The 103,807-nt window shown below is 47.0% G+C and overlaps 4 protein-coding genes and 1 long non-coding RNA gene across 6 annotated transcripts; 1 reads left to right on the top strand and 4 right to left on the bottom strand.

Annotated features, from left to right (window-relative positions):
- Positions 1-4,774: 4,774 nt before the first annotated feature.
- Positions 4,775-20,223, bottom strand: LOC114062069 (transmembrane protein 182-like). Its single transcript, XM_027893109.1, has 5 exons — positions 19,974-20,223; positions 17,341-17,458; positions 15,407-15,505; positions 12,703-12,840; positions 4,775-5,181 (listed from the first exon to the last, which is right to left on the bottom strand). Exons 1-5 carry the CDS (start codon positions 20,124-20,126, stop codon positions 4,952-4,954), a joined length of 738 nt encoding a protein of 245 aa, XP_027748910.1. The 5' UTR covers positions 20,127-20,223; the 3' UTR covers positions 4,775-4,951.
- Positions 20,224-26,449: 6,226 nt separating this feature from the next.
- Positions 26,450-51,133, bottom strand: LOC114062052 (sodium/hydrogen exchanger 2-like). Its single transcript, XM_027893084.1, has 13 exons — positions 51,086-51,133; positions 50,475-50,664; positions 49,344-49,807; positions 48,379-48,629; positions 45,324-45,541; positions 41,884-42,080; positions 38,528-38,617; positions 36,276-36,346; positions 35,048-35,212; positions 34,468-34,579; positions 33,155-33,289; positions 28,601-28,667; positions 26,450-27,716 (listed from the first exon to the last, which is right to left on the bottom strand). Exons 1-13 carry the CDS (start codon positions 51,131-51,133, stop codon positions 27,571-27,573), a joined length of 2,154 nt encoding a protein of 717 aa, XP_027748885.1. The 3' UTR covers positions 26,450-27,570.
- Positions 51,134-58,054: 6,921 nt separating this feature from the next.
- On the bottom strand, positions 58,055-61,528 carry LOC114062066 (uncharacterized protein CXorf21-like). 2 transcript variants are annotated; one of them, XM_027893104.1, is made up of 2 exons: positions 60,770-61,528; positions 58,055-59,490 (listed from the first exon to the last, which is right to left on the bottom strand). In XM_027893104.1, the coding sequence occupies exon 2, from the start codon at positions 59,435-59,437 to the stop codon at positions 58,502-58,504; it is 936 nt and encodes a 311-aa protein (XP_027748905.1). In that variant the 5' UTR covers positions 59,438-59,490; positions 60,770-61,528; the 3' UTR covers positions 58,055-58,501. The 2 variants fall into 2 exon arrangements, with proteins under 2 accessions (XP_027748905.1, XP_027748906.1); XM_027893105.1 differs by having other exon boundaries at positions 58,055-59,484; positions 60,770-60,826.
- A 1,918-nt stretch (positions 61,529-63,446) lies between these two features.
- On the top strand, positions 63,447-63,811 carry LOC114062055. The gene is made up of 2 exons (XR_003572299.1): positions 63,447-63,560; positions 63,696-63,811. It is a non-coding gene; the product is annotated as an uncharacterized LOC114062055 (long non-coding RNA).
- Positions 63,812-65,495: 1,684 nt separating this feature from the next.
- SH3BGRL (SH3 domain binding glutamate rich protein like) lies at positions 65,496-95,314 on the bottom strand. The gene is made up of 4 exons (XM_027893093.1): positions 95,189-95,314; positions 73,055-73,240; positions 70,386-70,466; positions 65,496-67,580 (listed from the first exon to the last, which is right to left on the bottom strand). The coding sequence occupies exons 1-4, from the start codon at positions 95,231-95,233 to the stop codon at positions 67,548-67,550; spliced, it is 345 nt and encodes a 114-aa protein (XP_027748894.1). The 5' UTR covers positions 95,234-95,314; the 3' UTR covers positions 65,496-67,547.
- Between the last annotated feature and the right edge of the window lie 8,493 nt (positions 95,315-103,807).

Below are 103,807 nucleotides of genomic sequence, written 5' to 3'. Positions count from 1 at the left end.
TTTTTTTTTTTAAGAAACAGGAGAGGGAAAAAAAAAAAAAGAAAGCAAATCTGCTTCTCAAATGTCAAGGACTTGAAAGACTAAAAATACATCCCCGGAATAAATAAATTAACCCAGTCGACAGGACTGATGCTCTGCAGGCATCAGGGATTAAATAAATTCACCAAATTCAAAGTGGTATTGCAGATAAGAGCTCTTTGTGCTGCAGCATGTACAGCTTATTGATTGTAGGATTGAGGTGCTGTGCACTCTTGTAAATGGGACCGGGGCTGACGGGGGCTTAATCCTGCCCTGACGCACAGCCCGGCGCTCAGAGCGTGGGGCCAGCCCGCCTTCCCTCATTTATTTTAATTTGGTTTGGGTCTTGCTTTGCTGCACCCCCATCTGTGCCTCTCCCCGGGCGGTGCCCGAGGCGCGGAGGAAGGTGCTGAGTCAGCAGGATGAGGGCCGGGGCTTGGAATGCTGCTGGGAATCTTCCGCGGGTGTTTTCCATAGGGATGGAAAGCCTCTCTGCACGGGGAGGGGGGTGCAAGGACGAGGGGTCCTCGAGCTCAGGGGGATGGAGGGACCCTTGGGGGGAGATCCTTGTCCTGTAGACCCACCTTCTGTTCAGCAGGAGGGAGTGTGACCGAGGGGAAAACACTCTACCTGTCCAAGACAACAGGGATTTTCCTGGACAAAAAGAGGGAGTGGAAAGGTTTAAGTGCTGCTGGGTCAAAGCAATCCCAGAGGGGATTATACACGTGGCTGGAATGAAGTTTGGTAAATTCCTATCAACCTGTTTTTCAGGGCAGAGGGTGTTTTCACCCTTCACGCTAATACAAAAGCACATTTCTTTCCTCCTCTGGAAGCTCTACTGCCTCAAGTCTTTGCAGGTTTCTCTGAAGAGTCAGCAGAGCTCTCCAAACACAGAATTTTATAATTTACCAAGAAAGGGAAAACCCTCCCGGCCTCTGGGGGTGTGAGAAAGCAGCTGGGCATGGCAGTGATGCTCTCATGAAGTGCTGGTCTCCTGGTCCATGTCTCCTTGGGTCAGATGGTTCCAAGCACCAGCACCTTCCCAGCCTCAGGAAGTCCTTGGGTGTCAGTTTTCTGGGAAAAGAGATGATCTGACCAAGATGAAAAACTTTTATTATTGATTACTGTCTACCAGGTATGAGGGAAAATCTCCCTTGTATGAAAGAAGTTATTATGAAGGAGCTCCCTTGTATGAAGGAGCTACAGGGACTTGACTTTTGGGTAACCTCCTCAAATCCCTGTATCTCCCTCAGGTTTGGCAAATCTCCCAATATCCAACTTCACCAAAATCCAGCCTCTTAATCTAAAGACACATCATCTCTCCTACGTAACTCTGCCTCCTGAGCACGATCACAGGGCCTGCATTTCAACACCCAGGATTCATTAATATTTCCTGCAGAGTGTTCAGTAAGTAGCAAATAAAGCAGGAAGTGTCCCAGATGTTGGAAAGAAAAAATGGAATTATTCATTGCTTACTAACATCAAATGCTAATCTGAGAAAAGCATCCTTGAAGAAATCCTTGACTAAAATTCATCAGAGTGATGTGAAATCACTGTTTTAATTATGCATCTTTGAATGTATTTATTAGTTCCCGGTTCTGATCTGACTTACAGATGTTTAACAGTGATAAGGGTCTGTTGCATCTTCGGAATTACTCGTGATTTATAATGACAAAACTTGGATCAGAATTAGGTCCTTGTCACTACTCCATAATATCCTTTCATCAAACTTCCTCACATTCAACAGATGAAAGCAAAAACGTGGTTTCTGCAATTTCAGACCCCGCCACTGAGCTCGTTAGGTTGGGGGTTGAAATTTCTCCTCCAGAAATGATGATTCTCGCACAAAATTTTGCCTGCTTGAGCTCTACTTGCCACAGGAAACTGGAGACCAAAGTGGGCTCCTTATTCCCCCAAAAGGGTGTGTTTGGTTAACCTTGTGCTGGCTGTAAATGTGGGGGTTCAATAAAGGAGTCCATTCTTTAGTTATGCAACTCTACAATATCGTTCTCTCTTATTATTGTGACTATCAGATGTATATACATACCTAATACTGGTTGATTTGCCAAACCTGTGGGAAATACGGGAATTTGATGAGGTTACCCAAAAGATTAGAGAGACTGTGCTCGATACCAAAGGTATTTAAAATAGAACACCCTCTGTTCAAGACAGATTCCAAGCCATGTGTGTTTCCAAAGAATGATGGAGTTTTAAACTGCTTGTTCTAGAGCTGATCCAGAAAGAGCAGGTCTCCAGGGATGGTTTGCTCCCTAAGGCATGACTGCATGATTAAACTCAATGCATTCCATAAATGCCTTGATGACATTAAACTAAATTTTTTAAAGAACAGATGGAGAAAGTTAATAAATATTTCATTCTATAATATAAAACTCACTTCTATATTCACAACTTCAGGGATCCTCGGCTTCACAGATATCAATAAGTCTGATGGATTTCTTGCTGCATTCTCATTCTTCTGCCCTGGTGTGTCTTATGGGATCATCATTTCTGCATGCTTGGATTGTTTTATGGGATCAGGGAAAGGCAAGTGACTGTAAATCTCGACCTCTTCTGCTCCTGGATTATATACTTTTATTCTTTGTGACCATAAGTGTTCGTCTCCACACTGAATAGATAATTAAATGACAAAAATTATTCAAAGGGAATTTATAGTGAGAAATTATCCCTTGAAGAACTGATAGGGCACAGGCATAACCCAAGGAGATACCAGGAAAAAAAACCAGTTTAGAATGGCCAAATAAAACACTGAAATATCTGTGTATTTATAAACGTCATGAAAACATCCATTTCCTGGGAAAAAAAAACATGATTTTTACCTGAATATCCCAATTCTATTCAAACAAAATTTCTATGAAGGGAAAACAGTGTGAATATTGCTTAAGAACTGGAGACCAAGCCTGTTATTCATATGAAAGAACTAATCTTTCCATGTGGGAATTACAATTTCTCACTCTATGTATGCCATGAATCTTGTAAAAGAATAATTAGAACTTGCTCCAAAAGGAAAGAAACGCCAGACTTGAATAATATTTTAGGAAGAGCATTAACAAACAGTTTTATACTGCCAACAATCTTCTAGAAGAGATTTACATTCCATTATTAATTAACTGTACTGAGTCAATAGCATGACATAAAGCTCAGGAGATGTATGTTTAGCGCAAACTCTGACATTCAGGAGAACTGCACACATTTGGAGGAAGTTTGATTTAAAATTTATGCAAATGAGCTCAGCAAGCAAAGACCCCACGAACTACTTCAAAGCATCACCATCCAGCCCGAAAAACATGACAAGATCAAATCTTTGTCATCTCTCAAGTGTCTTCCCAAACCTCCGCATATTCAGTGTAAATTATATCTCCATCCCCCCCCCCCCCCCCCAGTACCTGGATGCTTTGGTGGAGAATTAGGGATGCTTTGCTCTTCTGACACTGCCATGTCAGACAACGGGCACCTGAGTGATTGCAAGAATTTAAATATACCTAAATGATACAGAAATTGTCCCTGTGGAGCTGACTCCTGTGCAGAGTCCGTGGAATACGAGGTCCCATGCTGAGCTGGCTGACAGGGTTGACCACAACAGGACAGAGAAAAAATACCAGGGCTATTGTCCCCCTTCCCCTTTCCCCCCAGCTCTGACCACCCTTCTGGTTTCGGGTTGAGAAACCTCACAAAACGGGGTCCAGGGAAAATATTAAATTCAGAGTAATGACAAAAATAATTCCAAGGGAATTTATAGTGACAAATTAGAACTTGAAGAAGTGATGGATAACCCAAGAAGATACCGCGATATCATGCTATTGTTCCCCCTCCTTTTCCCTCAACTCTGACCACCTTTCAGTTTTTGGGATGTGGATCCCCACAACACTGTGCCCCTGGAAAGTATTAAATGTGGAGTAACACATTGCTGTAAAGAAATACTAATTAATTCAGGTTAAGTTTCATGCCAGAGAAATTGGTTTATCCCCTTACTGAAAGTTAGGTTAGGTCCAGGTAAATTTGTATCTTCAGAATCAGGGCTTTTAAGAAAAAAAAAAAAGTTTCCCGTGTTTCCCGACATCCCATTAAAAAGGTTGTCCTTTGACGTCAATTAGAGCCAGCTAAGCAAAAAAAAATCATCCTTAATTGCTTTTCAGAAACAGACATTAGAACGTCCCCCCTCGCAGCCAGATTCGATTACCTTTTACAAGAAACAAGGATGCTGGGAATGCCATAAAACTCCGGCTCTGCTGAATATGGATGTGGGGCTCTGCTGACAGTCCATGGAGCTGCTTTCCCTTGGGCTGCAGAGAAATCTCACACAAAGCCCACAGACATCCCTAAACTTCTCCAAAGGGTGAAAATGCCGAAGCTGGATTTGCACCTGGGGCTGGTTTTGGGACAGCTCTGCAATGGAGCGAGGTTGGGAGAGCTGGGGGTGTTCACCCGGAGAGAAAAATCCACAGAGACCTTAAAACTCCTTCCATGCCTAAAGGGGCTCCAGGAGAGCTGGAGAGGGACCTTGGACAAGGGCCTGAAGGGATAGAAGAAGGTGGAATGGCTTCCCACTGCCAGAGGGCAGGGTTGGATGGGATATTGGGAAGGAATTCTTCCCTGTGAGGGTGGGGTGGCCCTGGCACAGGTTGCCCAGAGAAGCTGTGGCTGCCCCAGCCCTGGAAGTGTCCAAGGCCAGGTTGGATGAGGCTAGGAGCAACCTGGGATAGCAAAAGGTGTCCCTGCCCATGGAAGGGTGTGGAATGAGATGGCTTTAAGGTCCCTCCCCTCCCAAACCATTCTATGGATGCTCAGTGCTCCATCCCTGCCTCCCCATAAGAGTGAGTGTAATTTACCCTGACAATTATAGCTACAGAAACGATCTAGTCCTCAAAACTTGTGCCTGTTCCTTTACATCACCAAAGCCTTCTCCAAACTTGTCTTACTCCAGGGACTTCATAATGTCTCTGCCCACCAGGAAGAAGAGGAGTCCAGCCAGTAGGACCAGGGGGACCCCGGCTGCAGCGAACATGAATGACCACCCGTAGTAGACGTGCACGGGGACATCGTCCAGGCACCTCTCGCTCCTCTCCAGCAGGATGTACTTCTGGAAGTCAGCAGCAAACTCCTTCCACATTACGAAGAGAAACACTAGCAGGAGAAATAAACCTCCTGGAAAGAGAGACAGAGAGGAGTTATTGCCTGCACATGGAACACAGGAGAAAAAGTAAGAAGAGATCTCGACAGGTCTCCAGTTGTCCCTGCAGGTCCTTCAGCCAAAGCTTACTGCTACAGAATTGTTATCCATGGTGTTGCTCTGCAGGTTCCTGTGGAAGCCAAGCCCTCTTGTCCTGGAGGAGACCCACACCACTGTGACCAGTTCCTGCCCGCTGACACTTTGTGCTTTAACAAGCTGGCTCTGCTGCAGCTGGAGATGGGCACGAGGAACCATCGTGAACACGACTCATGTTCTCAGCAGGGACCTGAATTCCTCTCCCCAAGGGTGCCTTTTTGCCTTATTGATTTCTCTGAGATGAATGAGGAGACACCAAGACTCACTTTTTCCTTTTTTATACCTACCCTTCCAAGCAGTGTCAGATCCAACTTCCAGTTTAGAAATGCAAGGATGTGGGAATCGATCCTGCTAATGGCAACTGAACCTGCTACCCCCAGCAGGTACAGATGATCCTGTTTTGCAAGGAAATAACACATAATAGAGTGCAAAAGGTACATAGCCCTGAGATATCAATCTTAGATGGGCTACAAAATAACAGAATAATAAAAAAAAAATAATAAGCAGTTTTTACCAGGAGGCTACAAAGACTTCACATGGGCGAGTGAGACCTCCTGGCCCTCCTGGAGCCAGATAGAGGAAAGCTGAGGCCACACAAAGCCTGAGCAGAGAGATGCAGGGTCAGCGTCTCTCCTGGAGGGGTCTGGTCTCCTGGGAGCCTCCCTGCCCTCGCAGGATGCCCATGACCCAAACAGGTCTCCCAGGAGATCTCCCCATCTCATATTTCCAGCTGCATTCCCGTCGAAGGTCAGCGGGAAGAGCTTGGTCACATCTGAAAAGCATGTGGTGAACAGGCACCTCCTGGACTTGGGGCCTTCAGTGCCTTAATAGGAACCTCCTTTCCCCATAATCCAAGTGCTGGAGGTTTAGTCTTCCCCCCATATGAAGCAGATGACAAAAACTGGAGTGGCCCAAATACTATTTACTGAGTGTAATTGAAAATACATATTAGTTCTAATATATGTTGAATTTAAACTGCGCTAAGTAGTGATGGTGTGATGACAGGTCTGAAAGCACTTCAGTAATATCTGGTCTTGGTACTTCACAGCCAGAAGCTGCTATTTTTAAAAGGTGCTGTATAACATATAGACACACACACACATATGAAAGAAATACATCACAGCTTATAATATTTTTATAGTTCGAAGTGAACAGCTCGAAATTAATTCAGTTGACAAGTTACCACACAGCCCTGTGGATGTGTTGTGGCTTCTGCAGGATTTCATTTCTCCCCTTGCCATTTTTAAATCAAAGGTAGTTGTAGCGTATTTCATTATTCTTCCTGGCAGCTTAAACACTCCAAAATCCAGCTCTTCTGCTAAGGAAAGGAAGGGTGTAAAGCCTGATGCTGATTTATCTGCTTAGTGATTACTGAATCCTCAGCCAGAGAAAACATGCCAGTGTTTTACTGTGATTCTCTTTATAGTGGATATAAACAGCCAAAACCGAGATTTACAGGAAGGTCAGAAGGTTCAAAGTCCTCACTACAAGTTATACAAAAGTTGGAGCTACCCATCCTAAACACATTCATTACACTGCCTCCCACACCCTAAAAAATGGAATCTTATCAACAAAAAATCAGCCTAACCCTATGAATATTCTTCACCTCACCCTCCACTGTTATTTCAAGTGGTTTTCCCTGATGTGGAGAAGTCCTTGTGTTCGCTGGAGAGGCAGGCGAGGAGTTAAACAGCAGCTGCTGCAACATTTGCATGTTCATTGAGGTTTTGATACCACTTGAAATTAAGTGCACAAATAAATATTTTACACTTACCATGATAGTTGTATGCTTAAAATACCAATTATTCTACTGTAAGAAAACCATCGTGTGTTTAAATAGTCGCATGTCCTTTACAAAATACAATGTATTGATAAGAAGGCAATTAAGTCTTTATTACTGATGTAATTTAAAATTAAATTAATTAGATAGCAACTGAACCTTGAAAAGTGCTCTTTTAAAGATCAATTTCTATTTCATTAACTTATAATACCTATGGTAAGAGACACAAATGAAACCGTAGCCCCAGTGGGAGAGAGAACGTGGTCTGGTAAAGTACTTTGGAATCCTCCTATTTTACTTTAAATAACCAGGAATTCTGTGCTGACTTGTCCCAGGATAATTTAGATGGTCTAAATCTCTTTTTATTTTTAAGTAATCAGATCAAAATCTTCCAGTTCTTACCGAGGAGGGTGTGAAAAGTCCCACAAGGGGTGGCCCCATCCCCAACCTCGGCAGGAGCTAAAGATTGGGATTGATCCCTCCCCTTGCCCCAGGAGGAGAGTCAGGCCTTGGTAGAGAAGGATTTATTATTAAACAGGTACTGGAGGTGATGGCACGGCCATGGCATCTAAATTAAGAATGTTTTCACACTCTGGGAAAATGACAAGAAACTGTAAAGTAAGCAGCCTTCTTCCCTGGAATAATTACAGCTGAGTGACAAAGAGTCCCTGGGATTTGCACCATGTCCTCAGCGAGAAGAGAAAATCAGAAGGGCAGGTGCAGCCAAAGGACGGTGGGAATGCAGAGAAAGGGCAGCTCAACAAAAACTGCTCAGCCAAAAATGCCAGTTTGGAGCAATCACGAGTATTCACGAGACTGCCTAAAATTTGTCACCCTTACAGCCACCAGCAGACTCTCCACAACGACAAAACCAGAAGTTTTCACCTCCATATTGCCAAAGTGTTTGGCATTTTTGTTTCAAAATGCTGTTTTATTTGGGATTTTTCATCTTTTGGACAGGTCTCACTTTACCACCTCCTTCCTTGGATGCTGTGAAAAGTCATCTTCGTTTCCTGCCAGCTTTTGGTGTGCAGAGACAGATTCCCTCCTGCCTTGGGCAGCAACATGAAAAACTGAAAAAAACACAATTTTCTGCCCTAAAAATGAGACTGGCATTGGCACCCACACCTGTGAGACAGGATGCATGTTGGGCTTGGGGAAGGGGAAGCAAAGACCTCATCAAACCAAGCCATCTTTACAATCCTCTCAGCATCCCTGTGGCTTCTACTGCTGGAAAATTCCCCAGGTGATCTTTTCCCTTCTCTGCTTCTCCCTCTTTGCCTCTGTTCATCAGGATGGTATAGGAAAAAAATTAACTGTGAAACTCCATCTCGGTGCTGATGAGGTCAATGGCATCTTCTGGGGAGGGGCTAATTGCAAGCAAATTGAAGTGGGGTATTAAATCTGTCTCCTTTGAACAGTGCAGAACAGGGGACCCCAGTGGTCCATCCCCCCCTCCCAGAGCTGCACCTTCCCTGAGGGTAAATTGGAGTCGAGCTTTTCCTTTCTCTCACTTTATTTCCTTGTGACACCTTTATAGCTGCTAATTGTGGGGACAGGTGAGTGAACTCAATCTTTAACTCCTGTTCTGTGGAAGCTGCTGAACTTTTGTGTAATCTGCTAATTACGAGAATAATGAACTTTGACTCGTTCTCCTCCTTCACCAGTTGCCTCTTAAGGATGTTAATAACGAGGAAATGGAGGGGTGACCTTCAGCTGCCCTTACAGAACTGTCAGCCTTTGCTGCACGTGGGGAGCCTGAGACTGCCAAAGCGCTGCTGGATTTGGGAAGATCTGAGTGAGAAATTCAGCACTTTAACTCCTGGGACTGGAAAATCTGCCTCTTTTTTTCATGCTGTTGGGTCATGTTGAAGGACAGGTTGGTCCCACCATGGGCAGAGATGCCACCCACTGGACCAGGTTGCTGCAAGACCCATCCAACCTGGCCTTGGACACTTCCAGGGATCCAGGGGCAGCCACAGCTTCTCTGGGCAACCTGTGCCAGGGCCTCCCTTCCAATGCCCAAAAGAAATGAAAACTGAGGAGCGCAAGGTAGAGAAAAGGAAGAAGCACAAGCAAAGTTGTCTCAGCACTTCAAAGAGTTTCCAGAAGCTGCAGCACAGAGTTCACCCACCCCTCTCAGTGATACTGTAGTCCTAATTAATCATGTTGTCATCTGACTTTTGAAACAAGGGGACAATTAGTCGGCAGGCAGGATCTGCCACCCTATTGGAAGTGCTGAAGCTCAGGCAGGGATGGCAAATGCTGGAAGGGAAGCAGCACGCTGGCTATTTACTGGTGTATTCCAGGTTTTGGGAGCAGGCTGGCAGGGAGAGCTTGCCCAGCTGGGACAGTGGATGTGCAAATGCAGCAGCAGCAAATGCCAGCTGGGCTCTGGCTGCCTTTCCCAAGTCCCCCAGCAGAGGAAATCGAGGGAGGTGGCTCTGGCCCTTTGAAAGGGCTCCCAGAAACACCTCCCAGGGAGCAGTCCACTGGTTACAGTGATGGCAGACAGTTACATTTGTCCCCTTGAAAGGACAAAAAAAAAAAAGGCTTCTCAGAGAGGAAACCCAAAGGGTTTATTGAACAATAACAACCTTCACCCTTTAGCTCTGGATTCCCCTGGCACAGAGGGACACACACGACTCCTCAAGACCACATCAGGGTTACCCACAAATGCTTGAGAGTGAGTTTTCAATATCTTTAGAGCCCTTTGGTGGCAAAAGTTACATCCTTTTGAGGTGATTAACCATGGCTGTGCCGTCACAACCTCTACCAAAAGGGGGGTTCATGGGCACAGTGAAGGTGCCTACAAAGCATTCTCTGAGAGGTCAACGTGGTGCCCCATCTCACCACCTGACTGCCAGCCCACCTTCCCACTCCACAGATTGCCAGCATTTTCACACTTCCTCAAGGAGAGATCATTTCTGCAAGGGAGGTTAATTAACACTGACCCCCAGGCCATGATTAGAAGACAAGAAGCGCTTTCTCCTGCATCATCCCTCCCTGCACATCCCGCTGTCCCAGGGAGAGGGTGGCTGGGGAGCTGAAGCTGTGGTGAATCTATTGTTCCTACTGCTGAGTGCAATTATGCAGAGGATTTTCAGAAAGGATAACGAGAAAATAGCCACGGAGGGATGGAAGCTGAATCCATCAGGAAGCTGAATCCATCAGGAAGCCAAGGCCAAGTAGGATCCAGATCAGGATAAGCCCCCCCCCCCCCCAAAAAAAAAAAATAAAAGGAACAGCTGGAACACTAAGGAAACTTTGCTGAAAAACATCTTGCATCCTCCTGCTCTCATTTGGATTGAAAATACAGCAGGAAGTGTCTTCCAGCTGAACTCGTTCCCCTAACGACTGTTAATAACAATGATTGCTGTTCACATTGAAGCTGCATTAATACAAACTTCAGTTTTAACAGCAGCATCTTTGTCGAATGCCAAGAGGTTTATGTGATGCATAATCAGCTCTCCTAAAAAGTGTCACATTCTACGCCCCAGCCCTTTAATCAAGAAGTAGTCAAATAAAGTGCAAAAACAATGAAAAAAAAAGAAAAAAGAAGGAAGATTTTCGGTATCACTCGACAGCCTTTTCTGTGATATCTCTGCCTAACGTGCAGAGTGGACACATTCCCTGGGGCCTGGGTTACAGGGGTGAAGAGAGAGGTTCCTTCCCTGGTACAACCCTTGGATTTTTATCCATTGTGGGGTCACAACAATCCCATGGAAAGCTCCAGGCTCGGGGCAGGGTGGCTGGAAATCTGCTCGGTGGAGCTGGGGGTGTTTGACAGTGGCTGAACACAAGCCCAGGTGAGCCCAGGTGGGCAAGAGGCCAAGGGCACCTGGCTTGGACCAGGAATAGTGTGTCACAGGCCTGGTGCCTGTCCCTGTGCTGGCACTGCTGGGGCACTTCCAGTCCTGTGTCCAGTTCTGGGCCCCTCACACAAGAAGGACATTGAGGGGTTGGAGCTTGTCCAGGGAAGGGAATGGAGCTGGGAAGGGGCTGGAGCAGCAAGAGGAGCTGAGGGAGCTGGGGGGGCTCAGCCTGGAGAAAAGGAGGCTCAGGGGGGACCTTCTGGCTCTGCAAATCCCTGACAGGAGTGGGGAGCCAGGGGGGATCGGGCTCTGCTCCCAGGGAACAAGGGACAGGACAAGGGGAAACAGCCTCAAGCTGTGCCAGGGGAGGGTCAGGTTGGACATCAGGAGGAATTTCTTCCTGGAAAGGGCTGTCCAGCCCTGGCACAGCTGCCCATTGCAGTGGTGGAGTCCCCATCCCTGGAGGGCTTTAAAAGACATGTAGATGTGGCACTTGGGGACACAGATCAATGTTGGGACCTTTCTTGTTGAATACGTTCATTAATGTTTTCATCCCTCCCCAAATTTGGGCACACTCAGAACCTAAACTGAGAGCAAAGACACTGCCTCATGTTTGATCTATGCCAGATATGAGGAAGCAGGACCCGGTGCAGGATCTGTAATTAAGCTGTGGTTTTTCAGAGAAAGGCCTGATTTCATTACCAAGTCCTTCACTTGGCACAGCTCAGCTGAGATCCAGCCTGGAGCTGCTTGAGTGGCAAAAGAGCTTTTTTTCTGAGTTTCAGTTCCTGGTAGTGAAGCCAGTTATTCCTCTCAAATACAGAAAAAGAAAAAGCCCAAGTGATAATTCAATGGAATCATTTGTAACTGCAGCGGGAGTAATGAATAAATGCCTATTTTTAATTCATTTTCCTGCTGTGCCACCGCTTCATCTTTTCAGGTCTCCTTAAGCCAGCCCTCCCATTTTGGATGGCAGGGTTTGCCTTTCATCCCTCTGTGGGTTTCCAGATGTTAACAACAGAGGCAGGAGCAGCCTAAATGCAAAGCCTGACTTCGGGGAACAGAGTGGGGCTGATGCTGCACAGGCTTAACACAGCTTTACTCAAATAAAAGGCTCTGTCTGTCTGGGTTGCATAGAAGAGTAGGAAAAAAAAAAAGTAGTTTTCAGAAATCTCAGCTTTGATAGGATTAAGTTCAGCCTGGAAAAGAGAAGACTGAGGGGAGACCTCATTGCAGTTACAACTGCTTTGTGAGGGGCAGAGGAGGGGCAGGCACTGATCTCTGTGGGGACCAGGCACAGCACCCAGGAATGGCTGGAGCCGTGTCAGGACAGGCTCAGGGTGGATCTCAGGGAAAGGTTCTTCCCCCAGAGGGTGGTTGGCACTGAACAGGCTCCCCAGGGCAGTGGGCACAGCCCCAAGGCTGCCAGAGCTCCAGGAGGGTTTGGATGATTCTCTGGGGCACAGGGGGTGACTCCTGGGGATGGTCCTGTGCAGGGCTGAGGGTTGGACTGGATGGTCCTTGTGGGTCCCTTCCAACTTGGCATATTCTGGGATTCTGTGAAGGACTTTCTTGCTAAAGCCTGACTGAGCATAGAATAATGGAATCCCAGAATGGTTTGGGTTGGAAGGGACCTTAAAGGTCATCTCTTTCCAATCCCCTGCCATAGGCAGGGACGCCTTCCACTCATAGGGCTCAGAGCTTATATGGGTTTAATTCCAGAGGCAGAAGAGCAGCGCAGCTCCCACCAGAGCCACAGGCAACACCTCATCCCCACCTGCCTCCCCTGCATTCCATGCCCTTACCTGAGAGCAGGAGGAATCCACCTCCCACCTTGTAGGAGCGGGGGCTGACGAAGGGAATTCCACAGACCAGCAGGAGCCCCCCCACCAGCCCGGCAGCCACGGCCAGCAGGATGAACGCCGTCCAGAACCCTCTGTACACTGAGCAACAAGAGGGAAGTCAGGCAAAGGACAGCAAAAGAGGCTTTCTTCAGTCCATCCCTGAAGATCTTGGGGTTCTTTTCCAACCTTAATGACTCTGTGTTTAACCAACAGCAGAAACAACCACCTGCAATGGTGGCAAGTCAGGCAGAGCTGAGGCTCCTGCTTTGCCTGGAGCTGGTGCAAGTTCAGGTTGAATGTCGTGCCCTACATAATGGGATTGGAATGAGTACAAGGGGTTGGGAGGGTTTGCCAGGGAAGCAGGCCACGAAAGGGGGGAGAGGAAAGGACACTGTGCTTAGCTGGGCCTGAGGGGGGAGATGGAAAAGCTTGGCAAGAAAGGAAAGAGAACAGCAAAATTTGGAGAGGTGGAATCAGCCCAGAGCTTTGTTCTGTTTTAATTAACGCTTAGGGAAGGTGCCAGGTTCCTGGTTTAAAATAAGGGCAGTGTGTGTTGGCAGGAGTGCAGGAAAAATGGGAGCTCCTGATTTCCCCCATTAATGGCCTTTGTGACTGAGCAGAACAGGGCAGGGAACAGCTGCCTCTTCATCCACTGTGTTTGGGGGTTTTGCTGTGACTTCAGGCAACCATCCCACCCAGAGCGGAGCAAACTTGTGTCCATCACACCCCAGAAGACGGGACAGGGTGGGATTTAATCCACTAATTTCGGTCTCCCTGCAGCCAAGTCTCTTCCAGTCACCCCTATAAACCTTAGCCAAAGGTGGTGGTTTTCCAGCAGAGACCCCCTGATGCTCTGCTCTGCTCCTCTGATTTATCTGATCCCCTCAGACCACCACATCTCGCTCTGCCTGTTGTTTTTCAGGAGCTCTAGCCTGAGAGATTTAAGCCGAGCACGAGCAAGTGGGTAATGCTGAAATGATTCACACTTGAAAGAAAAATGATACCGAGGAGATGCGTTTTCCTCATTTGAAACCATTTTGTCAGGAGAGCCACTTAGGCAGAGATAAGTATCTTGAACTCTCCAAAACCACTGAATTCATTTTCATGTTTAACCTCCCATCACCCGTTTCTCTCAGGGAGCCTCAGAGGATGCAGATAAGGCAGAATTATCTCTGGAGCAGGTAATAGCTGGAGGACCCTTCTTGGACAGCCTCCTGGTCTGTCAGCACTTGCAAATGAGGATGGACTGGTGAGAAATGAAAGGAGTGTTAACTGCAGAGCCCCCGGGGGGCCTGCAGGGAGTTGGGGCAGTGGAGGATCCCCGGCGCTTCCACTGCCCTAAATGTGGGGGCTGAGACACCCTCATCTCCCCAGGGATCACAGGGGTGGGGGCGGGCACAGCCCCCTTCCTAGCACCTCCATGGAATCATTAAGGTTGGAAAAGATCTCTGCGAACATCGGGATCCTCCCGGGACCTGTCCCAGGAGAGGCAGCTGGGCAGGGTTCCATAGCAGGGGCTGACAGACAAGGGCAGATGCCTCCAGCCCTTTATTTAGGACGGGAAAAAAACAGCGTGTTTATCAGCAAGACCATTCAGAAACATCACTCCTGCCACTCCTAAGCAGGAAAAATCCCGCTCCTTAATCCATGTGTTTGCTGCACATCCTGCACCCAGCTCCTCCACCTCCTGCCATCCACAATGTCCCTCGTATCCATTGCCACCACCCGGGCCTGTTCCCCGGGGCAGGAATTCTGCACAGCACAGCAAGGCAAACTGGCTGCTCTCCCTCACATTCTCCTACTGACAATATTTTTTTTAATTAATTTCTCATAAAAAAAATAATAGTAAAAAAAAAAGAATAAAAATAAGAAAGGTACTGCTAAAGGCTAAGGAAAAGGTCAAGATGTTTGTTTGTGCAGAACGTCTGCCCTGCATCCCCGGAGGCAGTGCAGACTGATGCACACTATTTAAAGAAATCAATTCATTTCAAAAAAGATCATTGAATTAATTCTAGCTGCTGCCACCAATTTAGCAAATTAAAATTCCTAGCAGCAGCTGATTCATTAAAGAACTCGGAAAATATAGAGAAACATAAATAAAAAGGGAGCGGGTTGAAAGGCAGCTCTCCAACCACGCCGTGTTCGGGGTATTAAACATCAGCCAGTCACTTATGGGGATCTTCTGACAATTTGGTCTTTAACTGATTTTCCAATGTTTGTTTTGTTTGGTTGTTTGTTTGGTTTTTTTGCACTAAATAAACGCCAGAGCTCTCCCAAGAAGCCTGACTCCAGGAATGAGTCAGCACTGGGATGGGTTTGGGTTTTCTGGATGAAGCTTGTTGTCTCCAGCTCCTCCCAGTGAGTGAGGAGGTGGGAGGGAGTGGATTTAATCTGCTGCCTTGCTCATCGGAGTAGGTGCTGAGCACACAGTGGGAGGGTACCCAGCTCATGGCCAGGAACGCTGGGTCTGGAGCAGATAAGATGTGGGGGAACATCTTGATGTGCCCACAGTTTGGGGCAGTTAACTGAGCAAAGCCAGTGTATAAAGGAGTTTTCCAAAAGTCCATGCTTGGCCACAGGCATTTCCAAGGGACTGACACACATCCCAAACCTCTACCCAATCCCTTGGGAAAGGAGCTGCTGGGGGAGGAGGACAGAAACTCACCTGCAGTTGTGTCATAGGAGGGGTGGGGGAAAGGTCCAAGAGCAATGGGCATGGGGAACAGGTATCCATGCATGCAGAACTTGGGGTGTGCTTGGCTGGCTGAAAAAGAGTAAAAAAAAAAAAATTCATTAAATCCCTGTTTGCTTTTGCTTTTGCAGAATCACCATTACAGCATGCAGATGGGGATGTGTTGTCTTGTAAAACCTGTAAAACCCTCACCGAAATCAGAAGGCTGGGGAGGAAAGAAGGAGGGTAAATCTCGGTTAGATAAATCAAATAAATAAAAAGAAAAATGGTGAGAGAGTGGGGATACCAGAGGATCTGAGTCTGCTACTGGTACATCTTCTCATTTTCATAACCTGAGTCTGAGGTGGACGTGAATCATGAAAGATGGAACAACTGAAATCAGTGTAAATATTCCCATTGCTGTTTTCCTCCAGAGAATGTGCCACAACACCTGGAAGTGGCAAAGGTGTTTGGGTACCAGAACAAGGCTCTTTTCAAGACCTCCAGTTGGTGAGAAGGGAAAGCACAATTAGAATGGAAGTGCCCCATCAATATTAATACCACTGAGGCTTATCGTGATTAACAGTAATAGAATGAATGTTAAATGAATTAATTAATGGTTGGCCACTTATTTAAATATGTTCCCCAGCTCAAAGGAACACTTTATAATAGGTGGACATTAGTTCATGCTAAATTGACTATGGAATACCTATTGAATTAATTATTACATCCACGAGAGCAGCAAATTAATTTGCCATGATCAATCCCATTATAATAAATACCTAAAGAAGTAGCACAAATTTGCCAGTTATCAGAGCGAGTCATTTTACTTCAGGTGGCATTATATTATGTATTTTTATATAATGTAATTTGATAGCAAACTCCCTCTCTCCAGCCTGTCCTTTTTTTTTTTTTTAATATCAAAAACTTTGTGGGAGAAACCTCACGCGGTTCAGTCGAGCGGTGGCAGCGACTATTCCTGCCAGATTTTACAGGAAACAGGTCAGGGGCTGAGGGAGACAGCAAAGTCATTTGAAATTTTAATCACTGCAGAGTAGATTTACTGTGGGAACCTGCATCATCTGCAGCCCTGCGAGGCCACTGTGCTGCTCCACAACCACGCGAGCACCTCTGAGTGGATCGAAGCCCCAGCGGGCACAGGGTCAAGGTTTTAGTGGTGTTTAAATCCAACACCCCTCACTGCACAAGGGCCACCAGTCAGGACCAGCTGGGGTGTAGGAACAGGTTTCACCTTCTCCTTCAGGGTTTTTTGTTTTTTGTTTTTGTAGAGTAAATGTGCTTTCAGAAAAAAAAATAAAAATTAATGATATCTCTCTTTATTCTTACATGTAATTTCAGTGACCTTAAAAAAGCAAAGCAGGCAAGATCTTAAAATAAAGAGCATAAACACACGTGTTTATGGCCCTCCACGGTCCTCCACTGGTCCTGGGCATGCAGACACCACACACATGTGCATGTCCAGCCTTCCCTGTGCTGAAATCAGTGGAAGGTGGGAATGCTCAGCATCCTGATGGTGGAAAACAGGGTAGAAAACAGAAGACCAGGAAGGGCATGGGCTCAAGTTTAGCAAATTTAGCTGAGTACAAACATCAAGAGGTATGTGAGGAAGGGTTGTGGAGGTATGTGAGGTGGGTTATGAAGCCACCACTTCGTATGACTTTGAAAATGGTTTATGAAATGGCATAAAAATGTTTCTACATTTCTGTGAACAGCCCTCTGAGAGCAAAATCCAAGTTCAAAAAAGAGCACAGAAAGGGTGAGCCAGGTTTGCTTTTGGGAGGGAAACAATGAAAATGAAAAACATGAAATAAAACCATCCCAGTGCCCCTGGGAGCCCTCCTTGCAGTTGTCTCCCATTCAGACCGTGAGTGAATGCTGGGGATGCAGCGTGGTGGCATCATACTCACTGTACCAGAAGGTCCAGATGGTCTCTGGGTGGCCCTCACCAAAGAACCAGCATCTCCAGAAGAAGCCCTCGTGGTGGAAAGTGAGAATCTCCTTCCTGGTCTCTGTCGGTGTTTCAACCTGTGGAGGAACAAAAGTCCAGCTGATCCAGGGAAGATCAGGGCACAAAGTGTATATTTTTTTGTATATTTTTGTTGCTTTCATTTTCTGATGGAGTTTTCATTTGTTGATTGAGTTGGTCTTGGGGAACAAGGAGGCAGCTGCTGTTCTTGGCTTTCTGTACCAGAGCTCTAAAATGTTCTGATAACAAATTGTCCAAAATCCAGGCCTGCACAAACCAGTTTCTTCTTTAATATCCTTAAGCCACTGATGCCCAGAGCTGGATGGGTATGGCAGAGTGTGTTCAACTTCTTAAACCCCTTCTTTCAACCCCCAGACCAGACCTGTGAGCACAAGGTTTCGGTCCCTCCAGAAGGGAGGATACTGCAAAGTTTAGTTGAGGATTATTTGTCAAAAAAACTTACTGAAAATTTAGCCAAAATCAATTTTATCTTTATTACACGCAGTCTGGTGAAGGAGACATGACTGCAGCAGAACTGTGTTTTGTGGAGAGTGGGGAATGTCCATGTGGGAATGGGATCTGTGAATTAGAGACAGGAGATGGGCCTCAACAGGGAGGTGCTGGAATGCACTTAGCATGTCATAGAATGGTTTGGCTTGGAAGGGACCTTAAAGGTCAACTCATTCCATTGGCAGGGACACCTTCCACCAGCCCAGGCTGCTCCAAGCCCTGTCCAACCTGACCTTGGACACTTCCAGGGATCCAGGGGCAGCCACAGCTTCTCTGGGCAACCTGTGCCAGGGCCTGCCCACCCTCACAGCCAAGAATTCTTTCCCAATATCCCATCTCTCCCTGCCCTCTGGCAGTAGGAAGCCATTCCCCTTGTCCCAAGTCCCTCTCCTGCTCTCCTGGAGCCCCTTCAGGCACCAGAAGGGGTTCTGAGCTCTCCCTGGAGACCTCGAACTTCCCTCACCTCAATGTTTTTAGACATTAGGACAGATTCCAGAGCTCTGACCTGATTCTCCTTTTTCTTTCAGGATAAAACACTGAGTTGTGAAAAGGGTAACATTCAGCCCTGAAACCCCCTCAGCTGGGTGGCTGCTGACTTGGTGCATCCACAGCAATTTCACTGTTTGCAGACACTCAGCCCATCCTTATCTGCGAGGAACAGCATTTGACAGTTTAAGAAAGGACAGAGAAGGTAAAAACACAGGAACAAAAATAGAAATAATAGAAACGGTGTCTGAAATAGAAATAAAATAGCTCAGAGGGAAGAGCAGGAGCAGCTCCTATTTCTGCCTGGTGCCTTTGAAGTGGCTCTGCCTCAGTGACAGGCACAACAACACTTGGCCAGGAGCGTATCTGAAATGTTTGAGATGCTTATTCGTGGCGTGCAGTGAACCATCTCTGCTCTCTCCACTTTAAAGGACAACAAAAATGGGAAACAATTAACACTGGCACTTCCCAAGTGCTCAAAACCAGCAGGCATTCTCTGTGCACAACCCTCTGCCATCTCCAGGGCTTTACTGTGCTGCTTGAAATAGTAAAGACCCCGTCCCTGTTTCGCTTCTTCAGGCAGTTTTTTCCATCATAATGTGCTTTTTTTTCCTCAACACAGAAAGTCATTTGGAACCATGACTCAAGCAAACAGTGCCCCACATTTGATTTTGGGATTCTGAAATGAAAGGAAAATATTTCTTGCTGGCATCATGATGCTCACCCAGGGTGAGTCACCACACCAGGGGAAAAAAAAAATCAAACCTAATTGGATTGAACTTTGAAGTAACAAAAAGTCTGCACACAACAAGGATCTTCCTGTCATTTTGTAACTGAAGCCACGCATTGATCAGCACAAAAACATTTTGGAAGAGTAGGTGGCTCGAGGAACTGAGCTGGTTGTTATTTCATTGAGGAGTCAGACAACAGCATGCACAGCGAAAATCCACCTTTAGAAAGGATCTGTAAACGAGTGACACCAGTCCTTGGCACCAAAACACCAAACTGCCCTTCAGAAATTACATTTTCCCACCAACTAAAATCCTCAATAAACCTCAATTTGAAAACATACAGATCTCATCCTATTAGATGGGCAGGAACTTGTCTACACTGCCTGCATTTGATGTTCCCTTTTGTTTTCTGTCTCTGCTGCAGTTGTATCACTTTAGATGTGATTGCCAAGCCCCACACTTTTAAATATGAACTAGTTTTAAATGAAGAAACTACAGAGGGAGAAATCTTTTAATGGCAAATATCAGCAGATATCTTTTGTCTTTAGAGGGAAACGCTGTCAACAACTAAAGCTCTTACATTTTTGCCTTTCATTCTCTAATGTTCATATCTGCCAGATTACAGAAGTGCTGTCTTAATGTTTCCTAGACACACTTTACTTCAGTCAAAATGCTCAATGCTATGGAAAAGCCAGTTTGTATTTTTAAAAATCGAAAGTTTTGGCTCAGGCTGACGTTTCACACGAACAGGTCACTTTGAGCAAAAAATGACGTCGCGGATGTAAAAATTTTAAATTATTTACAGGAGTTAAGTGTTTGCAGAGCAAGACAAGATTTCAGGGCTCACCTCCCCGGGGCTCAGAGTGCTGTTCTCGGGCTGGAAGACGCCGCAGGTCTCCGTAGCCAGGAGCCAATAATCCGTGCCGAAGGCGATGAGGAAGAGCAAGACGCCGGTGCTGCCGAGGATCCCGGCTGCCAGGGCAGCTATGCCAGCCTTCATGGGGCACCACGAGGGAAGGGGGAATTTGGAAAAGAAGAAAAACCCTGATTTTTCCCGGCTGGCTGGAGGAGAGGGGCAAGAGAAGCGCTATTTTTGGCCGTGGGGGGGATGATCTCCCGGCTGGTGTGAGTTTCAGGGGGTGGTGGAACGGGACTAAGAAAAGCAGATGACCTGGTGGAACCAAACAGCTGTGGCATTAAGGATCATGACAAATCGCTCTGGAGGCAGAGCAGGAAGGGTTCCAAGTGAACACATGGCTGCTCGTGTCAGAGGAGAGGAGCAGGGAGCCCTCAGTCACGGTGCAAAGCTCGCAGGGCACCAGGGAGTTTTTAACTGCCTTTCTGCACAGATTAACAGAAGATGAGCCTGGTGTGAGCAGAGATGAACTAAAATATCTTCACCGAGCCCTGGAGCCCTCAGTGTCCTCAGCCTTTGCTGTGAGACACCTCCAGTTGTGTCCTCACAAGCACTTCTGGAACGTGCTTCTCCTTCCTCTGAACAAAGCACAGCTGCCACACAGAGAAACCCCAGAGATCTAAGAATAACCTTGAAATACTGGTGACATCTTAAATGTCCTGGTCCTCTTGGAAGAGGTGCAATCAACCAATGCAAACACTCGTACACCAGGCAGGTCCACCTCGAGCTACACCAACCGTGTGGACACACCAACACTCCTGGGGTGTCTCGCTGTGCAGCTGTAGGATGATGTTCCCTCTCCTGCCATGGAAGAGTGGCCTGTACAGCCTCCCTTCCCCTGCCACCACCCCAGCCTGCAGTGGGAGAAGTGTCTCCTGGGGACGAGGACATTCCTGAATGGAATTTCATTGCCATTTGGTTCCTAATGTTTTTGGCTCCTGCTGGAGCATCTGCTGTAGATCACTGCCAGGAACGGGATGCCAGACCAGGAAAATCATAATTTCTGTAGGGCAATAACTATATTCCCGTGACATGCCAGGAGGCTGGGGGAGGAAATTCAAATGACAGTGAAAATCAAGTTCTCATTTTCTAACCTCAGCCTAAGTCATGACCTGTTCTAAACAGGGGGAGGGATGAAGATGTTGATTCCCCTATCCCATGGGAATTTGTATTGTCAAATTAATTTCCAAATCAATTTAATATTTAAAGTTACCTGTAATTATATGGGTATCTTAAAGAACTGCACACTGGTAATGAAACCTGGAGAGGGTTGGGTATAATTTTGACTAAATTTGTAGCTACCTGCTGTGGCATATGGATTGATGGATATACTCAACCTTCTTCTATAGGCACAACAGACAAATTATAATAATTTCTTCTATTCTCTGCATTGTTTTTACTTAAATGTTGCAGAGAGAGCTGTTAAACAGCACATCAGACCTCTCTTCCTGAGTGTCACAGGGGCAGAGCTGCTGTTTGTTCAACCTTAACCTGAGCACGAGGCATCCCATAGGATCCAGAAGTGAGATCCCTGCCCAGAGAAGTCCCCAAACTGACACAGGGAGAAAGGAAAGGTGGGACAATCAAAACTCAGCCACAGTCCTGTGATTCTGCAGGAATAAACACACACTGCCCCCTCCACAGCCACTTAACTCACCCTTCCATGTTGTGCTGCCACCTCCACTGGAAGCACTCCCAGATCCTGTGACAGGTTCCCACGCAGGTGCTTGTGGTCAGCTCTCCCTACACCTCCACTCATCCCATTCCTACACATATCAACCCTCTCCCAGCCCAACCCATCCCAGCATATCCACTCTTTTTCCACAACATCCCCATCTCAGTTATCCGCTACTTCACAACTGCAATGAGATGAACCCCTTACTTTGAGCATAAAAGGGTCAATGAAATACAAATCACAATGTATCTACCACCTGAATCATCAATTAGTGTCATTTCAAACAGTTTCACTTAAATAACATGGAGTTCTGGCTAAACCTGTCTGAAGTGACGAGGAGAATCCTTGTGATCTCCACCTCAAAGCTGGACACGACTGACTGGGGAGCTTTGGCAACGCTTGAAGGAGCAAAGTGAAGACAAGGCTTTGCATTTTCGTGGATCGCCCTGCAACTGCATGAAATTAAAATGCAAAGTGGCCACTTGTGTATTAAAAAAAAAAAAAGAGATTAATGCACACTTCCACATTTCTGGGTGTGTTTGGAGTCAGCTGTGTTTGGCATTGCTGTATTCATGCTAATGCACGTTCCCAGTTAGTGCTGTTTGCCATTTGGAAGGTGTCCTCAGCAATTCTGGGTCCCACTGGCAGAGAAACCCCTGCATGGCTGAGGCAGAGCATTGCTGGTGCCCAGCCTTGGCTCCTCATGGGCTGCCTTGCGCCCAGTCAAACATCTTCCAAATTCCTGGAAGAGGAACTGAGTTCACGAGGTCGAAATGTCTCTCTGTGCAATGAACATCCCACTCCTGACAGGTGTTTTTTTTCAAGGACAGGTTGGATGGAGCTCTGAGCAACCTGGGACAGCGGGAGGTGTCCCTGCCCACAGCAGGGGATTGGAACTGAATGACCTTTAAGGTCCCTTCCAACCCAGACCACTCTGTGATGATTCCATGACTCCTTGGCACAGCCCCAAGCACGTGCTCATCACCTTCAGGATCTGAAAACTTCCTGGGCACGATGGACAATGAGATCATGTGGTCCCTCCCACAGCCTGTAGAAAGTGATAATGATGTTCATTGTCCTTTGCAGCCTGTGTTGGGATCTCTGGAATGCCACACCAAAGCTAGGGAGATGTATGAACTGACCACCACCATGACCCTTTAATTCCCAAGGAAAATAAACCCACCCTTTCCTCCCTTACCTACTGTGGTGCCAGCAGGGACATGCCTTCAGCATCCTCTGATCCACAGAGATCAAACTCTGGTGCCACCAAGGACAGCCCTAGAATTTAAATGGAAGGAAGGCAAAGTTGTAACCCTGAGCATTTCATTATTTCCTAATTGATGATTTTTTCCCCACTTATTTCAACTGAAATTGTGAATCTCCAAAACAAACATGTTCCAGCAAGAAGCTGAGGCAAGTCAGCTCAGATTTTTCACAGAATCAGTGTTTTACCTTTTGACTGATCAAAGGCTCCATCAGTACAGTCTGTGTTGTCGTTATTTCTGATAGTTTGATCCGTGCTCACAGGAAAATTTACATTTTATGTAGATAGAGCAACATATTTTCACTTTTTCCTGCTGAAAGCAGAAATTTCTTGGAATTTGATGAACAGATGAGGTTTCAGAGTGGCTTGTGGAGACTCCCTCAAGTCCCTTTGGAGATCTGCAGACCTTTCTGCATTGGAGCTTGGCCTGATGATGGTGGGTGGTCAAACCCATAGGCTGTTGAGGGCACTGGTGGAATCACCATCCCTGGAGGGATTTAACAGCCACGTGGATGTGGCATTTGAGGATGTGGGTTAGTGGCAGTGCTGGGGAAACAGTTGGACTCAATCTTAGAGGTCTTTTCCAACCTAAATTATTCCATCATTCTGTGATCTATCACAGTCTGAAGGACGTTCCACGCAGTGTTTCCATCGGTAGGTGAGGTGAACATCTCTTATGAGTCCCTTCCTTTACTGCTGTCTCCACAAACCTCAGAACAAGGAGAAACCAAAGACAGCAAAGCCAACCAGACCACAGCAAGTGCTACCCAAGCACTTCCAACTTTGCCTTGGAAAAGCCACCAGAATCCCCAGGTGGTGGCAAAGAGCAATCCCCCATTCTGACCTGTGCTGGAAGGGAGAGGAACAGATACCCATGTTGGCATTTGTCCCTTTAATTCTGCTTTGAAATTACAATCTCCAGTCCATCTCCATCCCAAGCTCCTTTTCCACGTCTCCCGTCTCCACGTCTCTGGGAAGAAGCACATAAGCCTGGATGTTGAAAGATTCTTAATGTTTCCTGGGAGGTTGAATCCCCTCTAGGACTTGATGTCAGGAGAGAAAAAAAGCTCAAATTTGCCTCACCTGCTTCTTAAGCACTGCTGGGCCCTTCCAGGATTAAGGCATTATAATCTCCTTAAGCAGTTGTGAAATTAAATAAACACAAGAGTGATTTGCTTCTCAAAATACAAATATTAAAAGGAGTCCATGTGCTGAAATGCCTTTTGGAATTGTCAGTGCAAAGGAGATTTAGGAAGGGGCTGCTTGATCTGTGTGCCTGGAGTTCTCTGACGTGGCTTTTGGGCTCCCACTTTGCCATCAGAAACAACTTCTGCCCTTTTTAACCCGAACTTTGCAAAGACTCCTGTAAACTTCCAGAGTAAGCACAGAGCAGTAACTCTCTGAACTCCTGAAGGAATCAAACTGATGCAATTTATTTCCACAGAACCATGCAATATTCAATGATACACTGAATCCGTGTTTTCAACACTTTTTAAAGGACTAAAACCCTGGAAAGAATTAATTAGGCACGCTCTGAAGCCTGAGCATTTAACAGTTTTCCACTCGGTTGTAGAATTTTAAGACCACCAACACTGGATACTGGCAAAGATTATCAAAGGTATTCTGGGTTGAAATACAAACTAGTCAGAAGGTTTGGCCACTAAGCAGCTGGAAAATGCTTCATGAAATCCTTAGCTGGGCTTTTATATTTTCTAAAGAAATTTTCAGAAAAAATCCAGAGTATCCAGAAGGTTAAATTTGGGGCAGAGTGACTCATTGGGAAAGTATGTGCTGCAGGGAATATTGTCTTCGCAGATCAAGCAAATGGTTAATGCAGCTGAGGGGTATTTATGGACCCGGCGTTGCAAAGTGGGGCTGGAAGGGAAGGGTGGGCTGGGATCTGTGCAGGATCCAGCCAGTGCACGGGAATGTGGGGCTGGATGGAGCAGCTTCCACAGCCATGAGCCACAGCATCTGGAATTGCCAGAACCTGGGAGATCCTGCCACCAAAATATCTCCTGTTGTGCTGAAGTGAGGTGAAAATGTATAACTCTGAACAAATGCAAGGCCTTTTTTTTTTTTTTTTCCCTTTTTCCCATCAGATAAAATTTCAGTTCCATTTTCTGGCTGCATCCTCCTTTTCCCACTGTTGCCTACGACAGTATTACAAAATCCCAAAACAGTCCCTGTTTGACAAGGTCCTCACTAGCCCATAATGATATTGCAGAAAACTGATTTCACATGATGGGAAACTCAGTTGGGAAAAGCTCATTATTTAAGTACCTGATGCCCAGAATTATGATGGATGCTTTACCAGACAAAGATGGCTCAGACATCCAGGTATTTCGGACAAAACCAAGGCAGCTGAGATGCAAAAACACAAAACCAATATGAAACAACCAAAAAAACCACCAAGCAAGAATCAGCCATGGGATTCACAGTTTCTGTCCTTGACTGAAGATTCCTAGACGAGCAGCTTGATTTATTTTCCTTCTAGCTCTCAACCTATAGAATAAAAAACAACCCACCTTGGTAAATCCTTCTGTAGGTATTTCCTGCGCAGAACTTAAGGAGAAACTTTGAACACTGAGGACATGGAACTGCAGGTTAACAGGGACATTTCAGCCCCAGAGAGCTGAGGACCTTCACACTCAGTATTTTGTTTCTTTTGCAAAGGAACAGCTCATTTTTCTCCCCCATCACAATCCCTTTTCCCCCTCATCACCATGTGATCACTGGCCAAGGGTTGAACGAGGTAGAGCTGAACAAGACCCTCCCACATGTCACCAGCCCCCAGTGACACCATCATGAGCATGTTTGGGGTACAAGGAGGCAATAACTCTGAGATGAGCTCATAACACAACACATTTAATTGAAATAAAGCCATGGTACACCTCGATATATTCATATATGTTATATATTGTGCCATATGTACCATATATTACAACATATTTAAGAGGGGCAGTTTTCTAAACAAAGTACAGCCAAATCCACGTGGTTCCCATTCCAGATGGATTAAACTGAGAAACAAACCCAAATTTTAATAAAGTAACTGAAGATGACAACGAACTTATACTACAATCAATAAATATGTACATCTATGTATATACACACATGAAATGCAATACAAGCCTAAAAGGACCAATTTCCCTTTTCAGTGAGGTGAATTTCCAGTGATGGGAGAGTGAGGAGTGGCCTTAAAGTCAACAAGAACTCCCTCAGTTTATGGCAGGACACTGTAAAAGAGCTTGTTGGGGTGACAGTGAGACCTCTGCTCACTGCAAAGCAAATACACACAATTTTGTGTCTCTAATTTAAAATGAAAGCCCGGGTGTACCAGGCAGTGGTCTCCTCATGGAGCATTTCTGCACACAGGAGGTTGCCCTGGAAGTCCAAAAATATAATGGAGGGAAATACATGAATCCCTACAGTTCCTTTTCAGTTTGTTTCAAATTAAAATTTGTTTCAGATTAAATACTCTTAGATCCTTCCACGCAGAGGGGAAGGGGAAGAGAAAGAAAAATGTTGATGCAAAGCTAAAACTTGCCCTGTTGGGTTCAGCTGAGAACAGGAATTCAAAGGCTTGAACTTACCTGGAATCTCAAAGAAAATTACCCAAATGTGGGGATTTCTGTCCTCCTCAGGCCCTGTCCCTGGAGCTACCTGTGTGTGCTGAGCAAAGGGGTCCCACCTCTCTGGGCAGAAGTGCTCCAGAGCAGGGAGGTTTTGGCTCCCTCTCTGCTGCACCTTTTAAGAAGGCACTTTCAAACCCCCTCTGACCCCACAGCTGTGGCAGCAAAGATCATCTAAGACTATCTTCACAGCCTCGCTGCAACCAACCAACCATGTAAGAGGTATTTCCCACCTATTTAAGGGCTGGCACACTCATCTCCTGCTGTCACCACTGGATTTGGAGCTCCCTTACTTTACTTTTTGAGGTGAACCCCTCTTACATAAATTTTTGAAGATCAGCAAGAATACACTTCTCCCTTTTGATGCAGCTGTGCTAAGTTTTCATCAGAAGAACTGTGTCTAGATGTGGGACAGGCCCTCTGGTAAGACACAACACCTTATTTAATTGTCATTTACCTTTGGGCTTCACATGATGAATGTTCATAGCCAGGATCCATCAGTTCCCGAGGAGCAGAGGAGATCTTTTGCTGTTTCTGCTCTCTTTCCTCCACCCCCTAATAAAACCTTCTTTGAGATTATCAAGTTTTTCCCAACCTATGACCTAAATTCTCCCTGCTGTTTAGTCTATCCCTGCCACCTAACGAGAAGATTTGATATCCCACCACATTAAAACACCTTCCTTGCAGTTTTAGGCACTTTCAGCAGTTGTCCCAGTCTGAACAGGTTCATTTTTCCTAGAAATTCCTTAGGAATTCCCTCTCTGAGCCACTCCCTTGCATTGCTAACACTCAGCTCAGCATCTTTTCCCTGGGAAACACCCAGTGTTGAGCAACAAGACCAAGTTTCCCTGCAAACCACTGTCCATGCTGTCCTTTCCAATATGCATCTTATTTACATTATCTACACGTAGAGCAGCCGCCCAAGGAGGAGTCAGACCCCCCTGGGAAGGCAGAGCATCACTGGTGCCTGTATATCTCCAGACTCAGCCCTTTCCTCAGGTCTTTCCCCTCTCCCCAGGTCCCACCGGGTTGTGGTGGGGGGATGACACACACGGACTTCGATCGGTTCTCCTTCCCTTCCCGGACCTTTTCTGTGTTCCCCACTGTGGGAAGAGAAAAAAAACAGCAACTTGGATGAGAAACATTGATCTTTGTGGTCAATAGGAATGAGGAAATCCCAGGAGCTGCTAAGGTGGCCGTGTGCTCACTGGGGATGAGCTGTTCCACCCCAAGGATCACTTCTCAGTTATAAAACCAAAGATCAGTGTTTCAACGGAAGGAAACTCCCTAAACAAAGATAATTTAACCTCTGGTTTATAGTTTGAAATACATTACATATCTGGATCAATATCACCATCCTTTGTCAGTCCCCACCTGCAACTTTACAAAACAAAAACTCCCATCAGTGGCCGCCTCAGAACAGCTTTGGAAGGTGCAGGAGCACCTGGAATGTCACGTTGCCACATTAAGTGATTTGGGGTGGAGGGAGGGAGGGGATGTACATGCAATCACCCTGGAAGGGTTACAATCTCCTCCAGTCCTGTCACCAGGGTGTGTCAGGGGGCCACGGTGCTCACATTTTTCCCAGGGTGAAAAAAATCCTGCCCAGAAACTGTGATTTTGATCCCTTTGCTCTGCTTACGCTCATGGTTTCCTTCAGAAAGAAAACCATTTAAATATTCAGAGTAAACTGTGGATTAAAGCAGCTGCATGAGGCAACCTGATCCAGTAGGAGATGTCCCTGTTCATGGCAGAGGGGTTGGACTAGATGGCCTTGAAAGATCCCTTCCCACCCAAACTATTCCCACTGATCTTGAGTTGGGCTGAGAAGGAGCCCCAGAGCTGGGAAGGTTCTTCTTGCTCATTCATGATGCTCATCCATGGAGCTCCACTTTGTCCCCACATCCTCCCTGAACCTGTTGGGTCATCCCAAATGGAGGAGGGTGCAGGGAGAGCAGGGAGTCACCCCCAGGCCCCCTCAACTTACCTGTGAAGGAGCGGCAGAGCTTGAGCTGGGGGGTGGGATCACCTTGTGCCGAGCAGGAATCGTCCTTCTGGGACTGAGGGAGAGAAGGGCTTTAGTGCATTTATGGAGATGGCTACGAGTCTGGGAAACACACTCCTGCCTCATAAACAAGCATTTGCAATCCCCGAGGATTCCACTCCCATTTGTTTAACTTCTGCCATGAATCCACCCCTTCCCCCCCCAAAAAAAAAAAAGTATTGCTAAAAACACACTGAATGGATGGCAGGAAACATTTACAGACACTGATTTGTTCTGAGTTGGTGGAAGAGGTCTGGGCTCTCCAGGAGTGCTTCGGCAGGGAGGATGGGGCAGGGAAAGCAAAGCTGTCCCCAGGATGTGGCTGTTCCTCACCTTGGCTGTTCCCCACCTTGGCTGCAGGCCAAGGAGGCAGGTAACGAGCTGCACTAACGAGCTCCCTGTCCTTTCACTCCAGCGCTAATCTCCACCCTCCAGGACAAAACAAATAGAAATCCAAAGCAGGTAGCACAATGCTGCCTGGATTGTTCGGTGCCGCCGTAAACTGGGAATAAGTCTCTCACGCAGCTGCGATTTGGCAACCCGGTCCAGCAGCCCAGACTGCCAAAATAACTCTGGACACCTCCCAGCCTGGTTCGCTGTTTTGTTTCGGTTCGTTCTCCTCCCTCCCCTAACGAGGACCGCTGCCCTCCAGCCCTTGTTCTCCCTTTTATTGACCATTTTAATAACAATGCCTTCCCGGCTCCCTGGAAAGCCATTCCCAGAGGCATTTAACATTCTCGGAGCCTGCTCCATGAAAGGGCTCGGGCATAATTACCCAAGGCGATGTGTCATTTACGCACACGGCTCACAGGCAGCTCCAAATCGGCTCCTTCTGGGGGAGCGCACCTCGTGTTTTGGCAGAAGAAAAGAGGCCGAAGTTGCCTGGCTACAGGTGCGAGGATTTGCTGGTGTTCAGCGGTCAATAAAGGCCATCCCGGGTCTCGGCCCCCGCCCTGCCAGCCTAGGCTGTGCTGGAGCTCTGCCTAAAATAAAGGCGAGCCCCAAACGCGGGCGGCCCCGGGAGCCAGAGGGATGCGCAGCTCCAGGAAGCGGCAGCCTTCGGCAGGAATTTTGTCCCGAGGCGGAGGAAGGAGAACTTTCTGCTGGAAATAGATAGTCTTGGAGTTAATCCTCTGGGCTACAGTTCAGCTCTGAAGTCACCCCGAGCTCCTGCCAAGGTTTTTCTGCCTGGTGTAAATCATTTAACCTGCGCCGCTGGCTCCGGGGGGATGAGGACTGTGCTTTTCTTGCTGCTCCTCTGGGCTTTTTCCCGGTTTGCTCTCCTACCTCTGCTTGGCAGGGGCTCCAAACGCAGCCTAAGAACCCCCTCTCATTACTGCCAAAGCCCGGGTAGACACCTAAAGTGCAGGAGACTCCTAAAGCCACCCAGGAGAGGTGATTCATAGTCACAGAATGCTTTGGGTGGGAAAGGACCTTAAAGATCATCCAGTTCCAATGCCAGTCCATCCTGGCTGAAGCCTGGTGTTCACCCTGGCCCGGGCATTGCTTTCTCCTGTGGAAGGAGATGGATTGTCCATCAGCCAAGAAGAATTTGGCTCCTCCCCAGCCCGGTGAAGCCACAGACCCACAAAAGGAAGCTGTTCCACCCACCCCTTATTTTGTGGTGACTGACACGGGGGGGAAAGATCAGCCAGCACCTGATAAACTGTGAGATGAATCCAAGCTACAAGACCTTCATCTTTAATAGCAAAGCACTAACCAGCTTCATTAAGAAAGAAAAATATATATGTAGACCCTCAGCAAGCAGAATAAACGGGGTTTCTCCTGAACCAAAGGGATTCTTTAATTATTCCCTCAGCTGCCAACACTTAACCGACTGAATGCATCACCAAAGCTTTTTTCCAACAGCCTGGCAACAGAACTGCAGGAGTTTCACCAGCCCCAGAGGGGTTTCAGTGGCCCTTTGCTGAAAGTTCCTTCCCCATCCCTGCCTTTCCCGCTGGATGTGCAAACACAGTTGTAATGCTTCCATCTCGTGGTGAGATGCAGAACAGAAACACGTGGGGAGTGACAGCATCCAGTTTTGTTCTTGCTGACTCAAAACCGGGAAGGCCAAACCCTTCCCCTTCGGGATTAGAAAAGATCGAATATCTGACAATCAGAAAAATCTCAAGCACTAGCTACCTTCACTTTTCATTCATCTCTTTTTTTTAATTGTGAAAATGCCATTTTCTTGTCACCTTGACACGAAACTAAATATAAATAGCTGCTTTTTTTCCCAAAAATTTTAAGTATGGAGCTGCTCATAATGGGCTAAAATCTACTTTTTAGTACAGTGTTCCTTCTTTCTGCTGATAAATTCTGCAATCTGTCCTCCTACAGCAGGAAGTAGCAGCGTTCACCCACCCTCCTTAATATTATATAATATTATATATATAAAATTAATATCATGTTAATATTCCAGGGCTCTGTTAGAACATTTTCCCATCACTTTGGGGCACTGCCTTATTTCTGTTCACAGTAAAGCAAGAGATGTTCCTTGCTTTATTAGCAGATAAGCTGCTGATGTCACAAAATAGGCCTGGCTTATTTTGGGCACGGCTGGATGGTTCTTGGCTTAGAGTCACCCTTGCAGGTGTCACTGGGATCAGCTCCCAACATTTAGTATCTCTCTCTTCGAGGCCAGGTTGGGCAGGGCTTGGAGCAACCTGGTCCAGTGGAAGGTGTCCCTAACCGTGGCAAAGGATTGGAACTGGATGGTCCTTAAGGTCCCTTTCAATCAAACCGGCATTTTCCACCCTCAAACCATCAAACACCATCCACGAGTCAGAGACAGTGAGTTCTACTGCCTTTGCCATTCCCCAAAAACATTCTCTTCCCCGAGAGCCCAGCTGTCAGAACGCAGAGGAAGAGGAGAAACAGCCTTCCCAAAGCTCCTAAATTTGCCACCAGATGCAGCAGCAAAAGGGGAAAGCGGCAGCCCAAGGGTTAACAATCAAATATCCTTAAAGCAGGAACGTCGTGCTGAAAATCAGCCCGAGTTTGATGTTGCTCTTTTGAAGTTTAATTATACCAAATGTTCTACAGGAACATGCCATGTTCTTGCCTATCTATTTTGAATTGTAAGTACCAATCAGCATGTAAATGATCAAATTAAAGCTTTTAAGTTGTTTGCAAGAGCTGGAGCACCTTTCTGTGAATGAAGGGCTTCGAAGCAGCAGCTTTTGGTGCGTTGCTGCTGTTCTCGGTGGGCTCCTCCACCACTGGCATTTCCACAAGGAAAATGGAGTGGAAGAAAGCCCATGACAGCCCCAAGTTCTTGTGCTGTCATGGAAAATTACTGTCTGAAGAAAAGTAATCTATTTCTTTTTCAAAGGTCATTTTGTTCTCCTTAATGATGGAGCCTTGCTGCCCAGGTTAAAGATCACAGTTCCCACTTGGACAGTGTTCCAGCCATCAGAACTTAAAATTTGGAGAAGTGAGTGAAATTTAAGGATGGCTCAGCAATCACTACAAGCACCAAGCCCGACAGGGCTCAAGAAGTGTTTGGACAACACTTTCTGGTACATGGTGGGATTCTTGGGGCTGTCCTGTGAAGGGCCAGGAGTTGGACTTAGATGATCCCTGTGGGTCTCTTCTAACTGAGAATATTCCATGATTCTACAGTGCTGCTGACCTGGAGGTTTGGGAGCAGACTCTAGCAGGGGTTAAATGCTTTTCCTCTAAAACAGGAGTTACAGAGGATGGGAGGAACTGAGAAGATCAAACCTGCTTCTTATGCACCATCCCTGGACTATTCTGTCTTTCCATGAGAAAACTGGCCCAGCTTCTCTCTCATTGACTTCCAAAGAAGTCAGGAAAAGCTTTCAGCACAGACATTGTATTCACCTTGTTTCTCTCCTGATTCAGAACATGAGCCAACCCTGCCAGCAATAAATTGGGAGAAGTTTTGGTTCTCCCAGGAATCCCGTGAGCAAAACTTCCCTCTGTTTTCTGCCCAGAACTGTAGCTGCTTTTAAAAACAAAAATCCCACCTCCAGAATAAATAAGAAAGCTCTCAAAAATGCTGCAGTCCTTTCAAAAGAGTTGGGAGGAGGTGGGGAAGCACTAAACAGCTTCAACTGTTTACAGTCCATCTGGACCACTGACAATGGGGGAACCAAATTCCTGCCTTTGATGAAATTGCCCAGAAAACACGGGAAAAACAGACCTTGGAATGCACAGAGTGAAGCCCAATTAATAACATTTGCTCAGTAAATAACCTTCCTAGCATGGCAGGCTGTGTTCACGAGGCAGTGGATGGGGCTGTGCTCAGGATGGCTTCTTGGTTTGGCAGGAGCTGGGTTGGGTTCTTCTGCCTCAGTATTTCCTACTCACTGGAATGCACTTTGGGATGGAGATACCCTTTTTTTTTTTTTTTTTTTAATTTAAGGTACCAGGATTTGTCTTTTAAAGGAAATACCCTCAGCAATAAACAGGCTGCAGTTCCACCTGCCCAGGGAAAGCAGCCTGGGCATGATCCCTGCTCCCTCTTACCTCCTTCCTGGAGCTGCCCGCATCGCTCCCGCTCACTTCCACGAGGAGGCTCTTGTGCCGGAGGATCAGGATCTCCTTGGCATGTTCCGAGGGCTCGGACTCTCCTGGCAGGGTGTGCCTGTTGTACGCCGGGCCCTGCAGGGGGGACCAGAGGTGAGCTGGATGTGGGACCATCCCAGCCGTCAATGCACTGCCTCCACCCTGTAACCATCCCTCCTGTTTGTGGGGATAACCTGATCCATGAGAGGTGGGGAGGGAGGGAAAGCCACAGAGGGGAGATGGGGGCTCCAAACTCTGCTTTTTTTCAGGTGAGATCACCCAAGAAATCACTGAGTGACAAGACTGAGATACAGCTCTGACAGTCCAGGTAACACATGGAATGAGTGCAGTGACTCTGCTGGAGGCACCTTCTGCCCCAGCCCCACAATATCTTATATCAGCCCCACCTTCCTGTATAGATCATGCAAACAACAGGAACCATAAATCCTAAAGTGAAATCTCCCACTGAAATCAGTGGGAGTTGGGATAACTCTGTCACTACGAGGGGTGAGGCTGCATTTGGGCAGGAGTGAGTACAAACAGGAGCTGTGCCTTTATCCTCATCCCCTTCCCTGCGTCTAGAGGTTTCCTTCCTTGCTTCCCTTGGCTCAGCAGAGGGACAGGAGGGGGTGGCTGATCCCCCTGTGCTGAGTGCCCACACCAGCCCCATCCCCAAGGGCTCCGCATTCCGCGTGTAATCCCTAAAACAAAGGCTTAGGTGGATTTTAGGGATAAGGCTCCATGTGAACAGCAATTACCATGCACAGCCCTGGACATGATCCCTGAGTGGTTCTGTAAACAGCAAGCGGGGTTTGTGCTCTTTAACCAGCTGTACCAGTTCCATGGCAGAACCTCCGCACACGAATTCCCACTCACAGCTCACCCGCTGCGTCCTCTTCCACGGGGAAAAGTGCAATGTGAGGATAACCCATCCCTGCTCTGCCCTGTCAGTAAACCAGGAGCTGCTGCTGGATGTGCCTGAAGTTCCATGTGCTCCTCCTTTCTCCTTTCTGCTGCCGGGTACTGATGCCGAAAATACTCCGGGAAATTATAGGCTGACTGGGTGAACCTTTCAGAAGCTGTCATGTGCAAACAGAAATGTGCCACTGACTTGGAAACTGGATCTGGCTCCACACAGCCAACTATTCTCTGCTCACAAAGAGACATCATGGGTAATTATGGAAATATTCATAACATCTGCTCAGGCTGCTCAGATAACTGAGGTAACTTGTGCTGTTGGACAGTTAAAACACAGATGGAGGGAAAAGTTATACCGTTCTCCTGATCCGGTACAGGTTCCTCGCCAAAATTTCCTGCATGTTATCCAGGAGATCAGGAGTCTGAGTATCCTCCAGTTTTTGGTCTGTTCTGACAGTCCTGTCATTGCTGTTGCAAAGAAAAGCAGGACCTCTTATTTTAAGAAGGGACACAACCAGTGCACCCCCAAATCCCAGTACCCCCAGCAGCCCTTTGGGATCCCACCACAGCCAACTCGACCAACAGCTCATCCTTGCAGAGGAGGAATTTGGTATTTGCATCAGAGCTGTGCTGTCCATGAGCTCCTTGGTGGATAAAAGAGCTGTGGCAAGAGCAGAACCATCAGTGAGGGGTGAAGTGCCCATTCTGGCACTCAGACACTCATCCCTGCTGTCCCACCAGGGGTTCCTCCAGGGCACTTCACGGTGCAAACCCCTCAGAAATTGGGCAAGAGCCTTTTCCTCAGAGCACCATTTCCATTAACTCAGGTGAGCCTCCACGTCATCGGTGTCAGCAGATCCCCATCCACCCCTTCCTTTGTAACACCCACCCACTGACCCTTAGGAGATTTAGGAGGTCTCAGAGGGTTTTACTCACAGCAGGGAGGGGTGGGCAGGCCCATGGCCCAGCCGCCCAGCCTCTGCCAGCTCGATGGCATGTTTCCTCTCCAGCTTCTCGTAGAGCAGCACAATGCTGGACTTGGGCTGGTCATATTCCCTGAGCAGGATCTTCTGCAGGTATTTGCTGTTGAAATATTCTAATCTGGATGGGGACAAAGCAAGGTGGGTTTAGTCTGCTCCGGGACTCCCCAGCACCAAACCAGACCTGAGCAAGGCAGCAGGTTCCTAGCCCACAGTTGTTCCATATTCCATTATATTATATTATATCCCATCACTCTCTATCCAGCCAAAATATTAAAACCTTCCCAAGTGCAGTAAAAATTCCCCCAAATGCCAAATTTAGCATGAACTCCACTCTAAGTCCTGCAAGCACATGCAGCAGCCCTGCATTTAAACACTTCCAAATTCCCTTTTGAGCCATTTCTTCTTGCTTTCAGCTCAAATCACAGAATCATTCAGGTTGGAAAAGACCTCTAAAATCGGTATCTCTAAAGGAGTCAGGATGCTCCTCTGTAGCAGTGATTCCCATACCCTCTAGTGGCACTTCCAAGCATGGGCATTCCGAAACAAAAAAATCTACCAGCTGCATCTGTGCCTGCACAGCCAAGGAATTAAACCTGGTAGATTGTTATTAGTATATTTTATGTTATTTGTGGAGTTTTTTTTTTAAATATCACTGTGTTCCTTTAAGTTTTGAAATGTTCAAACTACCAGAATTTAATGAAAATTGAACTTTTGGCTGCAGAAATGTATAGAGATCCTCTGTAATTTCAGCCCACAACAAGCAGTGCTGCAAACTCGTATTTTAAATGTTAATTTTTAATGTTTTAATGTTAATTGCCGAGCCTGGGTTGGGGAGCTCAGCTCCCACGTGGCCAGACAGGCAGGAGGGCACAGGCAGGGCTGGGCTGTGTGTCATGGCCATTCCACTTCCAAAAGATTCCTTTGGATAATGAGGGACAAGCAACACAGGACAGAAGAAAGGATCTTTTTAGGGTGATGTACCAGAGGTATCTGCAAGCAGGGAAGCACCCCAAGAACCTGGACCCACCTTGGACAAGGAAAAGCTGCCCCTGTGTCACCTCCCCTGTGCCACAGGATTGAACAAGGCTCAGCTGCCCACAGCAGAAACTTCGGGAATACAGAGACCAGCCCCCTTTTTTTTTCCTACACATGTCCACAGTTGTATTTTGGCACATCCTTACTTGTCTTTCCAGTAATACTGTCCCCAGTGTCCAGATATATCTTCAATGCCAGCCAGCAGATGATCCAAGAACTGAAGAGAAGAGAGGATTTGGCTGTACCCCAGGGATGGACCCAGCCAGCAAACAGCAAGAGCCACACACACAACACAGGGGATGCTGCCAGCTCGGAATATGGAGCTGGGAAACAAGGAGAGGGGTTTTGGGGTATTCCCAACCTGTCACCCACGTGGATCTGTTGGTTCTGGAGGACAATAAGTGCTTTTCTTTCAGGTCTGGGCAAGCAGAGAATAAATGCTGAGGGACATGAACCTGCACCTGGTACGTGCAGGATGGCTGAGGGCCCACATGTCCTGCCCACTGGGCCTTGAGAAGCAGGAAATGCTCCTACTGGGGTTTTTGAGGACAATTTGACTCAGGAAATCAGGATATAAATGCAGATAACTCATAAATTATGTTTTGCCTTGAATACTAAACACTGCCTTCCCCCAGACACTTCCCACTAATCACTGGCCATATTGTGCCTCATACAGAGGTTTTTATTATTGTTTAAAATATTAAAATTATACTAAAAATCCCAAACAGGTTGGGGTTTTTTTATGTAGAAGTTAAATCTTTGTTGTTTACCAAACTGTTTTCCCTTATTCTGGCATCTCTAAACTGGGAGAGGGCTCTGCTCTGCTGCCCCTCCCCACTCAGGAACTGATGACCCTGGAGCTTCCTCCAGCTCTAACTGGGATTTTTAATTATTTTTTCTTGGGTCAGAGACAGAAAATTTCAGAGTGGCTCCCTCACCCCTGCAGCCTGGTGGGGTTTAGTGTGCTTACATTGGCAGCTGCATATTCTGAGGGCCTCCAAAATATTGGAGGGAACCACTGGAGCGCCCCATCCCTGCAAGTGTCCAAGGTCAGCTTGGACAGGGCTTGGAGCAACCTGGGAGAGTGGAAGGTGTCCCTGCCCATGGCAGGGGGAGGGATGAGATGAGCTTTAAGGTCCCTTCCCATCTGCCCCATTCTGTGGCATTAAACCCACACACGCTGATCATCTCTCCTGTGAGGAGCAGTGTCCCGTCCATCCAGATGGAGAAATAAATTTGAGGAAGAAAGCTGTCCTGGCTGCTGCATCCCTGATTTCCAACTATCTGCATTATTACCTTCTCAACTTAATTGGTACACGGCCATTTTCAGCTCCCATCTCCTAATAAACACATCCCCAGAGATGATTTACTGTTCACACAGCAACAAAAGAAGAAAGTCTTCTCTGTTCATGGCAGGAAAAGACTCTTCAGCCTCTCGAGCTGTTCTGTTCACCTCAGACAAAGCCCTGCAGAACACCCTCATTGTGAGGGTGCCAAACAGGTTTTGTAAATGTCCTCAGCCCCAATGGTTTTATTTCTAAAGCAGACAATGACGATAATATTGCTTGAAGGAGCCAAACCCACAGGAATGTGAGCGGGATTGAACAGTTGGATTCAGAAATATCCTAACTGTGCCTTGTATGCAGATGCAAATGCAAAGCATCGGCTGGATGTGTGGAATCCCTTGATCTCCTGGAGCTGAGCCTCCCTCTGAAGTCCTCTATGACTAGAAATATCGATGTTTGGATGGTGAGAACAAGATGAATGAAACCCCGAAATCCCACCTTTGGGTTATGGATTTAGAATCATGGAATGGTTTGGGTTGAAAGGGACCTTAAAGATCATCTCATTCCAGCCCCTGACATGGGCAGGGACACCTTCCCCTGGACCAGGTTGCTCCAAACCCCATCCAAGCTGGCCTGGAACAATCCCAGGGATGGGGCATTTCAGAGGTTCCCTCCACCCCAACCTTATTCTCACTTTCCTGATTTCTTTTTCAAAAATATCCAAACCATTGGTCGTGATGGGATTGGAGAACACGTGGAAGATCCCAACCTGGAAGCAACCACGTCTCATTTTCTTCCTTTCTCACTTTCCAGAGAAGCAGAAAAATTGGAGTTTAGTCAAAGTTTAAAGTTTTGAGTAAGGGATCATCTTTTTCTATCATGTTTGTGCACTACCTGAGGGAACATCAGTGTGACCGGTGGCTGCTCTTCCAAAGCAAACAACAACCCATGGTTAGGAAGCTGCACAGGACTTCCAGCCTCCAAAGGGACTGACCTGAAGAGGATTTCGGTCAAACTGCAGATCTGTTGGGTCCCTGGAGACACACCCATCTTGGAAGGCCCATCCTATGAGCAAAGATATCAGAAAGCTCTGGCCACGTGCTGACCCTTACCCGGATGTGGATCTGCTCTCCCACCGTGGGAGCACTCTCCCTTTTCCTCTTGACAGCCAACAGGTCAACCAGAGGGCGGATGGTCATTCCCTGCAAAACAACCACAAACACAAAAATCAGCCTTTTTTCCCCGTCAAACGTTCCTGGTGGGACAAAACCACCAGCGCGGGGATGGGCCGTGTTCTGCTGCCTGAGCCAGCACCTCTCACCTGCTCTGCTTTAGTGGCAAGATACGACCTGCAAAGCTTCAGTGAGACCAGAAACTGTTCTCCCAACTGCAAACCAAACACGTGGTGTGCTTGTGGGAGCAGCCTGTCAGCGGGAGCTCACGTGGAGAATTTGGGATGGGGGAGGCACAGAGGGAACGCTCCCCTCGCCTCGTCTGGCAGCTCAAGAGCCCACAGAAAGCCAGCCAGTAATTTCAAGGTCAAACCTGTGGCCTGCTGTTGCTTGTGGCCTCCCAAATGGAGAGGGGTTTGGAACGATCAAAGTTCATACGCCTGAAACAATGATAATCCCTGAGGTTTCTCAGCATGGAGCCTCCGCCAGCAACTGTCTGCTCACTTCTGGAGCTTTATTTGTCACAGTCCATTACTCCAACGACCTCTGATGGCCAGCCAATGGCTAAGCTTGCTAATCAAAGCATCCACCTGGTGGGAAGGGTCAAGGAAAAAGTTTAATGTCCTTTAAGCATCGTGAGGGAATTTCCAAAACGCTGCCGTGGTGTGTTTCTTAGTCTGGCTTCGGTATGAGATGACTTTCCTAGGACATGTTTACAGCAAAAATGATGGAGTAGTTGATGTTTATGACTTCTAAATGTCACAAATGCTGGTGCAGAAGAAAACGGAACACATTTTTAATTGAAGAAACAATTCATGTGTCATTTTAATAGCTAATAGCGATAAAAAACGCATTGCTATTCGGGGTCAATAGTACAGGACTCACAAGTTCAGAAATAAGAGATATTACAAAAATTAGGTGGAGACTATGCAGCTTGTCCTCTTGGACAATCAGTTGCAGTTGTTTGCATTTATAAAGCAGCATTCAGGATCATTATGGGAATCCCACGTCCCAGCACACCTGGAGGTCCCCAGGGATGCTCCTCCACTCACTGGGGACAGCTCAGCCAAGGACATCCCCTGATGCTCTGTCGTGGCCCACACAACCTTTTCCACCGCCTGCCATCCAAAGGGGCAACGTGGGCAGCAAACAAAACCCACTCACCTCTTCACAACTCTCATATTTGCTAAGAATTCCATGGCAGGGGTCACAGGTCACAAAGTTGGGAGAGCGAACTTCAAACGGAGAGGACAGTGTTTCATTTCAAACCACAGTGAGAGGCAGGACAATGAGGGCTTTTTGTGACATTCCAGCCAAGCCCACAGCTCCTTGGAGGGCTTCCTGGTCTACATGGCTCATATCCAGCCTGCTTGGAAGCGCAGAGGATTTGACAATTGCTCAGTCAACCTTCTCAAAATTATTAACCAGGCTTTTTGTGGGAAGAGCCTTGTGCAACTGGGTTAGAGAAGCCAAGAGAGAGGAGTTTCCTGGGTTGTGCAATGCCCTGATAGACCCATGGGTGGACAAGCCCAACTATTTTACAGGATTGTCCCTCCTCTGTAGCAGCGTGGTCAAGATTTCCAAATAGAAGGAAGTGGGTTTGTGCTCTGACAAGATGCTTCGCTGGCCCAAACCAGCCTAGAAGGGCCCAAATCATCTCCCCCTTAGTTCCTGTCCTATTTTAACACAGACACCCCCCACCAAATCTGTGTTGAGACCACTGTGAACATAAAGAAAACTCACTGCACAAAACAACAACAACAAGAATGTCCACTATTCACAGAAGTTGTTTCTTACCCAACGTTTCTCTTGTCCTTTCCACCCCCAGGGAGGAGCACCCTGAAAAACCCTGGGATATTGAAGATTTCCACTCCTCAGTCCTGCAGCCATCGATGTGCCTGACAGCAGTGGCACAGACTTTAACCCAGGTTTCTGAAGGTCCATCTTAGTTCCTGCCCCTATTACACTTCCCCACCTTTCCTGTGCTGAGCTGCACCAATATCTTTCTGCCTCAGCTTTTGGGCAAGTTTCCTGATTTTTTCCTCCCCTGTTCTAGTGGTGGCCTCAGTTCCCCTTGGCTCTGCAGGTTCCTGGAGCTCGGCAAAGCCTGGCTTTGCAGACACCACCTCCCCAGTGAATGGCTGAAGGTCAAGGGGTCGCTCTGTCCACACGTACCCAGGGGGGACCCTGTTTAACTCTCACCCTCTTGCAAGGGGGTGACATCACCAGTCGAGCTCTGAGCTTACACAAAAGCCCTTTTCCCAGTCCTGGGAAGGATTTCCCGAAGCCTCAGCAGAAAGGAGCTGCTGCCTTAGAACAACCTTTGTGTGAGGCTCAAGAGCGTCTCTGCATGAGCAGACGTGCCTGGTGACCGGGTCTTTTCAATTCCTGACCCACATTTGCATCTTAAAACTTGTCAACCTCTATCTAAGGCTGCTCCCCCCAGCCCTGGCCCCTGCTCTCTCCTCTCAGGTTGAGGCTGTGCCCTGCGGGTCCTGGTTCCAAACCCACCAGCACGTCCCACTCCTGCACCACTTTTTCAGCTCAGGATGAGCTCAGGTGGATATGGGGAAGCAGAGAGTCAACCCCAACCCTCCACATTGCCCAAGTGCCCAACACACCCACTGAGGGCTTCAGTGAGCCCAAGGAGAAGGAATTTGCTCTCAGGGTGATGCTCAGCCGCAGAACCCCTCATTAGTTGTCACCACGAGCCACCATCTCCCCAAGCCCCAGAAACCCCCTCTGTTCCCTCCATCCCAGGGCATGAGAAGGGCAGTCCCGGGTCAGCAGCTCCACGTGGACCTCATGTCCTTGACCAGGAGCTCCCAGGGAGTTTTTCTGCACAGCACCTTTCCCAGACCCCCGTATCTCACTTACTTCAGCCCTATGGAGATCCACACCTAATTTTTTGGGATGCAATGTCAGCTTTGCTCACTTAAGCATGAGAGGACCCCAATTTTTCCACCACATCCTCCTTTAAATGTGGTGGAAACCGTTTCCCCCCCTTTGCCAGGTGTATTTCAGAGAAGCCCTTGGAGACTCGGCTGGGCAGAGAAGAGCAGGGAGACACATCCAAGATCCCTCAAAGGTTGCAGGAATGGTTTTACCACTAGATGTCACAGCAATGCCGAGGCTGCTGCTGCTCCTCCCGAGCCCCGGAGCACCAGAATTCCTCACAAACTCAGCCCTGGAGCCCCAGAACTCCTTAACAACCCCAAACCTGAGGGAAAGGAACCCTCTTCATGGTACACCTGGAGGGGTCCCAAGTCGGAATGGATTCAAAGTGTTGATTTTACCTGCACAAACACGGTGAAGAGGATGACAACGGTGGTCGCTGCAATGAAGAGCTTCTTCCTGTGAAATTCAGGGAGCAAGAAAACCAAGGAGAAGCAAATGGCCCCCCGGAGCCCCCCGTAGGCGATGATGAACTGGTCCTTACTGGTGATGGTGTTCACGTGGAATCTGTTCACAAAGAAAGTCAGCACCAGAACCCCTGGAAGGCAGGAGAGAAGACTGAGGCACAGCAAACAAACAGAACAACTGGATAAAACTCATCATCTTCTATTCCGCAGTAAAATATCGTGGGATGGCTCAACACGAACCAGGAGGAGCTGCCCAGGGTGTATTATTACCGGTGTGCCACTGGAGAATTTTAATTCCAACCTGGTCCAACAGGTTGGAATATGATTTGTCCAGACAAAAATTAATCCCCCACATATTTCTGGTTTAGGGGATTACAAATATTGACTGGCCACAGTCCTGAAACATTGATTTATTCCAATTAGTGACAACAAGTGACTGAATTGCTTGGGTTATAAGTGCTCTGGAGGAAAATCATCAGCAACCATTTAGCCACGAGCTGCCTTCCTCCTTCCAAAAGTTTCCCAGCAGTAGCTTGGATAAATAGCTACATTCCACCTGTGTTAGTGTTATTCCTTCCCCTCAAAGATTTATACAGGATGAATTTAAGGCTGTGTGAGGTGACACAGCAATTGCTGTGATTTAAAGCCATTTGCAAAATACACAAACAGATGCAGAAAGGTACAGAAAGTCAGGCCTTACATCGGGAAGCCGTGATTTCCATACCAATGGATGTGATAAACATCTTATTTCCCAAAGATTAACGGCCATTTTGAGAAGCGATGGCACAGCCTGACACTGAATTTTGTCAGGAATTAGCTGTATCCACAGCACTGTTGCTTTTCTAGAGGATGTTTGTAAAAGAAATAAAAACAGTGTGCTTGTACATATCAAACATCTTCCCACACACCTACAGCTACAAATATCTGAATTTTGAGTGCACATCGGACCATTTTGAAGAAAACAAAAGCTGGGGATGTTTGGGAATAACTCAATTTACTGAACCCTGGAACACCTCTCCCATCTCCAGAGCTCCACAGAGCTGGTGCCCAGAGCAGTTCTTCAGTATCAAGGTTCCTTGAAACTTAAAACCCAACCAAATAAATTAAAAAAAAGCATTCCTTGGATCACATCTGCACCTACTGCACAGCTCAGGCAGTGCTGATGATTTAAAGGAATAAAATTTACTTGAGTTGATATCCTGGCCTTTGTCTTCATTTAATCCTTCCTCATAAATTATTATTAGCGTGCCCTAAACTAATTCAAGGCCAGTTTGCTGCAAGAGATGACATACAATTAATCACTCTGAGCAGCGTGGATTTTCCTCTGGAGATACACCTTGGGAAAGAGCAGGAGGAAATCTCCCCAGTGCTTGGGTAATACAGGTGCTGTCCTGCAATGGTTGTATTTTCCTTTTTAGATGCTCTTTCTCATATCAAAGTGACTTCCCAAACTTCAGCAGAATCGTTTCTCAAATATTTAGGAGCACTGGGGGGGGCGTCCTGTGAAGGGCTGGGGTACTGCCTGCACACTAATCCCACACCCAAAAGCCCCCAGTTCCTGCAAGTACAATTCCAGTGGCACCTCCCATCTCAGGGTCAGTGCCTCCAGCAGCTCCAGAGTCGCAGAACTCTGGGATTGTTAAGGTTGGAAAAGCCCTCCCAGATCATCAGGTCCAACCATCCCCCTAGCACTGCCAAGGCCACCACTAACCCACGTCCCCAGGTGCCACATCCACACGTGTTTTGAACACTTCCAGGGATGGTAATTCCACACCTCCCTGGGCAGCCTGTTCCCATGCCTGATCGCCTCCCAGTGAAGAAATTTTTCCTAATATCCAAACATTAATTAATTATTAATTAATCCAGATCTGCTGGATGGCTCTGAGAAGGTCAAGTTCTAATCTCCACCACCATCTCCAAGGCAGGAGTTTCCCAGCCCAGCTTGGAGCAGCCCCTGCCCAGTTCTCACACTCCCAGCTCCCCAACAGCTCCCCAGGAAGAGATAGGGACCATTCAGATCATGTCCAGTCCTGGTTTGTGTGTTCTTCTTTAATTCCCAGGGGGATTTTGACCAGAAAGAGGGTTTTCTCCCCTGGCTGCAGCCTGAACCTTCCCTGGTAACATCCCACATAATTTGAACTGCACTCAGAAGGGCTTAGAGAGAATTTTTGGGGGCTTTTGTAGCATTACTACATTCTTTATGTCTTGCAGTGAAGAATTTTTGAGCTAAGGAAGTCAAACTGGCTCAGAACTCCTTTTATCTGAGCAAATAATTTAGGAGAAAACCACTCAATGGTAATAAAACATTTGAATGTACAAATAACTAATGAGCACATTTCCAAGGATGGTGCAGTTATTAAAACAAACCTTGGCATGGATTAGCAGCTAATAAACCCCATTCTGCCCTGTCTTGCTAATCATGGCCCATCCTATTTATACAATTTCCTGAAGTGCCTGTCAAATTCGAGTTCACTGTTTGACTCAGTGGTTTGTAAACAAAATCCTGTTGAACGTCTTTTAGCTCTCAAATTCCTTGCCAAAAGTGGGTGCTGTTACATTCACAAATACAGTTAATATACAAAAATATCCATAAACGAGGAGACAGGCACTGTGCACTCATTAGGTGACAGCACACTGTGAGGTGAAGGGAGGTTCAGCCTCTCCAAACACCAAATCAGCTCAAAATGTAACTGGGGGTGACAGAAACACAGAGTATCCATTTTTCTGGTGATTTACAATGCATGAAAATGGGATCCCAGGGAATTCTGGGACCAGGGTTTGTGTTTTCATTGTAACTGAGGCTAAAGAAACCCTCGAGAGAGTCATCAGGAGAATATTTTCATGCCTTTCTCTCTTCTTATCACCAAGTCCTGGTGGCTTTATTGCTCTGAGATTGGTCCAACACTCCAACAGGTTTCCCAGGGAGGCTCTGGAGTCTCTATCCATGGAGATAATCAAAATCCACCTGGACACAGCCCCTGCCACAAAGCACCTGCAATTTCCCTCCTGCCATGAGGATAACAAGGGACCAAGATGCACTGAAATGGAAGAGGAGATCGTGGCCACGGAGGAGGGATCAAAGACAGAGATATTGATAAAATGTCACAAGCACTTCTATTTAACACCAGTGAGTGCCCAGAGCAGGAAACTGCAGTACAGTGAAAGACTTAAAATTGAGGGGGATGGATGAGGGAAGCATTGGCTGGGATGTCCCAGCTCAGGCCTTGCATTCCCATCTGGGATAATCCCACATGCAGAGCGAACAGGAAAGGATGACGGAGGGGCAGGAGCGTTCTCTTATTTAATGAAATCACATTTTTCACTCCCATAAACAATAATACACATTAAAGACTAAAATGCATAATTAGCCCTACCTAGAGCTCTCCAAACGAGGCAGAAAATGACAGTGAAGCAGATGTAGGGCCAGTTCCACTCGTGGTTTTCTCCAATGGTGGAAACTCCAAGGAAGATGAAGATGAGGGTGTCACTGACGCTGCTCCACATCTTCATGAAGTATTTCACTGTGGTGTGGGACTTCAGGGAGATGTTGGCCTCCACATAACGCTTCATGCCCATGGCACAGGCAATGATGCTGAGAAAGTTAAAACAAGCAATAAATTTTTCTACTTAAGCACTGAAAGTCAACTCACTGTCATTTATAAAAAAAATACATTTCATCAAATCTTGGATGCCTGCAGACATCTCACTTCTTACATGAAGGACATCAAGGGGACCACCAGGACAATAAAATATTTTAAAGGTTTCCAAAACTGTCTGGATCTGGTTTTGAACAGATAAAAAACTCCTCACCTGCTGCATTTGATCAGAGCACACACCAACACCTACAACACCCAACCCTTCCCATCACAACATGCTGGTCTCGGTTCTTTAACTCTGCCAAACTCTGCCCTTGCAATTGCCTCGTAATTTTTCATGGATAATTGGTTCTTCAAGTTCCAGGGAACATGTGGCTAGTCTAATTCATCAGCTTTCCAAATCAATACATTTTAAGGCCAGCAATCCTAGAAGGTCAAAACAATCGAGCACTCCAAGCATCAAAGCCCCATTTTATTATATTTTAATCAGGACTAAAATATTTCATTCTAAATATTGTAGCAGCAACAACAAAATGGTTCTAAATTTCCAAGATCTGATTTCCAGGGCTATTTTGTAAGGCATCCGCATTTTTATTGCATTAAAAATGGGAAAGGTGAGATGCTCTCGCTGTGGAAAGAGATCCTGAGTTATCCAGCAGCGTGAGACAAGGATTCAAATCCTTTTTTCACCAAATGTTGTTTGAATTCACGTCTCTCACCTCTTAAGAAAATGTACAAATGCTTAAAGATATTCCAAAACTGGTCTGTTTTGATTTATCCTATTTGGACTGACCCTCTTTGCCAGAAAGAGCAGCAGGGATTGAACCACAGCCTAAAAAACACAATAAATTCTTCAGTTTCTGTATCTGCCTCAATAAATAGTGGGTAAAACACTTCCAGCCAGAAGCTAAGAAATCCAACAAGTATTTATGAGCAAGTGACTTCCAGAGCTGTGGTTTGGGAATGCTGATTGGAGAATGGATATGGGGTCACAACAGGGACACAGAGAGGGAATAAACTTGACCTGTCAGGGCCTCAAAGATGGACATTGCCACCAGGACAAGGGAAAACAGGGAAAAAGAAATGGGGGGAGGAGGAATCAAACTTCCCAGATTGGGTTGCATTCACCATTTTCATATTTTTGGGGCTATGCAGAACTGATTTTTTTTTTGCCAATCGAATCATTTTCCAGTGAAACAAAGTGCCAAAAGCTGGTTTTTATAATCCAGTATTCCCCGGGCACGACGGGGAATTGTTTGAACTCCAGATATGTAAGAGAGGCATTTCTAATTTGGCAATTAGAAGGGCACAGGGCAGGAATCAGCTGCCTTTGCCATTGTTTGGCTTTAGGAAAAAATGCATTATTCAAAAGAACAGCAAATGGGTTCCATAATGGGTACAGCAGATTGTGATTGATGGAAGGAGACACCATTAGGATTGAATGTTTTCTGCTCCACGATGATTATGCAGCATATTTATTTCACTGTTCTGTCTTGCACTCCTATAAATAGGCTTTTCCTACCTATTCCCAGAGCTAGAATTGTTTGCAGGAACACTCGAATATTGCTCCTATTAACCAGCTGAGGAAACAAAATCTGCAAGACACGGGAATGGTTTATATCCAAAGCAACATCATTAGTTTTAAAACAGATCTCCCAGATCCTCCTGTGCTGAGCTCAGAACCCACTTCATTTTATCATTTTCTTTTCATCTCCATTATTCTCAGCTGCACAGTTGTTTACACTGCAGCTACTGATGCAGGCTCAGAGCCTTTGGGGGAATATTAGAGGGTTGTGATCCTCAGCACCAGCTGACTCAGTTTTGGTAGGAGAACCAAACACAACAGATTTCAGCCCACAGGAACCAGGAGGGCTGGATCACTCTGGTTTTCATCCCCCTCTGCTTCCCAAGGTGAGATTCTGGTGAACATTGGGATCATTATATCTAATTTTTATCTCAGCTCTACCAGGGAAACGCACAAGATAAGCACAAAGCTTAGTTTCTTAAAACTGAAGGATCTGGCCCCAAATCCTTTGTTTTATTGAAAGACCTACCCAGTAAAAATAAAAATAAATTAATTGAATGATCTCTGTCAACTTTAACTGAAATCAGGCAGACTTCCAATGTTACTGGAGACAGGGAGGTGCTGGATGAGACCCTCAGGAGCCCAGACAGATCCATGAGCTGTATCTGAGCTTCTGGTGCCAAGTCCCAAGTTTCCATTAGATCTCTCTGCTCCCAAAGGGCAGGAATATTTCAGGCTTCAGCTCCACAGGGAATGCAGAGCTCCCACCCCGTCCCTCTCTGCTCTGTGCCCACAGGGGCTGTGTACCCTCTGGGAGCACCACCCAGAGTGGGCTGATGGCAGGACGTGCAGATGGGGAGGGGGATGCAAGAGCAGACGTGCTGCAAACCAGGACCAAACCTTTCCAAGGATCTGACTAAATCCTTGTAACCCTTCCCATGTTGGTTTTGACTGGGCCACACGGAAAATAACTAAGTAAGCCAAGAAAGCCTCCCCTGGCTCTGCCAAACCTACTCAAACTCTCACTGCTTGAACATGCAGGCTTTGCAGACAAAAACCATGGAGCTCAAACAAACATTCCCCAACAACCTACATAAATCCTCCAGCAGGACTGCTGGTGACTTGCAATTTGATGTGTAATTTGGGAAACGGAGATGCACTTGCAGAGGCCTCTGCCACGGGCTTTGATCGCTCAGATTTCCAGCTCAGCAGAGTGGAAAACTTTGCCTGATATTTTTTCAGCCAGGGAAAGGACATTTTCAGACAGGACAGATTTTTTTTTTTTTTTTTTCCTGGACAGGAACTCACGCCACAATCCCCGAGAGGTGGAACATCTCCGCGGTGAGGTAGGACAGGTAGCTGTAGAGGAAGACGAAGAGCGGCTCGATGACGCGGATGTCCTTGGTGAAGCGTGTGGTGAAGGCAGCCGTGAACCCAAAACTCAGCCCCACCAACACCCCCCCCAGCCCAACCACAAAGAATTGCCCGACTCCTGCGAAGACATCCACGCTTTTGATGGTTGGCATCTCACAGAAAGAGCGGAAGAGCTTGTAGAGCACCTTTAGGGGGGAAAATGAAAGAGAGAAACGGGTGTTGATGAGACATTCGGCAGACACCAAATGCACCGCTGGCATTTCTGACAGTGCAGGGTCACCATCCTTCCCTGAGGTCTGGGTCCTGCCAGGGGCCTGCTGTGGCACTCCTGGGCATTTCTGTCCCCAGACATATAAACAGATGTTCACCCCAAAGCTGCTCAGGACCTCAGGACAGAGAACTGGACCAGGAGCCCTCTGCTAGAAGAGGCTGCTGATGCCTTTCCCTCCGCTAATCAGAGAACCCTTAAGGTTGGAAAAGACCTCCAAGGTCACCGAGTCCAACCATCAAGCAGCACCACTACCATGTTCCCCACTAAACTATTTAATCAAGGGCCACATCCACACATTTTTTGAACAGTTTCAGGGACGGTGACTCCACCACTGCCCAGAACAGCCTGTTCCTACATTTGACCACCCTTTCCATGAAGAAATTTTCCCTGATATCCAATCTAAACCTCTCCTGGCACAGCTTGAGGCTGTTTCCTCTTGTCCTGTCCCTTGTTCCCAGGGAGCAGAGCCTGATCCCCCCTGACTCTCTCCTCCTGTCAGGGAGCTGCAAAGAGACAGAAAGTTCCCCCCGAGCCTCCTTTTCTCCAGGTCAAGATGTCACACCCCAGCCCACCCTTCCTTTAAAACATTAAAGGACCACTAAACCCCCCAAACCAGGCCGGCCCTCACCACTGTCACGGCGTCATTGAGGAGGGATTCCCCGAAGACCAGGATGTGCAGCTTCTCGTTGACGTGGATCTCCTCGAACACGGCCAGCACGGCCACGGGGTCCACGGCGGCGATGAGGCTCCCGAAGAGCAGGTTGTGGAGCAGCGACACGTCCTGCAGCCGGAAGGCCCTCACCTGGCAGATGCCGTAGAGGGAGAAGCCGATCCCAAACACGTTCCATACGGTCCCCACCACGGCGTAGAGCAGGATGGTGCCGATGTTCTCAAAGAAGGGGCGGCTGGGCATGAAATAACCGGCGTCCAGCACGATGGGCGGCAGCAGGTAGAGGAAGAAGATGTCGCTGTCCATCACCGGCGGGGATCTGTCGTTCAGGCCGTAGATGATCCCCCCCATGATGAGCCCCACGAAGATCAGCAAGCAGCTCTCGGGAACCACAGAAGGCAGCTTGTTGTAGAGGTGGAACCCTGGGAGGGGATGGAGAGAGAAAAACTGGGTTGTCTCACCTCGTTGGGTCAGGAGATCCCCCGTTCTCCCACCGTCAGCAAATGACAGCCTGGAGCAGCAGAAATAAAGGCACCCAGTGAAGGTGAAGTCGCTCAGAAATATATATATAAAATATATGTGTCTATGGATAATATATATAATATATATATTAATATATATGTAATATAACTATATGAATATATATATAAATATATAGAATAGATAATATAAAATATACATATTTTATATATTATATTACTCATATTATTTCTATGTATTATTATATTGATATTATTGCACTATAATAATATTCTAATATAATTTATTATATTATAGTATAATTAATAATTGTTGTAAAGATAATTATAAGAATGTACACAGCAGCACAGATGTTATATAATATTTTATATTTACAAAACATATACTTAACAATTATATATTATGTAGAATATGATAGATAGAATTATATAATACATAAAATTATATATATAGTGTTATAGAAAGAAGTATACATATAAAACACAATATTAATATTTTCCAATAGTGGGCTGGGCACATTATCTCAGGTGCCAAGACTGGAGAGGATCTGACACCAAGGTCACCCCTTCCCTCCTCACCCCATCCCTGCTCCCCCTGTCCAGCCCTCACCTATCTTGGCCAGGGATGCCAACATGATCCAGAGGGTGATCTCGAAGGGCACCTGGACGTGCTGATAATCCAGGGAGAAGAAGGTGTGCTCTGAGGACTCGTTTCCCGGGGCCTCCTCAGCTGCCCAGCTGATGTTCTCCAGGGTCACGTCCTCCAGCAGCGGCTCCTGCAGGGATCCCACCCCGGGCACCTGGAGAAGGCAGGAGAGCAAGGACCCAGCCAGGACAGCAGCTGCTCCCTGCTCCTCCATCTCCCTGGATGCCTCTGGCTGCTCCCAGCTGGTGGCTCCAGCGGGTGAGTAGTTGGGAATGCTGTTGGACACACACACATCATGTGGGTGGCTGCAAAGGGAGGAGCAAATGCTCCACCCTCCTGGACTCCCCTCCCTGGTCCATCAGCTTCCAGCTGGGAGATCCCACCGGAGATTCGCACCCTTTGGAAAATAGAGGCTCCCCCTGCGGATGCTCCCTTGAAGGAAAGCCTTGTCAGCCCTCAGACCAACTGCACAAAGGGCATTTTAGTCCTAACTCGGGGCATTTTTTTGGCTCTCAGTCTCCCAAAAACCCTTCTCGGAGGGGAAAGAATAATCTTCACTGTCAGAGCAGACAGACCTGACACAACAGGTCCCATAAAAAAGCCCCGTCCAGAAACAGCTCCATCTCACCGTGTGTTTCCCTGGATTTCCGCAGTGCCCACCCAGAGAAAACACGGCAGTAACACTTCTGGTAATCAGTTTTCATCAGCAAATCATGCAAAGCACCCAGTCTGTTGTGCTAAGTACAGAGTTGCAGGGATGGAGGTCACCTGTTCAGGTGGAAGTCACCTGCAGGGGACAAATAAGATCCAACAGTTCCTTGAAGCTTCTTCCTATAGGAAGGATTTACAGGAAAAGTTCCCTTCATTTCTCTTCACCCCTTGAAAATGGCACCAAAAACTGAGCTGCTTCAGAACAGTTGGAGAGATGGAAAAATAAAATTATTTGCAACAGCACTGAACAGATTTTAATAAAAAACCCAACATAAGGGGTCAAATTGCTCTGCTGTGAAGTTCCTTTTAGGTTGATGATGTTTCAAGAGGGATAAATTTAGTGCAGAGAACACAAGCAATTAAAACAGCGGCCCGGGGCTGTGTCCAGACTGATCGATGGTCTATTTGCTCCCTTCAACCACCCAAATGACACCAAAATTGAGCTGCCAGAGACAGGTTGGTGACCCAATTCCGTGTGGGAGTCACAGTCCAGCATCACCCAGATACAGCTCGTGGGCCTCAGCAGCACAGGAGCTCCCTGTTCCTGATGCCAGTTGTGAAGGAAGAGGAGGATAAATTTTGGAAGACGGAGGAGATGCAGAGATACCCTCCCTGAGTGACCTCTTTCTACTTTATCGTGGGTAATTTGAATTTCACAGAATCACAGAATGGTTTGGGTAGGAAGGGACCTTAGAGATCATCCAGTCCCACCCCCTGCCATGGGCAGGGACACCTTCCACTAGCCCAGGTTGCTCCAAGCCCTGTCCAACCTGGCCTTGGACACTTGCAGGGATCCAGGGGCAGCCACAGCTTCTCTGGGCAACCTGTGCCAGGCATCACCACCCTCCCAGCCAAGAATTTCTTCCTAATATCTCACAAGGGATCACTTGTTACTGTGAAGGAGTGAGAACACAGTGCTCTTAACAGCAATTAAGAAGTAATTAAGAAATTACTCAGCCAGAGCAAAGAGCAGTGGAAGCTCTGAGCCTGGGCTCACATCCCAAGCCATTTCCCACACCCCAATATTTCCTCTTCCTGCTGAAATATTTGGTGCTAAATTTAAGAGTTTGAGGACTTGTTCCATTTGGTGGCACAGAAGTTCTGACAACCTCCCGCCCCCCTCCACCCCCAAACAATCAATTTTTTTTTTGCTGTTCTTGAGGGGAAAAAAAAGGCAAGAAAATTAATATTCACCTACATTTCCCTTAAGCCAAAAATGTCACCTTTGCATCTTGGAGGGGAAAAACAAACAAACAAACAAACAAAAAACACAGAGGGGAGCTCAGCAGGGCTCTGGAAAGTGGTTTTGTTTGTAGAAACAACATTTGTTTGACAATGGAACCAAAAAAGTGGGACAGTACCTGGGGAAGATCAGCAGAGAGGATAATATTAAAATATGCTCATTTTATTCCCTTTTGCATCATTTTACCCTAAAGTTCTATCCAAATAACCTTGTTGATTCCCTTAAATCTTTTTTTTTTTTTGCTCCTGTCCATTATACACTAGCTATGAATAAACCCAAAGCCAAGGACAACATGTTTTCCCAAAGTTCTATGATAACAAAATACAAATGCTGTTCCTCTTATAGTGGTTATTGACATTATTGAACCACTTTTTCATGTGAGCACCATTTGATCCAGTGTTTATGGACAGGCTTTCATTTTTTTCCCCCCTAATGTAATGCTCTTTCCCACATTTTAGGGTTTCCAGGCTTTCCCTGGGAAACCCTTCAGTGGGACGTGCTGAACTCAATTAATTTTGAGATTCACCAAATGATGTAGCAGTGCCACCATGTTTTTTTTTTCCCCTTGTTTTAGAAGTAAACCTTTTTTTCAGATTACCCTAAAAGCCTCCAAGCCCCCCATCCCACATCCCCCTCTGGGCAGGATCACAACCACAGCTGTTCTGGGCAGCAGGAACAGAAAAACCCTGAAAACCCAAAGCTGTAACAGGGGGTTTTCTCAGCAGCTCACAGGCCATGAGAACACTGAGAAGTATCTTCGTGCTGCAGCAAGGGGGGTGACCCCCCCAGAGCCCAGGCAGGATGGGGGTTTAATGTAACATCAGTGACTTCACTCAAAAATCCGGGTTTAGTGAGAATTCAAACAAAATTACACTGAGCAAATGCAACATTATTAAGAACAAATCAAAACAATCACCTCAGGGGTGATCCTTGTAGTGATATCATGGATATTTACCCATGGATTTCAGCTCAGTGTGGAGATCAGTCTCCACTGATGAGCTGCTCTCTGGACACCCACTCTGGTCCCACACACACCACTGGCTGGCTGTGCTTTCCCTCAAGTCCTGCTTGAAGGATGCAGCCTTTGGTTTCTCCTTGTGGGATAAACACAAGCGGGTGGTCGTTTCCTGGGGTGTATTTGTTATATAAAAATATTCAATAAATCTGTCCCAAAGCCCTTTCAGTGCCATGGCTTTGCCTGTGATCAGTGACCTGTCCCTGATGTTTAATGGCTGGGCTGGAGCAGTGCCTGGGCAGCAAAGGAAAGGGAGCTGTGCCCGTTTCCATTCCGAGCGTCACCAGCACAAGTATTCACACGGAATATTTGACAGCCTAATTTGCACCAGCGTTGCACATGAAACAGGAACGTTGTCACTTTCTATTCCAAGAAAGTTTTGGGATTTTTTTTTATGATTCAACTCAGAGGAAAGAGGAACAAAATTTGTTAATTTCGAACCCTCAAGCCGCAATTTTCAGGAAATTACTTCGCAGCGCTGTTCTCTGTTCCACTACATTCTCAAATTCATTTATTTGAAACAAAGCACTAACACAGTTTATGTACACAAAGCAAGAAATTAAGAGTCTGGATTTTCTCTCACTCTTCTTTGTTAACTTTTGTTACCTCTCAAATTAGTAATTAATTATTGAAACATCAACTTTACACAGTTGAGCAACAGACAGAGCAAGTGAATAAACGGTCCGTGTGCCTCACAAATTTGGCACTGGAAAGCAGAAGTGTGTGATCACAGATGGGAATGAGAACAAAAAATAGCAGCACAGTAGATTAAGAAACTGAATTATTGCACAAAATTAGAATTTTTTTGAGGAAGGTCAAGGATCCCTAAATAGTCAGTCAGAGCCCAGGGAAGTGAAGTCTTGGTGCCCCAACACAGGGGTGAGAGGCAGGGAAACACTGCCCAGGGATGGGGCAGCCACAGCTTCTCTGGGCAATCTGTGCCAGGGTCTCACCACCCTCACAGCCAAGAATTCCTTCCCTGTATCCCACCTAAGCCTGCCCTCTGGCAGTGGGAAGCCATTCCCCCTTGTCCTGTCCCAGTGTCCCTTTCCAGCTCTCCTGGAGCCCCTTTAGGCACTGGAAAGGGCTCTCAGGTCTCCCTGGAGCCTTCCCTTCTCCAGGTGAACACTCCCAGCTCTCCCAGCCTGTGTCCATGCCACAGTTCATATTCCCTCTGAGAGCTCCACAGAGCTCAGAGCCCACATTTCAACTTCACCCAGCTGGGGCTGTGTTTAGGAAAGATGCTGATGCTGTTTGCACTTGCCCTGAGGGAGGAACAGCAGCGGTGAGACACAGGAACCCCCTGCAAGTCTCAGCCTTCTGGGGCTGGTTTTAAAGTCCCAGCTCCTCAGGCCCCCTGCAAGTCGCCCTTCACCAGGGGAAACTTCTTGGCCCTTCACTCACCTTATCAAATGTCAGCAAAAAATAAAGCCCCAGGAAGAGTGGGGAGATGCCAGATTGTTTCCAAGAAATTATAATTTAAATGTTGTAACAATAGCTACAAACGCTTTCCCTAAAGAGAGCCCCAAACAAGCACCCAAGGAAAATAAAGCTGTGGTGGACATACTTACACAGGATTCCCAACACATTTTGTGGAAGTGCCAGTAATTCAGCTCCAGAGACAAATCCCCTCCCAGTTTGCTCCACAGCATCAAACATTCCTCCAGACTTTTTGCCTTCCCCCAAGTGAAAGGGAACATCCACAACCCCCACATGGAACAGGATAGAGGAAAGGAGGGTTTTGGCCTCTTGGGATTTATAGGAGGCAGCCAGGATGTCACCCGTGGGAGTGGGAGGGTTTGTTACCACCTGGGCACTCATTTACCAAGCAACCACTGCCCCTCACAAGTGGTTTATGTTCCCAGCAGATCGATGGAGTTGCCACAAATTAACACAAAGGAAAAGCAGGCAGGGATTACATTGTGAGGATCTTCTCCTAAAGAGGAAGAAAATTGGGTTAATTACAATCAAATAGCTGATTTTTGGAAACCTTTCTGTAAAGCAGAAGCAAAACAGAGAGGAAAAAAATCAGTGTTGCAATGTCATGTATAAACTTGTGGAGAGAGAGAAGGAACGCTGCTAAAAAGTAGATTTCAGCCCACTAAAAGCAGCTCAATATTTGAAATTTTGGGTGACAAAATGAGCCACTCAGGTTTAGTTTCATGCCAAGTTGACAAGCAAATGTCATTTTCCCCTTTAAAAGAGAAATTAATGAAGAATACAGGTATTTAGTGTTTGAGATCTTTCTGGTTATCTGATATTCCATCTTTTATAGTCCCAAAGGGAAGGGTTTGGCCTTCCAGATTTTGAGTCCTTCTAGATTTTAACCTGCAGAATAAAAGAACACCAACTGATGGAAACTGTTGTTCTGAAAGCCTGGGCATCCTTTCTGTGGGAATGAATCCTTCCTTCAAAAAAAAAATGTGGATTTTGAGATTAAGTTGCAAAATGGTTGTAAAGCTCTGGAAATCCTGACCTGAAAGGTACTAAAGGAAACCACCACTAGATATCACCATTTGACTATTGAATAAATCTCGGAAAAATTGTTAATGTTGATCTGGAGTGCAAAAATCCCAATTATCCTCCAGGCAGATGAAGTCACCTTCTAAAGGGGCTTAATTCCCATGGCCTGGAATTAACATGTCACTTAAAATAAAATTTAAATAAAAATGGTATTTAAGTGTGTAACAAATGGATTTGTCTCATCTTTCCTGAAATTACCAGATTTGGCTCCTAAAATGTACTCTGCAGTGACATCTCAGCCATCTTTCTTTCTATGAGGAGAAGTTAATTTTTGAGAAGTTAAATTTTGGATCAAACCAGAGTCACAAACACTGGGTGGAAAGAGCACGTGGACGACATTTTTCCATGGGCAAAGCTACATAAAATCAATACAAAAACACAGTCTGGAGTGCTTTACATTAATAAAGTGCATTTATCTACACCTTCCCTGTGCTGTGAAAACAGGGGTCATTGTGCTAAAAAGCCACATAAATTACTTAATTTCCCTCAAAACTCTGCTGTGATGTTGTTTTCTTTCCATTCCAGATAGAATTGCCCACACCTTTGACAAAACTAATTTAAAAATGGGCTCTGAACCCGGCCCTGAGAAGGGATGGGATGGATGGAGCTTCCCAGTAACCTCAGCTTGTGCCAGACACTCAGTTTTGATGTCCATGTTCTTCTCTGCTGCCCCGTTCCTGCCACGGCGATGGAGCAGCAGATCCATCAGGGATTCTCCCACTGAAATAGCTGCTGATGATCTGTTGATTTTAATACCAAGGGCTGGCTCTGAGGGAACCAGCAGAGCAAAGTGGGGCTTCTCCAACGCATTTCTCAGCACTGGGAAGGACACAAAACCACCACAGTCTGAATGGGCCTCAGGTTTAACCTCTGACTTTCTCATTTCCTGAGGAAGAACCTTGTGCAATTAACTTCTTTCCAGACTTTGGTTGGAACTATAAATAGATCCCAGGGGGAACCAAGGGCAGCTCAAATGCCAGGGAGCACTTTTTTCTCCTGCGAACCCTTGGGTTGCTGATGCCCTTGGGAATGTTTTCCCCCCTCACCCTCAGTTAATTTATTTGCTCTCCCAAGGAAAACTGAGGAGTTCTGCCAACCCTGGACTCCTCTGGAGTTTAATGAAGTCATTCCTAAGGACTGCTGACTTGATTTGGAATACTGAGAAGGGCATTCATGAGGCATGTGTGGAATTAGGGCAGGTCATCCTTTTCCCTGTCATCCTCTTGGAAAACAAGGACTAGATTTAGTATTGGATTTAGCATCAAATAGGAATTGTTGAGCAGGCAATGATCAGTTAGGTTTTGGATGTGTACAAGTCTGATTTTATGGAATTATTTGTTCAGTGGGAATTGTCTTTGCCTGTCATTTTACTGACGAGAGAGAAGTTCTTACTTTGGCCTCCCAGATCCCTTTTCCCTCAGGAGCAGCTTCTGCTCAATCCTGCCACCCAAACTCCAGCCATCCCTCTTTTCTGTCCTCCATCTGAAAATCCCCATCCTACCACAACGATATCACGGCAAAGTCTGCCTCAGGGTGAAGGCTGTTTGAAAAATAACATGAAATATTGAAACTTGGGTGTTCAAGATGAGACAAAGAGCAAGAATCACATTTGAGAAGGCAGCTGAGGGAAATTAATTATTAAGGGTCCATATTCCTTTATTCCTTTATTCTGCAAATTCCCATCTCTGCATAGGCCAAAACAGGCCCAGTTTTAACTCTAAGCCCCATTACACAGCTTCTATTACAGTAAATGCCACTATTTAATAAGTTAAATTATTTGAATTAGGAGCTTCAGAGTGAATCTCTTGTGAATTCAGATCTTCTCAATGTTCTTTCAAGCCTATTGGTATTTTCTTTCAGCTCAGAGATGACTTTAAGAAATGCCCAACAAATAAAGATGCTGGATTAAAACAAACAAACAAAACCACAGGGATAAAGAAAAAAGAAAACCACAATAAAAACTTTCTTTACTAGAAAAAAACTCATTTTACAATGGGACACAGTGATTCATTTCTGTATTTACTGAGAAGTCAGAGAAAGGGAAGAAAATGAGTTTGAAAGTAACAAGATTTCTATATCAAAACTTGTATTTAGATTTCCAGAGATGCAGGAATCTTGCACTACTTTTTCAGGAATGTTGCAGTCATTTTTGCTTGCTTATTTTGCCAAAAATTAAACACTTTTATATGTTGATGTAGCACTTGAGGACATGGTGACTGTGGTGGTGCTGGGTTGAGGGACTTGATCTCAGTGGTTGTTTCCAACTTTAATGAATCTATGACTCTACAGATACTATAAAAACATGATTAATTTTAGAGAGAAATAATTTCAAATTCTGTATTAAAAACCAGAAACCAGTGACTTTTACTTCCCCTACGCTTTAAGCCTTAAACCACCAACTTGAAAAAGTGTAGTGTGTAAATGTTCCCACTTCCCAAGCTCATCCCTGGAGTGAAATATTAATACCCTAATCCCACCCAGCCCTTCAGCCCAGCTCAGTCAGGATGTGAACTGCACCCTGCAGCCCCGTTTCACCCCCACTGGGTTGGAGATTTGCAGGTTTGGGGTGCTGAACTCTGAGCTGTTCCCGTTGGGAGCGTTTCGCCAGCTCAACAAAGCCAGCGAGTGCAAGAGGGCTCCCCTGGCCTTGGAGGTTTCTATGTTCTGCTCCTGGGAGATCTGGAAGCTTATCTGCTCCAGGCTGTTCCTCAGCCAGCTGCAAGTCAGGAGGTTGGTTACAGAGCCACACCTGGCCAGGCTTTCTTCAAAAAACTGCTTGTAGAGCTCTGCCACCTTGGCTTCCACGTACTTGTTGAGCGTGGAGCTGGAAAGAGGCTCCTCAGAGAGCACGATGCTCCTCTCTGCAGCTTCATCTCCAGCTTCCTCCCCAGACAGGGATGTCACACTGGGCTTTTCGGGGTGCTCACAGGGAGGGGACTGGCCCAGGGGAATATCTACGGACAGCAGGACAGGGCCATCAGGGAGTTTATCACACACGTGGTCCAAGACGCAGCCCGAGTCACACGTGTGCTCCCCCACACGGTCCCCGCCGATCTGCAGGTCGGGATAGTTCTGGTAAATGCTGTTGCATGGCCAGGATCTGTACAGATCCAGCTGGCCCAGGCTGTGGCCTCTCCTGGGGATGTGTAAAGCTGGGGATACAGGTCCTTTGAGCTGCATTTCCTGATCTTCTGTGGGTTCCTTTTCTCTGCATCCCCAGCCGGGGCCACTCCCGGGCTCTGTTTTGCTGCTTCGAGCAGAGACCTCATCCCGCTTCTCACATCCATGAGCAAAGCCGTTGATTTTTGGGATGTCTACAAGTTTCTGTCTCCAGATTCCCTCTTTAGCCTTTTGGGATGCAGGGGATTTCTGAGGCTGATCTTGATGACAGCTTTCTTTATAGATGAGCCTCATTAAGGTGCCTTCTGCCAACATGAGGACAAGTGGGAGTAACAGCCTGATCACCAGAGTTCCATGGAGCCCTGGGACTGAAAGACAGGCAGATATTATAATAATAATAATAATAACAACAACAACAATAATAACAATAATTTTTTCTTGAGAGTATTTATTTTTAGCAAACATCAAATGACAAGCTTTCCCTCTTTTAAACTTCTTTACCAGGCCCACAAAAATCATTTTGAAGATAAAGGGAGGGTATAAAACAGCTTTTCATCTGTAATATCCATTCTGTTCCCAGGTCTGTAAAAATCAGTAGATTAATTTCACTTGTCTGTGTCACCATCAGCAGTTGCAAATCAATGTTTTCCATTGAAAGATAAAGATTTCTAAGAGCTAAAGAAGTGACACAGGAAGGAAATAAAGAGCAAATTCAAATTTGGAGGTTGTTTTTGAATTGAGCCCTCCTGTGAAGTACCAAGGAGCTTCAAAAGATGCTGGGAGGTCTGCAAGTATAATAAAACTGCACCCAAAATGCAGCTCACGTGGTCAGAGGTGTTTAGAGTCCCTCTTAGTGATGAATTTAAAAGACATAGTTAATTTGTCTTCCCCACTAGTGAAGTGATAAGGAGTGAAAAGTGTCTCAAAATAACCTACATTTAATGATTCCTTATCATTCCTTTTCAATTCACCTACTGTTAAAATCAATGGGAACCTTCACCTTTAAAGTCAGACCTGAACTCACCAGGGAGATCATCACCACTCCCCTTATGGAGGGATGGGAAAGAAAATCATTCTGTCCCTCAATATATCTTTTGAATCACTGCCTAATTCAAGTGCATTCACACTCTCATAGCGTGCTCATGGTTTGAAATGGTGTTTTTGTCTTTTGGGGGGTTGTTTTAGCTTGACTGGCTAAAGGCCCTCCTTGGAGCTGAAGGGAACCCTGGAATTTTGAGGCCAAAGCAGACCAGCAAAGGCAGCACACTTGGCTACATCAGCATAGCTCGTTATCTACAGAATCATTTACATGTGCAAAAAGCTGGACAAAATATTCTTAAGCACTTCAGGCACTTAGGAAACCATTTTCCAAAGAGAGCAGAATATCTGGCAATTTTAATCTTGCTGAATTTGGAATGCTGCATTCCTTGTAGGATGTGTAACCAGGTCCTTACCCTGGTCTGTAAGAGCTCAAGGTACCGAGCTCCTTCCCTGCTAATAAATTTTGGTTTATTGCTTTGAGAACGTTCATGCAGAGCTAAATAGGGTAATCTTAACAAAACTGCTCTGTTTCAAATTAAATAAGTGGCTCCTGCGTTCTGGGACGAAGCATAAGGGAAAAAACAAGGCAGAGAAAGCCCAACTTACCAAGGCCGGTGGGGTCCGAGGTGATTTCCCCGAGCCCAGAGCTGTCCCACTCCAGCTGCTGGGACAGGACAGACTGTCACATCCTCCTCCTCCCCTGCTGGCTGTGAGCAAAGAGCCTGACACACACACATGATGTGCTTCCCCATTCTTTGTTCCTCGTAATAAAAACAGAAGCGATCCCAGCGGGAAAGGGCGCGGGGTTTGAATGCAAAGGCAGGACCAGCCCCAAGGAGGATGTTGGAAACTGGGCTGAGATATTTCCAACCGCAGCGCGATGCCAGCGAGCTGGGACTGCCATAATAGGGCACAGGGAGGGATCTGAGGGGCCTGTGCTGGTTGAAATGGGAACCAAATTTCACCAAACACATCCATTGAGAGGAGCTGAGAGTTGCTCCCCCACCCAGCTGACTTACTGTGCTATTCACACCACTTCCCCTTTGGAGACACGGCTAAATTTAGACTCCTGTGATGTTCTGCTGATGGGAAAGAAGCTGACAACTTCATGTCATCAAGATTTTGATGAAATACCCCGTGTTTATAGCACACAAATATGAGAATCTGTGAAAGCAACAGCCATGGGACAGCTGTGCACAATCATGTTGCTCTTTGAACAAACCCACTTTTTCTGGGCTCAAAAGCTGCCTCTGGCTCAATGGCACGTCTGAGGTTCCTCCAGGGTGGTTTTAGGGTGTCTTTTTCAAGCTGAAGCCAAGCTCAATCCCTGAGCCATCCCACTGCTCAGCACAAGATCCGGTCCCTACACAGACTGCACAGTTTTGTGTTGATGCCTCTTCTAAATTTCCTTTTTCTCAGAAGACAAAAAAGAAAACCAATAAATCAGAAGCTGAATCTCACCCAAGTAACAGACAAAAGACCTTAAAAAGACATTGTTTAATGGCCAGGACAAGACAAAAATATAAAATAAAACTGGAGTGTAAAGATAACCTCACAGCAGCACACTGATTGCAACCCATCACTCAACATGTTTTGGTAGAGAAATGATGTTCATACAGAATGGTTTGGGTTGGAAGGACCTTAAAGCTCATCCAGTCCCACCCCCTGCCATGGGCAGGGACACCTTCCACTAGCCCGGGTTGCTCCAAGCCCCGTCCAACCTGGCCTTGGACACTTCCAGGGATCATGGGGCAGCCACAGCTTCTCTGGGCAACCTGTGCCAGGCATCACCACCCTCCCAGTCAAGAATTCCTTCCCAGTATTCCATCTAACCCTGTCCCTGGCAGCAGAAAGCCATGTTGTGCCTTAGAAATTAATAAATTTAAGGTCTGAAGTAACTCTGGCCATTCAGGTCCAAGGGAGTCTCCAAAATTACTCTTCTTCCTTCCTTCTCACCCATATTTCAAAAAAGACCCCACTTTCTGTAGAGGCAGAATTACAGCTATTTTTATTCCCACCGAATTTACATAACAGCCATTTTCCACTTAAAGGCTGTTTAAAATTACTTCATATTTAATCATTTTACATTACTAATTTCTGCACAGAAGGCATGGCTGGGAGAGAGCCACTGCTCAGACTCTTGGGGGGCAGGAATCAGGGTGGTTCAAATTCCAAGTAGTTTAAAACCTCGCTGAGCTTGTAATGAGTGCCAGCTACAGCTGGAATTTTTGTGCAGCTGTTTCAACAAAACGCAAAAGTAACAGAAACAAAGAAATCAAGTCAGATAATTCATCTTTTGTGATTAAAACTAAATCACCTCCCATTTCAGTTGCAGTCAGCAACCTGGTCTAGTGAAGGTGTCCCTGCCATGGGATTCCTTCCAGTTCAAACTATTCTGGGATTCAGGTGTTAAATGCACCAATACCCAAGGAAATCAATGCATTTCTATCAATTCCATCAAAAAGAAATGCCCTTTTACTGCCAGAAAATAAAATCATAAGTAAGTTATTTCAGAAGCTGAGCACAGTCGGGAGAAACTGCAAAGCAAGGATGTCTGAATACAGAGATAAAAAAATTGCTATAGCATTCGACACCTATGGAATGTATGAAAAAGGCATATATATATATATATATATATATATATATATATATATATATATATGTGCACAAGATAAATACTACAGCATGGTCTGTTACCCCACACACTTGTATTACACAACTATGGCTGCACGTAAGCAAAGTCCTCTTATTCAGTTCAGCCTGTGTATTTACACGCATAAAACGTGAAACAGACAAATTTTTAATTGTTTTGTTGTTTGTTTGTTTTTCCCAAGCACAGCTGCCGCAAGCCCTTTAGTTTGGATTTAAGCTGCCAGCACATCCCTGAGCGGCCCAGCCGAGCCCTCAAACCCCGCGGCAGAGCCGCCCCTGCCCACCCCCTGGCGAGCGCAGCGCCGCGCTGCTGACACAGGAAAAGGCTTCATTAACAGAGAAAAACGCCCGTTTTCCCCACACAGCAGCGAGCAGAGGGAAGGCACGGGGAGGCAACAGGCACGGGGCGGTGCGATGGAGAGCTCGGGAAGGACCGGAGCCTCTATCCCCTCACACAGCACCACCCGCCCGCCATCAGGGCTCTCAGCTGCCGCAGCCCCCGAGGGTTAAATAAGCGAGGGGGCGGGGACTCGCGCTGACGGACAGCGGTCTCGCCCAATGGGAAGGCGGGGAAGGCCCGCCCCGGCCGCTGAGTGGCTACCGGTTGCCGCAGCAACGGCGCGCGGCGCCGCTGACGGGCCGCGGGCGCCATTGAGGCCTTTCCCGGCGCGGCCGGGCCGGACCTGGAGCTCAGGGATCCCATGGATGAACTCAGGGATTCCATGGATGATCCCGGGTATAACACGTGTGTCTGATAACCTCGGGTTGTATAAACACAAAATAACCTGCCCTGCCTGCTGGGGAAAGGGCTCTGAAAGGAGCTGGGAGTTCTAGTGGTGCTCACGTTGCATTAATAATGTGCCCGTTTCCTTTTATTTAGGGGTTTTGAAACACCAAGCGACTTAAAATGAGGAAATCGCCAGGTTCCTGATGATATCTTCAATAAGCCAGTTTGTGAGAGAAAGAATTACTATAAAGAAATATTACATACTGCTATATCGTGTATGTATATTTTATATAGTTAACATATATAGGGAATCACTATATATTGCTATATGGTTTGTATATTGTATATAATTAACATATATAAGGAATTACTATATATTACTAGTACAGTATATACATGACCAATTTTGATACGTCATGAATACAACACCCAAAATAAATGTTTTTTGTACTAAATACCTGGATTTTGGATACTCAGTACTCACAGCAACACTGTGCTCACCTCGTGTAGTAACAGCAATTTACACTTCATCACTTTGACCTTCAGAATCCTTCTGCATTTCCAAAAGTTTACCCATTCAGTCCAAATTTTTAATGATAAACTCCAAAATTTTCCTAGTGAACTTTTCAATCTGAAACATTCTAGCAAGATCACGTAATATGGATAAATCACAGAGTATTTCTGCAGGAAAAACCCAATAAAATATATGATTTATTTGTGGAGTGGATTATTATGTGTAGGTACAGAGCAGGTGGAACCCAAACCCTTCCATGAAATAGGTGCAACACGAGCTGAGGGATATAATGGGGTATCCCAGAACTTTCCATGGCATGGAGACTGAGAATGTGAAATGAGAAATGAATAAAATCCCACAGGAATTGGTAGAAAAGTTTATTATTACAGCACACACTGTTGGAACCCGAACAGCAAGTGAAGGCCACACTGTATGCACACACGGAGCTGGGTTTCCAAACAGATTTTGGAAAACTATTTGTAATAAGCTTTAAATTAATGAGCAACAATTAGGGTTTTAAGACTTCTTATAAACAAAGAAGAAAACCAGTGATTTTTACTCTGAGTTGTACAAGTGGATACACAGGGGAAGGAAATGGGATTCATTGCATTTTCGAAATGGCATCCAAAGCCCTTTTTCCATCTTATGGACCATTTTTAAGACACTAAAGAAGGACAAGTGTGAGAGACAAGCAATAATCACCTTGAAAAGGCACCTCAGTGTGACTGAGAGCTCCTGGCTGGGCTGTTGTTCACACAGAAAGAAGCTGATCCTGTAAAAATCACAAAACTCCTTAAAAAAATCAGATTATTGGTTTCCTCCAGAGGATGAGAATTGAAGTCTGGGATTTGGGCAAATCCCGGGGCAGTTTAGAGCTGAGAATGGGATTCCTGTAGCTCTGCAGATCTTCCAGGTGGTGCAAAACTTGGGCACGTCCAGCCGAGGAGGTACCTGCTGATGTACCAGCCAAGCAGGGAAGGTAAAAATAAAGAGTTTTAAATTCTTCCTGCACCGCTCTGTGGCAACACAAATATTAAATACCACAGTTCCCTGCTGTGGGCAGCATAAAGCTAATTAATTACAATTTGTAAAAGAGCAGGGAGAGGGTTGGGAGAGCTCTCTGGGCTTGGGATGCAGCTGCTGCCTTGGCTGCTTCCAACTTGTGCCTGCCTTGGGAAATAAGTTAATAATGGAAAAACCTCAAAGCTTACAGACAGTTTTGGGGAGGTGTATCTGAAATTAAATCCCATTTAGTCATTAAACCCCATTAGTTGCAACAGGTGTGAGATCCAAGCCAGCAGATTCACCCACAGCAGCAGTGGATTAATGATGTTCACCTTGTACGAATCCTGAGCTTTTAAAAGGTACGGTTTTCATCTGAAAACTCCTTCCAACCTAAAACTTCCAACCGTGAACAAAACATGCAAACAAGCCGATGGTGTGAGAAAGCTTTCTAAAACAATTTTATTGGAATGATACAGGAATGGTTAATATACAGCTTAAATCCTCAATGCCTGCCCTCTACAGAGGAAAAAAATAAGAAAGAAAGGAACAAATTCAGTTCTTGCACCCATGGAAACAGAACTACAGCACAGAGGTAACAGATTCCTGGCACTCCTAAAGTCATGCAAGAGATCTGCATCAAAAAACTCAAGTTTTACACACACCACATAGAGATTTTCGGTATTTTCAGTTTGTGTTGGTGCCTTGTTCCCCAGACAAAGGAATAATTCAGCCTGGCTCCCAGAGCTGGCTTAGGAATGCTGATACAGTTTGAACGCTCCCATATGGCAGGGAGGGGGGACAGACGAGGGGAGTGACTTTGCTTTCTTAAACTTGGCAATTTTCTTGACCATTGAGACAGAGATTGACCTCCTTTCTGAACGTTTTGGATCGCTGAACTGACAGAATTTGGCAGCGAGTTTTAATTACAGCTTCTCCAAAATAATGGCTGCAATTCACCAAACTTGCACAGGAAAACACAGCAAGCTGGTGTGGGTACAGGGACTCGTGTGGCAAATCCCACTTACTTAGTATTCCACAGTTCCCAAAAATCTGAGCAGGAGTTTAGTGGCAGAGAAAGTTTAAGCCAATATTAAGAAAGAAAAATCACCTCGTTCAGAAAGATGAAATCATAGTAAACAAGAAAAATCTGATGCTGGATTTAAAATGTAACCAAACTTTTATTTCCAAGAGATCTTAAATTTCACAGGATTTCAGTAATTTCCTGAGAAAGCCTGTTAATAAAAAAGCACGGTTATGTGTGTTTTCTTTAGGGTAAGGCAAAATCCCTCCATCCCTCTGCCTTGTGATACTGTGGTGCTTTTGTAAGCAGAAGCTTCAAACTGCCTCCCAGGCTCCCAAAAAAGATAAATCAGGAATTAAAATATGGCCAGGAATCACAGGCTCCCTCCTGAGCCACTGGGAGAACGCACAGGTTAATATTGCACGTGGTAAATTCACCAGTACAAGACACTTTGACAGATCTGCAACTCCTGTAATAGCTTTGTGATATGGCCATAACAGTGGAGAAAAGAAGTTTTTAAACCTTAAAAAAAAAAAAAAAAAAAAAAGACTTGCCTAATTATAATAGTTTTTCCTATTCAAACATTTATTTCCTCGTTTGAAAAAATACTATATGAACCTAATGGCTACTTGAACATGCAGTGAGATGTTTAATGCTCTAAGCAGTGTGAACTGGTATTTTTGTAGAGAAATACATTAAAGGCTCTCACCCTTACACAGGTAAGGAAATGCCATTTCTGGCCGTTTTGGCTTGTTTGCAACATTGAGTCTTGCCCCCAGACGTGTCATGGCTCGTGCTTAGGCAGCAGTGAGGGACTCGTGCCCACGGCCCACATCCCTTTTTGGTAAAGGAGCCCACACGGATCACTTCAATGAGAAATGCACGGCTTTGTTGGGTTTGTATCATCTGTACAGCGTGTAACAATGCAACTCTTAAATATCCATTCTACAAAAGAACAAACACAACTTTCCAAAGCAACTACAATGGTTATACTACACAGTACCACCTACAACTCCATCTGAAACCAGGAAAGACACTGAGAAATTACTGTGTAATTCAGTAACAATTTTGAGGCAACTCAGGCACTGAATTAGTATCTGACGAGGTTTTAGATGCTGCTTAAATAGTTGGATCTCTGGGTAAAACCCACCTGCATTTTTAGTACTAAAATAGTTTCTTTAAGTTTCCACAAAACGGACGAATTGCCAGGACAGTTTAAACTAAGTGAAATCATTCATGTCTGATTGCTTGGACTTCCTCAGCCTCCAACCCATCCCAACCCACTCCTGCTCCCCACCTCGAGTTCCCATCTCCACTTGTGTTCAGTTTGGGTTACGTACAGTGAATGCTGCAAGCACCAATCAATGTTAGAAATCACATCTACATTTCTTGAAGCAGAGACAGTTGGACTATTTTATAAAAAGCTGTGGAAATTCCCTTTACAGACATTTAAGGCAGTTGAAATTCACGCTTGCTGCTTGGCCAGTGCTTCAGCTTCCTGAAACAGCAAAAGAGAATTACATGTATTATTAGGACTTTCTCGGTGTGTTTAGAAGGAACATTATAAAACAATAACCTGCATTTTTCAGGTGTCTTTCAGCCTTTTTTAAGTGATCACAAATAGGAACGGAATGGCAACAGGAGAAATACAAAAGGGATTTCCTTCTGGATGGTTTCTCCAAGTGTACTTTTGACTGCAGATTAATTTAATGACCTGTTAGCAGCAACACGGCCTACAAAGAGAACTGCAGTCCCAGTGCCCTCAGTGGGGACAGCCTGGTTTATTTGCAGGGACAAAGTTCAACATCTGCCAAACTCAACCTTTATGTAATGGAGCTGTTTGCTTTTGTGACTGCATTGAACTAACAGACTCAACAATACCATTGTTACCATGACCTAAACAAACCACTTCCAAGAAGTCCATAAGATTTTCAACAGAGGGGATCCAGTGGGTGGGACCAGCCTGTAGGAAGTCCCATGCAGATCTCCCTTACCCTGGAGGTGGTGGATCACTGTGGTTTTCCTGGCTGCCTGCCCTCATCCTGCCTTTGAACTGGGGCTGTGGGAGCGCTCCAGGAGCGTGCTCTGCTCCTCTGGCCGTGGATCGGGATGGCATCGGGCACCCCCTGCTCCTGCAGGGACACCCTGTGCCTCTGGGGCACAAAAGGCAGGTGAAGAGTATGGGGAAGATCAAAAAGAACTACACAGCCTGGGAAACAGCAAGGGTGTTTGATACTTTCTGAAAGACAAGTGGTTCTTTGAACGGTGAGAAAGAGGATCAGTTCCCTGGGCTTTGTAACAGCTCCATTACCCATCCTGGGCACTGCAATAGTGACACCTTGCTCTGGGTTGTTTTTTTTTTTTTTTTTGCAAGACAAAGGACTTCTCTTCAGAACAGGCAAGAAGGTGGGTACAAGTAACTCAAAGAACCTGCTGATCTATTTTTCTTGAAGGTCAAACTTCCATTTCCTTGGGTGTGGTCCTGCACATTACCTGGGAGAGGCTCAGCTTTCCAGCTTTGACACTGTCCCTCTCTCATACTTTTCCTTATTTCTCCCTCAAGGCCCCTCACTGAGCATCCCCTCAGTCCTTAAATTCTTAATAAAGAAATAATTAAGCACAGCCTTTAATTCACAAATTCCTCTCCCTTTAAAATCAAAGAAGGGATATTTAAGATCAATTCAATGCCAGCCTTTCCCAGGGTTTGTAGATCCAATTGGACTCTCAGTGCCCAAAGCACAAACCAAATCACTAGGGCTCAGAAACAGTTACTTGGATTTTCCATGCTCACTTCTGAGCATTCCTGTTTAGCATTTATATGAAACCTTTGTGTCCAGAGTCAACTAACTTCCCAGATATCTCACAAGGGCATTGAATGGAGGTTTCCTGCCAAGATCCTCCTTCCAATCACACACAGGCTGCTCCCAGACTCCTTCCATTTTATGCAGATGCAATGCCATTCCCTACAGTGTTGTAGCCAAGCTTCACCCAGCTCCACTGTAAATTCCAGTTTCAGCACCTACACATCCTTGTCTCCTCCTCAGCAGCAGGAAACCAGTGTGAGTGTACATCCTAATTGTGGGAGGGATTCCCAAAGTCAGCCCAAGAGCAGGATGCAGTGGGTACAAGGTCACTTCTGCAAAGGTTATTTATCATCCTCAGCCCAGAGCTAGATGGAAATTCAACAGAGCACAAGTGTGTTCTATTCCTCCTGTTTAAAATTCACCTTTTCCTTAGGTGAGGGCAGAATTGGAGCATCCCTTAGGATGGAGTCAGAGCACTGCCACCCTGCTGTGTGCTCTGCCAGCCAGCAGGGCCGGGGAGCAGCACTGCTCACGCACCTTACGGAGACAGGTGACCTGATTTGTTATGGCAGCAGCTGCTCTCCGGTCCCGCTGCACTTCCCAGGGGTAGGGCACAAGCTTCCCTGCATCCCACAGTCTGCTTCCTCCCTCCTTGGCTCAATCCTGCCTGCTCTGCTGTGCAGCTGTTCCAAGGAACTTCCCTGAGATTCCCAGGGCTGCGGCCCTGTGCGACGCTGGGGCACAGATCCCAGGCTTTGCTCTGTGCATGAGGCAGCTTTTCCTCCTCGCACCATTCCCATCAGCAGAGCTGCTGCTGGAAATTAGTTTGGCTCCCAAAACTGCCTTCAGTCTGGCCCACAACCTGCAGGTCTCACTGCTGATGGGTCACCATCCACCCTTAAAATTAGGTCTCTTGGTGATGTGCACAGCACGACCTTCGACTCGTATGTGAGTAGAGCTGAAAGGAAGCGGCGTGTTTATCCGCTGGAACAAGAACGCTGGAAGTGACCTGGAGGATCCTGCTGCTGTCAAGTGAAACGTATAAAGCAGGCTTGTCCTATCCTATCAAAATCAAAAGGAGAATTCCAGCCCATTGCATTTGCAAAGCAGCAGCCCAGTTTGTAATTGGCAGAGGAAAGCAAGCCTTGGATAACAAGCTGGAGGAAAAAATTACTCTGAAGCAAGACCATGTTATTTCAGAAACAGTGACTCTGGTTTCCAGGGATTTTCTAGTACAAAAATCTCATCAAAATTTCACATGAATTAAATTTTTTCACTGAACTGAAAACATTCTTTGATTTTGTGGCAGTTTTTCTCGTCTAGATTTCTCATGCATTCCTCACTGCAAATATTAACTCGTCTTTTGAAGTTAAGGCCTGAAAACCTCTGGAGACTGAGTATCTCACAGGTTGACTGGGGCAACCACAGCACACCCCACTATGAGCAGAGAAGATCAAGGTCTGAGATACAGGTTGGGGCTCACTAGGAGGTTCACCTACCTTTGAACCAGGGGGTGCAGTCAAGCCTAAAAACGCATAAACCGCGTTGTTCTCCCGCGCCTCGAAGAAAGCCTCGTAGTCCTGCACCGGGGGAGCCAGGGAGGGGACAAAGACACAAGAATCAACTGTCAGAAATGATCTCAGCTCAGCTTGGGGTGTCACCCAACTCTCACCGAGCAAACTGCTTCATGTGACTGAATGACAAAGGCAGTGTCACCTCAGGGAGGTGTCACTGGCACCAACACCACACCAACTGCTCAAGTGGGAAGGGACAAGCTGGGAATTTCACTCTCTGTCCCAACAAGATGTTGCTGTGAGGTGCTCCAGCCTTTCCCAGCAGGGCAGACTCCACACCAAGGCAGTTGTGACTGGGTCTGGTGTGGATGTCCCTCCTGCAGGAGAGGCTGAGCCTGCACCTTGTCATCACCACTGCTGTCCCCAGATGTCATTGCTAATTCCTGATTACTGATGGCAACTGTGCAGCTGGGGACTCCAGCTCTTAAACCTGTTAGAAGTTCAAGTGAAACCTTTACACTCAGAGTACACCTTTCCCATCATGTTTCCCACTCAGGATTGGTCTGTGCAAATGAAGGCAAAGGGGTGTGGCACTGTTCCTTGTACTGACACACAGGGAAATTAGGGTAAAAACAATTAAATAAAAGAAGAAATACCAAACCCCAACCAAGGGAACCCAGGAAGTTTGTGCAAGCCCAGTGCTGTCTGAGTTACCACAGGATTCCCTCACTCTGACTTCTGAACTCAGCACACATCTGCCCTGTGACTTCCCTGCTCTCCCTTTTGAACTGCAGCACGGCACCAGCCTCCTCCAGCTTTCCTGGGAATGGAATTTGGATGCAGGAGTCCTGGCTGGGAAGCCCAGGGTGAGGCAGCATCTCAGTCTCGGTCTGTTAGAGCTGCTGTTTAGCACAAACTGCTCTGGATTCCTGGCTGGCTCGTGGGGAGCAGCCTAAGGAACAGAACAAAGTACAGGGAGCAGAGGATTCCAGCTGCCTGGAGATCAGGGATGGCAAATTATTGCTCCATTTGCACACGCAGCATTTGGGTACCAGTTTGATAAAAATGTGGATGATTATGGAAAATCCTCCCTGAAGCCCTCCCGTCGACAGGACTGGGGCTGCTTGATAGCAAAGGGCTTGTTTATCTTGCTGGTGCACAGTGCTTCAGCCTGCACCACTGCAGCTCCCAGGAAAGGAATTCCTGGGAGCGAGGAGCGGGGCTCCTGCCAGCCTGCACAGCATCCCCAGTCCCAGCCTCTCTGCTGTGCTCGGGCCAGGAAAGTCAATTTGCTCTTTCCTCTGCCAGTTGTGCCGCATCAGATGGAACAAACGGGGAAGTTCATGCTTGAGAGGCATCAGATAAAGACAGAAAGAGGTTCAAATTCTGGGCACAGAATTAACTTTTACCTTCCTGGAAGCTGAACTGGAGCAACTCGGACTCAGCAACACAAACTGACCAAACTTCAGAAGTTCAGAGTGACATCAAACAAAATTTTGTGGATGAAATAAACCCACAGCAAGAACTGGTGTCAAGTACCTGTACCGCTCCCCAAAATTCCTGTATTCAGAACTCTCTTGGGGTGCAGTGGGGGTGCATGAGAAGCATCTGTGCTAACATTTGGCCTCACATTTGTCATTCCAAAACAACCTTTTTCCATGTCACAACCACGGTCAGTGAATTTTGAGAGCTGAGTGGTACAATAGTTCACTGTAGATATTGTTTCAAGTTCTGCTTCTATTCCAAGCAAGAAAAATTCCTGACACAATTGAGAGTAATTGCTTTCAGTAGCCACAGAATCTCCTCACAAAGGTCCAGCACTGGCAGGTTCTGACTTTACAGACTTTGCAGGTCAGAACCAAGACTTCAAAAGGGCCAGAGGAATGCACACTGTGAGCTCTGTTCAGAGCATATTAAGTTTTAAAAATAAAACTAACAGTTAATCTAATAATCATTCAAGCATGGCCTGCTGAGTACAAGTACTGCAGGGCAACTTACTTTTGATCAAGCATTAAAATAATTACCAGTAGGATTTGTGTTTTGCAACACGAGTTTTAATCTGTCCAAGGCACTGCAGTAAGTGGACCACAGCAGCCCTCCTTTTTGCCAGCAGCACACAGAGCTGATCCCAAGAAGAAAACTGATTTATTATCATGGCAGACACGACTTTATATGATCTGGGATCCGCACCCGGGCAGAACAGATCTCTGAACTGCTATAGAATGCAAGGGTGGTGCAACAGTGCCAGTTTCTGTGAGGTGTTAGTTCACAATCATGAGAATTAAAAAAAACCTCTGAACTTTCAGAGCTGCAGGATGGGGAAAAAAACCCACAAGAAAAAAAAATTATATACACACTGCAAGGTGGGATCTGAATAGGAGACACAAATTTTAACCCCTCTTATGGTGGAACTGGAGTATTCAAGAATCAATTATTATTCAAAAGCCTGAGAGGAGGGGAAATGTCTGACACCTTCCACACCCTTCCCAGGGGTACAGCTGGCCTTGCTGGTCACAGCAGCGAAGCACAGGCTGTGGCAGTGAGGAAGAGGGGTGGGATGGGGACAGGGAGACGGTGAGGAAGAGGGGTGGGATGGGGACAGGGAGACAGTGAGGAAGAGGGGTGGGATGGGGCAGGGGGCCCTGCAGCCTCACCCCGAGGTAGCGGCTGTCGTTGAAGAGCCGGGGGGGCAGGGGGTTCCCGCTCGCAGGCCGACTGTCCTCGGGGACGTTCTCGCGCATCCATTTCCGATTCTCCTCGTTGGCGGCGATATCCTTTTCCTCAAATTCGATTTTGTTGGCCTCCAGGAAGCCTAACACATCTTGTTGCTGCTTTTTAATCTGTCACAAAAGGGGGAGGGGGAGGAGAGAAGGCAAACAAGATCAGTCAAACTGTCTTTCCTGCAGTTGCAGGGTTCGATACAGAAGCCAGGGGGTGCGAAACAGGCTGAGAGTAGAAGTGGTAAGAGAATTCTTAGAATCCAAAAGAGTCAGATCTGAGCTTTGACTTGGCTCCTACATAACTGAAAAGGCTGGAGCCTAAGACACTGTCCCTCAGTGAACCCTAAAGGTGCCCCCCAAAAGCAGAGGGGTGAGCAGGGCCCTGCAGAGGCTGTGCTGGCCGGGCTTTGCAGTTAACTCGGGGCAATGTTGTCCTTACAGGTGCAATGGAGTTTGCTGAGGCACAACCTGTTTCCTTCAGCACAGGCTGAATCCCCATCTCAGAGTCCAGGCTTTTATCCACCTTGGTGCCAGGACAGAGATCTCACAGAGTCCATTAACTGTAAGATCCCAAGGCAATTTTGGCTCATGTTTCTTTGCAATAAAAAAAAAAAAAAAAAAAATCCCTCTTGCACTGTGTTCTGGGTGTCAGCAGAGGCAGGTATGGTCTCTGGAGAGCTGTGATCCCTCATCCCCCATTCCCACTGGTCTCAGGGAGGCTGGCTGAGGTCCCACACCTGATGCTGCCTGTCCTTGTGCACTCACACAGCATCCAAGGGAAAAGCATGATCTGTGCAGCAAACACTGCGCTGGCTTTGCACAGGGAAGGTGGGTTTCGTTACTGTCATTCTGAATTACTGACTTCCCTACACAGAGATGTTCTGCTTATGCTCTGCTCTCCCTCTGCATGACTTTACCACCATAAAGGAAATTATAACCATGCACATCCTGGCAAATAATAAAAAAAAAAAAGGGATTTCATGGAAAATTCCTTCTCTTCAAATTACTCCCTTCACTCCAAAGCCAGTCCAAGGCCTGTCTTTAACCCAACGAGCTGCGAGCCGCAGGAGCCGCGTTTCATGCAGATGTTGCACTGGTGCTAATTCAGGTCAGCCCCAGCTCCCGGAGCAGCCGCTCCATATACGGCCACGGGAAAACACGGAGCAGCGCCGGGGTCAGGACACAGCCAGCCCGGAGCCAAATATGGAGCCTGAGCCCCAGCTCCACAGCCCCACACCCACGGCACCCATCCGGACCCATGGCACCCATCCGGACCCATGGCACCCATCCAGACCCACGGCACCCACCCGGATCGGGAGCGGTGGGGGGATGAGGTGGGAGAAGGGGGAAAGCGCTGCCCTGGAAGGGGGTGGGCTGGGGAGCAGCGCCCGGCAAATCCAAAGAGGGAATCTTCAGGCATCCCCTGAAGTCTTTAGATGCGTCTTTAGATGCTCTATCCATCGCCAGGCTCAGTTAGACCATGGTGTAGCACAGAGGGACCGATCCTGCTCTCCCAAGGAGGAGGAAAAGGTGCCCCCAGCTCCAGCAGGGAACTGCCTGCCCAGGGCTGCAAAGCCAAGGTGTCATTCCTCCTCCTGCACCGGCACAGGAGCCGCTGGGCTCCTTGTGTGAGCACCCTCAAACAGGAGGATGTTGCTAATTTTCGTCATGGTTAAAAATAAATAAAGCTGGAGGAATTAATACCGCCCCAGGAAATAATTCATGGAGAGGCCGCAGAGAAGAACATTTCTGAGCAGGCTCAGCCCTGAGGGTAAGAGGTTTCTCCCCCTGCCTTTAACAGCAGCAGGAGGGAGGAGAAGGGGAAGCTTTTCTTCCGCAGCTCAGAGGGGAAAAAGAGCAAACACTTCCTTCGGGAAGTGTTCTGTAGGGCTAAAAATAAGGGAAAGGTCTTCAGAATTGTAAACTCCTCTTGCCAGTGTGACCTGGCAAGCAAGTGGAATTTTTTTTGCCCTGAGCCCATCAGATTTTAATTAAGCATTTCCTACGATGTCTAAATTACAGATCCAACTAATTTTCTACAGTCTTTGGTCCCTTAACTTATCCAAAATCTGCTGCTTTAATGAGAACACATTTTGAGGTGTCCCAGGATTATTAAGAAATTAAAGAAGACCAACTTTTTGCCTAATCTACCATTAAACTATACACTCTGCAACGAAAAACAAGAGCTCTAAGTTGGAAAGTAATCAGCATTCTGATCTCCTGAGAAGTGCCTTTATTTTTTTAATCCTGTTGACTCCTGGATTGCCTCCCAGTCACCCACACCTCCTCACGCAGCATCTCACACACTGGGACAGTCTCTGGGTTGTTTTTTCAGCTCCAGGTAGCACCACCAGATCCCAAATTCAGGACTGTGACTCCAAAGGGCCATCACAACCCTCTCTGATCATTTTTGAAGAGCTGGCAAAGCTGGAGATGCATTTTTTCCACGAGGAGAGGCACCGCTGGAAGGCAAACGTGGAAGTTTGGTTCTCGTGTCGCTCTCAGGCCATCTGTGGGCAAGAGAGGTAATTCCCCAAAGAGCTCTACAGGAAACCAAGCAGCTTGTGGTGATGCATGAGGAGTACTAGTCTGAATCTTAGTTTTCTGGTCAGAGGGAAAAAAAGCTGGGATATTAAGCAGTGATATCCTCCCAGTTCCTTAGACAAGGTGACAAGCACTTACACAAGACTCCAAAGAAACACAGCCCCAACTGCTGGGCAGAGCGGGCACCGAGCTGCCAGATCGGGTTATTTTATGGGATTTTATTTAGATAACTTCCATTAATCCCAGGCAGTGGGATACCACGGGGAAGGAAAGGCTGAAAATAGAGCAAGAGACGTCTGCTGCCGCTTCAGGGTGTTTTGTCTTACTGAAAAGGGCACACGTTCTCCTCAGGACAGCCTGGGAGATGGTTCCTGCTGCCCATGTTTGGGAAGGAGTGAGGAGCCTTCCTTCAGGATGCGCCTGTCAACACACAGCCCTCGCTTCCCAGAAATCCTCTCTTGGTTGCCTGACCAGGCCTGGACAGCGGCCAGCGCCTCTCCAGATCCCACACCTCGTCCTACGTAAACAACTGTCATGTCTGAAGGGATGTTGGCCTTTCAACTGCAGCTCCCTGCAGTTGGCAAACACAAAAATCCTTGTTTATTCCGAGTGCTCCTGACACTTCGTGCGGGGCCCAGAGCAGCAGAGGAGAGCTGGGAACGTGCTCAGAGTCAGCCCAGGAACTGCAGAGCACGGCAGGGTCTGCAGGCTCGGGACAGGCACTGGGGGGCAGGAGGACTCTGGAGACTCAAGAGCACCAGAACAAAGAAATCAAGGATAGGGATGGGCACGGAGCTGTAAGGAAGGGAAGAGCCTGCAGGCAGGAGCGGATGGGAATGAGCAAAATGGATGGATGGAGATGGGGGGAATCCCAGGGGGGAGGTGGGATGGAGAAGGGGTGGGAGCAGAAGTCAGTCCTGCTCCTGCTGGAGCTCCCCACTACCCTGCCTGGGACACAAGGATACCCTTGGGAAAGCCAGTTTTGCTCACAAGTGCCTTTACCCCCATCCCAGGAACAGAAACACACTCCTGGATTCTGGGCCTGAACACACTTGGGAGAAAAACAGCTACAATTGCTCCTCCAGTGGAAGCATTATCCTTTCTGCTGCTGTTCCCAAGGTAATATCAAAAGGAGCATTTAACCAAATAAATCCATTTTCTCTTTGTTTTGCCTTTCATTGTCTATTCCAGAGACAGAAATAGTTTTATGGCAAATTACCGTGGTTAAGTGAAGTCTCAGCCCCACACTGTGACCTTCTGCTACAAAATCCATTGGGAATCCAGATTCTCTTCCTTTCCAGTTAGAAGCCAAACAAGAAACATTAAGCTTTCAATGGAGCATGGGCACGGGAGAACATTATAAAAATGAGTATAAAATTATGAACAAGTTCTGTCCCTCACTTGAATACACATCAAAAATTCAATTTACTGGTCTTCGATCTAACTTCCATCGCTGATGTCAGGAACACAAGAGAAACCACGTCAGAGCTGCCAAGAGTACAAACAGGTGATGTTTTCCAACAAATCAGTCCATCAAAAGGAGAGTTTTAACCCCAAAGTGGGAATAAGATAACCAAAAGGAGGCAGGGATGATGCTGCAGGACACTCCATCCTCAGCTCCAGCCAGGATTGTGCTCTCTGTCCAACAGCCAGCCCCTCCTATCACCAGCCAACTGCAGGGAAACACTTATTTTAAACACTTTATTGAACCCCACTTCACAGGAGTTTCCATCTCCTTGCTGTACACAGGCTCACACAGAGAACAGTCTTGTCTGCACAGCTGGCCAAGAAGGAGTTTGGGTTGTTTTTTTAAAGTCTTGTTATTTTTTCAGTTTATAAATAAATCCCTTCTTGGACAATAGACATGTTTTGGAAATCTATTTAAGGACTACTGGAACCCGAGGTGAGTTTACAGTCTGAGTGCTGCTGTTTTGGTCACAAAACAAACTTGCTGGCTGTGGCTCTGCTGTCCTGGCACCAGGGGAGGTTTAGATTGGATACTGGGGAAAAACTCTGCATGGAAAGGGTTGCAAAGCGTTGGAACAGGCTGCCCAGGGGAGTGATGGAGTCACCATCCGTGGATGTGGCACTTGGGACATGGGTTAGTGGTGAACACAGAGGGGCTGGGCTGATGGTTGGACTTGATGATCTCAAAGGTCTTTTCCAACCTTAACAATTCCATGATTCTCTCTAGCTCCCGCTGAACGTGTGTCCTGAGCTGCCTCTCCCAACCTCACAGGTGGGATCCAGCACCAGGACAGCAGATCTGCATCTTACACACTTCTCAATTCAGTTTCAAGACAAAAACAGCTTTAAAAGGTTTTGTTTTGTTTGTTTGTTTTGCCATTTCCAATTCCAGCTTTTTGAGTTCTAGATAAGGAAAAGCAACTACAGCTTTAAAACAGTTCTATTTTATGCCACTGATGATTTTAAAGAAGCTGCTTCACCATTTGTGCAGGAGGTGAAGTCCAAACTTCAGGTGATGCGGCTGTTGGTGGCCAGACTTGGAGCCATCCGTTCTTCAAAGGCTTCAGAGCCTTTGCAAGATCGACAAGGTGCAATTTAACAGCAGATGGAAGAAGTGCAACGTAAGAAATGTTCAGCAAACCCCATGGGCAGCCAGGAGCAAGGGGAGAACCCCCCAGGAAGTGGTTTTCTTTGGAGGGATGGGGCAGCACGAGGAATGTGGAGCTGCTGCCAAGACAAGTAACTTGGGCTGAGCTCTGGCCCTTTGGGAGGTGCCTGCCTGTGCTGCCAGGCCTGGCCAGCACTGCTGCCATCCACTGCCCCTGCCCGCAGGGAGGAGTAAAACACACGGTGGGTTTTCCTTTGCTTTTTACATTTCTCACCTGGTTTCTACAATGATCTTGCCTTCCCCACCTGAGTTGCTAATGCAGCAGCTCAGACTTGCAAATGAGCTGCAAAACACTTAGAATTTCCTCCCAGTACAACATAATTTGTAGGAGTTAAAGAGCCTGGCAGCTCAGCCATGGATTTAAATGTCAGGGATTCCTGACAGCCCCCTAAGCTTATTCTCCACCCCAGCACTGCAGGTGGCCCCCCCTTCCAAGACAAAACACCCCTGAGCAGCCTTGGCCCTGGCCTCCATTGGAGTTTCCCCTGGCTTTACTCTAATATTCCAGAAGCTATTTTTTTTTTGTCTAAGTGGTTTTGTTGATTTTACTTGTATGAACAAGTCTTTTCCCCCCCATATTAGCTTAAAATTCCAATGTGCCAGTTCTGGTGGTGCCACTGTGAGTGGTGATGAGAGGGTGGGAAACTCGGAGGTGCCTCCAGCAATGACCTGCCTGATGAGAGCTCTGCCAGGTGTCTCCCAGCAATCCCTGTCTCACTGTTACTTCTCTCTGCCTGATAGAACATCTGCCTATTTTTAGGCCTGGGTAATTATCATCACAGAACTCAAAGCACTTCTTTGTTCTGGCTATTTTAAGCATAGCAGTGCCATCATTGTCTCTCTCGATGTTTGGCTTCTGGTCTGCAGGGAATGAGATTGAGGACAAACACAGCAAAACCACCACGAACTCCCGTGGCCTAAATCGCACACAAGAGGCCGCAAAAGTTCACGCTGGACTTGAGCCGCTCATTTTTTTTTAATTCCAGAAATTAGGCAGTGTCCAGATGGGCTCCATATGCACTCCCTGCCTCCTTTCGGGAAAGCCCATGGCATATCCACATGTATCCAGCAGAGCAGCCCTGGTTTGATGTGGTTACACCCCAACAGCTTAAAATTTGTTTATTTGGGAATGGTTTTTACCACTGACCCCAGGCTGCATCAGCATCACCAGCCCGAGACCTGGGGCAGGAGGGAACAGGCTCCAGCTCACACTGAGAGCAACAACCACGTTCCTGTCGCTCACATGTGGTTCTGGGAGATGCTTTTTAAAAGCAGGAAGGAGTCTGGGTGTGAAAGGATGCAAAGGGACCACCACTCAGGGGCAAGGCTGGGGGAAAAATCCAGGCCACCAAAAGGTTTTTGCAGTTTACCCTGGAGGTTGCATCACGTCTGGAAGCACGTGGTCTGTCTGCAGCAGGGCTTTAGCCAGGCCCAAGGTACCAGCCCAGATTTTGGAGTACAAGCCAGGGATATAACTGGAACAAAGGACAAAGTCTGCACTTCCCAAAACAAGACCACGACTTGCTCCAGAAAGCATAGAAAGTTACATAAATGAAAAAGCTGATTCATGAGAACAAAAAGAAAAGCTTCTCTCATGGATTACAATGCCATTGTGAGTGCACTCACTCAATAACCCAAGGCCTGAAAACTTGCTAAATCCCACACCAATGAAACCCAAGTCTGAAGATCCTTGTGCATTCAACAGGTTTTTTCCCACCAGAAGAACCAAATAGGAAAGTTTATGTCACCTTCACGGACTAAAGTCTAGGGGGATCAGGACTCTCAATGCAGCCAAGGGGCACTTCCAGAGAAATGTGTCCAGGGAAGGGAATGGAGCTGGGGAAGGGGCTGGAGCAGCAGGAGCAGCTGAGGGAGCTGTGAGGGAGGGAAAGCAACTGCTCAGGAACAGGATTCCAGAGGCTCTTTGCAGTTACACCACACAAAGATTTGGGGTATTCGTCATTTGGACCTACAAAAGCAGACAGACATCTGCTGCCAAAACTCAAGGCTTTAATGATGTTGATTTGAATATTCAGACTAAAATGGTATTGTTTTTTTTTTCATTTAAATGTACATGGGGTTTGAGTTAATGTTGGAGCTGGGGTTTTGAGTGTCACTAATTTGGTGACAGACACACACTGCAGTCAATTCCACCACAGCTCTACTACAGTCAAATTCTAACAAGATACTAAAAGGCCATAAATAGGGCAGAACTGACTTGCTGCATCCTCTTGGGTGTCTGTTTAGCTACTTTCCTCCCACAGTGGCCAAAAGCAGATTCCTTTACCCATTAGTCAAGTAGGAGGACAAGTAACATTTCCTTATTTATATCTCCCCAGCTTCTGGCAAACAGCAGAAGCAGCACTGCCTAACAAAGCCCTGATGACTTTTTAATGTGTTTTAGGTTTACTTTTTATGAAGGCACCTTAAGGATCAACCTATTATCACAGCTTCAGTCAAATTCTGCTCTTAACAAACAATTCCCAAGTGCTGGGGGATTGTGTGGGAGTGAATCCATTCATCCTTTAACACCTGCCTGTCAAGGACTATTGTGGTGCCACCAGGATTCTAACACAGAACATCTTATCATCCGCAAAGCCTGAAGACTGGGTGTAAAAGTACCATTTAATGAACTTCACATTTTGTTCCAGTACATGAAAATGGTTCTGTGTGAGCTGAAACCAAACCTCTTTTCCTACTGAATCACCAAATTCAGAAGAAAATCTTTCTCTCTTCTGGCTGCAGGGAAAAGGTGGTTGGGCACTGAGCAGGCTCCCCAGGGCAGTGGGAATGGCCCCACGGCTGCCAGAGCTCAAGGAGCCTTTGGACATGGTGGGGTTGCTGGGGTGTCCTGGGCAGGACCAGGAGTTGGACTGGATGATCCTTGTGTGTCCCCTCCAACTCAGAATATTCCCTGATTCATGAGAAGGAGGGTGACACAGTGCATTCCCCTTTAACTCTCCTCCTTCCTGGCTGCTCCCCGACAGTTTTTCAGTTGCCCCCTCAGCATTCCCTGGCCTGCCCAGGCTCCTGGATCACACTGGCAGCATCCAGCTGCTCTGCCCAAGAGCCCAGCTCAGCCTCAAGCACAAACTCCCCACAGTTCTGGGGGGCTGTGCAGATCAGATGTCCCCTGCCTTCATCAGGACACGTGTCCTCACCCCAACCAGAACTGAACCCTCCCTCCACTCTGCTGAAGATGCTTCTGTTTGTTCTGTCAAGAGCTTCAGGAGGGTCAGCACTGCCAAGTCATGCACAGGTCAGGATGCCAACGCTCTTCCCCACAGAAGTCATGGCCTGTTCAAAAGCCACTTCCCCAAACACAGACCCTCTGCACATCCAGAGACTGCTTTTTTGTTTCTTTGGGATCTTCCCTTCCTTTTTTTCCTTTTTTTTAAAAAGTTCTGTGAAAAGGGACAGCAATGCCCAGTGGGATTATTTGCCTGGATTTCAAATCAAACAATCCCCACACAGCCAAAATTTCCATCTGCAGGGATTTTAATACAAGGTTTTAACTAAATCTAATCTAAAATCTCATTCCATCACCAGTCAAAAAAACAGAGATGTTTGCTTATGGGTTGGCAGTGAGCCTTTTTTACATTGCACTTCCATGCACATGGAACACAAGATTCCCAGCAGGAAAAGGAGTTAAAACCCAAATGCCCCAGGAAGGGGCTGGCAGATCCACCAGATCTCCCTACCTACTTTTTGTGGATAACCCAAGAGCCTGAACACAATAAAAAAGTGAATGAACCTGAAGCTTCTAAGTGCTGAACACTGGGAGAAGTATTCCAGACCTGGAGAGGTGTCAGGCTGACACCTGTCCTCTTGCACAAGGAAGGCTTGACTGGAAACACGGGGGATGCCCTGACTCCTTCTTCACTCTGTTCCCACTGGGCTCCAAGCCCTGCAGCCCTGGGAGCAGGGACAGCAGCCCCAGGAGCAGGGACAGCAGCAGGAGTCTCCCCTCCCTCCATGTGATCCCTGCAAACAGCCCCACCGGGAGCTGTGTTTGATTAAGGATGAACTTTGCACTGGAAGCAGCTTGAGTCTCTGGGGAGTCTCTGGGCACTGCCTGGCAGCAGCTCCAAACTCCTCCACTCAGAGCTCTCCAGCATCCAAAGCCTGCCCATCCTCCTGTAGGGGCTCTGCCCCCAAACCTCACCTGCTCCAGCGCCAGGGCCGGGCAGGAGAGGCCGTGGGGGAAGCACAGCTCGGCACTGGGATTGTACACATTCATCCTGCAGAAATCAGGCTTATGGACCTTTTCCAGGAACTCCAAAGGCATGTCCCTGAGCATGGAGTCACCTCTTCTTAGAAGCACAGAATCTCCTGAGCTGGAAGGGACCCACAAGGATCAAATCCAACCCCTGGCCCTGCACAGACACCCCAACAATCTCCTCCTGTCCTTGAGAGTGTTGCTAAACCCTCCTGGAGCTCTGGCAGCCTTGGGGCTGTGCCCACTGCCCTGGGGAGCCTGTTCAGTGCCAACCACCTTCTTTCTGGAGGAAGAACCTTTGCCTGAGATCCACCCTAAACCTCCCCTGACACAAGTTCAGGCCATTCCCTGGAATCCTGTCCCAGGTCACAGAGAGTAGAGCTGGGTGCCAGCCCTGGCAGGGCTCCGTGGAGGTGAGAGCTGGGGAAGCTCTCCCAGTCACAACATGAGGATTCTTATGCCATCACAAGGAAAGGGAAGAAAGAGCCAGGAGAGGCACTGTCTCTCCCAGCAGCAATAAGGACCGAAATCATGGATCAAACTGTGGCCTCAGGCCATTCCTGCCTCAGGCCTTAGCTTCACTCAGCAACAGGAAGCGCTTGTGTGCAAATATTCCCAGATCCAGATTTTTTTTTTAGGGTTTTTTGGGACCACTGAAGTTACCCAGAATAAGTGTAGCTTGCAGAATGAAGCTTCCAGGCCTAAGCTTCCCCTTCTCTTCCTTTAGGTGAGGATGCAAAGAAACACTGATGTATGGAAACCACAGCTTGAACCACGTGCACTGACACCGTCCACGCACCATCACAGCACCCGGAATTGGCACCATCCAAAGGAAAACACCACCATTACAACGCTAAATAAATTGACCCTGGGCAATTTTCTAAGTCAGTCTTGTGGCATTTGCCTTTCACAACCCTGAAAACTGCTTGTCTGCTCCAAAACCAACACAGAGCGAGCTTCCTCCTGCGGAATACAGGCTCCATTATCCCGGTTATCCGCTAACAAAGGACAGGCAGCAGCAGAATAGGAGCTCTTCATTTATTACACACAGTTGTTTTCTGCAGCAGACGTGGAGCTTGGCAGGCTGAGTTGCCCTGGAAGTCTCACAGCATCCAAACTCTGTGCTTGGTGAAATGAAAACAAACAGATCTGCTCCTCCAAAAGCTTGGAATAAAATTAACAACAACTCCTGGGCAGTGCAGAGGTGAGAGTGGCAGGACCTGGGAGCATTCTCGCCCTTCAGCCTGCACTTGGGCTCTCCCAGACCACTCCCTGTCTCTTTTCCAGGCAGTGCCGGCCAGGATAGCCACGATGGAAGGGGAAGTTGTGCTCACCCTCTCCTTCAGGCCTGGGATGCTCAATGGGCACCTCGGAGAGGGGCTGAGCAGAGGGAGCTCCAGCAACAGCCCCTTCTCCTGGAACAACTGGTCAGTGCATTCCTGGTGTTCCACAGCCTCAGCATCTCCCTGTACTCTCTCACCTGAGACACAAGTCAGGGAAAGGGGAGCTTTTGCTGTGTGGAAATAAAAAAAAAGTCCTTAAGTCCAGGCTAGTTCTGTCACACACTCCTTGAACAATTTTCCCTTCACTACTCAGAATTTCCTTTCCTAAGTTGTTAGTCAGCAGGAATAATTATTTTTTCAAATCACTGCTTGTTTACCTTCAGGGATCATTTCTGGCTGTTTGTACAAACCCCACAGCCCAGCCCCACAGCCAGGCTTTACACTCTGACTATAAAGCAATTCACCACACAGAAGAATGATCTCCAGCAAGATAATCAGGCTTAGTATCAAGAGTACAGAAAACTCTGGAACATGACATATTCCTAAATACTCACAAGGTTTCATAGTGGCTGAGAAAAATGGAGAAAGACACTGAGGGTGCCACTGACCACCTGACTGCTTGCTCTAGAAGCTGTTAAAAGTCCTGAAAGTCTGGATCTCATCCCTGTTGTCAGGTGGTGAATCTGTTTTTTTCAGGCAGTCTCTTTCTGAGAGCCAGAAGAATTATTCCTCCTCTATCTTCAACTTCACAGAAACCCCAGGACAGGTCGATGCGACCACACCCTGTGAAAACCGGCACAAACTGCACAGGTGCCACCTTGGTGCCCCCTCAGACTTCACCCTCCACATCTGCCCAGCACGGGGATAATATTTCCTGGAGAAACCAGCCTGAGATAACACCCCCAGGGCTGCAGTTCGGGCTGTTTATTGAAACAGCTGCTCCTGTAATTATTTTCCAGAGACTGTGGATTTCTGCTGGCCCTGCGTGGCACAGAGAGAGCAGAGGGAGAACAGGTTTGGTTTTGTTTGTGTGATGAGGTGAACTCTGGTTAGAAAAGGAGTTAAAAGCACAGACAGTGTTGCAGGAGGCCCCTGTGGTTTGCAATAAAAGGAAGGTTTATTTCCTGCATGGTTTAGCACACAGAGCTAAATTAACCGACAAGACTAAAAGTTTACAACATTAATTGCTGTTTCACTGCCTTTATACTGCCAGGCATTTATTCTTTAAATAAAAAACTACTTTAAAAAGAAACATAACATGACCTCAGGGATCCAGGTGCTTCTGATGTGTGTTGCTTTTTATCTTTGAGGAACTCATATGCCACAGGTATTACTTAACAAAGGAGTCTTTTTGCTGACTGCTATTCTAAAACTAAACCAATGAATTTTTTTGGAGAGAACAAAGCTTTTTTCCTGAACTAAAATACATAAATGTCATAACACAAAGGAAGAGAAAAAGCTATGGATGTAAATACAAGTTTTCCTGCTCTTTCCAGGAAAAGTCAGGCTGTACTGAAATAGCACAGCATCCCAAAATCATCCTGGAGAGTGGAGAGGTTCAGCAGAGCACAGTGTGTATGGGCAGCAGTTTTCTGACCAACCAGGTAACTGCCCTGGGTAACATTTCAAGTGCAAATCACCCCAGAGGCCCCAGATCCTTCTTTATTTTACTTGGACAAAATATAGTAACTCCAGAAACTGTGTCTTCCAGAGGGGCAGAGAAATTCTTCTCACTAGAACTGGCCACACTGCAGTTCCTGATCCTTTGGGCAGTTGAAGCAATAGGGATGTTGGCCAACTTCTTGTCGTAGCCAGGAGGGCCAGTGCCTGGGGCTTTGCTCTCAGGAGGCACCTTAAAGTCACTCTTTATAGGAATTAACAAAATGGAGCATTTTCCAACTCATTATGGTCATTCCCATCAACCAGCTGTTCTCACTCACTGCATTCCAAAGGGAAGTGCCGCCTTCACCCCATTTCCAAGAGCACTATTCCAGGTGCTGCCCATGCCTTGGAGCCACCTCTGCAACCCCCCCATGTCTTTTCAAGTTTTATAGATCCCTCTTGTCACCATGGTATCTGCCTGGGTTTTTTTTCTAAACCACAAGCTTCCTTCTGCCTCAGTGCAGGCCAGCATCTGCTCCTCCCATCAGAAACTAAGAGATGTACACCCTGCTTTTCAGTTTTTAAAAGCTGAAGTCCCCCAGCTGTTTATTTGCTGTAGGATGGGGTTCTCTAGGCCTGGGCAGGCAGCCAAAACAGCTTCATTCGCCTGATGTCCTTCAGTCTCAGCCTAATGCTCAGTGGCTGGCACTGTGAGGTGATGGGTCTCCTAACACCTTCCAAGCCTAATTTTGGTCCCAGATCATTCCGTGGAAGATGCAGATGTCTGTCCAGCCTCTCCTCAGTTTATACAGGTGTAAATTCCTGGGAGGAACATTCTCCAGGTTAGCTTTATGGTTTTCCTTTGATCTTTCCACAGCAGGCACAGCAAAGCTCAGCCCTCTGTGGGTGAAGGGAGGCTCTCCCAGAGACCTCCTGGTACGTTTTACTGTGATGGAAGGGAACAGAAATTCAGAGCAGGAGTGCTCAAGCACAAAGTTCCATGGACCGAGCCACCAGAACCCTGGGACTTGTTTCTCTGCCATCACAGGGTGGAATTTCCAGTTCTTAATCAGGATTACCAGGTCACTAACAAGGAAATTTGCAAACCTGACCCTGTGTATTTCTATTCACATATATTGTATTTCCTGCCCAGGGAAAAACCCCAAACATCTATTGTCCATACACCAGCTCCACTTGAACTTCATTCCTCTCCACGTCCAGTGAGAATGTTTGGGGATGTGTTTTTAATCCATTCACAGGGTTATTCTGCTCCTCTCCCACTCTGCCAGTTGTTCTGCAGCTGCTGCTCTGGCCAAATACATTTGCAACATGTGCACAGGAATGTCCTGGATGAGCAGCTTTAAGTATTTCCTAAGGAATAAGATCTTGTCCTGCTGTAGTCCATGGCAGAGCTCCCAGTGACATGAGCCCAGCCAGAGATCGATCCCATGAGGTGAATACAGATGTGCTGTTTAAACCTGCCTGGAAACTACTATTCTCATTAAAAAATGTGGCTTTATGTGAAAACTATGATTATTTTTCCCAGAGGCTTCCTTTTTGCTGTTTCCATCAGGCTTTTCTAGTTGATTCTGACTTATGCCTGAGGCAGGAGGAATGTCTGATACACGTCCTTAAACATTTAGGGACACAACTCCTAAATGTGATGGTTGCCAGCATCTGCAAAATCCTGATGGTCTTGGAATCACCTGCTGTTCCTCTCACCAAGTGCTTGTTTTGCAGGTAAGAACTGCTGAGACCCATGAAGAACAGCCCTGTTTGCTCCTGTATGCTCTCATTCCCATCTCCCTGTCTGCCCAAGAGCCCAGGAAAACAGTGACATTTCTGCTTGGTTTAATGGAAACCTTTTCTCAGTCACACCCAACCCAAACAAGGTGCTGGCTGTGACCTGACAGAGCTTGTTCCATGCCCACTATTCCAGTCACTAATATCCCAATCCCAAACTGGATCCCTTCATTACATGTAAAATAGAGGATCTAATGGCAAGGTTACACCAAAATGTCCAGAGCCTTCCAATACCTCTACAATTTGCAGGTGTCTATAATCACCCCCAAATTAAAACCAAACCAGCACATCCCAAACACACACATATACAATTCCTTCACACCAAACATTTTTCCTGGACAACATGGAATTAATTTTTTTAAACGCAAACTGCTAACATAATTTTGGGAGCAGAGCCAATTTCATCCAAGAATAGAAGAAAGCTCTGTTGGGTTGGATCCAACACTTGTATCCTGTCTGCCCTGGTCACAGATCCCAGGGAAAAGCACACCAAGAGACTGAGCACAGAGAGCTGCACCACATCATGCTTTCTTCCCAGACTCCAGTAATGCACAGTTTTGAGTCAGAGGTGTAGTAATTATGTTTAATAGCCCTTAATAGACTTTCCCTTTAATTTGTCTCACTACTTCTCCAGCCTGTGCACTGTCTGCTCCACACCACGTCCTCGGGCAGGGAGTTTCTCCCTTAAATCTCTGTTGGCAAACAAAGTGTTTCATTTATTCTGAACCTGCCACCTGCCACTCTCACTTGTTCTACCCCAGTTGTTCCATTGGGGAAGTTCATGAATAATCCCTTCCTGTTTGTTCTCCCATGCTTCATTCACTGTTATCACATTTCTGACTTTTTCACTTCTTTCTTTATCAACTGCAGAATTAACAGGATCATGGGCTAGTTGGAAGGGACCTTAAAACTCATTTGGTTCCACCCCCTGCCATGGGCAGGGACACATTCCACTAGCCCAGGTTGCTCCAAGCCCTGTCCAACCTGGCCTTGGACACTTCCAGGGATGGGGCAGCCACAGCTTCTAATTATCATCCACAAATTCTACCTTATTGGGTTGTTCCTCCCACAGTGATCACCTCACCCTACTTTTTTACCTTTTCTCACTTTTCTATATCATTTAAAAACAAAAATTCCAGCCTACTAAAGATACAGACTCACCACACTTTTATACAGTGGTTTGTGGGGTTTTTCTTCTTTTGTCCTTTCCAATCCTAAGAATTCCTGACATTTTGTTTGCTTTTTATGGCCACGAATATGGTATTTTTGTAGAATTACCTAGTGCAGCTCCAAGACCTCTCTGCTAAACAGTATTTTAGCAATTTAAACCTGATTACATAGGACAATGATTGTTTCTTCCCAGTTTCCCAACTGGAACAGCTACAGCAGGCTCTTCTGGCACTGGGATTGCTTAGAGTTCTGTGGGAACCTCCTTGTAACTTCTGCATATTGCAAAAGCAGCTGATACATTCCCAAATCTTGATTGCTGTTTTATGCAACTGATGTGTAATTAATTATATAAGTCAAAAAGAAAATAAATAATCCTTTCCTCTTATCCCACAGCAGTTTTGTTACGAAAAAAAAAACATTTTTAACCTGGCCAAAGCTTGTCTGAAACTTTGTAGAAATCCAGGGATTCACTATTAAGGGATCACTCTCATTCCTATGCTCCTGGCAGCTCAGGTGTGAGGCTCAGCTTTCTCCTCTGACAGTGCCTTGATTCTCCTCCCTGCTCTGTCTCTGTCCAAGCATCCGCTGGGAAAAAGCCTAACAAAGAATATCATCCATTTGTGCAGCACTGGGAGGCAGCTCCCAGCTCCCCCACTTCCCTGAGATCCTCGGTGAAGCACAGCTACCTCTGGCTCCTCTCCTCACTCCAACCCCCCCAGCAATCAAACAACAGGTAACAAACAGTTCCATGTCACACTCCAGCGCCTTTGGAAACTTCCAGAGAGGCCGATTTGTGCACAGGAACAACCCCCGGTAAAGCTGCACTTCAGAGAGTTAATTAAAGAAATAAATCGTCCCATCCCCGTCTCCCAGGGGAAATAAGTGCAGGAAGGAGTTGTAAGTCAGGATGTAAAGACAACTTGAGCTGTATCCGGACAGCACTCGCTCAGCCAGGCCAGTTGGATGCTGACCCTTCTGGTGCCTTAAAGCTCAGTCACCCTCGTGCCTCCTGCTCAGAAAATGGCCTGAGCAGTGAGCTGGAGGTGCTGCCCTGGGAAGGACGTGCTCCTGGATAAAGGCTTTTTTTCTGGGACAAATAACAGCAGATAAACATTACAATTAAAACTCTTTCAGGCTTGATTAAATATCTGACCAACAAAAGCACTTTAAATTTAATCATAAACCAAAGGTCCCCCCTGAATACAGCTGAGGTTAAACAAATGGCATTAACACCAAATGCTCATGTTTGAGCAGAAACATTCTTGAATAGCAGAATATTGATATGAGTTGGGGATTCGGTTCAGGTTTCCAGCCCTCTGATCAGTGCCAGGAACTGAGATCAGCAGTTCCAGGGATGGGGAGCACAAAGCCCAGGGACATAAGGCAGAGCTCACCTCCCTTGGCTATGGCAACAACACATCCTTAGTTCTTCTTTTTAACATACAGGGCAATATTTTAGTTCTGTTTTGAGCTGGAACAGCTGAATTCTATCAATGTTTGTGTAGCTCCATTTGTCTCCTGTCTCCCCAGCTCCTTCTTTTCTGGGAGGAGTAAGAATAACCTTGCAGAGACTCTTGGTTTTGGCCCCCTCTGCTCGTTATTACACACATGCCAATTCACTGACTTCTGTAGGAATTTTCTGAGTGTAACTTTACTGCCTCAGGACAAGCAAAGTTCCTTGCTCAACTTTATAAATATTTGTTTCAAGCCCCCAAGTGCTTAGCCCTGACATGACACTGTGTGGATCATATCTCAGAATGTGCTGCAGGTCAGAGTTCAAGGAAAGCCAGCCCAGGCTGACAACATCCAGCTTCTCCCCAAAATCTGCCTTTTCTCTCCAAGCAGAGACATAATCCTGATGCACCACCTCAGAATAAACACTGTCCAACCTGCATATACAATCTATGGAAATTTTCAGCCAAAAGCCGTTCCCAGCCTTCACTGTGGAAGTGCACTTTTCCATCTTTCTCCTGCTGTCAGAAAACTGGTTTTATTTAAGCACAGTAGAATGTTTTCTATTTAGATATATTAAAACTATTGCAACAACTGCAGCCAATTTAGTCTCTGGCTCTATTAAAATTCTGAATGCAATATTTTAAGAAAAATGTTTGACTTTATCTAGAGTTTAGAACAATGACTTTAGCAAAAAACAACCCAGGAGGCAGATGGAACACATCCAAGCTCGACCCACGTTACGGATTTTGTCTTCCACCTCGAGAGCTCTAATTGAGAACAATTCCTACCATTTGATTGAGAGAAATCCAGTTTGGAGAATCCAAAAAAGTCCTTCTCACATAATATGTTTCCACAACAGAGGGGCTTCAAACAGTACCAAGCCAAACAAGCCAGTCTTCACCCACGGTTTATTACCAGCATGAGCTGAGTGTCACCAAAACAAATACACACTGGGAGGCTGTTTTTAGAACTAGAGATGCAGCTCATTTTCCCCACAGTCTGTGGGTTTACCTAACCTTGCATCCCATTAGAAGACTATTGAGCAAAGATTCCTCTCAGTGTTCTCTTCCCACAGGAGCTGCCCTGCCAGGCAGCCGAAGGAAGTTCACGAGCTGTTGCCGTCTGCTGCAGAAGGCGGTGACCAGTGTGACCACACACGTCTGCCTCCACAGCAAGGGCAGAGCTGGACGTGGCAGCAGAGCAAGGGACATTTGTGATGCACACTGGTCACAACTGCATGCACAGAGACACCCTGATGGTTGCCTTCAGAGCCACCTCCTGCCACGGCCCAGCACCGTCGAGGTCTGTTCCAACCTGAGCGATTCTCTGATTCCATGGAACCTCACAGCAGCCAAGCAACACACACACACACACACCACACACACTCTGCTCGTTCTATCTTAGGGTGGCAAGATATGCATTTGTGGTGCCAAGCTGAGGAAAAAGGCCCTTGAGGGATTCCAATGCAATACAGAGTTTTTTTCATACAATCTCCATCTCTCCATGTATTACTTCCCTGGGATTCACACTTCAGCAGGATGAAGCGGCTTCACCAGCATTCCCAAAGCCCTGAGTCGTTGAGCAGGGGCAAGAGCTGGTGGTTACACACTGCTTGTTTGCAGCTGCTCTTCTCCAGAGCTGTTCTCCCCCTGGAATGCCATAGGAAGCTCTTGCCACTGGCTGTATATCCCCAGCAGCACCAGCAAGTCCATCAGTGCCTTACTGGGTTACGAGGGAAAAAGGGGAGAGCAATTGTGAGCAAATGTTCACTCCTGTGACTACAGTCCACTTTGCTCTTCACTTCCTGGTGGGTGGGGAGAAAACCTAAACCCTTTCCCAAGCAAGAAAACAATACAAGAAAAACATGAACCCCCCACATCCTTAACTGTGTGAATGAAACAAATAAACTAAAATTTCCTTTCCTCTCTAAAACCAGCCCTAAAGAGCAGCAAGTCTGTGTAACATGGAACTCTGACTCTGGAGTTCATCTCTTCTCCTTGCCATGCCTGCAGCCGCAGTAGGAGGTGAGGAAGGAAAACCACCCACGCAGCCATCAAAACAAGGGAGGGGGGAGAGCCTGGACACATGGAAACATCACAGAGATGAAGTGCCTGGCTCTGAGGAGTGTCTGGACACCAGAGGTTTGATGTGGCATTTTCCACAGCCCACAGCACTGGCAGTGGCACAGGGGAGAGCTCTGCCCACCATCTGTAGTGCTGGCACTTCGCTTCCAGCCTCCAGTTTCACCATCCACACTCCTGGAGCTTGCAAGGGGATGGGGGATGAACGAACACAATTCTCTTGGGCAAAGTCCGTCGTCAAGACCGGTGCAGTTGTTGGCAACAAATGCGCACTCGTAAGACCGACAAGAATTCAACAGCTGGCTCCCTTCCACGGGAGATCAATAAACCTGGCAGGCCAGCTGCCTCCAGGAAGAAAGGGTGCTGCAGGAAGGCTGGGCAACGTCTTACCCAAAAACCAACAAAATATCAAAATCCTATGGAGAAAATCACAGACTGGACTTGAGTCATTCAGCCTCTTCCCTCCTTGTATCCTTTTCTTCCAGGAGCAAGAGTCTAATGACTCTTAGGCCTCTCCTCCTTTCGCCTCTGGAAGAATCTGAATAGCCTGGACAGTCCCTGCTCCTGCTGCCCAGGGGCATTTGCATCTGTCATTATGTCCAGAGCCTCCAACACTGTCTCAGGCTAAGGAACACTCTTCACTTCCATTGTAGGTCACCCAGGAAGGTTCCTGGGCAGGAGCTCCCCATGCATGTTCCCACACTGGGTGTCCTCACCTCATCTTCAATGCCCAGGTGCCACTGCCTAGCCCACAACTCACCAGTGCAACACCCACACTGAGAAAGATTAAAGAGAAGGGGCAACTTCCCATGTAAGACTTGCAAACAGCAGCAAACTGGTGTTGTAACCATCATATCATGGGCTGAAATTCAAATAGAAGGCCAGACAACACATACTTCACCAGAAATGCCTTGAAACATGCTCATGAAATGCCTTTGCTTAGACACGAGCTTCACACGGTATTTTTTCCTCAGTGATACATCCTACTGAACATAAACATTATGGAGAACAGTTCCTTGGGGCAACATTTTATATACTGTGGCAGATTATACCACATAACAAAGCAGGACTTTGCCAATAACAGACCACAAAATTTGGGCACCTTCCAAGACTCACAGCCCTAGGGTGTGAGGTGTGAAGCAATCCCAACCCTTTTCCCTTCAGTGGGAGACGATGCTTTCCAGTCTCACAAAAGCTTCTCCATCTTACAGAAACAGGAGGCTGGAAGGAGAAGATTTGATACTTATTTCTGGTTTGCTTCTACTCAGGCAAAGTAGCCTTTTAAACCCCAAATTAACACAGTGTCGGGCTTCACTGACAGTACAAAGCTGACTTAGCAGGAGAGAGAGCCCTTCCAGGGCTGATGCTACCCAGTTCAGTCCCTTTGCTGCAAACAGCCTTGTCTCTGTTCCATCTCTCAGTAGCAGCCTCCTCTGATGTGGATTTTCCATTCCTGGAGTGGGTTATTTCAAATTCAGCACAGGAAAGGCTCCCCTGGCCCTCCAAGCAAAGCCAGTCTCACCAACAGTTTAAGACCCACAAAACCGACTCGTTCCCATGGAGCACATTTCCCTCCAAAGAGGTGCCTCTCTGTCTTACTTTAGGTTGAAACATTGATTAAAATTCTTATACTGGAAAGAAAACATCACCCTGTGAGGTGCTGGCTGGTCCCTGCCAACAGAAACACCCTCAGTGAACAGAGGAAACCGAGAATGTGCAAGTCCTGCTCATTACCACAACATCACTTGATCTTTTCCAGCTTTAGACACAGGCATGAGTATATAAAATATATATATATATATATACACGTCATAAAACTGGCAACTATGTGCACGGTACACTCAAATTCCCCAAAAACAGACTACACCAACGCTACATTCAAATTCCACAGTCAGGGATGCACAAAGGAGCCTAAAAAGCAGCAGTTAGTCAGACTGGAGTCTGACTTGTAACGTGTACAGCCCACACAAGGACAAGGCAGCACCGCAGAAACCGCTCAGCTAATAATTAAAAACTTCATCTAAAACCGTGAAAACGCAGTCAGGATTGAGATCAGTGAGTGCACCCCCGGAGCTCAGTATCACCACAGAGACACAAATCAATAGGTGCCATGAAGAGAGCACTGATAAAAATCTATAGCAACTGAAGCAGTCAACTTGAAACCTATTAACAGCTGCATTAGAAAGAAAGAATTACTCTTCCAATCTGCTAATGACTGCTTCTTTCCTTCCAGATGATCATTCTGTATGAATCCCACAGAAATCCCTCTGGATCCCTTTCATGAGTGAACTACTCGGGATTTCAAGACCCTCTCCAGAGCAGCATCAGACAGTCATCTGCTTTTCACCAGCAGCACCAGCACGGCACTGACATCAAGATTAACAAAGATGACCCGGCAAGGGAGGGACAGCAGGGACACTTGAGGCACAGCCTCCTTTGCCATCTGTGCCCCATCCCCACAAGCTACCAACCGCTATTTGATCCGCTGAAGACCAGCGATCTGTGGCTGCGATCAGGCAGAGGAGGAGAATTCAGTGACAGTTTGTTTCTATCTTCTGCACATCACTGTCCTCCCAAAGTTTGGGGACCTGCACCTGAAGCACTAACAGTGACAGGGAAAGGTCATCGCACAGACACAGCTCGATCTCTTTATCTCCTCGCAGTAAAAGTCACTGATCATTAACTGCAATAGCTGGCATTTCCCGAGTCTCTGGCATTTTGTAGTGCTCCAGCACATCCCTACCAAGTGAGACCAAATCCCCTGCATTTCAGCCTTGGAGCATCTCTCACAGATCGAATAGAAAACAGACGATCCTGAGGAGACTGAGTTACACCTGAACCTAGGCAAACCCCCCAATATTTCCGTCTATTTACCTCTTTTCCTTTTGGAAACACAGTCCGAGCTCTGCCTACAACACACTGGAGCCACGAGAAGCGGAACCCAGTATTCCCACACGGCAAGAACCGGCAGCTACCGGGACAGCGGCCACACGCCTGCCCACCACCCACGAGGAGTGAACTCATCCAAACCCAACGATGGGCGACACATTTAGAATCGAACTTCAAGAACAACAATACCAAAAAACCTCCAAATATTGGAGGCTCTGCCTTCCCAGCGCAGGGCGAGGGGTGCGAATCCCCGAGGAAACGCCGCTTTCCCCCGGCGGCAGCCGCAGCTCCGCCCGCGCCGCGCCGGGAACCGCGAAGGGACCGCGGCTGCCCCGGCCTCCCCCCAGCGCCCCCCGCCCGGCACCGGCTCCCCGGGGCGCCGCTTACCGCCGTGGAGCCGGAGGAGGAGGCGATGTAGACCTTGATGACCATGCTGGGAGCGGCGGGATGCGGAGCCGGGCGGGCGGTGGGTGTGTGCGGGCGGCTCGGGCGCGGGCTGGGGCTGAGGCGGGAGGGCGGGCGCGGGGAGGCGGCGGGAGCGCTCGCCCCGCCTCGCCCCGCGGCCGCCGCCGCCGCCCGAGCCCGGAAGGGCGGAAAATGGTTTTTTTAAAAAAATTAAATAAATAAATGGGGGAGGCGAGGGGGAGAGAAAGAGAGGGGAGAGGAGGCGCGTTCTCGACGAGCCGCGCGAGACGTGCGGGGAAGGGGGCGGGGGAGCCATGGCCGCGGAGCCGCGCTGGGGGGACCGGGCGGGGTGGCCGCCTCGGGCTGTGGTGTGAGGGGCGGCGAGGAGAACCGGAGCGAACCAGAGACAGCCGGGGCGGGAGAGAGGGAGCCGAGGGCGCGGAGCCGCCATGGCAGCGGCCGCTCCCCTCAGGTCCCCGTCCCTTCATGGCTGGGTCCCCTCACAGCCACTCCCCTCATGGTCGCTCCTCTCAGGTCCCGGTCCCCTCATGGCTGCTCCCCTCACGTTCCTCTCATGGCTGCTCCCCTCACGGCCGGTTCCCCGGGACCGACCGACCTGCCCTGGGCTCTCCCAGTACCTTTCCCCCACCATCCCGTTCCCCCGCCATGGCCGTGCCCGCGGTGTATGGGCACAGGCGGCAAAAGGAGTCAGGAGTGGGGAGATGTTGCTGGGAAATTATATTTTGAATTAAGAATTTCCTTTAAAAATTTGTTCCAGTGTGGAGAGTACCGCCCCAGTGATGTGCCAGCCCCTGACAAAAGACACACGGCATCCAGTGAGTTCTTCCCATCATTATTGTAAAGTATCACCCACACAAATAAAGCATCAAAACCCTCATATTTTTAATAGTTATAGTCATGGTGACACATTATTTAGGGAAATTTTTATCCAGCACCTATCTCCCACTTGCCTCTTGTACTCCCAAGTATTACCTCATATATATTGTATTATGTATTCTGATAGCAGCTTCACGGAAAATGGAAAATACTTAGGTTAATAAGCACAAGAAGCTGCAATTTTACCACCTACAAGCTAAGATGAAAGAAAGATAGTTGTTCTGCTCTTGGCAAAAAACAAGGAGGTATTCCTGAAATGAGTTTTCCAAACAAGCACAAGCCTTTTTCTGACAAATTATAAGATGGCTTTCCTAACCAAAGAAATTATTAAAAAAAAAAAAAAAAAAACATGGAATTAAAAATTATTGAATTGTCACCCATATTTGTTTTATTAATTTGCCAACAGTAAAAAGAAAACACAGAAAAAGCACTATTTTGAGAATGACATGCCTAAATTTGACATAATTAAGATACTTATATAGTCTTCAAGCCTGTCATGAGTTTTATGTTTGAAAAAGCAATAAGCCAACATTTATTTAGGATGATGCTACACAATAAAAATTCCCCAGTTCAGGGAATTTCAAAATGTTATAAAATAAATTATGTAGTTTTTAATCTCTTTAAAACAAACCGAGTTAACTCCAGGAGATTAAAATTCTTAGAGGAATGTTTCTTCAGATGTGTTTGTGAACCCCTTCCCAGCTGTTTGAGAAATACGCTGGGAATTCCTGTTGCCTCCAGTGTATAACCTGATTCATGGCAAGCAATGAGGGAGGGAGAAACCACAGCTTATCAGAAAGAAGGAAAAAATGCAGGTGGAGAACGGGAAAGGGAGGGCCACTTGGACTTTGGGCTCCCCTGTCACACTGGCAGCTCTCCTTTCCTTGGAGAGTTAGAATTAGGAGGTGAGATTCACCTGGAGCGAGCTGCACCTCATTTTTCCGCCTCCTAAAAACCCTGATACAATCATTACTCTCAAACGTGCACTTTAGGAGGCATTTTATCTTCATGAAATGAGAGTTATTAAGTTAAAAGCAATACACACATCAGGTATCATTGAAACAACTTGGTTTTCCTGACTCGTAAAAGTAAATTTTCTAATTTATTGGCAGCAAAGCACAATGTTTTCAATTCCCAGGCTACTCCTGTAAAATCCACGGTGTTGGTTTTGTTTTCACTATTAAACACTTGTGAAGTTGTGAATTATGCTTCTCAAGGTAGAACAAAACCTCAAATGAAATGAATAAATTTTAGGTGCTCCCCAAAGGGGAGCCCAAGGGACTGGCCAGCCTGGAATCATCCTGGGATTTTAGGTAAAATTGTTGCCAGTAATGGCAAAGGTCCACTCACTTTTCTTTAGAGGACAGGCAAGGATGGAGCCTTCCAAGTGCGGGCAAATTAAGCTGCTTTAGAAAAAGAAATGTGGGGAAAACTCAGTGAAAGATATTCCAGTAATCAACTGCAAAATCCCACTTGTCCTAAAGGTCAGGAGGCACGTGCTCCACATGCTCCACGGCTGCTCTGTAACCACAGAGAGAAATCCACCCAGAATCCACCTGCAAGCAACCTGAGGCTGTGCCAGGGGCAGCTCTCGGATCCTGCCTGTGCCAGAGCAGACGATCTGGATCTGTGCGACGTGGAGGAGGTGTGATGGGTAAGGGATGTCAGCTCAACTCTCTCAGTAGGAAATAAGGAATCCATCCTTCATTCCCAATCCCAGCCTAGCAGTAATTGGAGCCAGAAGACAAACCCTGACTCAGAGCGTGTCTCCTGGCTTTGCCGTGCCCTGAGAGCTTTGTCCTGCTGCATCCAGGGAGGTGGAAACTCTGCTCCCCTGCTCCAAAGAGTTTGTGGAAAGGGGTTGGGAAGCCCAAGAGATCTGCTGCTTCTCATTTGGAACCTGAGCAAGGCCGGGTTTCCTTGATTTATGTGTGACTGTGAAAGGCACAGGGCACTGGGTGGCACAAGGAAGTCACTGACAGGGCACAGAGACTCTGTGACTGCTGTTTGTTACCTGCGCCCTGGAACTGCTGAGGGACGGGGCAGTGCAGAGGGCCCGGCTCAGCATCCCCGGACCCGCCGACCCTGGCTCAGCTGCCCCAAAACCAGCTCAGCTCCCCCAGTCCCGGCTCACCCCCCCAGTCCCGGCTCATCTCCCCCAGGCCCGGCTCATCTCCCCCAGGCCCGGCTCAGCTCCCCCAGGCCCGGCTCACCCCCCCAGTCCTGGCTCAGCTCCCCCAGGCCCGGCTCACCCCCTCAGTCCCGGCTCAGCTCCCCCAGGCCCGGCTCACCCCCCCAGGCCCCGCCGCCCCCGGCCCCGCGTTGTTGCCGGAGGGCGCCCCCTGCTGGCGCTCGGCGGGACCGCGGGCAGGGCCCGGCCTGGCAGGAGGAGAAGGGCAGGACAAGGAACTTTCCTGGGGCTCTGGGACACTTTGGGGTACAAGTTGCTCAGAGCAGCTGTGGCTGCCCCATCCCTGGAAGTGTCCAAGGCCAAGCTGGGTGGGGCTTGGAGCAACCTGTCCCATGGAGGGTGCCCCTGCCCATGGCGGGGGGGGGAATAAGATGAGCTTCAAGGTCCTGTCCAACCCAAACCATCCTGGGATTCTCTGAGATACCAGGATTTCAGCCCAAATAATAGGAATAATCATTCTGTTAATGCTGTTCTAGGCCACTTACTTCAAGTGGGCCTTCACTAAGGGCTGCTGCCCTGAAAGGCAGAAGACACAACCCCAAAATCTGACAACACCATCTCCTGGTCTCTGGCTCTCTCTGACTCAAGACCTGGGCAGGACAGAACACACTTTGTGCTCTGAACACTAAACCGGCCTTCCCCGAGCCCATCCAGTGAGAAACCTGCAGTTCCTGCTGGCTGTGAGCTTGGAGCAAGCTGAAAGAAGGGAAGTGGAGCTGCAAATCAGGATGTGCTGCCTACCATGAAGGTATTGGAAGTCTTTGTATACATGGAGATGGCTTGTGCATTCAGTTTTGGGTTTGCAGAGGCCTTGGGGTCTCCTGGGACCAAGTCAATGTTGGTCAAAGAGTCTGCTCTTAGGCTTCTGTCCCCGGATTCTCTGGGAATCTTCAAATAGCTGTTGGAAAGACTTCCAATCAAATAAGTTCAAAATAAGTGCTAAAGGCAGCATGATTGTGACCTTTCTTGGTCACAACTATCCCAGTTGCCAAGTCTCCTTGGGAATGGGCTTGAAAAGCTGGGAGCTGTGTGTGGGAGCAGTTCTGCCCACCCAGGGGTGCAGTGGGGACCATCTGGCAGTGGTCAGGTTGTTACAATTTGCTGTGTCCATCGGTTCTAACTCAGCCCTGTGCTTCGGCATAGGACAGATCCTCAGGAGAGCTCCTGAGTTCCTGTCTGGGAACTTCCCAGCCCCCTCCCTTAAACTCGGGTTTTCTGCCTTGATTTTGTCTTTTCTGCATGTCCCTTACCCCTCCATGGCAGACTGGTTCTAGAGATCATCTCTCAAGCCTCCTGTTCCGGTCAAGACTGAAAAATTACTTACTATGGTTTTAAATTGTTTGCAAGTCGTGTGTCAAACTCTGCTTTTACACAACTATTTTTATGTTTCATTTCAAAGAATCACAGAGTGATCTGGGGGGGGGAAGGGACCTTAAAGCTCATCTTGTTCCACCCCCTGCCATGGGCAGGGACACCTTCCACTGGCCCAGGTTGCTCCAAGCCCCCTCCAGCCTGGCCTTGGACACTTCCAGGGATCCAGGGGCAGCCACAGCTTCTCTGGGCAACCTGTGCCAGTGTGTTGTAAGCAGAAATAGACATTTCCACTTACTTTTTATGTTGAGAATTCACCAAACCAGTGAATAATCTCAATAATACAAGCCTGGTGTGTGCAGTCACCCCCTTCACTATTGAGGACTAGTTTGGAAACTGGAGCTAAGTCAAAGGTTTGACTGAAGTGAGGATGAGCAGACTCAATGAGAATCCTTAATTCCTCATCTTCCCAAATTAATAAGCTCTAAACATTTCATTGTAATCAATACTGAATTTGACACAAAAATCAATTTTTATCCAGGACAAACCACAAAATCACCCAGCACAAAGTATAAAATTAACAAGCACAAACATCTCCTGTGGATCGATAATCTGCTCATCCCAAAAGTTATATAAAATAAGGCTGAAGGACACTATGTACACCAGGTACAGAACACAAAAATGTGTTTTGTGGTATTTTGTCCCAAAAATATGTATTAATGTTACTTATTATATGTGCCATTACTATGAGCACCCAGAATCCTAATTTCCCGTGCCTCTGAACTCTGACTGTGGGGCTGTTGCACACCTAGATGAATCAGGCTGAGAGTGGAATGTGTAGAAAAGAATCTCCTAATGTTCCAACCTCCCATGGATTTTATCACAAAGGAATGGGAAAGCAACACATATCTACCTGCCTGTTTGGGGAAGGTGAGAAGCCAGTCACCCAAGAGTGACTTTGATGTGCTTTACCTTTATTCAGGAATATCTTGATCTGCTTCAGTTCAAAAATGTGGTCGAGGAAAACGTTCTTCAAGAACTACAGACCTCTGACATCAGGAACAGGCTCTCCTCCCCTGCAGGACATCCCTGCCTTGGACAACAGCAGAAATTTAAATTTTAGCATGAAATTTTCTCATGGAAACAGTGGCACAAACAAAAGATTAACTCTTGGTTTGTTGCTTTGATCTATTCCTAAGGTAGTCTGGTGAGGTGGTATCATAAATTCAGTTTTAGGTGGGTTTGTACTGAATAAAAAATACCAGTTGAGGCAAAAGCACCAAAAAAGTAATGTGGTATAAACTAATGCTCCAGAATAAACTTACTCTCCTGGCTCCAGCCAGGTCTGTAATTTCCTGCATGGCTATGGCCACTTATCCTTGCAACACAACAGCGTCTCGGAGGGAAACAATCTTCTCACTAATGGTTATTTAAGCCAGTTTGTGGTTTAATGGTGACATTTTAAGAAAAAGTCGAAGTGTTTGAGAAAATGTAAAGATGAAAGAGAAGGCAAAGCAAATACAACCAAAAATTAGTTGTGAATTTTCAAATCTGTGCTTCACTTGCACATTTTGATCCAAAATGTTGGTTGTGCAAGTTATTCAGGAGAAGATGTTGACAGACCCTCCAACAAATTACTGTTTCTCTTCCTCAGACTTCTCACAGAACATGGAAAGGATAAAACAATAACAGTGGGCAGAGAGGAGAAACCTCTCGAGGCAACTGGAGCACAAAACTTCTGGTGATGGAGAACTTGGAGACCAAGCGCTCTTGAAATGTGCTTTAGGCCATTCATAGTTCAGAAGATGGAGAAAACTATTGGAAAGACTATTTAAAATCCTGATTACCCCAGGAGATCTTGAAGGGGGAGCGACTGTGTTTGGTTATGTGGCTACACTGGGGCCAGCAGTGCCTGGAAAACACACTCCCCAGGATGCAGGAGGCCAGTCAGGGACATCCTTAAATAACTGGTGTGTTTTAACAAAATAATCATGGCATTTGATGGATCAACATTGACTGGAGGAAGGGGGAGAAAGGTGGATTCATGGATGGAAAATTGCTGAGCTTAACTGCAAAGTGCAGGAAGATAATAAAGTATTGACATCCCGGCCCTTGGAGAGGGGGGTGACGTAAGGAGTGACAAATCAAAAAGTCACCATGAATTTGTCAAGAACAGGGGAACAGCTGTTCAGGGAGCAGCACTGAAAGAGATCCAGGGATTACAGGGGATCAGGAAGAGTCTGAACCAACGTAGTGATGCTGCTGCTGAGTCTGCAAATACCACGCTGAGAGCCGTTACCTAATTAACCTGATTATTGGACACTGACCTGAGCAAGAATGCGAAGTTGAAAGGAGTCTGGAGCAGCCCAGCAATGGTAAAAGGTTTACAAAATATGGCCTATGAGGTCATGAGGCCTCTGAGAATTTGTTTAGTCTAGAAAAACTAAGTTTTAGGGAGAAAATTATAATATTATGTGAAATGCCACAGTATCTGAAATGTTAGTGGAATTTGATGCTTATTAATCGTTCTTTGTATCTGCTGGGGACCACAAAAGAAATGGAAATTCATAGCCTAAGTACAGTTTAGATGCTGGGGAAAACTTATGGGTTTAATGGCAGTTGGGTGCTGGAATAGGCTGCCTAGGAAGATTGCAGAATCCACTTTATTGCAGGTTTTAGAAAGGGTTGGACTGGCTTTGGGCAGGAATAGTCGCACCTCCCGTTTCACCTCTCAGTGTCAAAGTGCTTTGGCCCTGAAGGTGGGATTAACACACCTTGTGCTTTCCCTGTGGAAATACACAAGATACGTGGTGGGAACGCTGTCAGACATTGCCGTTATGATGGAGACAAAGCTCATCTCCCTTAATCCGTGCCCAACTCCGAGCCTTCACCTTCTGAACCACCTCAGGCTCGCAGGCCCCGCTCCAGGGACACCCTCCCAGGCTCCAGCCCTGCCCCAGCCCCCGCGGCCGGCGGGAGCCCGGGCTGCTCCAACAGCCGCGGGGGCGGTTGCACCGCCGCTCCCCGCGCGGGGCCGGGCCGCACAAAGGCCGCAGCCCCCGCGCTCCGCGACCGCGCAACGGCCCTTCCCGGCAGGTACGGGCGGGCCGGGCGGCCGCGCTCCCGCAGGCCGCGGGTCCCGGGGGCGGCCATGTTTGTGTCCCCGCGGGCTGCGGGAACTTTCGGGGGAAGTTTGCGGGGCGGCGGGCGGGGGCCGGGGCGGGCGGCGCGGGGGGGGGCTTAGGGGGGGTCGGCGGGGCCGCGCTCCGGGCCGCGCACACGCGGAAAGCGCGCGGCGCTCGCGCTCCGGCGGCGCCGCCCCCCGCGCCGCCCCCGCGCCGCTCCCCGCGCGCCCATTGGCCCGCGCGGCCGTCAGTCAGCGGCCGGGCCCATCTCGCGCTCCCCATTCATGCAGTTTGGTTGCGTGTTGGTGTATTTTACTGTTTGCAATAAAGAGGGGGGGATTTTTTTTTTTTTGTTCAGTTTCTGCCGCAATTAACTCTTGGTCCCTTAAACATCTTCCTTTTTTAATTTTTTGAGGGGGGGTTCCGTGCTTTTTCGTTTTTCTTTTTTTTTTTTTTTTTTTTTTTTTTTTTTTTTTTTTTTTTTTTTTTTTTTTTTTTTTTTTTTTTTTTTTTTTTTTTTTTTTTTTTTTTTTTTTTCGCCGCTTCCATTTATTTTCGATATCTTATCTCTATTAGGTTTTGCAATCAACTATTAAGGTGCAACTATGCCCAAAAGAAAGGTAAGTACGGGGGAAAAAAAAACAATTAAAAACCGAGGGAAGGCAGATGGGGAGCGAAGGGGGAAGAGATTAAAGCGGCAATCGCGGAAATTTAGCTTAAAAAAAAAAATTTTTAGCGCGCGCGCGCGTGTGTGTGGAGTTTTTTGGGTTGGTGTGTGTGTCTCTGTGTGTGTGTGTGTGGATCTGTGGGGTTTTCGGTTTTTTTTTGCCTCCCCCCCTTCTGCATTTTTAATTTTTTTTTGGTGGATGTCCTAGAGCGGAGCGCGGAGCGGAAGGGGGGAAGAGGAGGGCTCGGGCGGCGCGGCGAGTTCACTTTTTGGGCTGTTTTGTTTGGGAGAGGAGGAGGAGGAGGAGGAGGAGAAGGCTGGAGCAGCAGTGTCTCCATGCTGGATTACAAACAGCCATAGCGCTTGTGCTGCCCCTGTGGAGAAACGCGGGGCAGCCAAAAAAAAAAAAA

Source organism: Empidonax traillii, unplaced genomic scaffold, assembly GCF_003031625.1.
Source record: "Empidonax traillii isolate 1590-97213 ecotype Southwest subspecies unplaced genomic scaffold, ASM303162v1 scaffold380:size670999, whole genome shotgun sequence".
Taxonomy (NCBI): domain Eukaryota; kingdom Metazoa; phylum Chordata; class Aves; order Passeriformes; family Tyrannidae; genus Empidonax; species Empidonax traillii.
Note: the sequence above shows the minus strand (reverse complement) of the source record. Positions and strands in the feature narration are given on the sequence as shown.

Bases quoted from the DNA above. Each gene is read 5' to 3' on its own strand.
- LOC114062069 (XM_027893109.1), bottom strand. From the start codon at position 20,126: ATGAAGGCTGGCATAGCTGCCCTGGCAGCCGGGATCCTCGGCAGCACC. The intron at 15,506-17,340 runs GTGAGTATGATG...ACTCTTTTTCAG, and splicing joins CATCTGGACCTTCTGGTACA to CCAGCCAAGCACACCCCAAG. The intron at 5,182-12,702 runs GTAAGGGCATGG...CTCTCTTTCCAG, and splicing joins TGGATTCCTCCTGCTCTCAG to GAGGTTTATTTCTCCTGCTA.
- SH3BGRL (XM_027893093.1), bottom strand. From the start codon at position 95,233: ATGGTCATCAAGGTCTACATCGCCTCCTCCTCCGGCTCCACGGCG. The intron at 73,241-95,188 runs GTAAGCGGCGCC...CTTTTGTGACAG, and splicing joins CCTCCTCCGGCTCCACGGCG to ATTAAAAAGCAGCAACAAGA. The intron at 67,581-70,385 runs GTAGGTGAACCT...TTGCTGTTTCAG, and splicing joins CTGCACCCCCTGGTTCAAAG to GAAGCTGAAGCACTGGCCAA.
- LOC114062066 (XM_027893104.1), bottom strand. From the start codon at position 59,437: ATGTTGGCAGAAGGCACCTTAATGAGGCTCATCTATAAAGAAAGCTGT.
- LOC114062052 (XM_027893084.1), bottom strand. From the start codon at position 51,133: ATGGAGCTGTTTCTGGACGGGGCTTTTTTATGGGACCTGTTGTGTCAG. The intron at 45,542-48,378 runs GTGAGTTCCTGT...TAACTTTCTCAG, and splicing joins CACCTCTCGGGGATTGTGGC to CATCATTGCCTGTGCCATGG. The intron at 34,580-35,047 runs GTGAGTAAAACC...TCTTTGCAACAG, and splicing joins CCTGCCCACCCCTCCCTGCT to CAATGACAGGACTGTCAGAA.